This window comes from Lemur catta, chromosome 22 (genome assembly GCF_020740605.2).
Source record: "Lemur catta isolate mLemCat1 chromosome 22, mLemCat1.pri, whole genome shotgun sequence".
NCBI classification, from domain to species: Eukaryota; Metazoa; Chordata; class Mammalia; order Primates; family Lemuridae; genus Lemur; species Lemur catta.
In genome coordinates this window covers 3399480-3543658 of record NC_059149.1, presented here as the reverse complement: position 1 = coordinate 3543658, position 144179 = coordinate 3399480, and positions in this window count along the sequence as shown.

The following is a 144179-nucleotide window of genomic DNA, read 5'->3' as shown; positions in this document are numbered from 1 at the left end:
ATCGGATTGCCATCGTTAAATCCGTTAGCTACTGTCTCTCTCCCCAGAAAGCCTGTGAATGCCTGGGGGGGTGAACCCCACTTCGCAGCCACGTCTGTGCCTCCTCCGCGTGCACAGTACCCAGCACACACAGACATCCGTGCATAAACGCCTTCTTTAAAACCAGCTTGAAAGCAAAATCTCAGGTTTAATTGGGCTTTAAGATCGCTTTATCCCATTGGCAGACACAACCTATGTGTATTAACAGTGAAATTCAGAATTACAGTGCCAGGCCCAGAGGTCTCGCTGGTTTAGTTATAGACAATGAAACAGCACCGGAAGGAAAGGGAAAGGCCGGGCGCGGTGGCTCACGCCTGTAATCCTAGCACTTGGGAGGCCGAGGCAGGCGCATCATTTGAGCTCAGGAGTTCGAGACCAGCCTCAGCAAGAGCGAGACCCCGTCTCTACTAAAAATAGAAATAAATTAGCTGAACAACTAAAAATATATAGAAAAAATTAGCCAGGCATGGTGGCACATGCCTGTAGTCCCAGCTACTGGAGAGGCTGAGGCAGTAGGATCCCTTGAGCCCAGGAGTTGGAGGTTGCTGTGAGCTAGGCTGATGCCACGGCACTCACTCTAGCCCAGGCAGCAGAGTGAGACTCTGTCTCAAAAAACAAAAGGAAAGGGAAGCGGCGAGTGAGAGAGACTTAAAGGGGCATCTTCTCATGTGACAAGTGGAGAACCTAAAGCATGGCAGTTCAGAGTCCTAGAGAAATCTGTGGCAGACCCCAAGTGTCTGCGGGGAAGGCTCCTGGCTCACTGGGACAAGCAGAGGAAGAGGAAGAGGAAGAGGAAGAGGAGACGGCAGCCCGGCATCCAGCTTCTGGCTCGGTGCCTTCCCCCCTCCTTCCTCCCTCCACCCAATACCGGGAAAACTGACCTCTTCAGTGGGTCTGGCTCATCTGTGGTCAAGACAGTGGGGGCTCAGGGGGACTCGGTGGGACTTGAGCATCCACAGTGGGCACTGAGGTGAAGGATGGGAAGGGGGATGAGAAGGAGGAGAGGTCACCATGGCCTTGCACCTGTCTGGGTAGGACTTTACCCCAGAGAGGAAGGGCGTCACTGAAGGGCGTTAAGCAGGAAAGTGACAACACAGCGGATGTCTACCTGGACCTACTGCAAAGAAGCAGGGGTGGGGTGTCGGGGGTGGCTCTGACTCATCTCGGAATGATTTTAACACAGGATAAACGTGGATCTTAATCAGAGCAAACAGGACTCAGAAAAACCCCATGTGACACCAGGGCCGAAGGGGTTTTAACACACGGGGCAGCTGCTGACCCCTGGTTGTGACTGACCGGGGTCCTGGGTGACCCGGAGATCACACAGCTGACGGCTCAGCTCCGCCCTTGCTCTGCCAGGTGCCTGCCGCTCACCTCAGCCATGAACCTCTCCAGAGCAGGGGCGATAGGAAATCTGCAATCTTTGTCCCCAAGCTTCCCGTGGTATCTGGAATATAGTAAGGCTGCAACATGAAATAAAGCCATCTCCCCCAGCTCCTTTCCCTGTGGACAGACAGCCACTCGGAGCTTGTGGCCCCTGGGGACTCCGAGCCACACGCGCCTACAGGCTCACCGCTCCCTCTGCGTCTTGTCTCCAGGACTGTGGCCCGACAGGGCTTTTCCACAGGCAGCTTCTCCATGTCCGGATCCTGCCCCGCAACACCCCCGGCATCTCCTCTCCACACCGTCGTCAGCGGGCGCTTTGAAGCAAAAATCGCTTGAAATCATCAACTGACTTCCATCTTAGGAAATAACCAAAAATGTGGACAGAAATGACTACAGAACAGTGTTAGATCCAATATTCAATGTCAAATTTTGTGCTTTATGGTTCTGAGATATAAACCCCCAGCTCAAGAAAATTTCTAGTACCTAGCTAACTTGTGTGAATATTGCTGGGCGTAGGGACAGAGAAGGAAAGATTACATAAGAGTTAACATGCTTTTGGCAGCAAGTAACAGAAAGTTTGTCTCAATAGGGCTTAAGCGATAAAGGATTTTGTTGGCTCACGGAAGTGAAGATGCAGAAGTTTGGGCTTTGCGATTCTCGCACTCTGTGCTCCTCCTTTGGAGACCTTTATTCTTACAGATGCAGGGAGCTGCCAACTGAGACAATAGTCATGACAAGTGGGAGAGAAAGTCTCTTATCTAACTGTGAAATTAAACTCCCCTCTTCATTCTGATTGGAATCATTTAGTATATGCACTTGTCCCTGAACTAGGAACTGTCGCCAGGGAAATGCCACACACTGATTGGCTTAAACTTGGGTTCCTAAAATAATTCCTAGCAGAGGAATGGAATTATCTGACTAGCTTAGGCTGGATCTGGAGTCAATTCCCAAAACCACATTGTTCCTGCTCTAAAGAGGAATGAGGAGACAGATGTTCACACACAAAGAGAACTGCGGAGATGCGTCAAGTCCCTCACTTGGATCAAAGTAGTGTGAAAGATTAAAAAATATTCACAAGACAAAAAGTTGAAACTGACATTTCAGTAGAAGTGAGAAGTCCAAGCCAGAAATCCTGAGGAGGTCCCTGAACTTCCCATAGGATGTAGGAAGAGAAGTTTGGAGTTGGATTTATCAAAGTCACAAAGAGCAGGACAGAACGACCCAGCTTTATCTGGGTAACACACATAGAATAAGTAACAATGCCTAACAATAAGTAGGCGAGGGGGCGGATAGTGAGGAGGAGGTATAATTGCACAAAAGCAAATGCTGGGGTGAAAATACTGAAATATAATAGTCTCTGCCATTGGATAAGGGAACTGTGATTGTTTTTCTCCTTTCTAGTTTTCCAGTTTTTCCAATATTCTTATAATGAGAATATATTAATTTTACGATTAGAAAGTATTAAAATAAATGGTTGTTAATGGTGGTTTCCAGAGGTAACTTACTCTGAGACGTGCCATTCCCACGACCCATTCTTTACTCGCCAGCCACAAAAACCAAATGCACAGTAATAAATTTTCTGATATTTGTTATGCACTGAATTGTTAAGCTCTTGGGAGGCCTGGCAAGATAAAAGTCCCTAGTTAACAAGCACTCAAGGGCTGACACATCACGTGTTGAAACTGTGGCATATTTGTGGTTGAAGGCTATGCTTATGTTAAAAAGTTAATTGTTACTGAGTCAATAAGAGATAACTCTGGCTCCAGCAGAGAAACTGATTAAACTGGGAAGCCTCAGCAGAGCGCCCGCTGCAAGGAGAAGCACATTCTTGTCTCTAGGTGACTTTCCAGGAGCAGCAGGGTGAGTCCCTGGGAGGCAAGAATTCTGTGCAGTGACCATCACATGCACACACAGCGGCATAATAAAATCTTTTCTTGATACAGATAAAAACCAACAAACTCTCGTGGCACAAACTCACTTTAATCAGCTTCATTATTTTCTCTGTTTTGTACTATTTGATCATCTTCATTTCTCTTCTCTCCTTTCTTTTTTAATTTCTTTTCCACATTAACAGGGTTTGGATTAGCAAGGATTTCACTCACTGAACTGCCCGTGTGTCAGGAAGTGAGAGGTTTTGTATCCTCCTGGAAACCCTTTATTTGCGAGGGACTTGGCCTGCCACGCTCTTAGGCACCAGAGCTGCCTCTTCTTTCCTCGTCTCTGCGCGGACGCTGCTGACGGGCCGCTGGCCAGGAGGACATGGGCTCGCCCAGGTCGGGCCTCCAGACTCACGCCCAGCCCAGTGGTCTCAAGACATAACTTTCTCTACTTGGAGTTTGGTGAGAACTATGAATTTCTTAACCTCGTATTGAATTTGGTTAAAATAAAAAATCCTAAGCTGGTAAAGGTCAACCAACAGTGAAGAGAATTTTGATTATCTTAAAATTATAGAGAAGAGACAGTAGAGATTTGTTGGTTTCAGCTCCTGGTGAGGATGAAAAAATTCAAAGCCAGAGAAATTAAACTCATCCTCTAAATGTGCACAGCGGGTCCTGGCAAAGGCAGGGTGAGGATTCAGGGTTCCTGGGACCCTGGTGATACCGGGCAGTCCTCTCGGCTCTGCGCCATGCAGCCCCTCCTGGTGGCATTGCCAACACACGCTGCCCTAGAGCAACCACCCTTGCTGAAACCCCAGATGTGGGCATATCACAAATTGTATGCAAGAGAAAAGGAAATGTCTCAAAAGTATGGACAGACAGTGCATGTCAGAAGAACAATGAAAGTCAAAATCAGAGAGTGTCTTATGGGATCCTGGGGCACAACTACCCAGGAAAATGCCTTTGGGGAGGGAGAGGGACAGAGTGGGGAAAGAAATCACATTCTGGGAACCCATTCTACTGCTTTGGGAAATGGCTCAGAGTAGTTGCAAACGCCACCTCTGATTGGGCCGTGGCCTCATGATGTCATGGTCTAGCCACCTGCAGCGCAGGGCCGGGCGAGGCGCGATGGCAGGTGGTGCACACCTGACGGGGGTTTACAGGGTCTGGTGGCCAGTGGCAGGGGATCGCAAGGAGGGGGTCCTAGGCAAGGGATGGGGGAGCTGATGGAGAGCTGCCGTCTCGGTAATAGCAGGACGCTGCTATTTGCTAAAAGCCCCTGAACACTATCCTCCACCCTCTCCCTTGAAGAGTTTGCAATCTGTAGAGGAAACAAGGCAGGGATATATACTTTTTCACTAAAAGAGAATTACGGTTTTTTTTTTTTAAACCACACTAACAGTTAAAAAAAAGAAAAAAAAACTCAAACAATTAAGTTGAAACTCACTGGTTGGTCTAGAAAGGTAAATAGCTCCTTGTGCTCCTGAGAAACTCTTTGAGTTTAAGTTTTTTTCTTTTTGTTTCTTTAACTCTTGTTTCCATAGGCCATGAGTTTCTAAGAGGCTGACTTAGGGGAAAGAACTACTGAGGACTGGAAAAGTTCATTTAATGTGTTGATACTTTCATTAGCTGAAAGAGAAAGCTATTCTTTTTTTTTTTTTTTTACCATGTACAAATACTTTATTCTTGAAAAATCAAAGAAAATGCCTAGTTTCAAAAGAAAGCACATCCCAGTTAAACCCTCATATCTTTCTCAGGGCTTACAGCAGTCTGGCTGTATGCCAAGATTTGTCCACCAGCTTGAAACTTGGACATCCATGTTAAAACTTTAAAAACATTACTTGAATTACAACTACATAAGAAGTTTAAACGAAATTCTAAGTGAGCCCAACTGTCACAGATCCTGAATTTCAGGAAATAAGGAGAGCTCATAGATCCCGAGGATCATCAGGAGGATCATCAGGATGATGAGGATCATCAGGAGGATGATGAGGATCATCAGGAGGATGATGAGGATCATAAGGAGGATGATTAGGATCACCAGGAGAGTGACTAGGATCATCAAGATGATCAGGATCATCAGGAGGATGATTAGGATCATCAGTATCATCATCATGAGGATCATTAGGAGGATCATGCAGGTAAGTCACCAATGCAGAACCATTGCTGCTCAAAGTTATGGTGTGAGCAACAAGAGACCTCATTCTTTCCTTGCTACCACCTAACTGGCTCAAACTGGGATAAGCAAGGAGACTTTAGAGGGGCACAAAGAACTTATCTTCTAAATACAGCTATTCTAAATACAGAAATTCTTTCCCCAAAATCGTGCTTGGTTTTCCTTTGTCTTAAACACAGTATTTTTCACTCCCCCTCCCCAATCTGAGGGGGACACATTCCAAGCCCCTAGTGGATGCTGGAAACCACAGGTAGTACTGAACCCTGTATATGCTACACAAGAATTTCTTTTTCCTTTGTCACAGTTTTACTGAGGAAGACTTAATGTAGATCTTAGCAACCTCAGCATATAATTTTTTTCTTTCCTTATTAAGTCTAGAACTTTCATTTTTCCACCTAAAGGAAGTACTTTACAGTTTCTCATTGGCATATCGAATTGCCAGCATCACTATTCTTGAGTTTGGGGTTCACTGTTATGTAGTATTTACTTAATTTTACTATAAGTCTATTAAGTAAAATAAGGGTTACTTGAACACAAACACTGTGGAACCAGGACAGAGGATCTGATCTGATCATGGAGATGGTTACTAAGTGCCTAATAGGCTGGTAGCGTGTGTAGCAGAGACGCACTGGACAAAAGGATGATTCACATACTGGGTGGGATGGTGGGAGATTTCAGTACAGAGTGCAATTTAAGACTTATGAGTTGTTTATTTCTGGAATTTTCCATTTAATATTTTTGGACCATGGATGACCACAGGTAACTGAAACTGTGGAAAGTGAAACCCTGGATAAGGGGAAACAACTGTATGTATCATAGTAGGTATAACATTTTCTTTAAAAGTGATTTCAGTCCTTTTCTGCCTTGATATAGGGAATATCAATAATTATCCACTTTCCCTCAACAAGAATGTGAGGCAAAGCAGTTAATAATTGTTTGTAATTTATAGGAGTCAAAAATTCTACTGATTTAATAAAATTATTAATATTTAGAAAGTAATTTGTCAATGTTGATAAAAACTGAAGACACATATGCTTTTTATGCCAGCAATTGTACTTTTAAGAATTTATGTAGGGATATATTTGACGAAGTATATATATATATATATATATATATATATATATGTATATATATATATATATATATATATTAAATATATACATGAATGTACATACACATATACAAGACTATTAATTCCAGCATTCTTTACAGGAACAAATGACTGGAAACACCTTAAATGCCAGTAAATATGGGACTAGTTAAATGGATGACATTACATTCATATCCAATGGAACACTACATAGCCAGTAAAAGTAATGATATAGCTCTTTATGTGTGCTTTAGAAGCTAGTCATGACATCTATTAACTAAAGGAAACCTAAGCTGCAGAATTGTGTGCATATTGGTATTTTCAAAAGATATTTATATGTCTGGATATGCATATATAATTTCTGGAAAGATACACAGATATGCTAGTTTTTTGCAAAGTGAAGACTGAATTAGATAATAGATCTTTTACTGAATATTGTTTTATAGTTATTAATATTGTAACCATGCAAATATTAAGTAGGTTTGTTCTCAATTTAAAGAAACTAATAGATAAGAGTGGTAAATAAAAATCATTCTACCTATTCAAGATCTGTTTTGGTAAACCAGCTGTGAACTAGTATAGACTATTTTTTTTAATTGCTAAACTATGAAGACACTTGGCTGTATCTAATAAGACCCAGAGTTAAGGAAGCTATGTTTAACTGTTTTCGTTTTTAATTGTGGGCTAATATTGCACATATTAATATTTACTTGAAGGGAAGGTTGCTATCAAGAGGAAGAAGGGACATGATCAATGAAAGTCTCTGATGAAGCAAAAGGGAATTGGTCCAAGAATACAGAGGAGGCATCAGCCTTTCAGAACTGTGCTTGATTGTTGCTGTGGCTGTCTTTGTTCCCGTCACTATAGCAGGTAACATTTATCAAATATTTACTATATGCCAGGCTCTCTGCTATATGCTCTATATCCATTTTTCATTTAAATTTTCAAAATTGTTCCTCAAGAAATATTTACTGAGCACCTGCTATGTGCCAGATATGGTTCTGATGAGTACTGAGAAGAAAAATAAAGCCAGATCAGGAGAGAGGAGAGAGGGGGAGGAGGAGCCAGGAGTAGGGGTGCTAGTTTCTTAGGAAACACATTCTTGTGGGCAGAAGCAGACAATACAGAATAAATGAGTAAAATAATTCATGGTGGAAGGAGGGGACACTTCAGATGGGAAGTTCAAAGAAGGCCTAGGGAGGTGAACTTTGAGGTAAAACTTAATGTAATGAGGATAAGAGAGAGGGTGTACCAGACAGAGGGTGAACCCATGCTTGTCCGAGTTTGTCATGTGACTGAGACACAGAAAGAAGGCCCCTGTGGCTGAAGCATTTGGGGCAATGGAGAGAGGTGGGTGGGGCCAGATCCTGTGGGGACTTGTGGGCTGCGATAAAACATTTGGATCTTATTCTCATGGTAAGAGGAAGCCTGGGGAGGGTTTTAAGCAAGGGAGTAAAAAGGGATTTATTAATTCCTTCAAACAAGAATTTCTTTATTTCACTCTGAAAACAGAAGCTTCCAGAAGAGACTCTGCACTAGCTCCTGTCAATCTATCTATCCACCAACCTGTGCCTGTGCCCACAACCTTCCAGGTTGTGTCTAGATGAACAACCGTTATCCCCTCTGAAGATCTCTCCGCCTCGGCATCTTCTCCTGCTCTCAGAAGCCAGTCTCAGCAGCAAACGTCTGGTGCAATTTCTCACATCTTAGATGTGTATAGATACTCTAAACTTAAAATGTCCAACACTGATTCATAATCTCCTTCTCACCAACTGCTTGCTCAGCAGCTTTCTGCATCTCAGTTGAGGGCAAGTCCATCATCCTTCCAGGCATCCAATCATGCTGCTAAACTTCTCCTTTTCTCTCAAAGTCCGCATTCAACGTACCTGAAAATTCTGTGGGGCTACCTTGAGAATATTCCAGAATATGACCATTTGTCAGAACTTATGCTAGCCACCTGGTCCAAAATACCATCATCTGACACTGAACTCATCTGTGTTTCTACCTTTTCCCAGCCCCACTGCCAGTCTATTCTCAACCTAGCAATTTGAGAGATCCTTTAAAAAATGGAAGTTGGGTCATATCACTCCTCTCTGAAGACCCCCAAAGCCTCCCCTGCACCCTCTGATTCTCTAAGAATAAAACCCAAATATTTCATTTGTCTCCCAAGCCTTATGTGATCTTGTTCCTTATTAGCACTCTGGCCTTACACGGCAGCCACACTGGCCTCTTGGCGTTTTTGTTTTTTTTTTTCCTTTTAATTTCTCCTCTCTTTTGAAGAATAATTTTGCCAGATATATAATTCTAGGTTGGTACAGTTTTTTTCCCAATACTTTAAATATTTCACTCCACTCATTTTTGCTTGCATGGTTTCTAACAAAGTAGTCAGCTGTAATTCTTTTTTTTTTCTTTTAGAAATATATATATGTTTTTAAAAATAGAGATGGGGTCTTGCTGTGACGCCCAGGCTAGTGTCAAACTCCTGGCCTCAGGTGATCCTCCCACGTCAGGCTTCCAAAGTGCTGGGATTACAGGTGTGAGCCACTGCACCTGGCCTGGCAGTTTCTTGAATCCTATACAGACTCCCTCTTAAGGCTTTTGTGCTGGCTGTTCTTTCTGGCTGGTAGGCACTTACCCCAATACCCATGTTTCCACCGTCCCGTTGAATCCAATATCTGGTTAAACGTCATCTTCTCAGAGCTTTCTCTGCATAAAACTCCCTTGTCTGTTACTTCTGTTCCTTTGATCTTCTTTTTAAATATCACTTATAACTTTTAGACATAGTATGTATGTATTAATTTATGTATATATTATGTGCCTCCTCTCACAAGAGTGTCAACTCTTATGAGGTCAGTGACAGTTTTGTTTACTCCTTATCCACTGCACCTAGAAAGATGCTTGGCACAGAATAAACATTCAATTAAAATATTGTTTATTCCATCACTCAATAAATACTTATTGGCATAATTCCTGGAAAGATACATGGAATACATCTAGCTTCCTTTGGCGAGGAGGACTGAGTTGGGAATAGATTTGCCTTTCATTGTATACTATTTCATAATTAACATTTTAACCATATAAAATTAGTTTCTCTCAACTTAAAGAAATTCATTAATAAATAAAAACAGTATATAAAATAGAGTGTACTCATTCAAGATTTGTTTTGTTATCCAAGTGTGAGCTAGTATAGACTACCCTTTTTGTGGCTATATTGTGAAGATGTTGGGCTGTAGCTAATAAGATAATCTAGAGTTAAGGAAGGTATGCTTTAATTTAAATTGAGTGGTCAGGGCAGGCACAAAGATTCCATAACTTATCTGAAGTTATGGAATTTCTGGAAAGAGATGCTTAAAATTTGGATGCATGACACTTCTCTAGTAGGTAATTATTAATAAAATTTTTACTGATTAACATTTTTCTTACTTGAAAGATTATGAATGTGTATGATCAAAAAGTTGAAGTATTACAATAAAATTCACAGTGAAAAATAAATCTTCTCACATTTAACCCCTAAGGTGCCAGTTTGCCTCCCTGTAGGCAACTATGTAATTTCCTAAAGGGTTCTCCTCAAAATAAGCTACAGATATGCACATATATGCATCTTTCTCTGTATTTCATATCTTTTTACATAAATAGGTACCTGCTATACATACTGTAGTACACTGTGCTTAAAATGTGGTCTTTATTTCAATGTTTTCATTTTATTTATTAAAATAAATAAAATTTATCAAATTTTACTAAAATTTTAATATTTTCATTCAGTTCAAGAAGGAAAAGTGAATTTCTGAGGCATGTTAATTGCACACACTTCCATGTTGATGTTTCAGCTGCTGTTTTTTCCCCACAAACGGTATTATTTATGCTGAAGCTGCAGAGGGCAGTGTAGTCCTTCCAAAAGCATGGTGTGTCCTTGGATAGTGTTTTGAAGATCTTGAATGTGGTGGAAACTTTAGAATTTGGAGAAGCTCCTGGTATTAAAATAATGCATCAGTTCAAATTATTCACCCATGCTCTTTTATGCATTTCATATAAAATTATTTGCAATATGTTTATATTACATATGTCATCACCTTCCATAGGAGTAATTTTTGCTTAATAGATACAATGCTTATTTCAAAGGTCATTTTTAGTTCCAGTAACTTTATGATGTCTTCATTAAAAAAAACCCTGAATTGTTAAGAGAGTATATTTTACATGTTCTCACCATAAAAAAGTATATGAGGTAATGCATATGTTAATTTGATTTAGCCATTCCACAATATATACGTATTGTGAAACATCATGTTGCACACTGTAAATGTATGTAATTTTGTCAACTAAGAAAATAAATAATAACATTTAAAAAAGGAATTTCAAATTGAGGATGGATGAGTGTAAAATTGAATATGGATGCGTGAGGGGGTAGGAAAAGTCATCTGTGTTACAGAAAACGTCTAAGGTAGTCACAGTGTGTCTGAGAATGATGGCAGTCCACCAAATCCATTTTCCTCTTTCTGACAAGAAACCAAGACTGCATCGTTAGCCTTGCAGTTAGTGTCTTGCAGTGAGGGGCCACCACTAGACCTAGATAAGGAAAACTTCACAGCTGCATTTTTCCTCACTTGTCATTGGTGAGCATACTTTCCTCTTTGACAATTCCAAACCTTCACCACTCTCCTCAAGCCCAGGTTTCCTTCTTATTTTTACTGAGAAAGCAGGGTCATCGGGCAAGATGTCTCCACTCCTAGCTCTCCAACTGTACCTCCTGCACCCCTGCTGATCTACATAGCCATCGATTTTTCCCTCTTGTCACGTACTTGCAGACTGGAGTATTCATTGTGTTTGAAGAGTGTTCTTTTGCTTATACCCTTGGTTCCTTCCTCTCCAGTCTCCTCCAGGATTCTGATCCAGTAATTATTTGGTCTGTATTTCAGGAAAATGTTAGAAAACAACAAAAAGGAAAAATAATTTGTAATGTTAGGGTTAGGGTTAGGGTTACGGTTAGGGTTTAGGGTCAGGGTTAGGGTTAGGGTAAGGGTTAGGGTTAGATTTAGGGGTTAAGGTGAGGGTTAGGGTTAGGGTTAGGGGTTAGAGTTAGGGTTAGGGATTAGGGGTAGGGTAAGGGTTAGGGATAGTTTTAGGGTTTGGGTTCAAGTTCGGATTCAGGTTAGCATTAAGGGTTAGGGTTAGGGTTGGGGTGGGGATTGGGGCTGGGTTTAGGTTGGGGTTGGGGTTGCGGTGAGGGTTGGGGTTGGGTTTGGGGTTAGGGTTGGGGTTAGGGGTAGGGTTAGAGTTGGGGTTGGGCTTAGGGTTCGGGTTCAGGTTGGGGTTGAGGATGGGGTTGGGATAAGGGTTAGGGTTAGGATTAGGGTTAGGGTTAGGGCTAGGGTTGGGGTTGGTGTTAGGGTTAAGGTTAGGGGTTAGTGATAGGGGAAGGTATAAAGATTAGGGTTAGGGATAGGGTTGGGGTTAGAGTTGGGGTTGACATTAGGGGTTAGTGTTAGGCTTAGGGTTAGGGTTGGGGTTAGGGGTTAGGATTAGGGTTAGGGTTAGAAGGGTTAGGGTTAGGGTTAGAGACAGAAGGGTTAGGGTTAGGGTTGGAGTTAGGGTTACGGTTAGATGGGTTAGGGTTACGGTTACGGTTAGGGTTAGGGTTAGAAGGATTAGGGTTAGGGTTAGGATTAGAATTAGAAGGGTTAGGGTTTGGGTTAGGGTTAGGATTAGGGTTAGGGTTAGGGTTAGGGTTTAGGGTCAGGGTTAGGCTTAGGGTTAGGGGTTAGGGGTTAGGGTCAGTGTCAGGGTCAGGGTTAGGGTTAGGTTTAGGGTTTACAGTTAGGATGACAGTTCGGGTTAGGTTTAGGATTAGGGTCAGGGTCAGGGTCAGGGTGAGGGTTAGGGTTAGTGTCAAGGTCAGGGTCAGGATTAGGGTTAGGGTTACAGTTAGGAGTTAGGTTCAGGGTTAGGGTTAGGGTCAGGGTCAGCATTAGGGTTAGGGTTAGGTGTTAGGGTTAGGGTTAGGGGTAAGAGTTAGGGGTACAGTCAAGGTCAGGGTCATGGTTAGGGTCAGGACCAGGGTCAGGCTTAGTGGTTAGGGTCAGGGTCACAGTCAGGGTTAGGTTTAGGAGATAAGGTTAGGGTTAGGGGTTAGAGTTAGGGTTAGGGTTAGGGGTTAGGGTTAGGGTTACGATTTGTGTTAGGGTTAGACATACGGTTAGGAGTTAGTTTTACGTGTTAGGGTTAGGGTTATGGTTAAGTGTTAGGGTTATGGTTAGGTTAGGGTTAGAGGTAGGGTTAGGGTTAGTGTTAGGGGATAGGGGTAGGGGCAGGAGTAGGGGTAGGGTTAGGGTTAGGGGTAGGGTTAGGGCTAGGGGTAGAGATAGGGGTAGGTTTAGGATTAGGGTTAGGAGTAGGGTTAGGGGTAGGGGTATGGTTAGGGGTAGGGGTAGGGGTAGGTTTAGGGTTAGGATTAGTGTTAGGGTTATGGTTAGGTTAGGGTTAGGGTTAGGGTTAGGGGTTTGGCTTATGGTTAATGTTATGGGTTAGGGTTAGGGTTAGGCTTAGGGTTATAGGTTAGGGTTAGGGTTCCGGTTAGGGGTTAAGGTTAGGGTTAAGGTTAGGGGCTAGGGTTAGGGTTAGGATTAGGGGTTAGTGTTCAGGTTAGGGTTATGGATTAGGGTTAAGGGTTAGGGATAGGGTTAGGGTTAGGGGTTAGGGTTAGGATTAGGGTTAGAGTTAGGTGTTAGGTTTAGGTTTAGGGTTAGGGTTATGGTTAAGGTTATGGTTATCAGTTAGGTTTAGGGTTAGGGTTAGAGTGAAGTGTTAGGGTTAAGCTTAGGGTTAGGGTTAAGGGTTAGGGTTAGGGTTAGGGTTAGGGTTAGGGTTACAGTTAGGGGTTTGGGCTAGGGTTACGATTACGCATTAGGGTTACGGTTATGGTTAGAAAGTTTAGGGTTAGGGTTAGGGTTAGATGAGTTAGGGTTAGGGTTATGGTTAGGGTTAGATGGGTTAGGTTTAGGGTTATGGTTAGGTTTAGGGTTAGGCTTTAGGGCTAGTGTTAGGATTAGTGGTTATGGTCAGGGTTAGGGTTAGGGTTAGGGGTTAGGGGTTAGGGTCAGGGTCAGGGTTAGGGTTAGGTTTAGGGTTTAGTGTTAGGGTGAGGGTTCGGAGTATGTTTATGGTTAGGGTTAGGCTTAGGGGTTAGGGTTAGGGTTAGGGTTAGGGTTTGGGTTAGGGTTAGGTGTTAGGATTAGGTTTTAGGGTTAGGGTTAGGGTTAGGTGTTAGTGTTAAGTTTAGGGTTAGGGGTAGGGTTAGGTTAGGGTTACTGTTATGGAAAGGAGAAGGGGTAGGGGTAGGGTTAGGGGTAGGGGTAGGAGTAGGGTTAGGGTTAGGGTTAGAGTTAGGGTTAGGAGTAGGGTTAGTTGTAGGATTAGGCTTAGGGTTAGGGTTTGGGGTAGGGGTAGGGGTAGGTGTAGCTTTAGGCTTAGAGTTAGGATTAGTGTTAGGGTTCAGGTTAGGTTAGGGTTAGGGTTAAGGGTTAGGGTTAGGCTTTGGTGTTAAAGTTAGGATTAGGGTTAGTTTTAGGGTTAGGGTTTAGGGATAGGGTTAGGGTTAGCGGTTACGGTTAGGGTTAGTGTTAGGGTTAGAGCTTATGGTTAGGTTTAGGATTAGAGGTTAGGATTAGGGTTAGGGTTAGTGTTAGGGGTTAGGGTTAGGGTTTCGGTTAGGGGTTAGTGTTAGGGTTAGTGTTAGGGTTTAGGGTTATGGTTAGGTTTAGGGTTAAAGGTTAGAGTTAGGGTTAGGGTTAGGGATTAGGGTTCGGATTAGGGTCTGTGTTAGGGTTAGGGTTCAGGGTTAGGGTTAGGGTTAGGTTTAAGAATTATGGTTAGGGTTAGGGGTTAGGGTAAGGGTTAGAGTTAAGTGTTAGGGGTAGGGTTTAAGGTTAGGTTTAGGGTTTAGAGTTAGGGTTAGGGTTAATGTTAGGGCTTAGGGCTTAGGCTTAGGTTTAGGGCTAGCGTTAGGGTTAGGTATAGGGTTAGGTGTTAGGGTTAGGGTGGAGGTTAGGGTTAGGGTTACGGTTAGGGTCAGTGTCAGGGTTAGGGTTAGGGTTAGGGTCACGGTGAGTGTTAGGGTCAGGGTCAGGGTCAGGGTTACAGTCTGGGTCAAGGTCAGGGTCAGGGTTACGGGTTAGGGTCAGGGTGAGGTTCAGGGTCAAGGTAAGTTTTGGGTTGAGGTAAGGTTACGGGTTAGGGTTAGGGTTAGTGCTAGGTGTTAGCTTTAGTGTTAGGTTTAGTGTTAGTGTTAGGGTTAGGGTTAGGGTTAGGTGTTAGGGTTAGGTGTTAGGGTTAGGGTTGGGTTTAGGGTTAGGCGTTAGGGTTAGGGTTAGGGTTAGGGGTAGGGTTATAGTTAGGGTTAGGGTAGGAGTAGGGTTAGGGGTAGGGTTAGGTGTAGGGTTAGTGTTAGGGGTGGGGTTAGGGCTAGGGATTGGGTTAGGTTTAGGGTTACAGGTAGGGTTAGGGGTAGGTTTAGGAGTAGGAGTAGGGTTAAGGTTAGGGTTAGGGTTAGAGGTAGGGGTAGGGGTAGGGGTAGGATTACGCTTAGAGTTAGGATTAGTGTTAGGGTTGGGGTTAGGGTTAGGGGTTATGTCTAGGATTAGGGTTACGGGGTAAGGGGTTACAGTTAGTGTTAGGATTAGGTATAAGGTTAGGGGTTAGGGTTGGGGTTAGGGTTAGGGTTAAGGTTAGGTTGGGGTTAGGGTTAGGGTTATGTTTAGAGTTAGTGTTAGTGTTAGGTTTAGGAGTCAGGGTTAGGGTTAGGGTTAGGGTTAAGGGTTAGGGTTAGGGTTAGGGCCAGGGTTATTGTTAGGAGTTAGGGTTAGGGTTAGGGTTAGGCGTTAAGGTTAGTGTTTGGTTAAGAGTTAGGGTTCCGGTTAGGGTTAGGGTTAAGGTTAAGGGTTAGAGTTAGGGTTGGAGTTAATGTTAGGGTTAGGGTTAGTTTTATGGGTTAGGGTTAGTGTTAAAGGTTAGTGTTAGGGTTAGGGTTAGGGGTTAGGGTTAGTTTTAGGGTTAGGTTTAGGGTTATGGGTTAGGGTTAGGGTTAGGTATAGGGTTAAGGTTAGGTGTAGGAGTAGGATTGGGGTTAGGGGTAGGGTTAGGGTTAGGGTTAGGTGTTAGGTTTAGGTTTAGGGTTAGAGTTTTGGTTACGTTTAGGGTTAGGGATAGGGTTAGGGGTTAGTGTTAGTGTTAGGGTTATGGTATGGTTAGGGTGAGGGTTAGGCATTAGGGTTAGAAATTAGGGTTAGGTTTTAGAGTTAGAGTTAGGATTAGTGTTAGGATTAGGGTTAGGAGTTAGGGATTAAGGTTAGGGTTAGGGTTAGGGGTTACGTGTTAGGTATAGGGTTAGGATTAAGGTTAGGTGTTAAGGTTAGTGTTAGGGTTAGGGTTTACGGTTAGGTTTAGGTTTAGGGTTAGGGGTTAGGGTTATGGTTATGGCTAGGGGTTAGGGTTTGGATTTAGGTTTAGGGTTAGGGTTAGTTCTTAGTGTTAGAGTTAGGGTTAGATGTTAGTGGTAGGATTAGGGGTTAGAGGTTCTGGTTAAGGTTAGGGTTAGAGGTAAGTTTAGGGTTAGGTTTAGGGTTAGGGTTAGGATTTTGGTTAGGTTGAGGTGTTAGGGTTAGGGTTTGGGTTTATCGTTAGGGTTAAAGTTTAGCATTAGGGTGAGGGTTAAGGTTCAGGGTTAGTGTTAGGGTTAGGGTTAAGGTATGGTTAGTGTTAGGGTTACGCGTTAGTGTGAGAACTTTGCATTAGGGTTTAGAGTTAGGGTTAGGCTTAGTGTTAGGGTTAGGGTTAAGTGTTTAAGGTTAGGGTTAGAGGTTAGGTGTTATGGTGAGGGTTAGTGTAAGGGTTAGGTGTTAGGTTAGTGTTAGCGTTAGGGTTTAGGGTTAGGTTTAGGGTTAGGGTTAGGGGTTAGGGTTATGGTTAGGGTTAGGGGTTAGGGTTTAGATTTAGGTTTAGTGTTAGGATTAGTTCTTAGTGTTAGAGTTAGGGTTAGGTGTTAGATTTAGGGTTAGGAGTTAGGGGTTCTGATTAGGTTTAGGGTTAGAGGTAATTTTAGGGTTAGGTTTAGGGTTAGGTGATAGGATTTTGGTTAGGTTTAGGTGTTAGGGTTCGGGTTAGGGTTCGAGGTTATGGTTAGCGTTAGGGTTAGGGTTTCGGGTTAGCGTTAGGGTGAAAGTTTAGGATTAGCGTTAGGGTTAGGGTTCAGGGTTAGTGTTAGGGTTAGGGTTAGGGTATGGTTAGTGTTAGAGTTATGCGTTAGTGTTAGAACTTTGCAATAGGGTTTAGAGTTAGGGTTAGGCTTAGTGTTAGGGTTAGGGTTAAGTGTTAAATGTTAGGGTTAGGAGTTATGGTTATGGTTATGGTTAGGGTTAGGGTTAAGTGTTACCGTTAGGGTTAGGGTTATGGTTTAGTGATAGTTGGGGTTAGGGTTACAGTTAGGATCAGGGGTTAGTGTTAGGGTTCAAGGTTAAGATTAGGGTTAGGATTAAGTGTTAGGGTGAGGTTTAACTGTTAATGTTAGGGTTCAGGTTTAGGGTTAAGGGTTATGGTTAAGGTTATGTTTTCTGGTTAGGGTTAGGTTTAGAGTTAAGTGTTAAGTGTTGGGGATAGGGTTAGGGTTAAGGGTTAGGGTGAGGGTTAACGGTTAGGGATAGGTTTAAGGGTTAAGGTTAGGGTTAGTTGCTAGGGTTAAGGATTAGGATTAGGTTTAAGAGTTAGGGTTAGTGTTAGGTTTAAGCCTTAGTATTAGGGTTAAGGCTTATGGTTAGGGTTAGGATTAAGGGTTAGCGTTAGGGTTAACATTTAGGGTTCAGTTTAAGGTTAAGGTTTTGGGTTAGGGTTAGGGTTAACTCTTAGGGTTAGTTTAGGGTCAAGGGTTAGGGTTAGGATTAGGTTTAAGAGTTAGTCTTAGGGTTAAGTGTTTGGTTTAGGTTTAGGGGTTTGGGGTTAGGGGTTAGTGTTATTGTTAGGGTTAGGGGTTAGAGGTTAGGGTTTGGGGCTAGTGTTAGGTTTAGGGGTTAAATGTTAGGGTTATTTGTTAGGGTTAGGGTTAAGAGTTAATATTCTGGTTAAAGGTTAGGGTTGGGGTTAGTTTTAAAGTTTAGTGTTAGGGTTAAAGTTTAGGATTAGTTTTAGGGTTAAGGGGGAGGTTTAGGGTTAAGTTTAGAGGTTAGAGTTAGATTTTGGGTTAATTGTTAGGGTTAGGATTAGGGTTAGGCTTAAGGCTTAGGGTGAGGGTTAACGTTTAGGGTTACGGTTAAGGTTTCGGTTTAGCGTTAGTCATGGCGTTAAGTGTTATTTTTAGGGTTAGATATTAGGATTAAGTTTAGGGTTCATGGTTAGGGTTAGGGGTTAGGGTTAGGGTTAAGGGTCAGGGTTAGATGTAATGGTTTGGGTTAGGGTTGGGGTTAGGGTTAAGGGTTAGGGTGAGATTTAATGGTTAGTCTTAGGGTTAAGTGTTAGGGGTTTGAGGTTAGGAGTTAGGATTAGTGTGAGGGTTAGGTGTTACGTTTTACGGTTAGGGTTGTGGGTTAGGGTTAGGTTTAATGTTAGCAGTTATTGTTAGGGTTAGGACTAGGGGTTAATGTTAGGGTTAGGTGTAAGAGTTAGGATTAGGGTTATGGTTTAGTGTTAGGGTTAGGGTTAAGGTTTAGGGTTAGGGTCAGGGTTATGGTTTATAGTGAGGGTTAATGGTTAGGGTTAGGGGTAAGCGTTAGGGTTAGGGTTAGTGGTTAGGGTTAAGGGTTATGGTTAGAGTTAAGGGTTAAGTTTAGTTTTAGGGTTAAGGGTTAGTATTAGGGTTAAGGGTTTGTGTTAGGGTTAGGGTTAAGAGTTAGTGTTAGGCTTAACGGTTATGGTTAGCTTTAGGGTTAAGGATTAGGGTTAGGATTTGTGGTTTAGTTTTAGGGTTAGGTTTAAGCATTCAGTTTAGACTTAGTGTTAGAGTTAAGTGTGATTGTTAGGCTTGGTGGTTAGGGTTAGGATCCAGATTCAGGGTTAGTGTTAGGGTAAGAGGTTACCATTAGGGGTGGGGTTTATGGTTAAGGCTAGGGTTAGGTCTAGGCTTTAGGGTAAGGTTTAGGGTTTGGTTGTTACGGTTATAATTAGGAGTTAGGGTTAGAATTATGTGCAAGGGGTTGTCAGTGTAAGTGTTATGCATTACGGTTAGGTTAAGGGGTTAAAGTTAGGGTTACTGTTAGGTTTACTTGTTAAGGTGAGCAATAGGGTTAGCGTAAGGTGTTATGTTTAGGGTTAAGGTTATGTGTTAGGGGTAGTGATTATGCTTAGGGCATGGGCTCTGTCTGCCCTAGGGGTGGTTAGGGTGCTGGGATTGTCACCGGAAACCCACTCTATCATACTCTGGGTATGAGCCCCTGGGTTTCATGCAGAACACAGTAGCAGAGCCTCCTTTCATGCATGGCATGGGAGGATTGTAGGCTTTCTTAACTCTGAGAAAGCAAGAAGTCTGAAGATTAGATTTAGGGTTAGGATTAGGGTTAGGGTTAGGGATTAAGGTTAGTGTTAGGGTGAGGGTTTAGGGTTAGTGGTTAGGGTTAGGTTTAGGGTGGTTGTTTGGTTAGGGTTAGGGCTAGAGATGTTGTAAGTGGTAGTGTTAGGCTTAGGGTTATCATTAGGGTTAGGGTTATTGTTTTACAGTTAGTGTTATGGTTTAGGTACTGTTATGGTTATGGGTTAGGGTTAGAGTTAGGGGTTAGAGGTTGGGTTTAGGGTTAGGGTTAGGGTTAGGGTTAGCAATAGGGTTAGGGTTAGGTGTTATGGTTAGGGTTGGGGTAGCAGTTAAGTTTAGGGATTAGGGTTAATGCATGGGCTGTACCTACTCTATGCAGGGTCGGGAACAGGGAGCATCACTGGGACCCCACTCCATTGTACCCAGGGCATGGGATCCTGCCTCTGACTTTGGATACTGGGGCAGAGCCTCATCTCATGCATGGCTTGGGTTGGTTGTAGGCTGGCTTATGTCTGTGAATGGAAGAAGTGTGAGAATTACATTTAGGATAAGGGTAAGGGGTTAGGATTATGGTTAGGGTTAGGGATTAGGAGTATGATTAGGGGTTAAGGTTAGGGTTAGGGATTAGGGTTAAGGTTAGGGTTTAGAGTTAGGGTTGGCTGTTAGAGTCAGGGGTTAGGTTTAGGGTTAGGTGTTAGGCTTAGTGTTAGGGCTTAGATTTAACGGTTAGTTTAAGGGCACAGGACCTGTCTATCTATTGTGGGGGGGCATGCAGGGTCACTGTAACACCACTCCATCATACCCTGGGTGTAGGGCCCTGACTGTCATGCAGCACTCAGGCAGAGCCTCATCTCACGCATGGCATGGCTGGATTGTAGGCTTGCTTAACTCTGAGAATGGAAGAAGTGTGAGAAACAGGGTTAGGGTTAGGGTTAGGGGTTAGGAGTTAGGGGTTAGGGTTAATGTGAGGGTTAGGGGTTAGGTGTTAGGGTTAGTGTTAGGGTTAGGACTAGGGGGTTAGTGTTAGGGTTAGGTGCGAGTGTTAGGATTAGGGTTAAGAGTTAGGGTTAGGGTTACAGTTAAGGGTTAGGGTTAGGGTTAAGGTTTAAGGTTAGTGTCAGGATTAACGGTTAGGGTGAGTGTTAACGTTTAGGGTTAGGAGTAAGCGTTAGGGTTAGGGGCTAGGTTTAAGGGTTATGATTAGGGTTAAGGGTTAATATTAGTGTTAGGGCTAATGGTTAGTATTAGCGTTAAGGGTTTGTGTTATGGTTAGGGTTAATGGTTAAGGTTAGGGTTAATTGTTAGGGTTAGGTTTAGGGTTAAGGGTTAGGGTTAGGGTTTGTGGTTTAGTTTTAGGGTTAGGTTTCAGGGTTCAGGTTAGGTTAGTGAGAGAGTTAAGGGTTAGGGTTAGGCTTAGCGGTTAGTGTTAGGATTAGGGCTCAGGGTTAGTGTTAGTGTAAGAGGTTAGGGTTAGGTTTAGGGGTTAGTTTTAGGTTCTCATTTAGGTCTAGGCTTTAGGGTAAGGTTTAGGGTTTAGGTGTTATGGTTATGGGTAGGAGTTAGGGTTAGAATTATGGGATAGGGTTTAATTTCAGGGTAAGTCATGCATTAAGGTTAGTTTACGGGATTTTGTTAGGGTTAGGGTTACGTTTATGTGTTACAGTGAGCAATAGCTTTAGGGTTAGGTGTTATGTTTTGGGGTAGGGTTATGGGTTAGGGATGGTGTTTATGCTTAGGGCCTGGGCCCTGGCTGCACTAGGGTGGTGAGTTAGGGGACTGGGCTTGTCGCCTGGAAACCCCTCTATTGTACACTGGGTAGCGGCCTGTGGGTTTCATGCAGGACACAATGGCAGAGCCTCCTTTCACGCATGGCATGGGGTGAGTGTTGTCTTGCTTAACTCTGAGAATGGAAGAAGTGTGATAATTATGGTGATGGTTAGGGTTAGGGGTTTGCGGTTAGGGGTTAGGTTAGTGTTAGGGTTAGGGGTTAAGGGTTAAGGGTTAGGGTTAGTGTTAGGGTTAGGCATTATGTGTTAGGGTTAGAATTTAGGGCTAGGGTTAAATGTAAGGGTTTGTGTTAGCGCTAGGGTTAAGGGTTAGGGTGAGTGTTAACAGTTAGGGTTAGGGTCAAGGGATAGGGTTGAGGTTAGTGGATAGGGTTAAGGGTTAGGATTAGGGTTAAGGGTTAGGGTTAGTTTTATGGTTAAGGGTTAGTATTAGGGTTCAGGGTTAGGGTTAGGGTTAGGTTGAAGGTTAAGGTTAGGGTTAACGGGTAGGGTTTAGGGTTAAGGGTTAGGGTTAGGGTTGTGGTTAATGGTTAGGGTTAAGTTTAGAGTTAAGGGTTAAGGGTTAGGGTGAGGTTTAACGGTTAGTCTTATGGCTAACTGTTAGGGTTAGGCTTAGTGTTTGGGGTTAGTGTTAGGGTTACGGGTTAAGTGTTAGGTTTAGAGGTTAGGGTTTGGGTTAGTTTTTAGGTTAAGCGTTAGTGTTAGGGTTAGGGGTTAGGGTTAGGTTTAAGGTTTAAGATTAGGGTTTAGGGTTAGAGTTAATGTTAGGTTTAAAATTTAGTGTTAGGGTTAACCTTTATGCTTAGGTTTAGGGTTAAGTGTGAGGTTTAGTGTTAAGGTTAAGGGTTAGGGTTAGGGTTAGGGTTAAGTGTTAGGGTTAGGATTAGGGTTATGGTTAAGGGTTAGGTTGAGGGTTAGGTTTAGGGTTCAGGGTTAGGGTTAAGATTTTGGGTTAGCATTAGGGTTAGAGTTAAGGGTTATATTTAGAGTTATGGGTTAGGGTTAGGGTTAGGTTTCATTCTTAGGGTTAGGGTTAGGGTTTAGGTTTAGGGTTAGGGTTAGGTTTAGGTTTAGGTCTAGGCGTTATGGTAAGGGTTAGGTTTAGGGTTAGTGTTTGGGGTTGCGGTTGGGGTTGGGTTTTGGTTTGGGGTTGGGGTGAGGTTAGGGTTAGAGTTATAGTTAGGGGTTTGGGTTGGGTTTGAGGTTGGGGTTGGGGTTAGGGTTAAGGTTAGGGTTAGGTTTAGGTGGTAGGTTTAGGGCTGGGGTTAGGGTTAGGGATCGGGTTAGGCATTAGGGTTAGGGTTAACTGTTAGTTTTAGAGTTAAGTTTAGAGTTCAGTTTAGGGTTGGTGTTCTGTTTAGGGTTCTGGTTAGGGTTAGAGTTAGGGTTAGGTTTAGTGTTAGGGTTTGGTGTTAGGGTTAGTGTTAGGGTTCGGGTTTAGGGTTAGGGTTAGGGTAGGGTTAGGATTAGGGTTAGGGTTGGGGTTAAGGTTAGGGTTAGGTGTTAGGGTTAGAACTTATGGTTAGGTTTAGGGTTAGGGTTATGGTTAGGGTTAGTGTGAGGGGTTAGTGTTAAGGTTAGGGTTAGGGTTTTGGTTAGGGTTAGGGTTAGTGTAAAGGTTTAGGGTTAGGAATATGGTTAGGGTTTGGGGCTAATGTTAGTGTTATGATAAGGGTTTTGGGTTAGGGGTTAGGGTTAGGGTCGTTGTTTGGTTAGGGTTAGGGCTAAGTTCATTATAAGGGATAGGGTTCTAGCTAGGCTTGTAATTAGGGTTAGGGTGAGGGTTAGCGTTTTAGTGTGTTAGTGGTTATGCTTTTGGTTACGGGTTCGTGTTAGAGTTAGGGGTTTGAGGTTGGGATTAGTGTTAGGGATAGGGATAAGTGTCAGTTTGAGAGGTTAAGGTTAAGCTTAGGGTTAGGTTTACGGCTTAGGTTTAGCCTTATGGTTAGAGTTAGAGGTTAAAGTTAGGGATTAGGGTTAAGACATGGGCCCTATCTGCTCTATGTGGGGTTGGGACTTGGAGCATGGCCAGGAACACACTCCTTTGTACCCAGGTCATGGGACGCTGGCTCTCATGTGGGATACAGGGGCGGAGTGTCATCTTAGGCATGTGATGTGTTGGATGCAAGCTTGCTTATTTTTGCGAATGGAAGAAGTGTGAGATTTACATTTAGGGTTAGGGTAACTGGTTAGGATTATGGTTAGGGATAGGGTCTCTGGTTAGGGATAAGGTTAGGGTTTAGGGTTAGTGTTGGCTGTTAGGGTCAGTGGTTAAGTTTTGGGGTAGCAGTTAGGGTTAGTGTTAAGGCTTAGATTTAGTGGTTAGTTGAAGGGCACAGGACCTGTCTAATCTATGGTGAGAGAGATGCGGACAGGATCACCACGACTCCACACCATAGTACCCTGAGCCTTTGGCCCTGACCCTCATGCATGACTCAGGTGGAATCTAATCTCACACATAGCATTGCTGGGCTGTAGGTTTGCTTAACTCTGAGAATGGAAGAAGTGTGAGAATTAGGGTTAGGGTTATGGGCTTGAGGTTAGGGGTTAGGGTTAGTGTTAGGGTTAAGGGTTAGGTATTGGGGTTAGTGTTAGGGTAAGGGTGGTTGTTTGGTTAGGGTTAGGGCTAGAGATGTTGTAAGTGGCAGGGTTAGGCTTAGGTTTGTCACTAGGGTTACGGTTAGTGTTAGTGTTTTACAGTTAGTGTTATGGTTTATGTACTATGGTTACGGTTACGGGTTAGGGATAGAGTTAGAGATTAGAAGTTTAGTTTAGTGCTAGGGTTAGTGTTAGTGTTAGCAATAGGGTTATGTTTAGGTGTTATGGTTAGGTTTGGGGTAGCAGTTAGGATTAGGGATTAGGGTTAATGTATGTGCCCTATCTGCTCTATGCTGGGTGGGAAAAAGGATCATCACCAGGACCCCACTCAATTGTACTCAGGGCATGGGACCCTGACTGACTTGAGATACTGGGTAGGAGCCTCATCTCACGCATGGCTTGGGTTGGTTGTAGGCTTGTTTATCTCTGCGAATGGAATAAGTGTGAGAATTACATTTAGGATAAGGGTAAGGGGTTGGGATTATGGTTAGGGTTAGGGATTAGGAGTAGGTTTAGCTGTTAAGGTTATGGTTAGGGGTTAGGTTTAAGGTTAGGGTTCAGAGGTAGAGTTGGGGGTTAAGGTCAGGGGTGAGGTTTAGGGTTAGGTGTTAGGGTTAATGTTAGGGCTTAGATTAGTGGTTAGTTTAAGGGCGCAGGACCTGTATATCTATGGTGAGAGGGGGGCTGGCACGGACACGGCGACACTACTCCATAGTACACTGGGCCTAGGGCCCTGACTGTCATGCAGCACTCAGGAGGAGCCTCATCTCTTGCATGGCATAGTTGGGTAACTGTAACCCTAACCCTAATTCTAACCTCTAACTGTAACCCCTAAACCTAATCCTAGTCCTGAACACCTAACCCTAACCTTAATCCTAACCCCTTACCCTAACCAAAAATCTAATTCTCAGACTTCTTCAAGTTGAAAAGTTAAGGAAGCCTAAAATCCACCCATGCCATGAGTGAGATGAGGCTCTGCCCCTGTGTCCTACATGAAACGCAGGGGCCAATGCCCTGGTTATGATGGAGTGGGGCCCAGGTGATCTCCCCTTTTCCCCTCCCCTGATGGATCAGATAGGGCCCATGTCCTAACCCGAATCAATAACCCTACCCCCTGACTCTAACCCTAAATATAACACCTAACTCTAACCCTATTGCTAACCCTAACACTTAATGCTAACCCTAACCCCTGACCCTAACACTAACACAAACACTAAACCCTAACCATAACCCTACCCTTAACCCTAACCTTAAGCCTAACCCTAAATCTAATTCTCACACTTCTTCCATTCTCAGAGTTAAGCAAGCCTACAATCCTCCCATGCCATGCGTGAAAGGAGGCTCTGCCACTGTGTCCTGCATGAAACCCATGGGCCCATACCCAGCATACGATAGAGGGGCTTCTTGGGGACAATTCCCAGCCCCCTAACGCACCCCCCTACTGCAGACAGGGCCCGTGCCATAAGCATAAACACTACCCCTAAACCATAAACATAACCCTAAACATAACACCTAACCTGAACCATATTGCTCTCCTTAACACGTAAACCTAACCGTAACCCTAATCCTAACCTTTTATCCTAATCTTAATCCGTAACACTTACCCTAACAAAAATCCATATCCCATAAATTTAACCCTACTTCCTAGCCATAATCATAACACCTAAAGCTTAACACTAACTCTAAACTGGTAACCTGACACTTAACCCTACGAAAAACCCTACAACTAACCCTAACTGTAACCCCTAACCCTAACCCTAACACTAACCCTGCCCTAACACTAAACCTAACCCTAACCCTAACCCTACTCCTACCCCTAACCTCTAACACTAAACCCTAATCCAAACTTTTACCCTAACTCTAAACTTAACCTTAACCCCTTACCCTAACCCTAACCCTAACCCCTACCCCTAACCCTAACCCTAACATATGCCCTAACGCCTTAACCCTAACCCTAATACTAACACTAAGCACTAACATTAACCCTAACCCTAACCCCAACCCCAACACAAACCCCAACCCCAACTCCAACCCCTACCCCAACCCCTAGCCCTAACCCTAATCCCAACACTAACCTTAACCCCTAATTCCAACAATAACCCTAACACTAAACCTAACCCTATGCCTAACCCTAACCCTAACCCTAAACCCTAAACCCTAAACCTAATCCTAACCCAACCCTAAACCTTAACCCTAATCCTAACCCTTAATTCTAAACTTATTCATAACCATTAAAACTACACCTAACCTTAACCCTAACCCTAGCCATTAACCCTAATACTACTCCTGAAGCCTAAACATAACCGTAACCCCAAAACCTAAACCCAACCCTAAATCTAACGCTAAACCCTAGCCCTAGCCCTAACCCTAACCCATAATCCTAACCCTAACCTTAAAACGTAACACAATACCTAACCCTAACCCCTAAACCTAACACTAACCCTAACCCCAACCACTAACCCTAACACTAACCCTAACCCCAACCCCTAATCCTAACACTAACCCTAACCTCTAACCCTAACCAGAACCCTAACACCTAACTCTAAATGTAACTCAGGCCCTAAGTCTAATTCTACCACAAGACCTAAAACCAAACCCTAACCCTAACTTTAACCCTAACCCAAAACACCAACCTTAACTATAACACTAACCCCTAACCCTAACGCTAACACCTAACCCTAACCCCTAACACTAAACCTAACCCTAACCGTATCACTAAATCAAACACCAAACCCTAACCTTAACCCTAACTGTAACCATAACCCTAATTCCTAACCCCTAACTGCTAACACTAACCCTAACACAAACCCTAACCCTAACCCTTAATCCTAACCCTTACATTTACCCTAACCCCTAACCCTAAACCTAACCAAAAACCAAACACTAACACTTAACCCTAACCCTAACCCTAACACGAACTCCTAAGCCTAAACCTATCCCTAGCCCTAACACTAACGTGACCCTAGTCCTATCCTTAACCATAACCCTAAGCATAGGACTAACCCTAGCCCGAGCCCTAGCTCTAACCCTAAACCTAGCAATAGCCTTAGCCCTAGCCCTAGCCCTAGGCCTAAAGCTAGCCCTAGCACTAACACTAACTCTACTCCCTAACAATAACCCTAACCCTAAGAACCCTAATGCCTAAAACTAACCCTAAACCTAACCTTAACCATAACCCTAACCCTAACAGCCCTAACACTTAATCCTAACCCTAAAGCGTAACACTAACCCTAACCCTAACTGGCAAGCATAAGACTAACAATAACCCTAACACTAACCTCTAACCCTAACACTAACGTTAACCCTAAACCTAACCATAACCCTTAACCCTAACCCTAACCATAACCATAAACCCTAAACCTAACCCTAAGCCCTAAACATAACCCTAATCCAAACCCTAAACCCTAACACTAATCTGAACCCCTAACCCTAACACCTAACACTAAACCTAAACCTAAAATTTAACCCTAACTCTAATCCTAGCCCTAACCCTAAACCTAGCTCTAACCCTAGCCCTGGACCTAGCCCTTGCCCTAGAAATAACCGTAGCCCTAGCCCTATCCCTAGCCCTAGCCCTAAACCTAGCCCTAGCTCTAGCGCTACCCTTGCCCTAGCCATAACCCTAACTATATCCCTAACCCTATCCCAAATCCTAAAGACTCTAATGCAGAACACTAACTCCAAACCTAAACCTAACCATAACACTGACCCTAACAACACTAACCCCTAACTCTGTCGCTAACAAAAAACCCTAACCCTAACTGAAACCCTAACCCTAACCGCAAACCCTAACCCTAACAATAAGACTAACCCTAACACTAAACCCTAACCCTAAACGTAACAACTAACCCTAACACTAATTATAAGCATAACACTAAAGCTAAACCTATGCCTAACCCTTATCCCTAACCCTAACACCTAATCCTAACCATAATCCTAACCCTAACCCTAAACCCTAACCAAAACACCTAAACATAACCCAAACCCTAACACCTAACCCTAACCCTAACCCGAGCCTTAAACCTAGCCCTAGCCATAGACCTAACCCTAACCTTAAACCTAATCCCTAAACCTAACACTAAACTTAGCCCTAGCCCTACCCCTAGCCTTAACACATGACCTAGCCGTAGACCTAACCTTAATCCTAATCCTAACCTTAACCCGAACACTAAACCTAGCCCTAACCCTAGTCCTAGACCTAACCCTAGCACTATCCCTAACCCTACCCCTAGCCCTAACCCTAGACTTAGCCCTAGCCCTAGCCCTAACCCTAACCTACCTGTAACCCTAACCTTTAAACCAAACCCTAACCCTAACACTTAACCCTAATCTTAACCCTTTGCCCTAACCCTAACCTCTAACCCTAACACTGACTGCTAACCCTAAACTTAACCCTAACCCTAACCCCTAAACTTAACACTGAACCCCTAACCCTATCACTAACCCGAAACACTAACCTGTATCCCCTTCCCTTAACACTAACCCTAACCCCTATCACCAAACCCTTAACCCTAGCCCTAACAATTAACCCTAAAATTAACCCTTAAACCTCACCCTAACCTTAAACCCTAACCCTTAACCACAAACTTAACCCTAAATGTAACCCTAACCCTAACACTTAGACCTAAACCCTACCCTAACCATTAATCCTAACCTTAACCTTAACCCTAAATGTTAACCCTAATACTAACCCTTAACACTAACCCTAACCCTTAACCTTAAGCCTCACCTTTAACCCTAACCACAAACCCTAACACTTAACCATAAACCTAACCCTAACCATTAACCCTAACCATAACACAAACACTTAACCCTAATACTAACACTTAACCCTAACCCTAACCTTACCCAAACACTAATTCTAACACTTAACCTAACCCCTAACAATAAATGTAAACCTTACCCCTAACCCTAACCATCAACACTCACCGTAACCCTTAACACTGGACCTAACGCTAACCATTAACCCTAACCCTAACACTTAACCATAACCCTAACCCTAACCCTAAACCATAATCCTAAACCTTACCCCAAATCCTAACACTAACGTCTATTTCCTAATCCTAACACTCACCCCTAAACCTAAACCAAATCAAAAACCTAACCCTTACATTAACACCTAAACCTGAACCCTCACACTAATCCTAACCTCTAAGGGGTTTGCCCCTAACACTTAACCTAACCCTAACCTAAACATAACCCTAGACCTAAACCTAACCTTAAACCTAACTCTAGCCCTAGCCCTAGCCCTAGCCATAACCCTAACCCTACCCCTAACCCTAACCCTAAACCTAGCCCTGGCCCTAGCCCTAATCCTAGCACTTGCCCTACCCCAAACCATAAACCCAACCCTAAACCTAACCCTAGCCCTAAATCTAGCCCTAGACATAGGCCTAGCCCTAACCATAATCCTAACTCTAAACCTAACCCTAGCCCAAACCCTAGCTGTAGCCTTATCCCTAGCACTAACCCTTGCCCTAGACCTAATCCTAGCCCTAGCCCTAGACCTGGCCCTAAACATAGCCCTAGACCTGGCCCTGACACTAACCCTAACCCTAAACCTAATCCTAGCCCTAGCACTAGCACTAGGCCTAGACCTAAATATAACCCTACCCCTAAAACTAACACTATCCTTAACCCTATCCCTAACACTAACCCAAACAACCCTAACCCCTAACACTACACCTAACCGTAACCCTAACCTTAAAAGCCCTAACCTCTAACCCTAACCCTAACACCTAAAAGTAACCCTAACCCTAACGCCAAACCCTAAGCCTAACACTAATACTCACTACAAACCTAACCCTAATGCTAACCCTAAACACTAACCCTAAACCTAATCCTAGACCTAACCCTAGCCCTAGGCTTAGAATTAAACCTAATCCTAGCCCTAACACTAACACTATCTTTAACCCTATCCCTAACACTAACCGAAACAACCCTAACTCTTAAAACTAAACATAACCCTAACCCTAAGCATAACCCTAACCTTAACAACCCTAAACCCTAACTCTAACCCTAACCTCTAAACCTAACCATAACCCTAACCCCAAACCCTAAGCCTAACCCTAACACTAACTGCTAACCCTAACCCTAACGCTAACTCTAACCCAAATCCTAACCCCTAACCCTAAACCTAATCCTAAACCTAACCCCTAAACCTAACTCTAATCCTAACCCTAACCCTAAACAAAAAGGTAACCCTAAAACTTAACCTAACCCTAATCCCAAACCCTAAATCTAACCCCTAATACTAACCCTAACAATAACCCTAAACCCTAACCATAACCCTAACCCTGACCCCTAACCCTAACCTTACATTACCCATAAACCCTAACCCTAACCATAACCCCTAACCCCTAACCCTAAACATAACACTAAAGTTAACCCTAACCTCTAACCCTAATGCTAAGACTAACTCTAACAATAACGATAACCCCTAATCCATAACTCTTACCCTAACCCTAACCCTTGCCCTAACCCTAGCCCTAGCCCTATCCCTAACCCTTACGCTAAAACTAACCCTAACCCCTAACCCTAACCGTAACCCCTAACACTAACACAAACCGTAACCCTAACACTAAACCATAACCTTAACCCTAACCCTAACCCTAATCCCAACAGCTAACTCTAAACCTAAGCCTAAGCCTGGCCATAGACCTAAGCCTAACCCTAACTCTAGCCCTAACCCTAGGCCTAACCCTAGACCTAGACATAGGCCTAACCCTAACCATAATCCTAACCCTAACCCTAACCCTAGCCCAAACCCTAGCCATAGCCCTGCCCCTAGCACTAATCCTTGCCCTAGACCTAACCCTAGCCCTAGCTCTAGACCTAGCCCAAAACATAGCCCTAGCCCTAGCCCTGACCGAAACCCTAACCTTAAACCTAATCCTAGCCCTAGCCCTAGTCCTAGGACTAGCCCTAGGCTTGCTAAACTCTGGTTTGGAAGAAGTTGGAGAGTCATATATAGGAATGATTTCATTGATTCAGAGAAAGCAATTATAGGGAGTTTATTTGTAGGCTTGCTAAGCTCTACTTTGGAGGAAGTCGAGAGTCATATATAGGAATGCTTATATTCACATAAAGCATCTATGGGGTTGGTTTCTAGGCTTCCTAAACTCTAGTTTGGAAAAAGGGGAAAGTCATGTATAGGAATTCTTACATTCACTTAGAGAAAGGAAGTATCTGCGGGGATTTGCAGTATTGCTAAAATCTTACATTGGAAAAATCGCCAGAGTCATATGTAGGAATGTTAACATTCACTTAATGAAAGCAACTATCAGGGGGGGTTTCCAGGTTTGCTATACTCTAGTTTGGATGAAGTGCGACAGTCATATATAGGAAGGCTTACATTCACTCAGAGAAAGCAATTATGGATGGGTGCATCGTAGGCATGCTAAACTCTAGTTTGGAAAAATTTTGAGAGCCATGTAGAGGAAAGCTTACAGTCACATAGAGAAAGCAACTACGGGGGTGGTGTGTAGGCTTGTTAAACTCTAGTTTGGAAGAAGTGCCATAGTCATATATAGAAACGCTTAAATTCATTCGGTGAAAGTAGCTGTTGGGGATTGTTTTCTAGGCTTACTCAACTGTAGTTTGGAAGCAGTATGAGAGTCATATACAGGAAGGTTTACATTCACTCAGAGAAAGCAATTCTGGGGGTGCTTTGTAAGCATACGAAACTAGCTTGTAATGCTTGCAACAGTCATACATAGGAATGCTTAAATTCACTCAGAAAAAGCAACTATGGGAAGGGTGTTTGTAGGCATGCTAATCTCTAATTTGGAAGAAGTTCAAGAGTCACATATACGAAGGCTTATATTCACTCAGAGAAAGCAACTATGGGGGGTGTTATTTTGGCATGCTAAACTCTTGTTTGGAAGAAGTATGAGAGTCATATATAGGAACGCTTACATTCACACAGAGAAAGCAACTACAGGGTGATGTTAGGTAAGCATGCTAAACTCTAGATTGGGAGATGGACCAGATTCCTATTTAGAAAAAGTAACAGCCACTTAAAAAAAGGAACTGTCGGTGGGTGGTTTGTAGGCCTGAGAAACTCTACTTTGGAAGAAGTGTGAGAGTCATATATGGGAACGCTTACATTCACTCAGAGAAAGCAACGACGGGGTGGTGGTTTGTAAGCACACTAAACTATAGTTTGGAAGAAGTACTAGTCATATATAGTAACGCTTACATTAACGCAGAGAAAGCAACTACGGAGTAGTGTTTGTATGCATGCTAAACTTTAGTTTGGAGAATTTCGAGAGTCATATCTAGGGAAGCCTATGGTGACAGAGAAAGCAACACTCGGGGGGTGGTTTGTAGGCCTGCTAAACTCTATTTTCAATGAAGTGTAAGTGTCATATATGGGAACGCTTGTATTCACTCAGAGAATGTAACAATGGGGTGGTGGTTTGTAGGCATAATGAACAGTAGTTTGGAAGAAGTACGAGAGTCATATATATGAATGCTTACATTCACACAGAGAAAGCAACTACGGGGTGGTGTTAGGTAAGCATGCTAAACTCCACTTTGGGAGAAGATTCAGAGTCCTATTTAGGAAAGGTAACAGCCACTTAGAAAAAACCAAGTGTCGGTGGGTGGTTTGTAGACCTGCAAAACTCTATGTTGGTTGAAGCATGAGTCATATATGGGATCGTGTCCATTCACTCACACAAAGCAACGATGGGATAGTGGTTTGTGTGCATAGTAAACTCTAGTTTGGAAGATGTACAAGTCATATACAGGAATGCTTACATTCACGCAGAGAAAGCAACTGTGGAGTGTTTTTTTTTAAGTATGCTAATTGTTATTTTGGAAGAAGCTCAAGAGTAATATATAGGAAAGGTTACAGTCACTTAGAGAATGTAACTCTCAGCGGGTGGTTTGTAGGCCTGCTAAACTCTAGTTTGGAAGAAGTACAAAAGTCATATATGGGAACGCTTACATTCACTCAGAGAAAGCAATGATGGGGTGGTGGTTTGTAGGCACATTAACCTGTAGTTTGGAAGAAGTACCAGAGTCATATATAGGAATGCTTACATTCACGCAGAGAAAGCAACTATGGGGTAGTGTTAAGGGTTATGTTAGAGTTAGCTTTAGGGGTTATGGTTATGGTTTGGGGTTAGGGTTAGCATTAAGGTTAGGGTTAGGATTAGAGTTAGGTTTAGGGGTTAGGTGTAGGATTAGATTTAGTGTCAGGTGTTAGTGTTAGGGTTAGGGGTTAGGGTTAGGTTTAGTGGTTAGGGTTTGGGTTAGGGTTAGTGTTAGGTTTAGGTGTTAGGGTTAGGGTTAGGGAGTTCAGGTTTATTGTTAGGGTTAGCTTTAGCATTAGGGGTTAGGGTTTTTAGGGTTAATGTTAGGGATAGAGTTAGGGATAGTGTTAGTGTTAGGGCTAAGGTTAAGTTTAGGGTTAAGGGTAAGGGTAGTGTTTGTATGCATGCTAAACTACAGTTTGGAGGAATTATGAGAGTCATATGTAGGGAAGCTTACAGTGACTTAGAGAAAGGAACTCTTGGGGACTGCTTTGTAGGCCTGCTAATCTCTACTTTCAATGAAGTGTAAGAGTCATATATGGGAACGCTTACATTCACTCAGATAAAGCAATGTTAGAGTGGTGGTTTTTAGGCATACTTAACTGTAGTTTGGACAAAGTAGGAGAATCATACATAGGAACGCTTACATTCACACAGAGAATTCAACTATGGGGTGGTGTTTTGTAGGCATGCTATACTGTAGTTTGGAAGAAGTTCGAGAGTCTTATATAGGAAAGATTACAGTCACCTAGAGAAAGCAAATCTCTGGAGGTGGTTTGTAGGCCTGCTAAACTCTAATTTGGATGAAGTGTGAGAGTCATACATGGGAACGCTTATATTCACTCTGAGAAAGCAACTATGGGGTGGTGTTCTGTAGGCATGCAAATCTCTAGTTTGGAAGATATTCGAGAGTAATATATAGGAAAACTTAAGTTACTTAGAGAAAGCAACTTTCGAGGGGTGCTTGCTAGGTCTTCTCAATTCTATTTTGGAAAATGTATGAGAGTCCTTTATGGGAATGCTTACATTCATGCAGAGAAAGCAACTATGGGGTGGTGTTTTGTAAGCATGCTAATCTCTAGTTTGGAAGAATTTCAAGAGTAATATATAGGAAAGTTTACAGTTACTTAGAGAAAGCAACTCTCCGGGGGTGGTTTGTAGGCCTGCTAAACTACTTTGGAAGAAGTGCAAGAGTCATATATGGGAACGCTTACATTCACTCAGAGAAAGCAATGATGCGGTGGTGCTTTGTAGGGATCCTAAACTCTAGTTTGGAAGAAGTATGAGTCGTATATAGGAATGCTTACATTCACGCAGATAAAGCAACTTTTTCTGAGTGAATATAAGCGTTGTCATATATGACTCTTACACTACATTGAAAATAGAGTTTAGCAGGCCTACAAACCACCGCCCGAGAGTTGCTTTCTCTAAGTGACTGTAAGCTTTCCTATATATTACTCTTGAGCTTCTTCCAAACTACAGAGTAGCATGCCTACAATACATCACCCCATAATTGCTTTCTCTGTGTGAATGTAAGCGTTCCTATGTATGACTCCTGTACTTCTTCCAAACTAGAGTTTAGTATGCCTACAAACCACCACCCCATCATTTCTTTCTCTGAGTGAATGTAGGTGTTCCCATATATGATTATAACAATTCTTCCAAACTGGAGTTTAGCAAGCCTACAAACCCACGGACCCCACTCCATCTTACCATGGGCATGGGCCGCTGCCTGTCACGCAGGATCAGACGAGCCTCATCTCACGCATGGCATGGCTGGAGTGTAGGCTTGCTGAACTCTGAGAATGGAACAAGTGGTGAGAATTAGGGTTAGGGTTAGGGGTCAGGTTTTGGGGTAAGGGGTTAGGGTTAATGTGAGGGTTAGGGGTTAGGTGTTAGGGTTGGGTTTATGGTTAGGGGTTAGTGTTAGTGTTAGGAGTAGGGGTTAGTGTTAGGGTTAGGGTTAAGGGTTAGACTTAGGGTTAAAGGTTAGGGTTAGGGTTACATATAAGGGTTAGGGTTAAGGGTTAGGGTTACGGTCAGGGTTAAGGGTTAGGGTGAGGGTTTATGGTTAGGGTTATGGTTAAGGGCTAGGGTTAGGGTTAGAGGTTAGTGTTAAGCGTTAGGTTTAGTGTTAAGGGTTAGGTTTAGTGTTAAGGGTTAGTGATAGGGTTAGGGTTAACTGTTACGGTTAGGTTTAGGTTTGAGGGACAGGATTAGGGTTTTTGGTTTAGTTTTAGGGTTAGGGTTAAGTGTTCTGGTAAGGGTTAGTGTTAGAGTTAAGGGTTATGGTTAGGGTTAGGGGTTAGGGTTAGGATCGGGATTCCAGGTTAGTGTTAGGGTAAGGGGTTAGGGTTAGCGTTAGGGGTTAGGGTTAGGTTTAGGGTTAGGTCTAGGCTTTAGGGTAATGATTAGGGTTTTGGTGTTACGTTTATGGGTAGTAGTTAGGGTTAAAATTATGAAATAGGGGTTGTTGTCAGGGTAACTCATTCATTAAGGTAAGTTTATGGGATTAAATTTAGGGTGAGGGTTAGGTTTACGAGTTATGGTGAGTAATAAATTTTGGGTTAGGTGTTATGTTTCAGGGTAGCATTATGGGTTAGGAGTAGTGTTTATGCTTAGGGCCCGGGTCCTGGCTGTACTAGGGTGGTGGGTTACGGGGCTGGGATTGTTGCCGGGAACCCCCTCTATTGTACGCTGGGTATAGGCCCATGGGTTTCATGCAGGACACAGTGGCAGAGCCTCCTTTCACGCATGGCATGGGAGGATTGTAGGCTTGCTTACCTCTGATAATGGAAGAAGTGTGAGAATTATGGTTATGGTCAGGGTTAGGGGATTGCGGTTAGTGGTTAGGGTTAGTGTTAGGGTTAGAGGTTAGAGGTTAAGGGTTAGGGTTAATGTTATGTTTAGGCAGTAGGTGTTAGGGTTAGGGTTAAGGATCAGGGTTAAGTGATAGGATTAGCATTAGCGTTAAGGTTTAGGGTGAGTGTTAATGGTTAGAAATGGGGTTAACGGTTTGTGTTAGGGTTAGTGGTTAGGGTTAGGTTTAGGCTTAAGGGTCTGGGTTAGGGTTAGGGTTAATGGTTAGGGTTAAGTTTAGGGTTAAGAGTTAGGGTTAGGGTTAGGGTTAAGTTTAGGGTTAAGTGTTAGGGTTAGGGTTAATGGTTAGGGTTAAGGGATAGGGTTAGGCTTAAGGATTAGGGTTAGGGTTAACTGTTAGTCTTCGGATTAAGTGTTAGTGTTAGGTTTAGGGTTAAGGGTAAGGGTGAGTGTTAATGGCTGGGTTAGGGTTATGGGTTTGGGATTAGGGGTTAGGGTTATTGTTAGGGTTAGGTGTTATGGGTTAGGGTTTAGGGTAAGTGTAAGGGTTAGGAGTTAAGTGTTAGGTTTAGGGCATAGGGTTAGTGTTAGGATTAGGGTTAGGTTTTAGTGTTAGTGTTAAGGGTTAGGGTTAGGGTTAAGGTTTAAGATTAGATTTAATGGTTAAGGTTAACATTAGGTTTAAAGTTTAGTGTTAGCGTTAACATTTACAGTTAGGCTTAGTGTTAAGGGTGAGGTTTAGGGTTAAGGTTAGGGGTTTGGTTTAGGAGTATGTTAAAGTATTAGAGTTAGGACTAGGGTTAGTGTTAAGGGTTAGGGTGAGGGTTAAGGGCTAGGGTTAGAGTTAAGGGTTAGGGTTAGATTTTAAGGTTAGGGTTAAGTTTTCGGTTAGCATTAGGGTTACTGTTAAGGGTTATTTTTAAGGTTAGGTGTTAGAGTTAGGTTTTGAGTTCATGGTTAGGGTTAGGGTTAAGTGTTAGTGTTAGGGTTAGGGGTTTGCGTTAGGGATAGGGTTAAGGGGCAAGGTTAGGTTTAATGGTTAGTATTAGGGTTAGGATTAGGGTTAAGGGTTAGGCTGAGGTTTAATGGTTAGTTTTAGGGTTAATTGTTAGGGTTAGGGTTAGGGCTTTGTGGATAGTGATTAGTGTTTGTGTGAGGGTTAGGGGTTATTTGTTAGGGTTAGCGTTAGGGTTTAGGTTTAGGCTTAGGGCTAGAGGTTAGTGTTAGCATTAGGACTAGGCGTTAGAGTTAGGGTTAGGTGTAAGTGTTAGGATTAGGGTTAAGGGTTAGGGTTAGAGTTACGGTTCAGTGTTAGGGTTAGGGTTAAGTGTTAGGGTTAGTGTGAGTGTTAAGGGCTAGGGTGAGTGTTGATGGGTAGGGTTGGGATAAGGTTTACGGTTAGGGTTAGGTGTTAAGGTTTAGGATTAGGGTTAAGGGTAACTTTAATATGGTTAAGGGTTAGTATTAGGGTTAACTGTTTGTGTTAGGGTTAGTCTTAATAGTTAGGGTTACCATTTTATGGTTTATGATTTATGGTTAAGTGTTAGGTCTAGGGCCTGTGGTTAGGGTTAAGAGTGAGGATTAGGGTTAAGGGTTAGGGTTAGGGTTAAGGGTTAGGTTTAGGGTTAGGGTTAAGGGTTAGTATTAGGGTTAAGTTTTAGTGTTAGGGTTAAAAGTTAGGGTTAGGTTTAACGGTTAGAGTAGGGTTTAGGGTTAAGCAATAGGGTTAGGTTTAGGGTTAGGGTTAACAATTAGGGTTAAGTTTAGTGTTAAGTGTTAGGTTTAAGAGTCAGGGCAAAGTTTAACAGTTAGTCTTAGGATTAATTGTTAGGGTTAGGGTTAGAGCTTTGGTGATAGGGGATGAGGTTTGTGTTAAGGGTGGGTGTTAGGGGTTAGTATTTTGGGTTAGTGTTAGGAATAGGAGTTAAGTGTTAGGTTTAGGGGTTAGGGTTAGGTTAGGTTTACAATTAGGTGTTAGTGTTAGAGTTACGGATTAGGGTTAGTGTAAAGGGCTAAGATTATGGTTAAGGGTTAGGTTTAAATGTTAGGGTTAGGGTTAGGGTTAGATTTAGGGTTAGGGCTAGGGCTAGGGTTAGGGTTAGGGCTAGGGCTAGGGCTAGGGCTTGGGTTAGGGCTAAGGTTAGGGTTAGGTCTAGGGGTATGGCTAGGGTTAGTGTTTGGGCTAGGGCTAAGGCTAGGGTTAGGGTTACGGTTAGGGTTAAATCTAGTGTTAGGGTTAGGGTTATGGTTAGGGCTAGGGCTAGTTTTAGGGTTAGTGTTAAGGCTGGGACTAGTGCTAGGGCTACGGCTAGGGTTAGGGTGATTGTTAAGGCTAGGGTTAGGGTTAGGGTTAGTATTAAGTGTTTTGGTTAGGGCTAGGGTGTAGTGTTAGGGTTAAGGATTAAGAGTTAGAGTTAGGTTTAGACATTAGGGTTAGCATTAGCTTTTAGTGTTAAGTTTTGTGTTTAGAGTTAGTGTTGGGCGTTAGTGTTAGAGGTTAATTTTAGGGTTTGGGGTTAGGGTTAGTGTTAGGGCTTAGATTTAGCAGTTAGTTTAAGGGCGCAGGACCAGTATAATCTATGGTGTGAGGGGTCCGGACATGGTCACCGTGACACCACACCATCATACACTGGGCCTTGGGCACTGACTGTCATGCAGCACTCAGGTGGAGCCTCATCTCAGGCATGGTATGACTGGATTGTAGGTATGCTTAACTCTGAAAATGGAATAATTGTGAGAAATAGGTTTAGGGGTTAGAAGGTAGGGTTAGTGTTAGGGTTAGGGGTTAGGGATTACATTTAGCATTAGTGTTAGGGTTTAGGGTTTGGGTTACGGTTAGGGTAAGGTGTTAGGGTTAGTATTAGGTTTTATGGTTAACATTAGGGTTATTTTAGGTGTTATTTTTAGGGTTGGGGTGAGGGATTAGGGTTTCAGATTCAGGTTAAGACATGGGCCCTGTATGATCTATCAGGGTTGGGGAACTGGGAAGATCGCCTGGGCCCCACTCCATTGTACACAGGGCATGGGCCCCAGCCTTTCATGTAGGACACAGCGGCATAGCCTCATCTCATGCATAGCATGGGTGGATTGTAGGCTTCTTTAACTTTTCAAATTGAAGAAGTCTGAGAATTAGATTTGGGGTTAGGGTAAGGGGTTATGATTAAGGCTAGGGTTAGCTGTTAGGGACTAGGATTAGGTTTAGGGGTTACGGTTGAGATTAGAATTAGGGTTAGGGTTACTGTTATAGTTAGGGATTAGGACTATGTTTAGTGGTTAGGTTTAGGTTTAGGGTGAGGGGTTAGGGCTAGGGTTAGGGATTAGGGTTAATGTTAGCAGTTAGACTCATGGGTTATGGTTAGGGCTAGGGGTTCAGATTAGTGTTAAGGTCAGGGCTTAGGTTTACTGATTAGTGTTAGTGCAAGGGCCCTATCTAATCTATGGGGCACTAGGGGTGTGGAGCATGGCTGCATCCCCACTTCATTGTACCCTAGGCCTTTAGGCTCTGACTGACTGTCACGCAGGACTCAGGCAGAGCCTCATCTCACGCATGGCATGGTTAGATTGTAGGTTTGCTTAACTCCTAGAATGGAAGAAGTGTGAGCATTAGATTTAGGGTTACAATTAGGGTTAGGGTTTAGGATTAGGTTTAGTGTTAGTGTAAAGGGTTAGGGTTCGGAATATGGTTAGAGTTTGGGGCTAACGTTAGTGTTAGGGCTAGGGTTTAGGGTTATGGGTTAGGGTTCGGGTCTTTGTTTGGTTAGGGCTACGGCTAGGTTCATTGTAAGGGGTAGGGTTCAGGTTAGGGTTGTAGTTAGGGTTAGGGTGAGGGTTAGCATTTTAGGGTTAGTGTTAGTGGTTAGGTATCAGGTTTTTGGTTACAGGTTCATGTTAGAGTTAGGGCTTCAGAGTTGGGATTAGTGTTAGGGTTAGGGGTGAGGGTTAGAGAGGTTAGCATTAAGCTTAGGGTTAGGTTTAGGGGTTAGGTTTAGCCTTAGGGTTAGAGTTAGGGATTAGAGTTAGGGATTACGGTTAAGGCATGGGCCCTATCTGCTCTAGGCAGGGTCAAGACTGGGAGCATGGCCGGTAACCCACTCCGTTGTTCCCAGGTCAGGGGACCCTGACTCTCATGTGTGACACAGGAGCACAGCATCATCTCACGAATCACATGTGTTGTTTGTAGGCTTGCTTATTTCTGTGAATGGAAGAAGTGTGAGAATTACATTTAGGGTTAGGGTAACAGGTTAAAATTATGGCTAGGGATAGGTTCTGTGGTTAGGGTTTAGAGTTAGTGTTGGCGGTTAGGGTCAGGGGTTAAGTTTAGGGTTAGGGGTTAGGGGTAGTGTTAGGGCTTAGATATAGCAGTTAGTGTAAGGGCAGAGGACCTGCCTAATTTATGGTGACAAGGATGTGGACAGGATCACTGCAACACCACACCATCATACCCTGAGCCTTTGGCCCTGACCCTCATGCATGATTTAGGCAGAATCGATTCTCACGCATGGCATGGCTGGGTTGTAGGCTTGCTTAACTCTGAGAATGGAAGAAGTGTGAGAATTAGGGTTAAGGTTATGGTTAGGGTTCTGGGGTTAGGAGTTAGGGTTAGTGTTAAGGTTAGGGGATAGGGGTTAGGGGTTGGGGTTAGTGTTAGGGTTAGGGGTTAGGTGTTAGGTTTAGGGGATAGGGTTAGGGTTAGGTTTAGGGTCAGGGGGTTAGTGTTATGGTTAGGGTTAGGGTTAGGTTTAAGGGTTAGGATTAGGGGTAATGGTTAGGGTTAAGGTTAGGGTTAAAGGTTAAGGTTAGGGTTAACGGATACGGTTAGTTTTAGGGTTAAGTGTTATGGATAGGGTTAAGGTTCAGGTTAAGAGTTATGGTTAGGGTTAGATTTTAGTGTTAAGGCTTAGGATTAGGGTTAAGGGTTAGGGTTAGTGTTAGGGTTAAGCGTTAGTATTAGGGTTAAGCCTTAATGTTAGGGCTAGGGTTAAGGGTTAGGGTTAGGTTTAACAGTTAGGGTTAGGTTTAAGTTTGTGGGTTAGGGTTAGGGTTAGGGTTAATGGTTAGGGTTAAGCTTAGGGTCAAGTGTTAGGGTTAGGGTTAGGATTAACAGTCTTAGGGTTAAGTTTTAGGTTTATGGGTTTGGGGTTAGGGGTTAGGGTTATTGTTAGGCTTAGGGGTTAGAGGTTAGGCTTTGGGGTTAGTGTTAGGTTTAGGGGTTAGGTGTTAAGTTTACAGGTTAGGGTTATGGTTACATTTAAGTTTAGGGGTTAGTGTTAGGGGTAGGTGTTAGGGGTAGGTTTAATGGTTAATATTATGATTAAGTGTTAGGGTTGGGGTTAGGTTTAAAGTTTAGTGTTAAGGTTAAAGTTTACCGTTAGGTTTAGGGCTAAGGGTGAGTTTTAGGGTTAAGATTAGAGGTTAGGGTTAGGTGTAGGGTTAATTGTTAGGATCAGGATTAGGGTTAGGCTTAAGGCTTAGGTTGAGTGTTAACAGTTAGGTTTAGGGTTAAGGGTTAGGTTTAGGGTTTCGGGTTAGGGTTAAAGTTTCGAGTTAGCGTTAGGGTTGGCGTTAAGGATTATTTTTAGGGTTAGATATTAGGGTTAGGTTTAAAGTTCATGGTTAGGGTTAGGGTTTTGGGTTAGGGTTAGGGTTAGGGTTAGGGTTTGGGTTAAGGTCAGGGTTAGGTATAATGGTTTGGGTTTAGGGTTAGGGTTAAGGGTTAGAGTCAGGTTTAATGGTTAGTCTTAGGGTTAAGTGTCAGGGTTAGGGTAAGGGGTTTGGCATTAGGAGTTAGGGTTAGTGTGAGGGTTAGGGGTTAGGTGTTAGGGTTAGGGTTATGTCTTAGGGTTATGTTTAGGGTTCACGGTTAGTGTTAGGGTTAGGACTAGGGGTTAATTTTAGGGTTAGGAGTTAGAGTTAGGATTAGGGTTAAGAGGTAGTGTTAGGGTTACAGTTAAGTGTAGTGTTAGGTTTAAGGTTTAGGGTTAGGGTCAGTGTTAAGGCTTAGGGTGAGTTTTAATGGTTAGGGTTAAGGGTAAGCGTTAGTGTTAGGGTTAGTGGTTAGCGTTAAGGGTTAGGATTAGGGTTAAGGGTTAAGGTTAGGGTTAGGGTTAAGGGTTAGTATTAGGGTTAAGGGTTTGTGTTAGGGTTAGGGTTAAGGGTTAGGGATAAGGTTAACTGCTATGGTTAGCTTTAGCGTTAAGGGTTAGGGTTAGGGTTTGTGGTTCAGTTTTAGGGTTAGGTTTAAGGTTTCAGCTTAGTCTTAGTTTTAGAGTTAAGTGTTATGTTTAGGGTTAGCGGTTAGGTTTAGGATCAGGGTTCAGGGTTAGTGTTAGTGTAAGAGGTTAGGGTTAGGGTTAGGGTTTAGGGTTATGGTTAGATCTAGGTTTTAGGGTAAGGTTTAGAGTTTAGTTGTTATAATTAGGAGTTAGGGTTAGAATCATGCGATAGGGGTTGTTGTCAGTGTAAGTGTTATGCATTACATTTAGGTTAAGGTGTTAAAGTTAGGGTTACTGTTAGGTTTACATGTTAAGGTGAGCAATAGTGTTAGATTAGGTGATATATTTAGGGTTATGGTCATGGGTTAGGGGTAGTGATTTTGCTTAGGGCATGGGCTCTGTTTACACTGGGGGTGGTTAGGGTGCTGGGATTCTCGCCAGGAACCCACTCCAGCATATCCTGGGTATGAGTCCCTGGGTTTCATGCAGGACACAGTGGCAGAGTGTCCTTTCATGCATGGTATGGGAGGATTGTAGGCTTTCTTAACTCTGAGAAAGCAAGAAGTCTGAGAATTATATTTAGGGATAGGATTATGGTTAGGGTCAGGGATTAATGTTAGTGTTCGGGTGAGGGCTTAGGGTTAGTGGTTAGTGGTTAGGGTTAGGGTTAGGGTGCTTGTTTGGTTAGGGTTAGGACTAGAGATGTTGTAAGTGGTAGTGTTAGGCTTAAGGCTGTCATTAGTGTTAGGGTTAGGTTTAGTGTTTTACAGTTAGTGTTATGGTTTAGGTACTACTGTTATGGTTACGGGTTAGGGTTAGATTTAGGGGTTAGAGGTTGGATTTAGCGTTAGGGTTAGGGTTAGGGTTAGCAATAGGGTTAGGGTTAGGTGTTATGGTTAGAGTTAGAGGTAGCAGTTAAGATTAGGGATTAGGATTGATGCATGGGCCCTATCTGCTTTATGCTGGCTCGGGGACAGAGAGCATCACCGGGACGCCACTCCATTGTATGCAGGGCATGGGACCCTGCCTCTCACTTGGGATAGTGGGACGGAGCCTCATCTCACGCATGGCTTGGGTTGGTTTTAGGCTTCCTTATCTCTGTGAATGGAAGAAGTGTGAGAATTACAGTTCGGATAAGGATAAGGGGTTAGGATTATGGTTAGGGTTAGGGACTAGAAGTAGGTTTAGGGGTTAAGGTTAGGGTTAGGGATTAGGGTTAAGGTTAGGGTTTAGAGTTAGGTTGGAAGTTAGGGTCCGGGGTTAGGTTTAGGGTTAGGTGTTAGGGTTTGTGTTAAGGCTTAGATTTAGTGGTGACTTTAAGGGCACAGGACCTGTCTATCTATTGTGACAGGGGAGCGGCCAGGGTCGCTGTGACACCACTCCATTGTACCCTGGGCCTAGGGCCCTGACAGTCATGCAGCACTCAGGCACAGCCTCATCTTACACATGGCATGGCTGGATTGTAGGCTTGCTTAACTCTGAGAATAGAAGAAGTGTGAGAAACAGGGTTACAGTTAGGGTTAGGGATTAGGAGTTAGGGGTTAGGGTTAGTATGAGGGTTAGGGGTTAGGGGTTAGGGGTTAGGGTTAGGGTTAGGGTTATTGGTTAGTGTTAGGATTGGGACTAGGCGTTAGCGTAGGGTTAGGTGTAAGGGTTAGGATTAGGGTTAAGAGTTAGGATTAGGGTTAGGGTTAAGTGTTATGGTTAGGGTTAAGGTTTAGGGTTAGGGTCATGGTTAATGGTTAGGGTCAGTGTTAACAGTTAGAGTTGGGGTAAGCATTAGAGTTAGGGTTTAGGGTTAAGTGTTAGGATTAGGGGTAAGTGTTAATGTTAGGGTTAGGGTTAAAGGTTAGTATTAGTCTTAAGGGTTTGTGTTAGGCTTAGGTTTAAGGGTTAAATTGAGGGTTAATGGTTAAGTTTAGGGTTAATGGTTAGGGTTAGGTTTAGGGTTAAGGGGTAGGGTTAGGGTTTGTGGTTTAGTGTAGGGTTAGGTTTAAGGGTTCAGGTTAGGGTTAGTGTTAGAGTTAAGGGTTATGGTCAGACTTAGCGGTTAGGGTTAGGATCAGGGTTCAGGATTAGTGTAAGAGGATAGGGTTAGGGTTAGGGGTTAGGGTTAGGTTTAGTTTTAGGTCTAGGCTTTAGGGTAAGGTTTAGGGTTTAGGTGTTATGTTCATGGATAGGAGTTAGGGTTAGAGTTATGGGATAGGGGTTGATTTCCGGTCAAGTCTTATGCATTAAGTTTAGTTTACGGGATTAATGTTAGGGTTAGTGTTACATTTATGTGTTACGGTGAGCAATAGCTTTAGGGTTAGGTGTTATGTTTAGGGGTAGGGTTATGGGGTAGGGGTAGTGTTTATACTTAGGGCATGGGCCCTTGCTGCACTAGGGTGGTGCGTGGAGGGGCTGGGATTGTCGCCAGGAACGCACTCTATCATACACTAGATACGGGCCCATGGGTTTCATGCAGGATACAGTGGGAGAGCCTCCTTTCACAGCTGAAATGGGAGGATTGTAAGCTTGCTTAACTCTGAGAATGGAAGAAGTCTGAGAATTATATTTAGGATTAGGATTATGGTTAGGGTTAGGGATTAACGTTAGTGTTAGGGTGAGGGCTTAGTGTTAGGGGTTAGTGTTAGGGATAGGGTGGTTGTTTGATTAGGATTAGGGCTAGAGTGGTAAGTGGTAAGTGGTAGTGTTAGGCTTAGTGTTGTCATTAGGGTTAGGGTTAGGGTTAGTGTTTTACAATCAGTGTTATGGTTTGGGTACTACGGTTATGGTTATGGGTTAGGGTTAGAGTTAGGGATTAGAGGTTTGGTTTAGTGTTAGAGTTAGGGTTAGTGTTAGCAGTAGGGTTAGGTTTAGGTGTTATGGTTAGGGTTAGGGGTAGTGGTTAGGCTTAGGGATTAGGGTTATCGCATATGCCCTATCTGCTCTATGCTGGGTCGGGAACAGGGACATCACCGGGACCCCAATCCATTGTACCCAGGGCATGGGACCCTGACTAACTTGGGATACTGGGGTGGAGCTCATCTCACGCATGTCTTGTGTTGGTTGTAGGCTTGCTTATCTCTGCGAATGGAAGAAGTGTGAGAATTATATTTAGGATAAGCGTAAGGGATTAAGAATATGGTTAGGGTTAGGGATTAGGAGTAGGTTTAGGTGTTAGGGTTAGGGGTTAGTGTTAAGGTGAGGCTTTAGAGTTAGTGTTGGGGGTTAGCGTCAGGGCTTAGGTTTAGTGTTAGGTGTTATGGCTCATGTTAGGGCTTAGATTTAGCGGTTAGTTTAAGGGCACAAGACCTGTCTATCTATGGTGAGAGGGGGTGGGCACAGTCACTGCGACACCACTCCATCGTGCACTGGGCCTAAGGCCCTGACTGTCATGCAGCACTCAGGTGGATCCTCATCTCATGCATGGCATGGCTGGATTGCAGGCTTGTCTAACTCTGTGAATGGAAGAAGTGTGAGAATTAGATTCAGGGTTAGGTTTAGGAGTAGGGTTAGGGTTAGGGTTAGGGTTTAGGATTCGGGTTAGAGTTAGGGTCAGGGGTTAAGGTTAGTATTATGTGTTAGTGTTAGCATTAGGGTTATGGATGGGTGCTATGTTTAGGATTAGGGTCAGGATTTAGGGTTATGGGTTTGGGTTAGGACATTGGCCCTATCTGATCTATCAGTCATGGGGAACTGGGAAGATCGCCAGGGACCCACTCCATTGTACACAGGGCATGGGCCCCTGCCTTTCATGTAGGACACAGGGGCAGAGCCTCATCTCATGCATGGCATGGGTGGATTGTAGGCTTCCTTAACTTTTCAAATTGAAGAAGTCTGAAAATTAGATTTGGGGTTAGGGTAAAGGCTTAGGATTAAGGTTAGGGTTAGGTGTTCGGGACTAGGATTAGGTTTAGGGGTTATGGTTAGAGGTTAGAATTAGGGTTAGGGTTACAGTTACGGTTGGAGATGAGAATTATTTTTAGTAGTTAGGTTTAGGTTTAGGGTGAGGTGTTATGGTTAGGGTTAGGGATTAGGGTTACTGTTAGGATTCACGTTCATTGGCTTCGATTAGGGCTAGGAGTTTGTGTTAGTGTTAGCTTAGGTTTAATGATTAGTGTCAGGCCATGGGCCCTGTCTACTCTATGAGGCACTGGGGGTGTGGAGCGTGCGTGCACCCCCCCTCCATCATACTATGGGCTTTGGGCTCTGACTGTCATGCAGGACTCACTCAGGGCCTCATCTCACGCATGGCATGGCTAGATTGTAGGCTCGCTTAACTCCTAGAATGGAAGAAGTGTGAGAATTAGATTTAGGGTTAGGATTAGGGTTAGGGTTTATGTTTAGGTTTAGGGTAAAGGGTTAAGGTTAGGAATGTCATTAGGGTTAGGGGCTAACATTAGTGTTAGTGCTAGGGTTTAGGGTTAGGGGTTAGGGTCAGGGTCGTTGTTTGGTTAGGGTTAGGGCTAGGTTCATTGTAAGGGGTAGGGTTAAGGTTAGGGATGTGGTTTTAGGGTTAGTGTTAGTGTTTACATATTACGGTTTTGGTTAAGGTTTTGAGTCAGAGTTAGGGGTCAGGGATTGGGGTTAGGGTTAAGGTTAGGGATGAGGGTTAGTTTGAGAGGTTAGGGTTAAGCTTCATTAGGCTTAGGGTTAGGGTTAGAGTTAGGGATTAGGATGAAGGCGTGGGCCCTATATGCTCTATGCGGGGTCGGGACTGGGAGCATCACTGGGACTGCACTCCATAGTACCCAGTTCATGGGACTCTGGTTCTCATGTGGGACACAGAGGCAGAGCGTCATCTCACACATTGCATGTGTTGGTGGTAGGCTTGCTTATTTCTGCGAATGGAAGAAGTGTGACAATTACATTTAGGGTTAGGGTAACCGGTTAGGATTATGGTTAAGGATAGGGTCTGTGGTTAGGGTTAAGGTTAGGGTTTAGAGTTACGGCTGGGGGTTAAAGTCAGGGGTTAAGTTTAGGTTTAGGGGTTAAGGTTAGTGTTAAGGCTTAGATTTAGTGGTTAGTTTAAGGCCACAGGACCTGTCTAATCTATGGTGAGAAGAATGCAAAGAGGATCGCCACGACACGACCCTATTTTACCCCTGAATTAGGCCCAGACTTACATGCAAGACTCAGGCGGAGCCTCATCTCACATAAGTGATGGCTGGATTTTAGACTTGCTTAACTCTGAGAATGGAAGAAGTGTGAGAATTAGGGTTAGGGTTAGGGTTAGGCATTTGGGGTTAGGGATTAGGGTTAGTGGTAGAGTTAGGGGTTAGGGGTTAAGGGTTAGGGTTAATGTTAAGGTTAGGGTTAGTGTTAGGGTGAGGGTTAAGGTTGGGTTTAGGTTTAGAGTTGGGGTTAGTGTTAGTTTTAGGCGTTAGGGTTAAGGTTAGGGTTCTTTGTAGGGTTATGGTTAGGGTTAGTGGCTTAGGGTTAGGGTTAGGGTTTAGGTGTTGCGGTTATGGCTAGGTGGTAGGGTTATGTTTAGGATTAGTGTTAAGGGTTTAGGGTTAGGTTTAGCATTAGGATTGGTGTTGGGGTTAGAGTTAGGGGTTAGCGTTAAAGTTAGGGTTGTGGTTGGGGTTAGGGTTGCGGTTGGGGTTGGGGTTAAGATTAGGGTTAGGGTTAGGGGTTGGGTTTGGGTGTAGGTTGGGATTGGGGTTAGGGTTCAAAATAGGGGTTAGGGTTTGTGTTAGGCATTAGTTGAGTCCTACAATCCACCCCTTTATAGTGGCTTTCTCTCAGTGAATGTAAGTGTTCCTGTTCATGACTCCTCTCTGCTAAGAGTTAGCCTCTTCCTATGAAATGACTTTCTTAGTTGTGTTTGACAGAACTTCTCACACTTCTTCCACTCTCAGAGTTAAGCAAGACTACAATCCAGCCATGCTATTTGTGAGATGAAGCTCTGCCCGTGTCCTGCGTGACAGTCAGGGCCTCACGCACAGGGTACGCTGGAGTGGGGTGCCTGTGATGCTCTCCGTCCCTGAGCACTCATAGAGTAGACAGGGCCCAAGCCTAAACCTAACCCTTAACCCTAAACACCAACCCTAAACCTAATCCTCACAAAACCGCTGACCCTAACCCCTAACACTAAACCTAAGCACTAATCTTAATGTTAACTGTTCACCCTAACCCTAACTCCTAAAATTAATCCTAATTCCTAACCCTAACCCCTAACGCTATTCCTAACCCAATTCCTAACCCCTAATCCTAACCCTAACCCTAAATCTAAATCTCATACTTCTTCTATTATCAGAGTTAAGAAAGCCTACAATACACCCATGCCAAGCGTGAGATAAAGCTGCATCCTTGTGTCCCACTTGAAAGGTAAGGGCCCCTGCCCTGCATACGATGGAGTCGGGTTCCAGAAATGCTCCCAGTTCCTGACCCCCCGTTAGAGTAAATAGCGTCCATTCCCTAACCCTAAACCCTAGCTCTCACCCATCACTCTAATCTTACCCATACCACCTAATCCTAACCCTAATGCTAATACCAAACCCTAAACTAACCCTAAAAATAACCCTAACCCTAACCCCACACCCTACACCTTAACACTAACACTAACCCCTATTTATAACCATAACACCTAAACCCTAACACTAACTCAAAAACTCTCACCCTAACACTATCAAAAACCCTAACCTTATCCCTAAACCTAACAACCCTAACCCTAACAAAGACCTTAACACTAACCCTAATCCATAACCCTAACCTTAACCCTACCCCTAACCCTAACGCCTACCCCTAACAGTTAGGGTTACTAAACCTGATACTAACCCCTAACCCTAACACTAACCTGAACCCTAACCCCAATCCCAACCTCAACCCCAACCCCAACCCCAACCCCTAATCTTAACCCTAACCCTAATTCTCATACTTATCCATTCTCAGAGTTAAGCAACCTTAAAATCCAGCCATGCCATGCGTGAGATGAGGCTCCACCTGAGCCCTGATAGTAGGTCTGGGCCCAAGGCAAGGGTACAATGGTGTGGTGTCACACCCACCCCCTCCGCACCCCTCTCATCATAGATTAGACTCGCCTCTGCCTTAAACTAACCACTAAATCTAAGCCCTAACATTAACTCTAACCCATAAAACTAAACCTAACGCCTGACCCTACCCACAACACCAACTCTGAGCCCTAACCTTAACCATAACCACAGACCCTATTCCTAACCATAATTCTAACTCATTATCCTAACCCTAAATGTAATTCTCACACTTCTTCCATTCGCAGAAATAAGCAAGCCTACAACCAACGCATGCCATATGTCAGATGATGCTCCGTCCCTGTGTCCCACATGAGAGCCAGGGTCCCATGACCTCGGTACAACGGAGTGGGGACTCGGTGATGCTCCCAGTCCCGACCGCGAATAGAGCAGATTGGGCCAATTCCTTAACCCTAATCCCTAACTCTAACCCATAACCCAACCCTAATGCTAAACCAACCCCCTAACCTAACAGTAAACTTAATCCTAACCTCTCCAACTAACCGTCATCCCTAACCCTAACCCTAACCAGAACGCCTAACTCTGACATGAACCCATAACCAAAACCATAATACCTAACCACTAACACTAACCCAAAAACGCTATCCCTAACCCTTACCCTAAACACAACCCTAACCCTAACCCTACCCCTTACGATGAACTTAGCCCTATCCCTAATCAATGACCCTAATCCTAAACCCTAGCCCTAACACTAACGTTAGCCCTTAACCCTAATGATATTCCTAACCCTAACCGTTTACCCTAAACCTAAACCTAAACCCTAACCCTAATCTTAACCCTAAATCTAATTCTCACACTTCTTCCATTCTAGGAGTTAAGCAAGCCTACAATCTAGCCATGCCATGTGTGAGATGAGGCTCTGCTTGAGTCCTGCGTGACAGTCAGAGCCAAGGCTCAGGGTATGATGGAGTGGGGACGCAACCATGCTCCACACCGACAGTGCCCCATAGATTAGGCAGGGTCCGTGCCTTAACACTAATAATTAAACCTAAGCTAATACTAACCTGAACACCTAGCCCTAACAGTAACCCAGGAACCTAAATACTAACAGTAACCCTTATCCCAAAACCTAAACATAACCCCTCACCCTAAACATAAACCTAACTACTAACATAATCCGAATTTCTAACCATAATAGTAAATCTAACCCTAATTCTAACCTTTAATCGTAACCCTTAAACCTAATCCTAGTGCCTAACACCTAAAGCTAACCTTAATCCTAACCCATTACCCTAACCTCAAATGTAATTCCCAGCCTTCTTCAGTTTTAAAAGTTAAGGAAGCCTACAATCCACCTATGCCATGTGTGAGATGAGGCTCTGCCCGATGTCCTACATGAAAGGCAGGGGCTCATGCCCATGGTACGATGGAGTGGGGCCACGGCTATCTTCCCTTTTTCCCACCCCTGATGGATCAGTTAGGACCCATGTACTAACCCAAATCCATAAACCTAACCTCTGACTCTAACCCTAAACATAACACCTAACCCTAACCCTAATCCTAACCCTAACACATAATGCTAACCCTAACCCCTGACACTAACCCTAACCCAAAGCTTATACCCTAACCCTAACCCTACCTTTAACCCTATCCTTAATCCTAAACCTAAATCTAATTCTCACACTTCTTCCATTCTCAGAGTTAAGCAAGCCTACAATCTTCCCATGCCATGCGTGAAAGGAGGCTCTGCCACTGTGTCCTGCATGAAACCCACAGGCCCATACCCAGCATACAATAGAAGGGCTTCCTGGCGACAATTCCATCCCCCCTAACCCACCCTCCTACTGCAGACTGGGCCTGTGTCGTAAGCATAAACACTACCCCTAACCCATAACCCTAACCTTAAACATAAAACCTAACCCTAACCGAACTGCTCACCTTAACATGTAATGCTAACCATTACCCTAATCCTAACCCCTTAACTTTAATCCATAACCCTTACCCTAACAAAAATCCCTATCCCATATCTTTAACCTTACCTCCTAGCTGTAACCATAACACCTAAAGCCTAACTCTAACCCTAAACCAGTAACCTGAATCTTAACCCTATGAAAAACCCTAAACCTAACCCTAACACTAACCCCTAACCCTAATCATTAACATAATAATGAAACCTAAGCTAACACTAACCTGAACCCCTGTCCAAACCATAACCCAGGAACCTACATCCTAACAGTAACACTAATCCCAAAACCTAAATATAACCCCTCATCCTAAACCTAAACTGAACTACTAAACATAGTCCTAATCCCTAACCATAACAGTAACCCTAACCCTAATTGTAACCTCTAACAGTAACCCCTAAACCTAATCTTAGTCCCTAACACCCAATGCAAACCTTAATCCTAACAACTTACCTTAACCCCAAATGTAATTCTCAGACTTCTTCAGTTTGAAAAGTTAACAAAGTCTACAATCCACCCATGTCATGCATGAGATCAGGCTCTGTCCCTGTGTCCAACAAGAAACTCAGGGGACCATTCCCTGGGTACGATGGAGTGGGGCCCCAGCGATCTTCTCATTTCCCACCCCTGAGAGATCAGATAGGCCCCATGTCCTAACCTGAATCCGCTAACCCTAACCCCTGACCCTAACCCTAACCCAAACCCTAAACCCTAACCCTAACCCTACACTGAACTCTAACCCTAACCCTAATCTTAAGTCTAATTCTCACACTTCTTCCATTCTCAGAGTTAAGCAAACCTACAATCCAGCCGTGCCATGCATGAGATGAGGCTCCACCTGAGGGCAGCAGTATATTCAGGGCCTTAAGTCCAGGGTACGATGGAGTGGTGTTGCAGTGACCCTATCCGCCCCCCTCTCACAATAGATAGACAGGTCTTGTGCCCTTAAACTAACCGCTAAATCTACGCCTTAACACTAACCTTAACACCTAACCCAAAACCTAACCCCAGACCCTAACCCCCAACACTAACACTAAACCCTAACCTTAACCCTAACCCCTAAGCCTAACACTAACCCCTAAAGGTACTCCTCATCCCTAACCCTAACAATAATCATAACCCCTTACCATTATCCTAAATTTAATTCTCACACTTCTTCCATTTGCAGAGATAAGCAAGCCTACAACCAACCCGAGCCTGCATGAGATGAGGCTCTGTCCCAGTATCCCAAGTGAGAGGCAGGGTCCCATGGCCTGGGTGCAATGGAGTGGGGTCTCAGTGATGCTCCCTGTTCCTGACCCCACATATCGCAGATAGGACCCATGCATTAACCCTAATCCCTAAGCCTCACCACTACCCCTAACCCTAAGAATAACACCTAACCCTAACCCTGTTACTAACCCTAAACCTAACACTGAACCCAACCTCTATCCCCTAACTCTAACCCTAACCCGTAACCGTAACGGTAGTACCTAAACCATTACACTAACTGTAAAACACTAAGCCTAACCCTAACCCTAATGATAACCCTAAGCCTAACCCTACCACTTATAACATCTCTAGCCCTAACCCTAACCAAACAACCACCCTAACCCTAACCCTAACACCTAAACATACACCCTCAAGGTAACACTAACGTTAATCCCTAACCCTATCCATAATCCTAACCCTAAATCTAATTCTCAGACTTCTTCCATTCTTAGAGTTAAGAAAGCCTACAATCCTCCCATGACATGCATGAAAGGATGATCTGCCATGATCCTACATGAAACCCAAGGGCCCATACCCAGCATACGATAGAGTGGGTTCCTGGTGACAATCACAGCACCCTAACCCATGCCACTAGTGCAGACAGGGCCCATGCCCTAAGCATAGACACACTACACTTAACCCATAAACCGAACCCTAAACATAACACCGAACCTTAACCCTATTGCTCACCTTAACACATAAACATAACCCTAACCCTAACCCTACCCCTTAACCTAACCTTAATGCATAACCCTAACCCTAACAACAACCCCTATCCCATAAGTCTAATCGTACCTCCTAGCCATAACCGTAACACCTAAACCCTAACCCTAACCCTAAACCGCTAACCCTAACCTTAACCCTACAAACAACCCTAAACCTAACCCTAATCCATAACCCTAAAACCTAAGCCTAACTCTAACCCTTAACCCTAACCCTAACACCTAACCCTATCCATAAAACTTAACCCTAACCCTTACCCTAATGCATAGATCTATCCCTGACCCTAACCTTAACCAATAACCCTAACTCTGACCCGTATCCCTTACCATAACCATAAACCCAAAACTTAACCCTAGTTGTAATCGTAACCCCTAACACTAAGCACTCACCCTAACACTAAGCTTAATCTCTAACCTCAACCATAATCGTAACCCTAAATCTAATTCTGAGACTTCTTGTTTTCTCAGAATTAAGAAAGCCTATAATCCTCCCATGCCATGCGTGAAAGAAGGCTCTGTCACTGTGTCCTGCATGAAACCCATGGGCCCATACCCAGTGTAGGATAGAGTGGGTTCCCAGCGACAATCCCAGCCTCCTAACACACCCCCCCCCAGTGCAGACAGAGCCTGTGTCCTAAGTATGAACACAACCACAAACCCGTATCCCTAACCTTAAATATAACACCTAACCCTAAATCTGTTGCTCACTGTAACATGTAAACCTAACCGTAACCCTAACTTTAACCCCTTAAACTAACCTTAATGCATAACACTTACCCTGACAAGAATCCCTATCCCATAATTCTAACCCTACCTCCTAGCCATAACCGTAACACCTAAACCCTAACCCTTACCCTAAAGCCCAGACCTAACCCTAAACCTAACCATAACCCATAACCCTAAACCTAAACCCTTACCCTAACACTAACACTGAACCCTGATCCTAACCCTAACCCCTAACCCTTACCATAAACCTTAACTCTAACACTAACCCTAACCTGAACACTTAACACTAACCCTAACCCTAAGTCCAACCCCTAACCTTAACCCTAACACCTAACCCCCTAACCCTAATGCTAACCTTAACTCTTAACCCCTAACCCCTAACACTAACATTAACCCCAACCCCTAACCCCAAACCCCTAACCCAAACCATAACCCTAATTCTCACAGTTCTTCCATTCTGAGAGTTAAGCAAGCCTACAATCCTCCCATGCCATGCATGAAAGGAGGCCCTGCCACTGTGTATTGCATGATACCTACAGGCCTATACCCAGCATACAATAGAAGGAGTTGCCAGCGACAATCCCAGCCCCTTAACTCACCAACCTAGTGTAGACAGGGCCCGTGCCCTGAGTATAAACACTAACTCTAACTCATAACCCTAACTCTAAACGTAACACCTAACCCTAACCCTATTGCTCACTGTAAAACATAAACCAAACCATACCCCTAACCCTAACCCCTTAACCTAACATTAGTGCATAACCCTTACCCTAACAACAACCCCATCCCATAACTCTAACCCTACATCCCAGCCATTACCATAACTCCTAAACCCTAAACCTAACCCCAAACTGCTAACCCTAACCATAACCCTAAGAAAAACCCTAAACCGAACCCTAACTTTAGCCCCTAACACTAACGCTAAACTCTAACCCTAACTCTTAACCCTAACCCTAAACCCTAAACCCTAACCGTAACCCTCACACTTAACCCTAATCCTAACCCTAACCCTTAAACCTAACCCAAACCCTTAACCCTAAACCTAACCCTTACCTTAACACCTAGACCTAACACTAGCTCTAAACCTAACCCTAACACCTAACCCTAACCTTAACCGTGAACTGTAAACCTAACACCCTAACCGTAACCATAACCCTTAACTCTAACCCTAATGCTAACCGCAACGCTTAACCCTAACCCTAAAACTTAACCCTAACCCTGACCGTTAACCCTCACCATAACCATTATCCCTAACCCTAATCCTAACCTTTAACCCTAACCCTACCACTTAATCGTAACCCTAACCCTGACGCCTAAACTAACCTTAACACTCACCCTTCACCCTAAACCTAACCTTAACAGTTAACCCTAACACTAACCTTTAAACCTAACCCGAACCATAACACTTAACCCTAATCCTAACCCTTAACTCTAACATTAACCTTAACCCCTAACCCTAACCCTAACATTAACCACTAACCCTAAACCTAACCCTAACCCTAACCCGTAAACCTAACCCTAACCCCAAACCCTAACCCTTACCCTAACCCTAACCATTAACCCTAAAACTAACCCTACCTCCTAACCCTAACCATAAACCTAGCCCAAAGTTCACACCTAGCTCTAACCCTAGCCTTAGCCCTAGCCCTAGCCCTAGCCCTAGCCCCAACCTTAGCCCAAAGCAGAAGCCTAACACTATCCCTAACACTGACCCTAAGCCTAAGAGCCCTAACCTCTAACCATAACCCCAAACCTTAACTCTATCACTAAAACTAACAGTAAGCTCTAATCCTAACCCGAACGCTAATCCTAACCCTAATCCCTAACCCTAACCCTAACCCTAACTCTAACCACTAACCCTAACCCTAACACTAGTTCTAACACTAACCCTAAACCTAAACCTAACACTAACCCCTAACCCTAACACCTAATCCTAAACCTAACCTTAACGTCAACCCTAAACCTAAAACCTAACCTATTGCTAACCCTAACCCTAATGCCTAACTATAACCCTAACCATAACCCTAAACCCTAACCCTACTCCTAACCCCTAACAGTATCCCTAACGCCTAACCCAAACCCTAACCCTAAAACTAACCCAAACCCTAACAACCCTAACCCCTAATCATTAATCCTAACCATAACACGAACACTAACCCCTAACACTAACCCTGAACCTAACACCTAACCCTAACCCTTCTTCTAACCCTATCCCTAAACATAAACCTAACCTTTACCCTTAACCTTAACCGTAACCCATAACCCTAACCCTAACCCATAACCCTAACCCAAAACCTAACCCTAACATTAACCCCTAACCCTAAATTTAACCCTATGCCTTACCCCTAAATGTAAAACTAAACTCTCAACCCTAACACTAACCACAAACCCTAACCCTTAACACGTCATGTTAACACTATCCACAACCCCGAACCCCAAACCATTAATCCTAAAACTAACAGATAATGATAAGACTAACCGCTAAACCTTACCCTAACCCTTAACCCTAAACGCTACCCTAACCATTAACCCTAAACCTAACACTTAACACTAACACTAAGCCTAACCATAACTCTAAAGCAAACCCTAACTCCTAAACCTAACCCTAAACCTAACCCTATCCCTTACCATAACGCTAAACAGAACACTAACCCTATCCCTAACCCGGAACCCTAACCCTAACCCTAACCCCCTAAAACTAACCATACCCTTAATCCCTAACCCTAATCCTAACACAAGCCTTACACTAACCCTAAGGCTAACCCTAACCTAAATGTACCATAACCCAATACCCTCACACTAACCCTAAACCTAAACCCCTAACCCTAATCCTAACTCTAATACTAACACTAAATATAAACCTAATCCTAAACCCTAACGCTAAACCCTAAGTCTAACCCTAACACTAACCCTAGCCCTAACACTAAACCCTAACCCTAACCCTAAAACTAACCCATAATCCTAACCGTAAACCTAACCCTAACCTCTATCCCTAACCCCTAATCCCTAACACTAACATAAGCCTATCCATAAGCCCTAACCATAACGCTTAACCCAACCCTAACCCCTAACCCTAACCCTAAACCTAACCCTGAATCCTAACCTTATTCCTAACCATAACACCTAACCGTAAAGCTAACCCCAGCCCTAACACTAACCCAGCTCTAACTCTAGTCCTGGACCTAACCCTAGTCCTAGCCATAGCCCTAACCCTAGCCCTAATCATAGCCCTAGCCCTAGCCCTAACCCTAACCTTACCCCTAACCGTAAACCTGACCTTGCCTTAGCCCTAGCCCTAGACCTAGTCATAACACTAGCCCTAACACTAACCCTAACACTATCCATAAACCTAACCATAACCCTAAATACCCTAAACTCTAACACTAAACCTAAACCTAACCCTAACCCTAACCCTAACAGCCCTAAACCCTAACCCTAACAATAAACCTAACCACAAACCCTAACCCTAACACTAACTGTTAACCATAACCTTAACGCTAACCCTAATGCTAACCCTAACCCTAACCTTAACCCTAACTTCTAACACTAACCCTAACACTAAACACCTAACCCTAACCATAATTCTGACCCTAACCCTAAACATAAAGCTAACCTTAACCTCTAAACCAAACCCTAATCCCTAATCCTAAACCTCACACTAAACCATAACGCTAAACCTAATCCCTAAACTTAACAATAACCCTAACCCCTAACCACTAACCCTAACCATAACCCTGACACTAACACTAAACCCTAATCCTAACCCTAAGCTTAAAGCTAAGAATAACCCTGACACTAACTCTAACATCTAACGCCTATCCGTAACCCTAACACTAACTCTAACTCTAACCCTAACCCCTAACCATAACCCTAACCCTAAACCTTATCCCTAACCCTAATACTAACTCTAAGCCTAAACCTAAACCAAACCCTAACCCTTAACCCTAACCCTAAAATCTGTTCCTAACCCTAACCCAAACCCTAACCCTAACCACTAATCCTAACCCTAACACTAACTTTAGCCCCTAACCCTAACCCAAACCCTAAACCTAACCCTTAATCCTAATCTTAACCTTAAACCTAACCCTAACCACTAACCCTAACACTAACCCTTAAACCTAAACCTAACCGTATACCTTAACCTAAAACTAACACAAACCCCTAACCCTAACAGTAGCACCAAACCCTAACCCCTAACCTTAACACTAACCCTAGCTTCTAAACCCAAACCTCACATCCTAACCCTAACATTTGACCCTAAGACTAACTGTTAAACCTTAACCTAACTGTAACCCTAGCCCTAACACCTAACGGTAACCTTAATTCTAACCTTCAGCCTAAACCTAAACCTAACACTTTACCCTAACCCTAACTCTAACACCTAATCTTAACCCTAATCTTAACGCTCACGCTAACCATAAACCTTAACCCTAATCCTAACCCCTAACTGTAACCTTAACGCAAACTCTAAACCTAACTCTAACCTCTAACCATAACCCTAACCCTAACCACTATCCGTAACCGTAATCCTAACCCTAAGCCTAAACCTAAACCAAACCCTAACCTGTAACACTAACCCTAACACTAACTCTAGCCCCTAACCCTACCCCGAACCCTAACCCTAACCCTTAACCCTAATCTTAACCATAAATGTAACCCTTTCCCATAATCCTAACACTAACCCCTAACTCTAACCCTAACCCTATCCCTTACCCCAAAACCTAATACTAAACACCTAATTCTAACAGTAACACCGAACCTTTACCTCTAACCTTAACACTAACCCTATACCCTAAAACCAAACCTCACTTATTAACCATAACAGTTAACCCTAAGACTAACCGTTAAACCTTACCCTAACCATAACTCTAGCCCTAATACCTAACCCTAACCTTAATTCTAACCTTCAGCCTAAACTTAAACCTAACCCTATTCTCTAACTCTAACCTTAACCCCTAATGCTAACCTTAACCGTAACGCTCACTTAACCAAAAACCCTAACACTAACCCTAACCCCTAACCCTAACCCTAACCCCTACCCTAAACCTAACCCCTAACCCTATACCTAAACCTAACCCCAAAGCCTAACACTTACCCTAAACCTAACACCTAACCCTAACCTTAATATTAACCCTAACTCTTAACCCTAACCCTAAACCTAGCCCTAAGTCTAACCCTAGCTCTATCACTAGCCCTAGCCCTAGACCTAGACCTAACCCTAGACCTAGCCTTAGCCCGCATACTAACCCTGACCCTCAAATTAACTCTAGCCCTAGCCCTAGCCTTAGCCCTAGCCCGAACCCTAGCCCTAGCCCTAACACTAACACTAACCCTAACCCTAACCCTGACACTAACCCTAAAGCCCTACCCTCTAAACATAACCCCAAATCTTAACTCTATCAAGAAAACTAACCCTAATCACTAACCCTAACCTTAATGACAACCCGAGCCCTAACCCTAACCCCTAACGCTAACCACAACCCTAACTCTAACCGCTAACCCTAACACTAATTCTAACACTAACCCTAAACATAAACCTAACCCTAACCCCTAACCGTAACCCCTAATCCTAACCCTAACCCTAATGCTAACCCTAAACCTAATACCTAACCGTATCACTAACCCTAACACTAACGCCTAATGCTAACACTAACCATAACCCTAAACCCTAACCCTAACCGTAACCCCTAACTGTAACCCTAAAGCCAAACCCAAACCATAAGCCTAACTCTAACCACTAACCCTAACCCTAAACCTAACCCCAAACCCTAACCCTAAACCTAACCCAAACTGTAATAACTTTAACGCCTAACCCCTAATCCTAACCATAACACCAACACTAACCCCTAACCCTAACCCTAACCATAACACCTATCCTTAACCCTACTTCTAACCCTAACCCTAAACATAAACCCAACACTTCCCCTTAACCTTAACCCTAACCCATAACCCTAACCTAAACCCTAACCCTAACATTAACCCCTAACACTAAATATAACCCTATCTCTTAGCCTTAAACCTAAAACAAAAGCCCCAACCCTAACACTAACCAAAATCCCTAACCCTTTACCCCTAACCTTAACACTATCCCCAACCCCAGACCCAAAACTGCAAACCCTAACCCTATCCCTAACCTTAAACCTAACCCTACACCTAACAAAGCACTTACACTAACCCTAACCCTAACCCTAACATAATGCACCATAACCCTAAACCATAATCCTAACGCAAACACTAAACCTAACCCCTAACCCTAATCTTAATTATAACCCTAAACCTAAACATAAACCTAACCCTAAATACAAAAGCTAACCCCTAATCGTACACCTAACACTAACCCTAGCCCTAAAATCTAAACCTAACCCTACACCCTAACACTAAACTAACCCTATCCATAACCCCTAACCCTAACCATTAACCTAACCCTAACCTCTAACCCTAACCCTAACACTAACCCCAAACCCTTGCCCTAACCCTAATGCTTAACCTTAAACCTAACCCCAGGCCTAACCCTAACCCTAGCTCTAACCCTAGACCAAGACCTAACCCTAGCCCTAGCCATAGCCCTAGCCCTAGCCCTAATCATAACCCTAGCCCTAGGCCTACCCTTAACACTCACCCTAACTGTATACCTAACCCTAGCGCTAGCCCTAGCCCTATCCCTAACCTTAGCACTAACCCTAACCCTAACACTATCCCTAACCTTAACCATATCCCTATCAACCATAACCGCTAACACTAAACCTAACCATAACCCTAACAATAACCCTAACCCTAACAGCTCTAACCCCTAACCCTAACCGTAAACCTAACCCCAAACACTAACCCTAACCCTAACCCTAACTGCTAACCCTAACCCTAACACTAACCCTAACCCTAACCCTAACCCTAAACCCTAACTGTAACCCTAACACTACCCCAAACTTTAACCCCTAACCCATAACCTTACAGTATCCCTAACCCTGAACCCCAAACCGCTAACCCTAACCCTAACAGTTAACCCTAAGACTAAATGTTAAACCTTAAGCTAACCCTTAACCCTAAAAGCTACCCTAACCATTAATGCTAAACCTAACACTTAACTCTAACCCTAACCCTAAACCTAATCCTAACACCTAACCCTAACCCTAAACCTAACCCAATCCCTAACCATAACACTAACCCTAACCTTATCCCCTAACTAACCCTAACACTAACCCCCTAACAATAAACATACCCCTAATCCCTAACCCTAATGCTAACCCTAAACCTAACAAAACTCTTACACTAACCCTAACCCTAACCCTAACCTAAGCCTACCAAAACCCTAAACCCTAAGGCTAACACACACCTGAACACTAACCCCTAAACATAATCCTAATTCTAACCCTAACCCTGAACATAAACCTAACCCTAAACACTAACCCTAACCCCTAATCCTAACCCTAACACTAACCTTAGCCCTAACACTAAACCCTAACGTAACCCTAACACTAACCCCTAACCCCAACCCTAAAACTAACCCTAAACTCTAACCCTAATCCTAATCCCTAACACTACCTAACCCTATCCATTAGCCCTAACCCTAACCCTTAACCTAACCCTAACCCCTTACCCTAAACATAACACTAAACCCAACACTAACCATAACCCTAATGCCTAACCCTAGCCCTAACCCCAGGCCTAACCCAAACCCTAGATCTAACCATAGACCTAGACGTAAAATTTGCCCTAGCCCTAGCTCTTATCATAGCCCTAGCCCTAGCCCTAACACTAACCCTAAATATAACCCTAACACCTAACCCTAACCCTAAACCTAACCCAATCCCTAACCATAACACTAACCAAAACACTAACCTTACCCTAACCCCTAACCCTAACCATAACCCTAAACCCCTAACACTAAACCTACACCTAATTCTTAACCCTAACCCTAACACTAAACCTAGGACAACTCTTACACTAACCCTAACCCTAACCCAAAACTAAACTTATCATAACCCCTAACACTAACCCTAACTCAAATTGTAACCCGAACCCCTAAAACTAATCATAATTCTAACCCTAACCATAAATATAAACCTAACACTAAACCCTACCACTAACCCCTATTCCTAACCCTAACACTAACCCTAGCCCTAATGTTAAATGATAACTTTAACACTACCACTAACCCCTAACCCTAACCTAACCTCTAACCATAACCTTAACACTAATCCCTAACCCTAACCCTAACCCCAGTCCTAACCATAAACCTAGCCCTAACCCGAAACCTAGACCTAACTCTAGCCCTAGCTATAGCCCTAGCCCTAATCATACCCCTAGACCTAGCCCTAACTCTAAACCTAACCCTAACCCTAAACCTAACCCTAGCCCTAGCCCTAGCCCTAGCCCTAACACTAACCCTAACACTATCCCTTACCTGAACCATAACCCTAACCCTAACAGCCATAACCCCTAATGCTAAAAATAAACCTAACTCCAAACCCTAACAATAACTCTAACTCTAACCGCTAACCCTAACCTTAACGCAAACCCTAACCCTAACTTCTCACCCTAACCTTAACACTAACCACTAACCCTAACCCTAATTCTAACCCTAACCCTAAATGTAAAGCTAACCCTAACCCCTAATCCAAACCCTAAACCCTAATCTTAATCCTAACTCTAATGCTAACCCTAACGCTAACCCCTAACCTTAACCCTAACCCTAACCCCTAACCCCTAACACTAACACTAAAACAACCCCCTAAACCTAACCATATCCCTAATGCTAAGACTAACCCTAACACTAACTCTAACCACTAACCCCTAACCCCTAACCATAACCCTAACGCTAACTCTAAGCTTAACCCTACCACCTAACCATAACTCTAAACCTAACCATTATCCTTAAAACTAATTCTAACCTTAATCCTAAACATAAACAAAACCTTAGCCCTTAACCCTAACTCAAACCCCTATTTCTACCCTAACCCTAACCCAAACCCTTATCCTTCACCCTAACACGAACTTTAGCTCCTAACCCTAACCAAAAACCTAACCCTAACCCTTAACCCTAATCTTAACCAAAAACCTAACCGTAACACCTAAACCTAACACTAACCCCTAACCCTAACTTAACCCTATCCCTTATCACTGAACCTAACACTAAACCCTAACAGAAACACCAAATCCTAACCCCTAGCCTTAGCACTAACCCTAACCCCTCACGCCAAACCTCACATCCTAACCTAACAGTTAACCCTAAAACTAACTGTTAAGCCTTACCCTAACATTAACCCTAGCCATAACACCTAACCTGAACCTTAATTCTAACCCTAAGCCTAAACCTAAACCCAACCCTATCCCTAAACCTAACCATAAACCCTAAACCTATCCCTTACCCTACCGCTCACCCTAACCCTAAACCCTTAACCTAACCCCTAACACTAAACCTAACCCCTAATGCTAACCCTAACCCTATCACAAAACCCTAACTCTACCTTAACCCTAAAACCTAATCCTAACCGTAAACCTAACCCTAACACCTAACCATGACCATAACCCTACCCCTAACTCTAACCCTAGCTATAACCCTACCCTTGCTGTAGCCCTAAACCTAGACATAACCCTAGCCCTAGCCCTAGACCTAGACCTAACCGTAGCCCTAGCACTAGCCCTAACACTAACCTTAACCCTAAACCTAACCTTAGCCCTGGCCCTATTGCTTGCCCTAGCAATAACCCTAACACTAAACCTAACCCTAACCCATAACACTAACCCTAACCCTAACCCCAACCATAAACCATAAACCTAACCTTAACCCTAACCCGAACCCGAACCTCTAACACTAACCCTAACCATAACCCTACACCAGGCCCTAGCCCTAACCCTAAACCAACCCTAGCCCTAACGCTCACCCCTACACTACCCATAGCCCTAGCCCAATTCCTAGCCCTAACACTAACCCTAAACCTAACCCTAACCCTAACACTAGCACTAACACTAACCCTAACCCTAAACCTAGCCTTAACCCTAGCCCTAGCCCAATCCCTAGCCCTAGCCCTAGCCTTAGATCTAACCCTAACCCTAGCCCTAGCCCTAGCCCTAGCCCGAAAATAACCCTAGCCCTAACCCTAGCCCAAGCCCTAGCCCTAGCTCTAGCCCTAACTCTAACTCTAACCCTACCTTTAACCCTAATCCTAACCCTAACATTTAAACCTATCCTTAACCCTTAACCGTAATCTTAACCATAAACCTAACCCTAACCCTAACCCCTAACCCTAACACTAACCCCTAACCCTAAACCTAACACTAACTCTAACCCCTAAACCTAACACTTAACCCCTAACCCTAAAACTAACCAGAAACTCTAACCCCTAACCCCTAACACTAACCCTGTCCCCTATCACCAAACTCCTAACCCTAACCTTAAAAATTAACACTAAGACTAACTGTTAAACCTCATCCTAACCCTTAAACCTAACACTAACCCTAAACTTAACCCTAACCATTAATCCTAACTGTAAAATTAACCCTAAACCTTAACCCTGAACCCTACCCTAACCGTTAAACCTAACCCTAACACTTAACCCTAAATCTAACCCTAAACTTTAACCCTAATACTAACCCTTAACCCTAACCCTAACCCTTAACCCTAATCCTCACCCTTAACCCTAACCACAAACCCTAACCCTACCACTTAACCATAAACCTATCCCTAACCATTAAGCCTACCCCTAACACAAATACGTAACGGTAATACAAACACTTAACCCTACCCCTAACCTTACCTTTAACCCTAATCCTAAACTTTAACTGAACACCTAACCCTAACCGTAAACCTTACGCCTAACCCTAACAGTCAACATTCACACTAGCCATTAACACTCACCCTAAACCTAACACTTAACCCTACCCCTAACACTTAACCATAACCCTAACCTTACCCTTAACACTAATCCTAACCCTTACCCCTAACAATAACACTAACTCCTAGTCCTAACCCTAACACTGACACCTAGCCCTAAACCTAACCCTAAATGCTAACCCTAACCCTAACAGCTAAGCCCTAACTCTCACACTAACCTTAACCCCTAACCACAAGCTCCTAACCCTAAACCCAACACTTAACCCTAAGACTAACCATTAACTCTCACAATAACCCTTAACCCTAAACCTAGTCCTAACTCTAACACTTTACCCTACCCCTAAACCAAACCCCTAACATCAATCCTAAACCTCACCCTTAACCCTAAACCTAACAGTAAATGGTAACACTAACATTTAAACCTAACGTTAACCGTACACCTTAAATCTAATCTTAACCCTTAATCCTAACCCTAACCACTAACACTAACACTAAACCCTAAACGTAATCCTAACCCTAACCCTATGACCTAAACCTAACAGTTAACCCCTAACCCTAACAATAACCCAATCCCTCTTCCCCAACCCCTAACCCTAACCCTAACCGTTAACATTCACCCTTACACTTAAGCCTAACCCTAACCCTAACACTTAAACCTAAGTCTTAAGCTTTAACCCTAACCCTAACCCTTAAGCCTAACCCTGACCCTTAACCCTAAACTTAACCTTAACCGTTAACCCTAATCCTAACCCTAACACTTAATGCTAAACCTAACCCTAACCATTAACGCTAACCCTAAACCTTAACCCTAACACTAACCCTAAAACTTAACCCTAATACTATCCCTTAACTCTAACCCTACTCTTTCACTCTAATCCAACCCATAACACTAACAACTAACTCTAACCCCAACACTTAACCCTAACCCTAACCGTTAACACTCACCCTAAACCTTAACCCTAATAGTAAACCTATCACTGAACACTAATCCTTAACCCTAACCCTAACACCTACCGCCTAAAACTAACACTAACCCTAACCCTTAACCTCTAACTCTTAACCCTAACACTGACCCTAACCGCAAACCCCTAATCCTAACCATAACCATAATTATCACACTTCTTCCATTCTCAGGGTTAAGCACACCTGCAATCATCCCATGCCATGCATGAAGGGAGGCTCTACCGCTGTCTCCTGCATGAAGCCCACTGGCCCATACGCAGTGTATGATAGACGGGTTTCCCAGAGACAATCCCAGCCCCATAACCCACCACCCTAGTGCAGGCAGGACCCATGTCCTAAGATTGAACACTACCCCTAACCCATAACCCTACCCCTAAACATAACAACTAACCCTAAATCTATTGCTCACCGTAACACACAAACCTAACCGTAAATTTAATCCCATAAATTTACCTTAATGCATGACTTACCCTGACAGCCCCTATCCCATAATTGTAACCCTAACTCCTACCCATAAACATAACACCTAACCCTAACCCTTACCCTAAAGCTTAGACCTAAACCTAAACCTAAACCTAACGCATAATCCTAACCATAACTCCTTACCTTAACACTCACCTGGAACCCTCATCTTAACCCTAACCCCTAACACTAACCATAACCCTTAGCTCTAACACTAACCTAACCTGAATTATTAACCCTAACCCTAAAACTAAACCACAAACCCTAACCCTATCCCTTAACCCTAAACCTAACCCTAACCGTTAACCCTAACCCTATCACTAACCCTTAAACCTAATCCTAACCCTTAACCCTAACGCTAACCGTTAACCCTCACCCTAACACTTAACCCTGACCCTAACTCTAACACTAACCCTTAGCCATAATCCTAACCCCAACTTCTAACCCTAATCCTAACCCTTAACCCTAACACTAACATTAACCCCTAACCATAAACCCAACCCTAACACCTAACACTTAACCCTCACACTAACCCAAACTCCTAACAACAAACACCGACCCCTAACCCTAACCCTAATTCTCACTCTTCTTCCATTCTCAGAGTTAAGCAAGCGTACACTGCAGCCATGCCATGTGTGAGATGAGGCTCCGCCTGAGTCCTGCATTACAGGCAGGGGCACATGCCCATGGTACGATGGAGTGGGGTCCGTGGGTTTGTAGGCTTGCTAAACTCGTTTGGAGGTATTGCGATAGTCATATATAGGGTTGCTTACATTTACTTATAGGAAGCAACTATTGTGGTGTGTTTTGTAGGCTTGCCTTACTCTAGTTTGGATGAAGTGGGTGAGTCCTATGCATAGGAACGTTAGCTTTGAGTTAGAAGGAGCATCTATGGGGGGTGTTTTTAGGCTTGCTAAACACTAGTTTGGAAGAAGTTCGAGAGTCATACATAGGAACGATTTCATTCATTCAGAGAAAGAAATTATAAGGAGTTTATTTGTAGGCTTGCTAAGCTCTACTTTGGATGAAGTCGAGAGTCATATATAGGAATGCTTACATTCACAGAAAGTAACTATGTGGGGGTGGTTTCTAGGCTTCCTAAACTCTAGTTTGGAAAAAGGGGAAAGTCATGTGTAGGAACGCTTACATTCACTTAGAAGAAGGAACTATTTGCGGGGATTTGCAGTATTGCTAAAATCTTAGATTGGAAAAATCGCGGGAGTCATATATAGGAATGTTAACATTCACTTAATGAAAGCAACTATCAGGGGGTGGTTTCCAGGTATGCCATACTCTAGTTTGGAAGAAGTGCTACAGTCATATATAGGAAGGCTTATATTCACTGAGAGAAAGCAATTATGGATGGGTGCATTGTAGGCATGCTAAACTCTAGTTTGAAATATTTCGAGAATCTAAGGGCCCTAGTCATACATAGAAACTCTTAAATTCATTCAGAGAAAGCAGCTGTTTGGGATTGGTTTGTAGGCTTACTCAACTCTAGTGTGGAAGAACTGGGAGAGTCATACATAGGAAGGTTTCAATTCACTCAGAGAAAGCAACAATGGGGGTGATTTGTAAGCATGCAAAACTCTATCTTGTAAAGCGTGTGTCAGTCATACATAGGAATGCTTAAATTCACTCAGAAAAAGCAACTATGGGAGGGATGTTTGTAGGCATGCTAATCTCTACTTTGGTAGAATTTCGAGACACATAGAGGAAAGCTTATATTCACTCACAGACAGTAACTATCAGGGGGGTGTAATTTTGGCATGCTGAAGTCTAGTTTGGAAGGAGTACGAGAGTCATATATAAGAACGCTTACATTATTCACGCAGAGAAAGCAACTACAGTGTGGTGTTAGGCAGGCATGCTGAAGTCTAGTTTGGGAGGTAACAGCAACGCAGAAAAAGCAAATGTCGGGGGGTGGTTTGTAGGCTTGCGAAACTCTGTTTTAAATGCAGTGTATGTGTCACATACGGGAAAGTTTACATTCACTCAGAGAACACAACGTTGGGGTAGTGGTTTGTAGGCATACTAAACTCTAGTTTGGAAAAAGTACGAGTCGTATATAGAAACGCCTACATTCACGCATTCACGCAGAGAAAGCAACTTTTGGGTGGTGTTTTTACACATGTTAAACAATTGTTTGGAGGAATTTCGGGAGTCGTATCTAGGGAAGCTTACAGTGACAGAGAAACCAACTCTCGTGGTGGTTTGTAGGACTGCTAAACTCTATCTTCAATGAAGTGTAAGAGTTATATATGGGAAGGCTTACATTCACTCAGACAAAGCAATGATGGGGTGGTGGTGTGTAGGCATACTAAACTGTAGCTTGGAACAACAAGGAGAATCATATATAGGAACGCTTACTGTCACGCAGAGAATTCAACTATGGGGTGGTGTTTTGTAGGCATGTTAAGGTGTAGTTTGGAAGAAGTTCGAGAGTCTTATATAGGAAAGATTACGGTCTCCTAGGAGAAAGCAACTCTCTGGAGGTGGTTGGTAGGCCGGTTAAACTCTAATTTGGATGAAGTGTGAGAGTCATACATGGCACCGCTTGTATTCAATCAGAGAAAGCACCGACGTGGTGGTGGTTTGTATGCATACAAAAGTCTAGTTTGGATGAATTGTGGCTGCCATACATGGGAAGGCTTATATAAAGTCACAGAAAGCAAATATGGGGTGGTATTTCCTAGGCATGCAAATCTCTATTTTGAAAGAAATTCAAGAGTAATATATAGGAAAGCTTGAGTCACTTAGAGAAAGCAACTCTCGGGGGGTGCTTGGTAGGTCTTCTCAATTCTATCTTTGGAAGAAGTGTGAAAGTCATATATGGGAATGCTTACATTCACGCACAGAAAGCAACTGTGGGGTGGTGTTTTCTAGGTATTCTAAACTCTAGTTTGGATGAAGTGTGAGAGTCATACATGAGAAATCTTGGTGTGCTGGTTTGAAGGCATACTGAATTGTTGTTTGGAGGAAGTATGAGAGTCATATATAGGAACACTTACTTTCACGCAAAGCAATTATGGGGTGGTGTATGGTAGGCATGCTAATTCCTAGTTTGGAAGAATTTCAAGAGTAATATAGAAGAAAGATTACAGTCACTTAGAGAAAGCAACTCTCAGGTGGTTCTTTGCAGGCCCGCTAAGCTCTATATTCAATGAAGTGTAGGAGTCATATATGACTAGGCTTATATTCACTCACAGAAAGTTGCTTTTTCTGCAGGAATGTGAGCGTTCCTATATACGACTCATACTTCTTCCAAACTAGAGTTTAGGATGCCTACAAACCACCACTCCCATCGCTTTCTCCAAGAAAGTTCCTTTCTCTAACTCTCTGTAAAATTCCCTATATATGAGTCTCGAGTTTCTCCAAACGATAGTTTAGCATGTGTACAAACAATACCACATAGTTGCTTTCTCTGCGTCAATGTAAGCATTCCTATACAGGACTCTCGTACTTCTTCCAAACTACAGTTCAGTATGCCTAAAACCACCACCCCATCATTGCTTTCTCTAAGTGAATGAAAGCCTTCCAATATATGACTCCCACTTCTACCAAAATAGAGTTTGCAGGCCTAAAAACCTCCCGCCGAAACTTCCTTTTTCTAAGTCGCTGTTATCTTTCCTGAATACCACCACCCCATCATTGCTTTCTCTACGTGAATGTAAGCATTCCCATATATGACTCTCACACTTAAACCAAAATTGAGTTTAGCAGGCCTGCATTCCACACCCCGAGTGTTGCTTTCTCTAAGTAACTCTAAGCTTTCTTATATGTGACTCTCATCCATACTGAAGTTTACATGCCTAGAAAACACCACCCCACTGTTGCTTTCACTAGTGAATGTAAGCATTCCTATATATGACTCTCGTACTTCTTCCAAACTACAGTTTAGGGTGCCTACAAACCACCAACACATCATTGCCTTCTCTGAGTTAATGTAAGCGTTCCCAGATATGATTCCCGCACTTCCTGCAAAGTAGAGTTTAGCAGGCCTACAAACAACCCCCCCGAGCGTTGCTTTCTCTAAGAGACGGTAAGCTTTCCTATATATTACTCTTGAACTTCTTCCAAACTAGAGATTAGCATTCTTACAAAAAAGCCACCCCATAGATGCTTTCTGTGCGTTAATATAAGCGTTTGTTTCACTTCTACTTCTTCCCAACTACAGTTTAGTCTGCCTACCAACCACGACTCCAACGTTGCTTCCCATATACGACATATACTATTCATTGAAAATAGAGTTTAGCAGGCCTGCAAACCGGTTGCCGACATTTGCTTTTTCTAAGTGGCTGTTAACTTTCCTAGGTAGGACTCTGGAACTTCTCCCAAACTAGAGTTTAGCTTGCCTAAACACCACACCGTAGTTGCTTTCTCTGTGTGAATGTAAGCGTTCGTATATATGACTCTCGTACTTCTCCCAAACTACAATTCATTATGCCTACAAATCACCAACCTAATATTGCTTCCTCTTATTGAATATGAAAGTTCCCATATATGTCACTTACACTTCATTGAAAATAGAGTGTCGTAGGCCTACATACCACCCCCAGAAAGAGGCTCTCTCTGTCACTGTAGTCTTCCCTATATATGAACCTTGAAATTCTACAAACTATAGTTTAGCATGCGTACAAACCTTACCCCATAGTTGCTTTCTCTGTGTGAATGTCAGCGTTTCCATATATGACTAGTACTTCTTCCAAAGTACTGTTTAGTGTGACTACAAATCACTACCCCATCATTGCTTTCTCTAAGTGAATGAAAGTGTTCCCAAATATGAGTCTCACACTTAAACCAAAACAGAGTTTAGCAGGCCTGCATTCCAAACCCGAGAGTTGCTATCTCTAAGTAACCCTAAGCTTTCTTTATATGACTCTCACACTTCATCCAAATTAGAATTTAGAATGCCTAGAAAACACCACTCAAATTTGCTTTCTCTGCGTGAATGTAAGCGTTCCTGTATATGACTCCCGTACTTCTTCCGAACTACAGTTTAGTGTGCCTACAAACCACCACCCCATCATTCCTTTCCCTGAGTGCATGTAAGAGTTCCCTTATGTGACTCTGGCACTTCTTCCAAGGCAGAGTTTAGCAGGCCTGCAAACCACCCCCCGAGAGTTGCTTTCTCTAAGTGACTGTAAGCTTCTCTATATATTAGTCTTGAACTTCTTCCAAACTAGAGATTAGCATTCTTACAAAAAAGCCACCTCATAGATGCTTTCTCTGCGCGAATGTAAGCATTTCTATGTATCACTCTCGTACTTTTACCCAACTACAATTTAGTCTGCCTACAAACCACGACTCCAACATTGTTTTCTCTGAGTGAATATAAGAGTTCCCATCTATGACACATACACTTCATTGAAAATACAGTTTAGCAGGCCTACAAACCACCTGCCCACACGGGCTTTTTCTGAGTGGCCTTTTCCTTTCCTACATAGGACACTGGAATTTCTCCGAAAGTTGAATTTAGCCTACAAACCATGATCCGAGTGTTGCTTTCTTTTAGTGACCATGAGCTTTCCTATATATTACTATGAAACTTCTTCCAAACTAGAGATTATCATGCTTCCAAAACACCACCCCATAGTTCCTTTCTCTGCACGAATGTAAGCCTTCCTATATATGATTTGAACGTCTTCCAAACTAGAGTTTTTATGCTTACAAACCACCACCCCATCGTTGCTTTCTCTGAGTGAATGTAAGCGTTCCCCTATATGACTCCCACTTCGCGCAAAATAGAGTTTTGCAGGCCTACAAACCATCTGCCAACACTTACTTTTTCTACGTGGCTGTTACCTTTCCTAAAAAACCACCAGCCCATAATTTCATTCTCTAAGTGAATGTAAGCGTTCCCATATACGACTCTCACACTTCATTCAAAGTAGTTTAGCAGGCCTACAAACCACCTCCAGAAAGTTGCTTTCTCGTTGTGACTGTAATCCTTCCTATATGAGACTCTCGAATTCTTCCAAACTACTCTTTAGAATGCCTTCAAAACACCTCCCCTTAGTTGAATTCTATCCGTGACTGTAAGCATTTCTATGTATGATTCTTCTCCGTTTTCCAAACTACAGTTCAGTAAGTGTATAAACCACCACTCCAACTTACTTTATCTGAGTGAATGTAAGCGTTCCCATCTATAACTCTTACATGTCACTGAAAATAGTGTTTAGCAGGCCTAGAAAACACTCTCCGAGGGGTTCTTTCTCTAAGTCACTGTAAGCATCCTTAGATATGACTCTCTAAATTTTTCAAAACAATAGTTTAGTATGCGTAAAAACACTACCACATTGTTGCTTTCTCTGCCTGAATGTCAGCGTTCCCATATATCATTCTCGTACTTCCAAACTGCAGTTCAGTATGCCTACAAAAAACAACCTCATCATTGCTTTCTCTAAGTGAATGTAAGCGTTCCCATAAATGAGTCTCACACTTAACCCAAATTGAGTTTAGCAGGCCTGCATACCAAACATGAGTGTTGCTTTCTCTAAGTAACTGTAAGCTTTCTTATATATGACTCTCACACTTCATCCAAACTAGAGTTTAGAATGCTTCGAAAACACTATCCCACAGATGCTTTCTTTGCGTGAATGTGAGCATTCCTATATATGGCTCCCGCAGTTCCGAACTACAGTTTGGTGTGCCTAAAAACCACCACCCGATCATTGCTTTCTCTGACTGAATGTAAGCGTTCCCACATATGACTCTAGGTCTTCTTGCAAAGCAGAGTTTAACAGGCCTACAAACGACCCCCCGGAGAGTTGCTTTCTCTAAGTGACTTTAAGCTTTCCTCTATATTACTCTTGGACTTTTCCAGACTAGAGATTAGCATTCTTACAAAAAAAAAAAAAACACCCAACAGATGCTTTCTCTGCGTGAATGCAAGCGTTTCCATGTATCACTCTCGTACTTCTTAACAGCTATTATTTAGTCTGCCTACAAACTGCGACCCCTAGCTTGCTTTCTTTGAACATAAGCGTTCCCATGTATGACACACTTCATTGAAAATAGAGTTTAGCAGGGCTGCAAACAACCCGCCCACATTTTCTTTTTCTAAGTGGATGTTACTTTTCCTACACAGGACTCTGGAACTTCTCCCAAACTAGAATTTACCATGCTCACCTAACGCCACCTCAAAGTTGCTTCCCCTATGAAAATTTAAGCATTCCTGTATATGCTCTCGTACTTTTTCCAAACTACTGTTCATTATGTCTACAAACCACCACCCCAATGTTGCTTTCTCTTAATGAATATAAAGGTTCCCATATATGACACACTTCATTGAAAGTAGAGTGCCTTAGGCCTATAAACCACCCCCCGGGAGTTGTTTTCTCTAAGTGACCGTGAGCATTCCTATACATTACTATGGAACTTCTTCCAAACTAGAGATTAGCATGCTTGCAAAACACCACCCCATAGTTGCTTTCTCTGCGTGAATGTAAGCCTTCCTATATATGACTCGTACGTCTTCCAAACTACAGTTCAGTATGCCTACAAAACACGACCCCATCATTGCTTTCTCTGAATTATAGTAAACGTTCCCATATATGACTCTCGCACTTCTAAAGCAGAATTTGCTTTCTCTAAGTGACTGTGAGCTTTCCTATATATTACTGTTGATCCTCTTTCAAACTAGACATTAGCATGCTTGCAAAACACCCATAGTTGCTTTCTCTCTGTGACTGTAATTGTTCTTATATATGACTCCTACGCCTTATAAACTAGTTTTGTATGCCTACAAACCAACAACCGATCGTTGCTTTGTCTAAGTGAATGTAAGCGTTCCCATATATGACTCTCACACTTAATCCAAATTAGAGTTTAGCAGGCCTACCAACCACCTCCAGAGAGTTGCTTTCTCTACATAACTGTAATCTTTCCTATATGAGACTCTCGAATTCTTTCAAACTACACTTTAGCATGCCTACAAAACACCACCCCATAGTCGAATTCTCTGTGTGACTGTAAGGGTTCCTATATATGATTCTCCTACTTTTCCAAAACTACAGTTCAGTGTGCCTAAAAAAACCATCACTCCAACGTTGCTTAATCTGAGTGAATGTAACCGTTCCCATATATGAACTACACTTTAGCATGCCTACAGAACACCACCCCATAGTTGAATTCTTTGCGTGAATGTAAGCATTCCTATATATGATTTTCCTACTCATTCTAAACTACCGTTCAGTATGCCTAAAAACCATCACTCTGACGTTACATTATCTGAGTGAATGTTAGCGTTCCCATATATGACTCTCACACTTCACCCAAATTAGCGTTTAGCAGGCCTGCAAACCACCTCCATAGAGTTGCTTTCTCTACATGACTGTAATCTTTCCTATAGGAGACTCTCGAATTCTTCCAAACTACACTTTAGCATGCCTACAAAACACCACCCCATAGTTGAATTCTCTGCGTAACTGTAAGCGTTCCTATATATGATTCTCCTTTTTCTAAACTATAGTTCGTTATGCCTAAAAGCCACCACTCCGACGTTGCTTTATCTGAGTGAATGTAAGCGTTCCCATATATACTCCTACATTTCATTGAAAATAGAGTTTAGCAGGCCTAGAAACCACTCTCTGAGAGTTTCTCCAAGTCACTGCAAATATCCCTAGATATGACTTGATATTTCTCAAAACTATAGTTTAGCATGCGTACAAACACTACCACATAGCTGTGTTGCGTGAATGTAAGCATTTCTATATATGACTCTCCTACTTCTTCCAAACTACAGTTCAGGATGACTACAAAACACCACCTCATCATTGCTTTCTCTAAGTGAATGTAAGCGACCCCATATATGAGTCTCACACTGAAACCAAAATAGAGTTTAGTAGGCCTGTATTCCAAATCCGAGAGTTGCTTTCTCTAAGTAATTCTAAGCTTTCTTACAAATGACTCTCACACTTCATCCAAACTGGAGTTTAAATTACCTAGAAAACACCACCCCACAGTTGTTTTCTCTGTATCAATGTAAGCGTTCCTATATATAACTCTCGTAATTCTTCCGAACCACAGTTTAGTGTGCCTACAAACAACCCCACCCAATATACTCTCTGAGCGAATGTAAACGTTCCTATATATGACTCTCGCACTTCTGGCAAAGTAGAGTTTAGAAGGCCTACAAACCACCCCCTGAGAGTTGCTTTTTCTAAGTGACTGTAAGCTTTCCTATATATTACTTTGAACTTCTTCCAAACTAGAGATTAACATGCTTACAAAGCCTCACCGCATACTTCCTTTATTTGCATGAATGTAAGAGTTCCTACATATGACACTGGTAATTCTTCCAAACTGCAATTCACTATGCCCACAAAACACCACCCTATCATTGTTTTCTCTAAGTGAATGTAAGCTTTCCCATATATGAGTCTCACACTTAAACCATACAGTTTTGCAGGCCTTCATTCCACTCCCCGAAAGTTGTTTTCTCTAAGCAACTTTGAGCTTTCTTATATATGCCTCTCACACTTCATCCAAACTAGACATTAGAATGTCTAGGAAACACCACCCAAAGTTGCTTTCTCTGCGTGAATGTATTGCGTTCCTATATATGACTCTCCTACTTCTTCCGAACTACAGTTAGTGTGCCTACACACCACTACCCTATCATTGCTTTCTCTGAGTGAATGTAAACGTTCCCATATATGACTCTCGCACTTCTTTCAAAGTAGAATTTAGCAGGCCTACAAACCACTCCCCGAGAGTTGCTTTCTCTAAGTGATTGTGAGCTTTCCTGTATATTACAGTGGCAGTTCTTCCCAAATAGAGATTAGCATGCTTCCAAAACACCACCGCATAGTTGCTTTCTTCGCATGAATGTAATCGTTCTTATACAGGACTCGTACGTCTTCCAAACTAGAGTTTAGTATGCCTACAAACCGACACCCCATCGTTGCTTTCTCTGAGTGAACGTAAGCGTTCCCATATATGACTCTCACACTGCACACAAATTAGAGTATAGCAGGCCTACAGAGAGTTGCTTTCTCTACATGACTTTAATCTTTCCTATATTAGACTCTCGAATTCTTCCAGACTACATTTTAGCATGCCTACAAAACACTACCCCATAGTTGAATTCTCTGCATGACTGTAAGATTTCCTATATATGATTCTCCTACTTTTTCCAAACTGAACTGTAGTTCTGTATGCCTAAAAACCACCACTCCAATGTTGCTTTACCTGAGTGAATATAAGCGTTCCCATATATGAACTACACTTTAGCATGCCTACAAAACACCACACCATAGTTGAATTCTCAGCGTGACAGTAAGCGTTCTATATATGATTCTCCTACTTTTTCCAAACTACAGTTCGGTATGCCCCAAAACCAGCACTCCGACGTTACTTTATCTGAGTGAATGTAAGCGCTCGCATGTATGACTCTTACATTTCATTGAAAATAGAGTTTAGCAGGCCTAGAAACCACTCTCCGAGAATTTCTTTCTCTAAGTCACTGTAAGCATACCTAGATATGACTTCGGAAATATCTCAAAACTATAGTTTAGCATGCGTAGAAACACTACCACATAGCTGCTTTCCCTGAATGTAAGCGTTCCCATATATGACTCTTGTACTTCTTCCAAACTACAGTTCAGTATGCCTACACACCACCACCCCATCTTTGCTTTCTCTAAGTGAATGTAAGCGTTCCCATATATGAGTCTCACACTTAAACCAAAATAGAGTTTAGCATGCCTGCATTCCACACCCTGAGAGTTGCTTTCTCTAAGTAACTCTAAGCTTTCTTATATATGACTCTCACACTTCACCCAAACTGGAGTTTGGAATACCTAGAAAACACCACCCCACAGTTGCTTTCACTGTGTGAATGTAAGAATTTCTATCTTCCGAACTACAGTTTAGTGTGCCTACAAACAACTCCCCCTTCCCCCGTTGCTCTCTCAGAGTGAATGTACACGTTCCCAATTATGACTCTCGCACTTCTGGCAAAGTAGAGTTTAGCAGGCCTACAAACCACCGCCCGAGAGTTACTTTTTCTAAGTGATTGTAAGCTTTCCTATATATTACTTTGAACTTCTTCCTAACTAGAGATTAACATGCTTACAAAGCACCACCGCATACTTGCTTTCTCTGCGTGAACGTAAGACTTCCTATATATGACTCATACGTCTTTGCAACGAAAGTTTAATATGTCTACAAATCACCACCCCATCGTTGCTTTCTCTGAGTGAATGTAAGCATTCCCATATATTACTCTCGCACTTCTTCCAAGTTTAGCAGGCCCACAAACCACCCCCAGAGAGTTGCTTTCTCTAAGTGACTGTAAACTTTCCTATATATTACTCTTGAACTTCTTCCAAACTAGACACTAGCATGCTCACAAAACACTACTCCATAGTTACTTTTTCTGCATGAATGTAAGTGTTCCTGTATATGACTCGTACTTGTTCCAAACTAGAATTTAGTATCCCTACAAACCACCACTGCATCGTTGCTTTCTCTGAGTGAATGTAAGCGTTCCACTATGTGACTCCCACTTCAACCAAAATAGAGTTTTAGAAGCCTGCAAACTACCCGCTGACTCTTCCTTTTTCTAAGTGGCTGTTACCTTTCGTAAATACCACCACCCCATCATTTCTTTCTCGAAGGTAATGTAATCTTTCCCATATATGGGTCTCAGACAAACCAAAATAGAGTTTAGCAGGCCTGCATTCCACACCCCGAGAGTTGCTTTCTCTAAGTAACTCTAAGCTTTCTTATTCACCCTTCATCCAAACTAGAGTTTAGAATGCCTAGAGAACTCCACCCCCTGCCCCAGTTGCTTTCCCTGCCTGAATGTAAGCATTCCTATATATGACCTGTACGTTTTGAAACGAGAGTTTAGTATGCCTACAAACCACCACCGCATCATTGCTTTCTCTGAGTAAATGTAAGCGTTCCCATATATGACTCTCCAACTTCTCCCAAAGTAGAGTTTAGCAGGCCTAGAAACCACCCCGGAAAGTTGCTTTCTCTAAGTGAGTCTAAGCTTTCCTATATATTACTCTTGAATTTCTTCCAAACTAGAGATTAGCATTCTTACAAAGAAACCACCCCATAGATGCTTTCTCTGCGTGAATGCAGGCATTTCTATGTATCACTCTCGTACTTAACAACGATTTAGTATGCCTATACCACGACCCCAACGTTGCCTTCCCATATATGACACATACACTTCATTGAAAATATAGATTAGCAAGCCTACAAACCACCCGTCGACACTTGCTTTTTCTAAGTGGCTGTTACCTTTCCTACATAGGACTCTGGAACTTCTCCCAAACTATAGTTTAACATGCGTACCTAAGACCACCCTGTAGTCGCTTTCTCTGCGTGAATGTAAGTGTTCCTATATATGACTCTCATTCTTTCAAACTAGACTTTAGCATGCCAAAATAACGCCCCAAATAGTTGCTTTCTCTGAGTGAATATAAGCCTTTGTGTACGTGACTCCCGATCGTCTTCCAAAGTAGAGATTAACATGCCTACAAATACCATTCTCCTACTTGCTTTTTCTGAGTGAATTTAAGCATTCCTGTGCATGACTGTCGCATGCATTACAAGGTAGAGTTTGGCATGTTTATAAAGCACCCTCACAGTAGCTTTCTCTGAGTGAATGTAAACCTTCCTATATATGACTCTCGCTCCTCCAAACTAGATTTGAGTAAGCCTACAAACCAATCCCTGACAGCTTCTTTTTCTGAATGAATTTAAGCCTCCCTATATATGACGATTGCCCTTCTTCCAAACTAGAGTTTAGCAAGCCTACACACCACCCCTGGTAGTTGTTTTCTCTACGTGACTGTAAGCTTTCCTCTACGTGGCTCTCAAAATTTTTCCAAACTAGAGTTTAGCATGTCTATAATGCACTCACCCATAATTGCTTTCTCTGAGTGAATGTAAGCCTTCCTATATAGGACTGTCGCACTTCTTCCAAACTAGAGTATAGGAAACCTGGAAACCACCCCCTGATAGTTGCTTTCATTAAGTGAATGTTAACATTCCTATATATGACTCCCGCGATTTTTCCAATCTAAGATTTTAGCAATACTGCAAATCCCCGCAAATAGTTCCTTCTTCTAAGTGAATGTAAGCGTTCCTACACATGACTTTCTCCTTTTTCCAAACTAGAGTTTAGGAAGCCTAGAAACCACCCCCCATATATGCTTTCTGTGAATGTAAGCATTGCTTTATATGACTCTCGACTTCCTCCAAAGTAGAGCTTAGCAAGCCTACAAACAAACTCCTCATAATTGCTTTCTCTGAATGAATGAAATTGTTCCTATATATGACTCTTGAACTTCTTCCAAACTATAGTTTAGCAAGCCAGAAAGCACCCCCCCCCCATAGATACTCCCTCTAAATGCTAACGTTCCTATGCATAGGACTCACCCACTTCATCCAAACTAGAGTAAGGCAAGCCTACAAAGCACACCCCAATAGTTGCTTTCTATAAGTAAATGTAAGAGACCCTATATATGACTTTCACAATTCTTCAAAACTGGAGTTTAGCAAGGCTACAAACCAACGGACCCCACTCCATTGTACCATGGGCATGTGCCCCTGCCTGTAATGCAGGACTCAGGCGGAGCCTCATCTCACATGTGGCCTGGATGCAGTGTAGCCTTGCTTAACTCTGAGAATGGAAGAAGAGTAAGAATTAGGGTTAGGGTTAGGGGTCTGGGTTTAGGGTTAGGGGTTAGGGTTAGTGTGAGGGTTAGGGGTTAGGTTTAGGGTCGGGTTTAGCGTTAGGGGTTAGTGTTAGGGTTAGGACTAGGGGTTATTGTTAGGGTTAGGGTTAAGTGTTAGGATCAGGATTAAATTTAGGGTTAGTGTTATGGTAAGGGTTACGGTTAAGATTAAGGGTTGGGGTTAGGGTCAGGGTTAAGTGTTAGGGTGAGAGTTAATGGTTAGTGTTAGCGTTAAGGGTTAGGCTTAGGGTTAGGGGTTAGGGTTAAGGGATAGGATTAAGGTTAAGGGTTAGTGATAGGGTTAGGGTTAACAGTTAAGGTTAAGTTTAGGGTTGTGTTAGAATTAGGCTTAAGGGTTAGGGTTAACGGTTAGTCTTAGGTTTAAGTGTTAGGGTTAGGGTTCGCGTTAAGGGTAAGGATGATTTAGGGTTAGGGTTAGGGGTTTGGTATTAGGGGTTAGGGTTCTTGTTAGGGTAAGGGGTTAGTGGTTAAGGTTTGGGGTTAGTGTCAGGGTAAGGGTTTAAGTGTTAAATTTAGGGCATAGTGTTAGGGTTAGGATTAGGTTTAGTGTTTATTGTTTGTGTTAGGGTTTAGGGTTAGGGTTAAGGGTTAAGGTTAGATTTAAGGGTTAGAGTTAACATTAGGTTTAAAGGTTAGTGTTAGGGTTAAAGTTTACAGGGTTAGGGTTAAAGTTTAGGGTTAAGGGTGAGGTTTATGGTTAAGGTTAGGAGTTTGGTTTAGTGGTAGGGTCAAATGTTAGGGTTAGGACTAGGGTTAGGGTTAAGGGTGAGGGTTAGGGTTAAGGGTTAGGGTTAGGGTTTAGGGTAAGGGATAATTTTTCGGGTTAGTGTTAGGGTGAGGGTTAAGGGTTATTTGTAGGTTTAGGTGTTTGAGTTAGGTTTAGGGATCATGGTTAGGATTGGGGTTAGGGGTTAGGGTTAGGGTTAAGTGTTAGGATGAGGTTTAATGGTTAGTCTGAGGGTTGTGTTAAGGTTAGGGTTAGGGGTTGCGGTTATGTTTAGGACTAGGGGTTAGTGTTAGAGTTAGGACTAGGAGTTAGGTTAGGGTTTGGGAAAGGGTTAGGATTAGGGTTAAGGGTTACAGTTACGGTTACAGTTAAATGTTAGGGTTAGGTTTAAGTGTTATGGTTAGAGTGAGTGTTAAGGGATATGGTGAGTGTTGATGGTTCGAGATAGGGGTAAGGTTTACGGTAGGGTTAGGTGTTAAGGTTTAGGATTATGGTTAAGGGTAAGGTTAGGGTTAAGGTTGAGGGTTAGTATTATGGTTAAGTGTTTTTGTTAGGGTTAAGCTAACGGTTAAGGATAGGTTTATGGTTAGGTGTTAGGGTTTGGGTTTGTGGTTAGGGTTAAGGGTGAGGATTAAGGGTTAAGGGTTAGGGTTAGGTTTAAGGGTTAGATTTAGTGTTAAGGTTAAGGGTTGGTATTAGGGTTAAGGGTTAGGGTTAGGGTTAAGGGTTAGGGTTAAGTTTAACTGTAAGGGTAGGGTTAAGGGTTAGGGTTAAGGTTACAGTTAAGGTTAAGGGTTAGGGTTAAGTTTAGGGTTAAGTGTTAGGTGAGGTTTAATGGTTAGTCTTAGGGTTAATTGTTAGGGTTAGGGTTACGGGTTTGGTGATAGGGATAGTTTTATTGTTAAGGGTAGGGGTTAGAGGTTAGAGTTTTGGGTTAGTTTTAGTGTTAGGGGTTAAGTGTTTGATTTAGCAGTTAGGGTTAGGGTAAGGTTTATGGATAGGGGTTAGTGTTAGGGTTATAAGTTAGGATTAGGGTAAAGGGTTACGATTATGGTTAATGGTTATGGTTAGGGTTAGGTTTAAATGTTAGGGTTAGGGTTAGAGGTAGGGTTAGAGTTAGGGTTAGGGCTAGGGCTAGGGCTAGGGTTAGGGTTAAGGCTAGGGCTAGGGCTAGGGCTAGGGTTTGGGTTGGGGCTAGGACTAGGTTTAGGGTTAGCATTAAGGTTAGGGTTTATGGGTTAGGGTTAGGTTTTAGGGTTAAGGTTAGCATTAGAGATATGGTTAGGATTAAGACTTAGGGTTATGGTTAGGGGATAGGGTTAGGTTTAGGTTTAGGGTTAGTGTTAGAATTAGAGTTGGGTTTAGGGGTTAGATTTAGGATTAGTGTTAGGGTTAAGGGTTAGGGTTAGGGCTTAGGGCTGCTAGTGTTAGAGTTATCGTTAGGATTAGGGTTAGGTTTAGTGTTAGCGGTTAGGGTTGTTAGGGTTAGGGATAGTGTTAGGGTTAGGGCTAAGGTTAGGGGTAGGGCTAGGGCTAGGGCTAGGTTTAGGGCTAGAGTTAGTGTTTGGGTTGGGTTTAGGTTTAAGGTTAGTGCAAGGGCTAGGTTTATTGCTAGGGCTAGGGTTAGGGTTAGGTTTAGGTTTAGGCTTAGGGATAAGGTTAGGGTTAGGGCTAGGACTAGGGCTATGGCTAGGCCTAGATTTAGAGTTAGGGATGCAGTTAAGGTTATGGCTAGGTTTAGGGTTAGGTCTAGGGTTAGGTTTAAGTTTAAATTTAGGGCTCGGGCTAGGTCTACAGCTACAGGTAGGGTTAGGATGAGGGTTAGGGCTAGGGTTAGTGTTAAGTTTAGGACAAGGGCCAGGGTAAGAGTTATAGCTAGGTTTAGAGGTTAGGGTTAGGGTAAGGGTGAGGGGTTAGGTGTTCCCATTAGGTTTAACGTTAGGGGGTAGGGATATGATTAGGATTAGTGTTAGGCGTTAGGTTTAGGATTAAGGTCACAGTTATGGGTTAGCATTCGTGTTAGGGTTAGGATTAGGGGTTAGGACTCGGGTTAGGCATTCACATTAGGTTAGATTTAGTCTAACGGTTAGAATTAGTGTTAGCATTCGGTGTTACGGTTAGGGTTAATGTTACGGGTAAGGATTAAGGTTAGCATTAGGGTTAGGGTAAGGAGTTAGGTTTCAGATTAGTTTTAGAATTTGGAGTTAGGGTTAGGTTTAGGGTTTAGGGTTAGGGTTAGATGTTAGGGTTAGAGTTAGGTTTAGCTGTTACAGTTAGGGTTACGGTTTATGGTTAGGGTTAGCGTTAGGGTTAGGGTTAGGATTAGGGGTTAGGGTTAGGTTTAGATTTAGGATTAGGATTAGAATTAGGGTTAGGTTTAGTGGTTAGGTTTAGAGTCAGGGTTAGGGTAAGGTTTAACGGTTAGTCTTAGGGTTCACTGTTTTCTTAGGGTTAGAGCTTTGGGACTAAGGCATAGGATTTGTGTTAAGTTTAAGGGTTTGTGGTTCATGTTTGGGGTTAGTGTAATGGATAGGGGTTTAGTGTTAGGTTTAGGGATAAGGGATAGAGTTAAGTTTAGGGTTAGCGGTTACTGTTAGGGTTAGAGGTTAGGGTTAGTATTACTGTTAAGATTAGGGTTAAGGGTTAGGGTTAGGGTTTTGGTAAGGGTTAGGGGCTAGTGTTAGGGTTATGCTTAGGGGTTGACGTTAGAATAAGGGTTAGGGTTAGGGGTTATGGTTAGGATTAGGGTTAGTGTTGGGGGTTAGGTTTAGGGTTAGATGTTAGCGTTAGGTTTAGGGCTACGGTTAGTGTTAAGGTTAGGTTAAGGGTTAGGGGTAATGGCTAGGTGTGTGTTTAGGTTTAGGGTTAGAATTAGGGTTAGGGTTACCAGTTAGGTTTAGTGTTAGGGGTTATAATTAGGGTTAGGGTTAGGGTTACAGGTTAGGGCTTTTATGGTTAGGGTAATGGTTACAGTTAGTGTTAGGTTTAGTATTAGGGGTTAGGGTTGTTAGGGTTAAGGTTAGGTTTAGGGATAATGCCAGGGTTAGGGCTATGGCTAGGATTAGGGCTAGGGCTATGGATAGAGCAAGGGCTAGGGTTAGGGTTAGGGTTTGGGCTAGGGCTAGGGTAGTGTGGGGGTTAGGGTTAGGTCTAGGATTATGGTTAGGGTTTAGGGCTAGGGTTAGGGCTAATTTTTAGGATTAGGGGCGGCAGTCAGTGTTTTGGTTAGGGTTTAGAGGTAGAGAGAGGGTTAGGGTTAAGGGTTAGTGTTACGGTTAGGGTTAGGGCGTTATGGGTTATGGGTTAGGCTTAAGGGTTAGGTTTAGCGTTACGGTTAGTTTTAGTGTTAGGGTTAAGGTTAAGAGTTAGGGTTAGCATTAGGGCTAGGGTTTAGGCTTAGGGTTAGGAATAGGGTTAGGGATTAGGGTCAGGGTTACTTTCACGGTTAGGGTTAGGGTTAGGGGATAGGGTTAGGTTTAGGTTTGGGGTTAGGGTTAGAATTAAGGTTTGGGTTAGTGGTTAGGCCTAGGGTTAGATTCAGGGTAAGGTTTATTGGTGAGTCTTAGGGTTCACTGTTAGGATTACAATTTGAGGTTTGGGATTAGGGGCTAGTGTTAGTGTTAAGGTTAGGGGTTAGAGTTAAGGGCTTGGGTTTAGTGTTAGGGTTAGGGGTTTAGTGTTAGGTTTCGGGGTAAGGGATAGTGTTAGGTTTGGGGTTAGGTATTATTAGTGTTCGGGTTAGGGGTTCCAGTTAGGTTTATGGTTAAGATTATGGTTAAGGGTTAGGTTTAGTGCTCGGGTTAGGGTTAGGGGCTAGTGTTAGGATTAGGGTTAGGGTTAGAGTTAGGTTTAGGGTTTAGTCTTAGGGTTAGGATTAGGGTTATGGTTAGGTTTAATGTTAGGGTTATGGTTAATATTAGGTTTTAGTGTTAAGGTTAGTGGTTAGCGTTAGGTTTAGGTTTAGGGTTAGTGTAAAAATTAGGGTTAGGTTAGGTGTTAGTGTTAGGGTTATGCTTAGGGTTAGAGGTAAGGTTTAGGGTTAGCGTTAGGGTTAGGGTTAGCAGTTAAGGTTAGCGTTAGTTTTAGGGTTTGGGTTTAGGGTTAGGGTTAGTGTTATGGTTAGGGTTAGTTTTTAGGATTTAGGTGAGGGTTAGCGGTGAGGTTTAGGGTAATTATTAGGGTTAGGGTTTGGGTTACAATTACAGCTTGGTGTTAGGTTTAGGGTTAGGTTTTGGTTTAGGGGTTAGGGTTAGTGTTAGGGGGTTAGGTTTAGGGTTAAGGGTTACTTTTAGGGTTAGCTTTATGGTTAGGGTTTAGGGTTTGGGTTAGTTTTAGGGTTAGGGTTTAGGGTTAGGTTTTGGGTTGTGGTTGGGGTTAGTGTTAGGGTTAGGCTTAGGCTTAGGCTTAGGGTTTGTCTTAGGGTTAGTGTAAGAGGTTAGGGTTTTTGGGTGAGGGTTAGGGTTATTGTAAGAGGTTAGGGTTGTTAAGGTTAGGTTTAGGGTTAGGAATAGTGTTATGGTTGGGCTAGGGCTGGGGTTAGGGCTAGGTTTAGGTTTATGGTTAGGGTGAGTGTCAGAGCTTGGACTAGTTCTATGGTTAGGTCTAGGCCTAGGGCTAGGGCTAGGGTGAGGTCTAGGACTAGTGCTAAGGCTAGGTTAGAGCTAGGGTTAGAGTTAGGGCTTGGGTTAGGGTTAGGGTTAGGGTTTAGGGTTAAGGTTCATGTTAGGGGATAGGGTTAGTGTAGGGTTAGGGGACACTTTTAGGGTAAGTGTTAGGTTTTGGTGTTAGGGTTAGGGTTAAGTTTAGCGTTATGGCTTAGGGTTAGGGTTAAGGGTTTGGGTTACGGTTAGGTTTAGTGGTTAGGGTTAGCATTAGGTTTTATTTTGGGTTACTGTTATGCTTAGATTTAGGATTAGGAGTTAGGGTTAGGGTTAAGGTTTAGTTATAGGTTTAGGTTTAGGGTTAGGGTTAGTGGTTAGGTTTAGGGTTAGGGTTAGGGTAAGGTTTAATGGTTAGTCTTAGGTTTAACTGTTCGGGTTAGAGTTATAGGTTTGCAGTGAGGGAATAGGGTTTGTGTTGAGTTTAGCGGTTTGGGGTTAGTGTTTGGGGATAGTGTTAGGTTTAGGGGTTTAGGATTAGGTTTAGGGTTAGGGTTTAGTGTTAGGGATATGGGTTAGTGTTAGTGTTATGGTTAAGGTTAGGGTTAAGGGTTAGGTTTAGGGTTCCAGTTAGGGTTTGGCATTATGGTTAGTGTTAGGGTTAGGATTAGGAGTTAGGGTTAGGGTTAGGGGCTAGGGTTAGGGTTAGGGGTTAGTGTTAGGTTTAGGTTTATGGTTAGGGGTTAGGGCTTAGGGTTGTTAGGATTTGGGTGTGGGTTAGGGTTAGTGTTTAGGGTTTAGTTTTAGTGTTATGGTTAGGGTTAGCATTAGTGTTAGGGGTTAGGTTTAGAGCTAGTTTTTGGGTTAGGGCTGCAGTTAGGGTTAAGGTTTGGCGTTAGGTTTAGCATTAGGGTTAGGGATTATGGTTAGAGTTAGTGTTAGGGTTAGGGTTAGGCTTAGGGGTTAGTGTTAGGGTAAGGGTTAGTGTGAGTGGTTAGAGTTAGGTTTTGTGTTAGTGTTAGGGGTTAGGGTTACGGTTTAGAGTTAGGGTAAGGGTTGCAGTTAGGGGTTATGGTTAGGGTTAGGGTTAGTGTTAGGGGTTAGGTTTAGAGGTTAGGGTTAGTGTTAGGGTTAGGGGTTAGGACTAGGTTTATGTTTAGGGTTAAGGTTAGAATTAGGATTAGGATTTGGGGTTAGGGTTAGGGGTTAGGATTAGGGTTAGGAGTTAGGGTTAGGGTTGGGGCAGGGGTTAGGGATTTTATGGTTAGGATTAGGGGTTAGTGTTCGAGTTAGTGTTAGGGTTAGTGTCATTGTTGGTATTAGGGGTTAGGGTTTTTAGGGTGAGGGTTAGGTTTAGGGATAATATTAGGCTTAGGGCTAGGGCTAGAGTTAGGGCTAAGGTTAGGGTTAGGGTTAGGGTTGGGGCTAGGGCTAGGGTTAGTGTGATGGTGAGAGTCAGGTCTAGTGTTAGGGTTAGGGGTTAGGGTTAGCGTTAGTTATTAGGATTATGGCAAGGTTTAGGGATAAGGGTTAGCGTTAAGGTTAGGTTTAAGGGTTAGTGTTAGGGATAGGGGTTAGGGTTAGTGTTACAATTAGGTTTAGGGTTAGGGTTAGGGTTTAGAGTTACAGTTAGGGTGCAGATTAGGGTTAGGCTTAGGGGTTAGGGTTAGCATTACGGTTAGGTTTAGGGTTAGTGTTTAGAGTTAGGGTTATGGTGAAGGTTAAGGTTTAGTGTTAGGGTTAGGGATTAGGGTTATGGTTAGGGTTTAGGGTTACGGTAAGGGTTAGTGTTTAGGATTAGTATTAGGCATTAGGGTTAGGGTTATTGTTAGGTTTCAGGTTGTGTTAGGGTTAGGGTTAGTGTTAGGGTTAGCGGTGAGTGTTAGGGTTAGTGTTAGGGGGTTAGGTTTAGAGCTAATGGTTACTTTTAGGATAAGGGTTACGGTTAGTGTTTAGGGTTAGGTTTATTTTAATTTTATATTTAGGGTTTAGTGTTAGGGTTAGAGTTAAGGTTAGAGTTAGTGTTAAGGTTTAGGGTTAGGGTTACGGTTCAGTTAGTGTTGGGGTTAGGCTTAGTCTTCTGCTTAGGATTAGGTTTAGGTTTAGCGTTAGGTTTAGGAATTAAAGTTAGTGTTTGGGTTAGGGTTTAGGGTTATGATAGGGTTAGTTTAGGGTTAGGGTTAGTGTTATGGTTATGGTTAGTGTTAGGTTTAGGGTTAGGGTTAGGATTAGGGATTAGGGTTAGGGTTAGGGTTAGTATGTTAAGCTTAGGGTTAGGGTTGGAGTTGGGGTTAGGGTTAGTGTTCTTGTTATGGTTATGGTTAGGGATAGGGTTAGGTTTAGGGTTAGTGTTAGGTGTTAGGTTTCGGTTTAGTGTTAGTATTAGGGTTGGTGTTAAGTGTTAGGTTTAGGGTTAATGGTCAGGGTAGTGTTTAGGGTTTAGCGTTATGGTAATGTTTAATGGTTACTCTTAGGGTTAACTGTTAGGCTTAGAGTTAACAGTTTGGGTTTCGGGGTTAGGGATAGTGTTAAGGTTTGTGGTTAGGGGTTAGGGTTTGGGATTAGTGTTAGGGTTCGGGATTTAGTTTTAGGTTTAAGGGTAAGGGATTGGATTAGATTTAGGGTTAGGTGTTAGGGTTAGGGTTGTGGTTAGGGTTATGGGTTAGGGTTAAGGTTAAGGGTAAGGGTTCGGTTTAGGTTTAGGGTTAGGATTAGAAGTAGGGTTAGGGTTAGGTGTTAGGTTTAAGGTTAGGGTTAGGGGTTAGTGTTCGGGTTAGGATTAGGTTTAGGGGTTAGGGGTTAGGGTTTAGGGTTGTTAGGTTTCGGGTTAGGGTTAGTGTTTGGGTTTGGGGTTAGGTTTAGGTTCACGTTTAGTGTTAGGTTTAGAGTTAGAGGTTAGGATTAGTGTTAGGGTTAGGGTTAGGTGTTAGGGTTGTTAGGTTTCAGGTTAGGGTTAGTGTTAGGGTTTGGGGTTTGGTTTAGTTTCACGGTTAGTGTTAGGTTTAGAGTTAGAGGTTAGGATTAGTGTTAAGGTTAGGGTTAGGTGTTAGGGTTAGTGTTAGGGTTATGGGTTACAGTTAGGGTTAGTGTTAGGGTTAGGTGTTAGGGTTAGGTGTTAGGGTTCAAGTTAGCGATACAGTTAGGATTTAGGTTTAGGCTTAGTGTTAGGTTTAGTGTTAGGATTAGGGGTTATGTTTAGGGTTAAGGTTTAGGGTTAGGTTTAGATTTAGGGTTAGTGTTAGAATTATGGTTTGGGATAGGGGTTAGGGTTAGGTTTATGTTTAGGGTTAGGAATTAGGTTTAGGTTTTGTGTTAGTGTTAGGGTTAGGCTTATTGGTTAGGGTTAGGTTTAGCGTTAGTGTTAGGGTTTTCAGTTAGGGTTAAGGGTTACAGCTGTTAGGGTTAGGGTTATGTTTATGTTTAGTGTTAGGGTTAGTGTATGGGCTTAGTGTTGTTAGTGTTAGGATCAGGGTTAGGGATAGTGTTAGTGTTAGGGTAGGACTAGTGTTAGTCATAGGGCAATGGCTAGGGCTAGAGCTAGGGCTAGTGTTAGGTTTAGTGTTAAGGTTAGTGCCAGGGCTAGCGCTAGGTTTAGGGCCAGAGCTAGGGCTAGGGTTAGGGTTAGTTTCAGGGCTAGGGCTAGGGCTATGATTAGGGCTAGGGCTGGGGCTAGGGCTAGGGTCACCTCTTGGGCTAAAGCTAGGGCTAGGGCTAGCATTAGAAATATTGGTAGAGTTAGGACTTGGTTTAAGTTTAGGGTTATGGGTTAGTGTTAGGATTACAGTTAGGGGATAGTGTTAGGGTTAGGGTTAGGGGACACAGTTAGCATAAGGGTTAGGTTTTGGGGTTAATGTTAGGGTTAGGTTTAAGGGATAGGTTTAGGGTTAGGGGTTAGGGTTATGGTCAGGGTTAGAGGTTATGGTTAGGGTTAGGGTTTATGGTTAGGGTTAGCGTTAGGTTTAGGGTTAGGATTAGGGTTTAGAGTTAGGATTAGGGGTTAGGGTTAGGTTTAAGTTTAGGGTTAGGGTTCGAATTAGGGTTAGGGTTAGTGGTTAGGTTTAGAGTTGGGGTTAGAGTAAAGTGTAACATTTAGTCTTAAGGTTAACTGTTAGGGTTAGGGTTAGAATTTGGGGTTAGTTGATAGGGTTTGTGTTAAGGTTAGAGATTTGGGGTTAGTGTTTGGGGTTAGTATTCAGGTTATGAGTTTAGTGTTTGGTTTAAGGGTAAAGGATAGAGTCAGTTTTAGGGTTAGGGGTAGTGTTAGGGTTATTTGTTAGTGTTACGGTTATGGTTAAGATTAGCGTTAAGTGTTAGGTTTAAGGTTCCAGTAAGGGTTTGAGGTTATGGTTAGTGTTAGTGTTAGGGTTTGGGGTTAGGTTTAGGGTTATGGTTAGGGTTAGAATTAGTGTTAGGGGTTAGGGTTAGGGTTAGTGTTAGGGGCTAGGGTGAGGGTTAGGGTGAGTGTTTAATGTTAGGGTTCGGTTTAGGGTATGGGTTAGGGGTTATGGTTGTTAGGGTTGGGGTTCGGGTTTGTTTTTGGGTTAGTGTTTGGGGTTATGTTTAGTGTTATGGTTAGGGTTAGGTTTAGGGTTAGTGTTAGGGGTTAGTGTTAGTGTTAGGGGTAAGGTTTAGGGTAAGGGTTAGGGTTAGGGATTATGATTAGAGTTAGGGATAATGTTATGGTTAGGGGTTAGGGCTAGGTTTATGTTTAGGGTTAAGGTTAGAATTAGTATTAGGATTAGGGGTTAGGGTTAGGGTTAGGGGTTAGGGTTAGGGTTGGGGTTAGAGTAAAGTTTAACATTTAGTCTTAAGGTTAACTGTTAGGGTTAGGGTTAGAATTTGGGGTTAGTTGATAGGGTTTGTGTTAAGGTTAGAGATTTGGGGTTAGTGTTTGGGGTTAGTATTCAGGTTATGAGTTTAGTGTTTTGTTTAAGGGTAAAGGATAGAGTCAGTTTTAGGGTTAGGGGTAGTGTTAGGGTTATTTGTTAGTGTTACGGTTATGGTTAAGATTAGCGTTAAGTGTTAGGTTTAGGGTTCCAGTAGGGGTTTGAGGTTATGGTTAGTGTTAGTGTTAGGGTTTGGGGTTAGGTTTAGGGTTATGGTTAGGGTTAGAATTAGTGTTAGGGGTTAGGGTTAGGGTTAGTGTTAGGGGCTAGGGTGAGGGTTAGGGTGAGTGTTTAATGTTAGGGTTCGGTTTAGGGTATGGGTTAGGGGTTATGGTTGTTAGGGTTGGGGTTCGGGTTTGTTTTTGGGTTAGTGTTTGGGGTTATGTTTAGTGTTATGGTTAGGGTTAGGTTTAGGGTTAGTGTTAGGGGTTAGTGTTAGTGTTAGGGGTAAGGTTTAGGGTAAGGGTTAGGGTTAGGGATTATGATTAGAGTTAGGGATAATGTTATGGTTAGGGGTTAGGGCTAGGTTTATGTTTAGGGTTAAGGTTAGAATTAGTATTAGGATTAGGGGTTAGGGTTAGGGTTAGCATTAGGGTTAGGGTTACAGTTATGTTTAGGGGTTAGAGCTTTTAGGGTTAGGGTAATGGTTATGGTTAGTGTCATTGTTTGTATTAGGGGTTAGGGTTGTTAGGCTTAGGGTTAGGTTTAGGACTAATGTTAGAGTTAGGGCTAGGGCTAGGTTTAGGGGGAGGGTTAGGGTTAGGGTTTGGGCTAGGACTAGGGTTAGTGTGAGGGTTAGTGTTAGGTCTAGGGTTAGGGTTAGGAGTTAGGGCTAGGGTTAGGGTTAGGTGTTAGGATTAGGGTTAGTGGTTAGGGTTACAGTAAGGATTAGGGATAGTGGTTAGGGATAGGATTAGGCTTAGGGGTTAGGGTTAGCATTAGGGTTAGGGTTAGGAGTTAGTGTTAGTGTTAGATTTAGGGTTAGGGTTTAGGGGTTAGTGTTAGGGTTAGGGTTAGCCTTTAAGGGTTAGGGATAGGCTTAGGGTTCGGCTTAGGCTTAGGGGTTACAGTTAGCGTTATGGTTTTGTTTAGGGTTAGGGTGAGGGTTAGGGTTTAGGTTTAGGGTTAGGGTTACAGATTAGGGTTATGGTTAGGGTTTAGGGTTAGGGTTAGGGTTTAGGATTAGGGTTCGGGATAGGGATTAGGGTTAATGTTATGGTTAGGGTTATGGTTGTGTTAGGGTTAGGGTTAGAGGTGTGGGTTAGGGTTAGTGTTAGGGGGTAGGTTTAGAGGTAAGGGTTACTTTAAAGTTAGGCTTACTGTTAGTGTTTAAAGTTAGGGTTAGTTTAGGTTTCAGTTTATGGTTTAGTGTTAAGGTTAGTATTATGGTTAGGGTTATTGTTAGGGTTTAGTGTTTGTGTTACAGTTAGTGTTAGTGTTACATTTAGACTTAGGCTGACTCTTAGGGTTAGAGTTAGGGTTAGGATTATGGTTGGTGTTAGGGTTTAGGGTTAGGCTTACAGTTAGGGTTAGGGTTTAAGTTTATGATAGGTAGGGTTAGTGTTAATGTTGTGTTAGGTTTAGGATTAGGAGTAGGGATTAGGGTTAGGGTTAGTGTTAGTGGGTTAAGGTTAGGGTTCGGGTTGGAGTTAGGGTTAGGATTAGTGTTCTTGTTACGGTTATGTTTAGGGATAGGGTTTGTTTTAGGGTTATTGTTAGGTGTTAGGGTTTGGTTTAGTTTTAGGCTTAGGGTAGTGTTAAGTGTTAGGTCTAGGTGTAATGGTCACGGTAGCATTTAGGGTTTAGCATTAGGCTAATTTTTAATGGTTAGTCTTAGGGTTAACTGTTAGGGTTAGGGTTAGCAGTTTGGGCTTCTGGGTTAGGGATAATGTTAAGGTGAGGGGTTAGGGGTTATGGTTTGGGGTTACTGTTAGGGTTAGGTGTTTAGTTTTAGGTTTAGTGGTAAGGGATTGGATTAAGTTTAGGATTAGGGATTAGTGTTAGGGTTAGGGTTATGGTTAGCACTATGGGTTAGGGTTAAATTTAAGGGTAAGGGTTAGGTTTAGGTTTAGGGTTAGGATTAGAAGTAGGGTTAGGTTTAGGGGTAAGGGATAGGGTTAGGTTTAGGGTTAGGGGTTAGTGTTAGCATTAGGGGTTAGTGTTAAGTTTATGGTTAAGATTATGTTTAAGGGTTAGGTTTAGAGTTCGGGTTAGAGTTAGGGGCTAGTGTTATGGTTAGGGTTAAGGTTAGGGTTAGGGTTAGTGTTAGGTTTATGGGTAAGGGTTAGCGTTAGTGTTAGCATAAGTTGGTTAGGTTTAGAGTTAAGGGTTACTTTTAGGGTTAGGTCTATGGTAGAGTTTAGGATGTGGGTTAGTGTTAGGTTTAGGGTTAGATTTAGAGGTTAGGGTTAGGTTTATGGTTTGAGTAAGGGCTAGGTTTACTCATAGGGTTAGAATTAGGGATTAGGTTTAGGGGTTAGGACTAGTTTTATGTATAGGGTTAGCATCAGTATTAGGATAAGGGTTAGGTGTTAGCTTTAGGGTTAGGGTTAGCATTAGGTTCAGGGTTAGTGGTTAGGGCTTTTAGGGTTAAGGTAATGCTTACCGTTAATGTTAGGGTTACTATTAGGGATTAGGGTTGTTAGGGTTGGGGTTAGATTTTTTGTTAATGTTAGTGTTAGGGCAGGGCTAGGTTTAGGGCTAGGGCTAGAACTAGGGCAAGGGCTATGGTTAGGTCTAGGGCTAGGTCTAGGGCTATTGTCAGGTGTAGGTCTAGGGCTAGGGTTAGAGCTACGGTTACAGTTAGGGCTTGGGTTAGGGTTAGGTTTAGGGATTATGGTTAGAGTTAGGGTTAGGTGTTACAGTTAGGGTAACCTTTAGGGTTTGTGGTTAGAATTATGGTTAGGCATTAGGGATAGGGGTAAGTGTTAGCGTTAGGGTTAGAGTTAGGGTTAGGGGTTAGGGTTAGGGTTTATGGTTAGGGTTAGCGTTAGGGTTAGGGTTAGGATTAGAGGTAAGTTGTAGGGTTAGGGGATAGGGCTAGGTTTAGGTTTGGGGTTAGGGTTAGAATTAGAGTTAGGGTGAGGGGTTAGGGTTAGTGTTAGTGTTAGGGTAAGGTTTAACAGTTATTCTTATGCTTAACTGTTAGCGTTAGGGTTTGAGGTTTGGTTTTAGGGTTTAGGGTTTGTGTTAAGGTTAGGGATTAGGGTTAGGGTTTGGGGTTAGTGTTAGGGTTAGGAGTTTAGTGTTAGGTTTAGGGGTAAGTGACAGGGTTAGGCTTAGGGTTATAGGTTAGTGTGAAGATTAGGGGTTAGGGTTAGGGTTTTGGTTAATATTAGTTTTAAGGTTTAGTGTTAGGGGTTAGTGTTTGGATGAGGGTGAGGGTTAGGGGTTAGGGTTAGGGTTAAGGATAGTCATACAGTTAGGGTTAAGGGTTAGGTTTAGGTTTAGGTTTAAGCTTAGGGTTAGAATTAGGGTTAGGGATAGGGGTTAGGGTTAGGGTTATGGTTAGGGGTTTTGGTTAGTGTTAGAGTTAGCGTTAGGTTCAGGGTTGGGGGTTAGGGTTAGGGTTAGGGTTCTAGACAGGGTTTGGGGTAATGGTTATTGTTACGGTTAGCATTTGGGGTTAGGTTTAGGGTTACAGTTAGGGTTAGGGTTAGGGTTAGGGTTAGGTGTTAGGGTAAGGATTATATTTCGGGGTTTGTGTTAGGGTTAGGGTTAGGGGTTAATGTTGTTAGGGTTCAGGTTTGGGTTAGGGTTAGGGTTGGGGTTAGGGTTATGGGTCAGTGCTGTTAGGTTTATGATTATGGTTAGGGTTAGTGTTAGGATTAGTATTAGCTGTAAGTGTTGTTAGGTTTAGGGTTAGGGTTAGGGATAGTGTTAGGGTTAGGGCTAGGGCTAGGTTTAGAGCTAGGGTTAGAGTTAGGGCTAGAGATAGTGTTAGGGTTAGGAGTTAGGCTTAGGGTTAGCTTTAGCATTAGGGGTTACAGTTAGTGTAAGTGTGAGGGTTTTGGGTTAGGGTTAGAGTTAAGGTTATGGGTTAGGTTTAAGGTTAGGGGTTATGGTTAGTGTTAGGGTTAGGTTAGGGGATAGGGTTAGGTTTAGGTTTAGGGTTAGGGTTAGAATTAGGGTTAGGTTTCAGGTAAGGTTTAATGGTTAGTTTTAGGGTTAACTGTTAGGGTTACAATTTGAGGTTTGAAGTTAGGGATTAGCGTTAGTGTTAAGGTTAGGGGTTAGGGTCTGGGGTTTGTGTTAGGGTTAGGGTTTTCACCTTAAATTTAGGGGTAAGGGATAGGATTAGGTTTAGTGTTAAGGGTTAGTATTAGGGTTAGGTGTTAGGGTTAGGTTTATGGTTAAGATTAGGGTTTAGTTTTATGGTTATTGTTTGGGATAGGGTTAGGGGCTAGTGTTAGGTTTAGGGTTAGGGTTAGTGTAAGGAGTTAGGGTTGTTAGGTTTAGAGTTAGGGTTAGGGATAGTGTTAGGGCTAGGGTTAGGTGTAGAGTTAAGGTTAGTGTCAGGGCTAGGCCTAGGGCTCTGGTTAGGTCTAGGGATAGGACTAGGGCTTGTTTTAGGGCTAGGGCTCAGGCTAGGGCTAGGGTTACAGTTAGGGCTATGCTTAGGGTTAGGGTTAGGGGTTAGGGTTAGTGTTAAGTGTTAAGCTTAGGGTAAACGTTAGGGTTTGTGGTTATAATTAGGGTTAGGTGTTAGGGTTAGCAGTAAGGGTTAGCATTAGGGTTAGGGTTAGGGGTTAGGCTTAGTGTTTATGATTAGGATTAGGGTTAGGGTTAGGATTAGGGGTTAGGATTAGGGTTAGGAGATAGGTTTAGGTTTAGGTTTAGGGTTAGGGTTAGAATTAGGTTTAGGGTTAGGGGTTCGGGTTAGTGTTAGTGTTAGGGTAAGGTTTAATGGTTATTCTTAGGGTTAACTGTTAGGGTTAGCGATTGAGGTTTTGTGTTAGGATTAGTGGTTTAGTGTTAAGTTTAGGGGTGACAGGTTTAGGTTTATGGTTAAGGGTTTGTGTGAAGGTTACGTGTTATGGTTAGGGTTTTGGTTAAGATTAGGCTTAAGGGTTAGGGTTAGTTTTTGGGTTAGGGTTAGGGGCTAGTGTTAGGATGAGGCTAGTGTTAGGATAGTGTTAGGGGTTAGGGTTAGGGTTAGGGTTAGGGTTAGTCATAGGTGTTAGGTTTAGCATTAATGGTTACGATTAGGTTTAGTTTTAGGCTTAGAGTTAGAATTAGGGTTAGGGATAGGGGTTAGGCTTAGGATTAGGGTTAGGGGTTTTGGTTAGGGTTAGAGTTAGCATTACGTTTAGGGTTAGGGTTTAGGGCTAGGGTTTGGGATATGGTTTGGGGTAATGGTTAGTGTTAGGGTTAGCCTTTGGGGTTGGTTTTAAGGTTATGGTTATGGTTAGGATTAGGGTTAGGTTTAGGGGTTAGGGTTAGGGTTATGTTTAGGGGTTATTGTTAGTGTTAGGGTTAGGGGTTAGAGTTGTTAGGGTTTGGGTTTGGTTAGGGTTTGCGTTAGGGTTAGGGTTAGGTGTTAGTGCTTGGTTTAGGGTTAGGGTTTGAGGTTAGGGTTAGGGTTAGTGTTGTCAGGGTTAGGGTTATGTTTAGGCTTAGTGTTAGGTTTAGTGTTAGTGGTTAGTGTTGTTAGGGTTATGGTTATGGTTAGGAATAGTATTAGGATTAGGGTTAGGTGAGGCTTAGGGATAGAGCTAGGGCTAGGGCTAGGGGTAGGTCTAGTGTTAGGGTTAGGGTTAGGGATAGGGTTAAGGCTAGGCATAGGGCTATGTTTAGGGGTAGGGCTAGGCCTAGGACTAGGGTTAGGTCTAGGGTTAGGGCTAGGGCTAGGGCTAGGTTTAGAGCTAGGGTTATGGATAGGGCTTTGGGTAGGTTTAGGTTTAGGCATTAGGGTTAGTTAGAGTTAGGGTTAAGGTTAAGGGTTAAGGCTGTTAGGTTTATGGTTATTATTAGGGTTATTGTTAGGATTAGTATTAGCTGTTAGGGTTTTTAGGGTTAGGGTTAAGGATAGTTTTAGGGTTAGGGCTAGGACTAGAGTTACGTCTATGGCAAGGGCTAGGGCAAGGACTAGCGCTAGGGCTAGTGTTCGGTCTGGGATTAGGGTTTCTGCTAGGGCTAGGTTTAGGGTGAGGGTTAGCATTAGGTCTAGGGTTAGGGTTAGGGTTAGGGATTAGGGTTACGGTAACGGTTAGTGTTAGGGGTTAGGTTTATGGTTTGGGTTAGAGGTTATGTTTAGACTTAGGGGTTAGGGTTAATGTTAGGGTTGGGGTTAGGATTTAATGTTAGGGTTAAGGTCAGGGTTCAGGGTTAGGGTTAAGTCTGTTAGGTTTATGGTTATGATTATGGTTATTGTTAGGATTAGTATTAGCTGTTAGGGTTGTTAGGGTTAGGGTTAGGGATAGTTTTAGGGCTAGGGCTAGGGTTAGGTCTATGGCTAGGGCTAGGGCAAAGGCTAGGGCTAGGGCTAGTGTTAGGTCTGGGATTAGGGTTTAGGCTAGGGCTAGGTTTGGGGTGAGGGTTAGCATTAGGTCTAGTGTTAGTGTTAGGGTTAGGGGTTAGTGTTAGGGTTAGGGATTAGGGTTATTGTAACAGTTAATGTTAGGGCTTAGGTTTATGGTTTGGGTTAGAGGTTATGCTTAGACTTAGTGGTTAGGGTTAAGGTTAGGGTTAGGGTTAGGGTTTAATGTTAGGGTTAGGGTCAGGGTTCAGGGTTAGTGTTAGGGTAAGGGGTTATTTTTAGTGTTAGGGGTTAGTATTAAGGTTAAGGTTAGGTCCAGGCATTAGAATAAGGGGTTAGGTTTTAGGGTTAGGGTTAGGAATAGGGTTAAGAGTTTGCATTAGTGTTAGAGTGTAGTGTTAGGGTTAAGGATTAGGGGTTAGTGTTAGGATTAGTGGTTAGGGTTAGTGTTAGGGGTTAGGGTTAAGTTTAGTTTTTAGAGTTAATGTTGGGGGTTAGGTTCAGGAGTTAGGTTTAGTGTTAGTGGCTAGGGTTAGTGTCAGGGCTTAGATTTAGCAGTCAATTTAAGGGCACAGGACCTGTATAATATATGGTGAGAGGGGTGCGGACAGGGTCACCGTGAGACCACACCATTGTACACTGTGCCTTGGGCACTGACTGTCATGCAGCACTCAGGCAGGGCCTCATCTCACGCATGGAATGGCTGGGTTGTAGGCCTGCTTAACTCTGAGAATGGAATAAGTGTGAGAAGTAAGGTTAGGGTTAGGGTTTAGGGCTTACAGTTAGCGTTAGTGTTAGGGTTTAGTGTTACGTTTAGGTTAGGGGGAGGGTTAGGGTTAGGGTTTAGGGTTTGGGTAAGGATTAGGGTAAGGTGTTAGTTTTAGCATTAGGTTTTAGGCTTAGCATTACTGTTATGGTTAGTTGTTATTTTTAGGGTTACAGTGAGGGATTAGGATTTCGGATTCAGGTTGAGATATGGGACTTATATGATCTATCATGAGTGGGGAACTGGGAAGATCGCCAGGGCCCCACTCCATTGTACACAAGGCATGGGTTCCAGCCTTTCATGTAGGACACAGTGGAAGAGCCTCATCTCAGGCATGCCATGGGTGGATTTTAGGCTTCCTTAAATTTTTGAATTGAAGAAGTCTGAGAATTACATTTGGGGTTAGGGAAAGGGGTTGAGAATAAGATTAGGGTTAGGTGTTAGGGACTAGAATTTGGTTTAGGGGTTACATTTAGAAGTTAGAATTAGAGTTAGAATTACTGTTACGATTAGGGATTAGGACTATGTTTAGGTTTAGGGTGAGGGGTTATAATTAGGGTTAGGGATTAAGGTTACTGTTAGGAGCTAGGCTCATGGGTTACAGTTAGTGCTAGCGGTTCGGTTTAGTGTTAGGGTTAGGGATTAGGTTTACTGATTAGTGTTAGTGCAAGGGCCCTGTCTAATCTATGGGGCACTGGGGATGTGGAGCTTGGCTGCATCCCAACTCCGTTCTACCCTGGGCCTTAGGCTCTGACTGTCACACAGGTCTCAGGCAGAGCCTCATCTCACACATGGCATGGCTAGATTGTAGGCTTGCTTAGCTCCTAGAATGGAAGAAGTGTGAGAATTAGATTTAGGGTTAGGATTAGGGTTAGTGTTTAGCTTTAGGTTTAGGGTAAAGGGTTAGGGTTAAGAATATCATTAGGGTAAGGGGCTAGCGTTAGTGTTAGGGCTAGGGTTAAGGGTTAGGTTTTAGGGTTAGGGTTGTTGTTTGGTTTGGGTGAGGGCTAGGTTCATTGTAAGGGGTAGGTTTAGGGTTACGGTTGTAGTTTGTGTTAGGGTGAGCATTAGCATTTTAGGGTGTCAGTGGTTAGGTATTACGCTTTTGGTTATGGGTTCATGTTAGAGTTAGGGCTTCAGGGTTGGGATTAGGGTTAGCATTAGGGATGAGGGTTAGTTTGACAGGTTATGGTTAAGCTTAAGGTTAGGTTTAGGGGTTAAGTTTGGCCTTAGGGTTAGAGTTAGTGATTAGGGTTAAAAAATGGGCCCTAACTACTCTATGCGGGGTTGGGACTGGCAGCATGGTCGAGAACCAACTCCTCTGTACACAGGTCATGGGACCCTGGCTCTCATGTGGAATACAGGGGCAGAGCGTCATCTCACGCATGGCATGTGTTCGTTGTAGGCTTGCTTATTTCTGCGAATGGAAGAAGTGTGAGAATTACATTTAGGGCTAAGGTAACAGGTTAGGATCATGGTTAGGGATAAGTTCTGTGGTTAGGGTTAAGGTTAATGTTTAGAGTTAGTGTTGGGGGTTAGGGTCAGGGGTTATGTTTAGGCTTAGGGGTTAGTGTTAGTGTTAGGGCTTAGATTTAGTGGTTAGTTAAAGGGCACAAGACCTGTTTATCTATAGTGAGAGGGGGTCGGGCAAGGACGCTGCGACACCACTCCATTGTACACTGGGCCTAAGGCCCTGACTGTCATGCAGCACTCAGGCGGATCCTCATCTCATGCATGGCATGGCTGGATTGCAGGCTTGTCTAACTCTGAGAATGGAAGAAGTGTGAGAATTAGAAGTGTGAGAATTGAGGGTTAGGGTTAGGGTTTGGGTTAGGGGTTGGGTTAGGGCTAGGGTTTAGGGTTTCAATTAGGGTTAGGGTCAGGGGTTAGGGGTAGGATTAGGTGTTAGTGTTAGCATTAGGGTTAGGAGTTATGTTTAGGTTCAGGGTCAGGGTTTAGGTTTACGAATTCCGGTTAGGACATGGGCCCTAGCTGATCTATCAGTGCTGGGGAACTAGGAAGATCACCAGGGCCCCAATCCATTGTAGCCAGGGCATGGGCCCCTGCCTTTCATGCAGGACACAGGGGCAGAGCCTCATCTCACGCATGGTATGGGTGGATTGTAGGCTTCCTTATCTTTTCAAACTGAAGAAATCTGAGCATTGGATTTGGGGTTAGAGTAAGGGGTTAGGATTAAGATTAGGGTTAGGTGTTCAGGACTAGGATTAGGATTAGGGGTTATGGTTAGAGGTTAGAATTAGTGTTAGGGTTACAGTTACGGTTAGGGATTAGGATTATGTTTTGTAGTTAGGTTTACATTTAGGGTGAGGAGTTATGGTTAGATTTAGGGATTAGAGTTACTGTTTGGAGTTAGGTTCATGGGTTTCGGTTAGGGCTAGGAGTTCAGGTTAGTGTTACCTTAGGTTTACTGATTAGTGTCAGGGTACAGGCCCTGTCTAATCTATGGGGCACTGGGTGTGTGGAGCGTGGTTACATCCCCACTCCATCGTACCCTGGGCCTTGGGCTCTGACTGTCACGCAGGACTCAAGCAGAGCCTCATCTTATGCATGGCATGGCTAGATTGTAGGCTTGCTTGACTACTAGTATGAAAGAAGTGTGAGAATTAGATTTAGGGTTAGGATTAGGGTTAGAGGTTAGGATTAGTTTTAGGGTTAGTGTAAAGGGTTAGAGTTAGGAATATGGTTAAGGTTTGGGGCTAAAGTTAGTGTTAGGGCTAGGGTTTAGGGTTAGGGCTTAGGGTTAGGGTTGGTGTTTGATTAGGGTTAGGGCTAGGTTCATTGTAAGAGATAGGGTTAGTATAGGGCTGTGGTTAGGGTTATGGTCAGGGTTAGCTTTTCAGGGTTAGTGTTAGTGGTTAAGTATTACGGTTTTGTTTACGGGTTTGTGTTAGGGTTATGGGTTAGTGATTGGGGTTATGGTTAGTGTTAGGGATCAGGGTTAGATTGAGAGGTTAGTGTTAAGCTTAGTGTTAGGTTTAGGGAGTAGGTTTAGCAATAGGTTTAGGGTTAGGGGTTAGAGTTAGCGATTAGGGTTAAGGCATGGGCCCTATCTGCTCTATGTGGCATTGGTACTAGGAGCGTTGCTGGGACCCCGCTCCATCGTACCCAGTTCATGGGACCCTGGCTCTCATGTGGGACACAAGGGCGGAGCGTCATGTCACACATGGCATTGGTTGGTTGTAGGCTTGCTTATTCCTGTGAATGAAAGAAGTGTGAGAATTACATTTAGGTTTAAGGTAATCTGTTAGGATTATGGTTAGGGATAGGGTCCGTGGTTAGGGTTAATGTTAGGATTTAGAGTCAGTGTTGGGGGTTAGAGTCAGGGGGTAGGTTTAGGGTTATGTGTTAGGGTTAGTGTTAGTGCTTAGATTTAGCAGTTAGTTTAAGGGCAGAGGACCTGTGTAATCTATGGTGAGAGGGGTGTGGAAAGGGTCACCGAGACAGCACACAATCGTACCCTGGTCTTGGGCCCTGACCTTCATGCAGACCTCAGGTGAAGTCTAATTTCACGCATGGCATGGCTGGATTGTAGGCTTGCTTAACTCTGAGAATGGAAGAAGTGTGAGAATTAGGGTTAGGGTTAGGGTTAGGGCTTAGGGGTTGGGGTTAGTGTTACGGTTAGGGTTAGGTGTTAGGTTTAGTGGGTAGGGTTAGGGTTAGGTTTAGGCTTAGTGGTTAGTGTTAGCGTTAGGGTTAGGGGTTGGGGTTTACGTTGAAGTTAACGGTTAGGATTAGGGTTAAGTGTTAAGGTTAGGGTTAGGTTTAAGGTTAGTGTTAGAGTTAACTGTTATGGGTAGGTTTATGGTGAAGGGTGAGGGTTAGGGTTAGGGTTAAGTGGTAGGGTTAGGGTTAAAGTTTGGGATTAGGGTTAGGGTTAAGGGTTGTGGTGAGGGTTAACGGTCAGGGTTAGGGATACTGGTTAGGGTTAGGTTTTAGGGTTAGGGTCAAGGGTTCTGGTTAGCATTAGGGTTAGAGTTAAGGGTTATGGTTAGGGTTAGGGGGTTAGAGTTAGGTTTAGGGTTCATGGTTAAAGTTAAGGTTAGGTGTTAGGGTTAGGTTTAGAGGTAGTGATAGGTCTAGGTGTGAAGGTAAGGGTTAGGATTAGGGTTAAGTGTGAGGGTTACGGTTAGGGTTTAGTGTTTAGAGTTAGGGTTAAGGGTTAAGGCTTAGAGTTAGGGTTAGGGTTTAGGGTTAGCATTAGGGGTTAAAGTTAGGGTTAGGTTTAGGGTTTTTTTTAGGATTATGGTTAGGGTTAACAGTTTCTGGTTAGGTTTAGAATTTAGGAGTTACGGTTATGTCCAGGGTGTAGGGTTAGAGTTATGGGAAAGGGGTTGTTGTTATGGTAAATTTTATGCATTAACGTTAGGTTAATGGGTTAGGGTTAGGGTGATGGTTCGGTTTATGTTTTAAGGTGAGCAATAGGGTTAGGGTTAGGTGTTACATTTAGAGTTAGGGTTATGAGCTAGGGGTAGTGTTTATGCTTAGGGCACGGGCCCTGTCTACACTAGGTTGGTGGGTTAGTGGGCTGGGATTGTCGCCAGGAACCCTTTCTATCGTATGCTGAGTATGGGCCCATAGGTTTCATGCAGTACACAGTGGCAGGGCCTCCTGTCATTCATGGCATGGGAGGATTGTAGGCTTACTTAACTCTCAGAATGGAAGAACTGTGAGAATTGGGGTTATCATTTGGGTTAGGGGTTTGGGGTTAGGGAATAGGGTTAGTGTTAGTGTTAGTGGTTAGGGGTTAAGGGTTAAGGTTAGTGTTAGGGTTAGGGGGCTAGGTGTTAGAGTTAGGGTTAATGGTTAAGGTTAGTTTTAGGATTAAGTGATAGGGTTAGGGTTAGGGGTTAGGGTTAGGGTTAGTGTTAAGTGTTCAGGTTAGGGTTAGTGTTAGAGTTAAGATTTATGGTTAGAGTTAGGGATTAGGGTCAGGATCAGGGTTCAGTGTTAGGGTAAGGGGTTAGGGTTAGGGTTAGGGGTTAGGGTTAGGTTTAGGGTTATGTCTACGCTTTATGGTAAGGGTTAGGGTTTAGGTGTTACGCTTATGGCTCAGAGGTAGGGTTAGAATTATGGGATGGGGTTCTTGTCAGTGTAAGTGTTATGCATTAACGTTCATTTAAGGGGTTACAGTTATGGTTATGGCTAGGTTTACATGTTACAGTGTGCAACAGATTTATGGTTAGGTGTTATATTTAGGTTTAGGGATATGGGTTAGGGGTAGTGTTTATGCTTAGGACATGGGCTCTGTCTGCACTAAGGGGGCACATTAGGAGGCTGTAATTGTCGCCGTGAACCCACTCTATCCTACGCTGGGTATGGACCCCTGAGATTCATGGAGGACACAGTGGCAGAGCCTTCTTTCACGCATGGCATGGGGGGATTGTAGGCTTTCTTAACTCAGAGAAAGAAAAAAGGCTGAGAATTAGATTTAGGGTTAGGATTATGGTTGGGGTTAAGGATTAAGGTTGGTGTTATGGTGAGTGCTTAGTGTTAGGGGTTACGGTTATGACTAGGGTTAAGTTTTGGGTTGATGGTTACGATTAAGGATACGGGGTAGGGTTAGGGTTAGGGTTAGTGGTTAGGTTTAGGGTCAGTGATAGGTCTAGGCATTAGGGTAAGGGTTAGGGTTAGGGTTAAGGGTTACGGATAGGGTTATGTGGAAAGGTTAGTGTTAAGGGCTAGGGTTAGGCTTAGGTTTTAGGATTATGGTTTAGGGTTAGCTTTAGGGTTGTTTGTAGGGTTAAGGTTAGGGTTAGTGGTTTAGGTTTAAGGTTAGGGTTTAGGTGTTACGGTTATGGCTAAGAGGTAGGGTTAGGGTTATGGGATAGGGGTTGTTGTTAGGGTAAGGGTCATGCATTAAGGTTAGGTTAAGGGGTAGGTTTAGGGTTATGGTTAGGTTTATGTGTTAAGGTGTGCAATAGGGTTAGGGTTAGGTGTTAAGTTTAGGGTTAGGGTTATGGGTTAAATGTAGTGTCTATGCGTAGGGCACGGGCCCTGTCTGCACTAGGGGCATGGATTAAGGTGCTGGGATTGTCGCCAGGATCCCACTCTATCGTATGTTTGGTATGGGCTCTTGGGTTTCATGTAGGACACAGTGGCAGAGAATCCTTTCACGCATGGCATGGGAGGATTGTAGGCTTTCTTAACTCTAAGAATGGAAGAAGTCTGAGAATTAGATTTAGGGTTAGGATTATGGTTAGGCTTAGGGATTAATGTTAGTGTTAGTGTGAGAGTGTAGGTTTAGGGGTTAGGGTGGTTGTTTGGTTAAGGTTAGGGCTAGAGATGTTATAAGTGGTAGGGTTAGGCTTAGGGTTATCATTAAGGTTAGTGTTAGGGTTGGTGTTTTGCAGTTAGTGTTATGGTTTAGGTACTACCATTATGGTTATGGGTTAGGGTTCGAGTTAGGGGTTAGAGGCCGGGTTCAGTGTTAGGGTTAAGGTTAGTAACAGGGTAAGGGTTAGGAGTTATTGTTAGGGTTAGGGGTAAAGGTTAGGCCTATGGATTAGGGTTAACCCATCGGTCCTATCTGCTCTATGTGGGGTCGGGATCAGGGAGCATCACCGAGACCCCACTCCATTGTACCCAGGGCATGGGACCTTGCCTCTCACCTGGGATACTGGGGCACAGCCTCATCTCATGCATGGCTCGAGTTGGTTGTAGTCTTGCTTATCTCTGCGAATGGAAGTAGTGTGAGAATTACATTTAGGATCAATGGTAAGGGGTTAGGAATATGGTTTGGATTAGGGACTAGGAGTACATTTAGGGGTTAGTGTTAGGCTCAGGGGCTAGGGTTAAGGTTAGGGTTTAGAGTTAGTGTTGGGGTTTAGGGTCCCGGGTTATGTTTAGGGTTAGGTGTTAAGTTTAATGTTAAGGCTTAGATTTAGTGGTTAGTTTAAGGGCACAGGACCTGTCTATCTATGGTGAGAGGGGGGCAGGCAGGGTCACTGCAACACCACTCCATCGTACCCTGGACCTAAAGCCCTGACTATCATGCAGCCCTCGGGTGGAGCTTCATCTCATGCATGGCATGGCTGGATTGTAGGTTTGCTTAACTTTGAGAATGGAAGAAGTGTGAGAATTAGACTTAGGATTAGGTTTAAGGTTAGTGTTAAGTGTAGGGTTAAGGTTAGAGTTAGGGTTTAGGGTTTTGGTAGGGTTAGGGTCAAGGTTTAGGGTTAGCATTAGGTGTTAGGGTTAGTGGATTCAGGTTAGGACATGAGCCCTATCTGATCTATCAGGGGTGGGGAAATGGGAAGATTGCCAGGGCCCCACTCCATCGTATCCAGGGCATGGACCCCTGAGTTTCATGTAAGACACAGGGGCATAGCCTCCTCTCACACATGACATGGGTGGATTGTAGGCTTCCTTAACTTTTCAAACTGAAGAAGTCTGAGAATTACATTTGGGGTTAGGGCAAGGGGTTAGGATTAAGGTTAGCATTAGATGTTACGGACTAGAATTAGATTTAGGGGTTACGGTTAGAGGTTACAATTAGGGATAGGGTTACTGTTAAGGCTACGGATTAGGACTATGTTTAGTAGTTAGGTTTAGGTTTATGGTGAAGTGTTATTGTTAGGGTTAGGGATTAGGGTTACTTTTATGAGTTGGCCTCCTGGGTTTACGGTTTGGGCTAGAGATTCAGGTTAGTGTTAGCTTAGGTTTAATGATTTGGTTAATGATTAAGGTTAGGATTTAGGGTTAGGTTTAAGGTATTTTGCAGAGTTAAGGTTCAAGTTACCAGTTTAGGGTTAGGGTTAGGCTTTAGGTGTTATGGTTATGGCTAGGAAGTAGGGTTAAAATTATGGGATAGGGATTTTTGTTAGGGTAAGGGTTATGGATTACAGTTAAGGTGTTAGAATTGGGGTTATGGTTAGGTTTACGTGTTAAGGTGAGAAATAGGGTTAGGGTTAGGTGTTATGTTTAGAGTTAGGGTTATGGGTTAAGGGTAGTGTTTATGCTTACAGCACAGGCCCTGTCTACAGTAGGTTGTTGGGGTAGGGGGCTGGGATTATCGCCAGGAAGCCCTTCTATCATATGCTGAGTATGGGCCCGTGGGTTTCATGCAGGATACAGTAGCAGAGCCTCCTTTCACGCATGGCATGGGAGGACTGTAGGCTTGCTTAACTCTGAGAATGGAGGAAGTGTGAGAATTAGATTTAGGGTTAGGGTTAAAGTTAGGGTTAAGGTTAGGGTTAGGGTTAGGGTTTAAGGTTTGGGTTAGGGTTAGGGTCAAGGGTTATGGTTAGCATTAGTTGTTAGGGTTAGCATTAGGGTTAGTGTTAGGTGTTATAGTTAGGGTTAGAGTCAGCGGCTAGGATTACGGATTTGGGTTAGGACATGGGCCCTATCTGATCTATCAGGGATGGGGAAAAGGGAAGATACCTGGGGCCCCACTCCATCATACCCAGGGCATGGGCCCCTGCGTTTCATGTAGGACACAGGGGCAGAGCCTCCTCTCATGCATGGCATGGGTGGATTGTAGGCTTCCCTAACTTTTCAAACTGAAGAAGTCTGAGAATTACATTTGGGGTTAGGGTAAGTGGTTAGGATGAAGGTTAGCTTTAGGTGTTAGGGACTGGGATTATGTTTAGAGGTTATGATTAGAGGTTAGAATTAGGGTTACATTTAGTGTTATCATTAGAGATTCGGATTATGTTTAGTAGTTAGGTTTATGTTTAGGGTGAGGGGTTATGTTTAGGTTTCGGGATTAGGGTTACTGTTAGGAGTTGAGTTCCTGGGTTGTTGTTAGGGATAGCTGTTCGGGTTAGTATTAGCTTAGGTTTAATTATTAGTGTCAAGGCACATGCCCTGTCTAATGTATGGGGCACTAAGGGTGTGGAGAGTGGTTGCGTCCCCACTCCATCATACCGTGGGCCCTGGCTCTGACTGTCACGCAGGACTCAGACAGAGCCTCATTTCACACATGGCATGGCTAGATTGTAGGCTTGCTTAATTCCTAGAATGGAAGAAGTGTGAGAATTATATTTTGGGTTAGGATTAGGGTTATGGTTTAGGTTTAGGTTTAGGGTAAAGTGTTAGGGTTAAGAATATCATTAGGGTTAGGGGCTAACCTTTAGTGGTAGAGCTAGGTTTTATGGTTAGGGTCATTGTTTAATTAGGGTTATGGCCAGGTTCATTGCAAGGGGTAGGGTTAGGGTTAACGTTGTGGTTAGGGTAAGGGTTAGGGATAGGGTTTTGGGGTTAGTGTTAGTGGTTAAGTATTATGGTTTTGGTTATGGGTTCATGTTAAAGTTAGGGGTTGTGGTTAGGGTTAGGGTTAGAAATGAGGGTTAGTTTGAGAGGTTAGGATTAAGCTTACAGTTAAGTTTAGCTGGTAGGTTTAACAGTAGGGTTAGAGTTAGGGGTTAGAGTTAGGCATAAAGGTTAAGGCATGGGCCCTATCTGCTCTATACAGGGTCGGGGCTGGGAGCATAGCCGAGTTCCCATTCTGATGTACCCAGGTCATGGGACCCTGGCTCTAAAGTGGGACACAAGGGTGGAGCGTCATCTGACACATGGCATGGGTTGGTTGTAGGCTTGCTTATTTCTGCGAATGGAAGAAGTGTGAGAATTACATTTAGGGTTCGGATAATGGGTTAGGATTTTCGTTAGGGATAGGGTCTGTGGTTAGTGTTAATGTTAGGGTTCAGAGTTAGTGTTGGTGGTTAGGGTCAGGGGTTCGGTTTAGGTTTAGGGGTTAGGGATAGTGTTATGACTTACATTTAGTGGTTAGTTTAAGGGCACAAGAGCACTCTAATCTATGGTGAGAGGGGTGTGGAGAGAGTCGCCATGATAGCACACCATTGTACCCTTGCCTTGGGCCCAGACCTCAGGGCTGGTGGATCCTCATCTCATGCATGGCATGACTGGATTTTAAGGTTGCTTAACTCTGAGATTGGAAGAAGTGTGAGAATTAGGGTTAGGGTTAAGGTTAGGTGTTGGGGTTGGGGTTGAGGTTGGGATTGGGGTTAGGCTTCGGGTTAGGGGTTATGGTTAGTGTTAAGGGTTAGAGTTAGGGTTAGGAGTTAGTGTTAGTGTTAGGGTTAGGGTTCACTGTTAGGGGTAGGGGTTAGGGTCAGTGGTAGGGTTAAGGTTAGGGTTATGGTTTAGGGTTAGTGTTAGGGTCGTTGTTAGGGTTAGGGTTGTTAGGGTTAGGGATATGGTTAGGGTTTTTCACAGTGTTAGGCTTAGGGTGAGAGTTTTTGAGTTAGTGTTAGGGTTTAGGTGTTACGGTTATAAATAGGAGTTACTGTTAGTGTTAAGGGGTAGGGTTTTTGATTACAGTTATGGTTATTTTTAGGATTAGGTCTAGGATTTGGTGTTAGCATTAGGGTTAGGATTAGGTGGTATGGGTAGGATTAGAGTGATGGGTGAGAGCTAGGGTTTAGGGTTAGGGAATGGACGCTATCTGCTCTAAGGGGGGTCAGGAACTGGAAGCATTTCCAGGACCCAACTCCATCTTATGGAGGGCAGGAGTCCCTGTCTTTCACGTGGGACACAAGGGTGCAGGTTCTTCTCACGCTTGGCATGGGTGTATTGTAGGCTTGCTTAACTCTGATAATTGAAGAAGTATGAGATTTAGATTTAGGGTTAGGGTTAGGGTTAGGGGTTAGTATTTGGGTTAGGAATAGAGTTAGCGGTTAGGGTTAGTGTTAGGAATTAGGATTAGTTTTAGGAGTTAGGGTTAGAGTGAGCAATTACTGTTAAGATTAGTGCTTAAGTTTAGTGTTAGGGATTAGGGTCAGCGGTTTGGTGAGGATTAGGTTTAGGGTTTTGCTTAGGGTTAACGGTTAGGTTTAGGCTTGGGCCCTGTCTATGGGGGCTCAGGGACAGAGGGCGTCACAGGGACCCCACTGCATCGTACCCTGTGCATGAGGCCCTGACTGTCACACAGGACATGGGTGGAGCTTCTTGTCACAAATAGCATGGCTGGATGTAGTCTTGCTTAACTCTGAGAGTGGAAGAAGTATGAGAGGTTCTGTCAAACACAATTAAGAAAGAGTCATTTCATAGAAAGAGGATAACTCTTAGCCACAGAGAAGTCAAAACAGGAGTGCTTACATTCAATAAGAGAAAGCCACTATAAAAGGGTGGATTGTAGGATTGACCTAATGCCTAACACTAACTGTAACCCCTAATTTGAACCGTAACCCAAATCCCAACCTACACCTGAACCCCAATCCTTAGTCCAAAACCCTAATCTTAACCCCAACCGTAAACCTAACCCCAACCACAACCCTAACTTTAACCCTAACCCTTAACCTTAACCCCAAACCCAACCATAATGTTAAACTTAACCCTAACCCCTAACACTAATCCTAGCCATAACCCTACCTCCTAGCCATAAACCTAACACCTAAATCCTAACCCTAATCCTAAACCACTAACCCTAACCATAACCCTACAAACAACCCTAACCCTAACCCCTAACCCTAACACTAACCCTTAACCCTAAACCTAACCCCTACCTAACCCTCATCCTAACACTAATCCTAATCCTAAACCTAATGCTAAACCTAACACTAAACCCTAATCTTAACCCTAACCAGAATCCCTAACCCTAATGCGTAACCCTAACCCTAACCCTAACCCCTAACCGTAACCCTAACCATAACACTAACCCTACTGTCGAAACCAAACTGTAACCCTAATGATCAGACTAACAATAACTCTAATGCCTAATCCCAAACCATCACCCTAAGGCTAACTCTAACCCAAACCCTAACCCCTAACCATAACCCTAACCCCTATCCCTAACACTAATTCTATCCCTAAGCCTAAACCTAACCCTAATCCTTAAGCCTAACCATAACCCCTATCTCTAACCCTAACCCTAACACTAACCCTTAACCCTAACCCTAATCCTAACACTAGCCGCTACCCCTAACCTGAACCCTAACCCTAACCCTTAACCGTAATCTTAACCATAAACCTAACCCTCACCCCTAACCCTAACACTAACCCCTAACCTTAAACCTTATCCTGTCCCTTACCCTTAAACCTAACACTAAATCCCTAACCCTAACACTGACACCAAATCCTAACCCCTAACCCCTAACCTTAACAATAATCCTAACTCCTAAACCCAAACCTCAAATTCTAACCATAACAGTTAACACTAAGACTAAACATTAAACCTTACACTAAATTTAACCCTAGCCCTAAACCCTAACCCTAACATTAATTCTAACCCTAACCCTAAACCTAAACCTAACCCTATCCCCTAACCCAAACCCCTAATCCTAACCATAACCCTAAGCCCGAACCCTAAACCTAACCCCTAACCCTAACACTAACCCTCACCCCAAACCTTAACACTTCCCCTAATCCTAACCTCTAACCCTAACCCTAACCTTAACCCTAACTCTAACACTAGCCCTAAATCTAACCCTAGCTCTGAATCTAGCCATAGCCCTAGTGCTAGCCCTAGACCTAACCATAGCCCTAGCCCTAGCCCTGACAGTAAACCTAACCCTAAACCTCACCCTAGCCCTAGCCCTAGCCCTATTCTAAACCCTAGCCCTAACCCTAACACTAACACTATCCCTAACACTGACCCTAAACCTAAAAACCCTAAGCCTTTACATTAACCCTAACACTAACCATAACTATAACTCTAACCCTAACAGACATAATTCCTAACCCTAACCCAAAACCATAACACTAACAACAACCTTAACCCTAACACCTAACCCTAACACTAATGTTAACCCTAACCCTAACACTAACCCTAACCCCTAAGCCTAAAAATAACCCAAACCCTACCCACTAACCCAAACCATAATTATAAAACTAACCGTAAATGTAAACAACCCTGACCCCTAACTGTAACCAAAACTGCTAATCCTAACCCTAACACTAACGCTAACCCTAAACGTAAGACCAAAACCTATCACTAACCCTAACCCTAACCCTAACTCTAACCCCTAAACCTAACACTAACCCTAACCCCTAACAGTAATTCCAACACCTAACCCTAACCCTAACCCTAACCAATAACCCTAACCCTAGCCCCTAACCCTAACTCTAACACCTAACCCTAACCCTAAACCTAAACCTAACTCCAAACGCTAACCCTAACCATAAAACCAACCCTAAAAATGCTAATCCCTAATCTCTAACCCTAACCCTAACCCGAACACTAACCCCTAACCCTAACCCTAACCCTAACTCTAACACCTATCCCTAACCCTACTTCTAACCCTAACCCTAACATAAAACTAACCCTTACCCTTAACCTTAACCCTTACACATAATCCTAACCCTAACCCTAACCCTAATACCTAAACCTAAACATAACCCTATCCCTTAACCCTAAACCTAAAACTAAACCCCTAACCCTAACACTAACACCAAACAGTAACCCCAAACATCTAATCCTAACACAATTCCTAATCCCGAACCACAAACCGCTAACCCTAACCCTAACAGATAACCCTAAGACTAACCGTTAAATCTTACCCTAGACATTAACCCTAAATGCTACCCTAACGATCAACCCTAAACCTAACTTGAACACTAATCCTAACCCTAACTCTAACACTAAACCTAACCCTAACACCTAAACTTAACCCTAAACCTAAACTTATCCCTAACCATAACACTAACCAGAACACAACCCTAACCCCAACACTAACCCTAAACTAAAACTACCATAACCTGAAATCTTAAACCTAACCCTAACCCCTAATCCTAACCCTAACACTAACCCTAGCCCTATCCCTAAACCCAAATTTTAACCCTAACGCTAACCCCTAACCCTGACCCTAACTGTAACCTCTAACCCTAAAACTAATCCCTAACACTAACCCTAAAACTATCCATAACTTCTAAGCCTAACCCTTACCCTAACCCTAATGCCTGACACTAACCCTAACACTAACCCCTAAATTTAATCCTAACCCTAACCCTAACGTCTAACCTTAACCCTAACCCTACTTCTAACCCTACACATAGACTTAATCTTAGCCCTAGCGGTAGCCCTAGCCCTAGCCCTAATCAGAGCCTGGGACTTAGCCCTAACGCTAACCCTAACCCTAAACCTAACCCTAGTTCAAGCACTAGCCCTAGCCCTAGCACTAACCCTAGGACGAACACTATCCCTAACCCTAACCATAACCCTAACAACCCTAACTGCTAAAACTACACCTAACCCTAACAGCTTTAACCCCTAACCCTAACACTAACCTAACCCCAAACCCTAACCCTAAAACTAACCCTAACCCTAACTCCTAATCCTAACCCTAATGCTAACCCTAACCCCTAACCCTAACCCTAATTTTAACTGTAACCCTAAACATAAACCTAACCCTAACCCCTAATACAAACACTAATCCCTAATCCTAATCCTAACCCTAAAGCTAAACCTAACCCTAAAACCTAACAGTAACCCTAACCCTAATCACTAACTTTAACCCTAACACTAACCCTAACCCCTAACGCTAACACTAACCCTAAGAATAACACTAACCTCTAAACCTAACCCTAACCCTAATGCTAAGAATAACCCTAACACTAACTCTAACCCCTAACCATAACTGAATGCTAACTCTAACCCTAACCCTAACTGCTAACCATAACTCTAAGACTAACCACTATACCTAACCCTAACTCTAAACCTAAGCCTAAACCTAAACCAAACCTTAACCCTTAACACTAACCCTAACCCAATTCCTAACACTAACCATAACCCTAACCACTAACCCTAACCCTAACACTAACTTTAGCCCCTAAGCCGAATCTGAACCCTAACCCTAACCCTTAACCCTAATTTTACAAAAACCTAACCCTAACCCCTAACCCTAACATTAACACCTAACCGAAAGCTAACCCTATCCCTTACCCCTAAACCTAACACTAAACCCCTAACCCTAACAGTAACACCAAACACTAACCCCTAACCTTAACACTAATCCTATCCCCTAAACCCAAATCTCACATCCTAATGCTAACAGTTAACCCTAAGACTAACTGGTAAACCTTACCCTAACTGTAACTCTATCCCTAAAACCCAACCCTAACCTTAATTCTAAACTTCAGCCTAAACCTAAACCTAACACTATCCTCTACCACTAATCCTAAACCCTAATCCTAACCCTAACCCTAACGCTCACCCTAACCATAAACCCTAACCCTAACACTAACCCCTAACCCTAAAACTAACCTGTAACACTAACCCTAATCCTAACCTCAAACCCTAACCCTTACCCTAACACTAACCCCTTACCCTAACTCTAACTACTAACCCTAACACTAAACCAAGCCCTAAGTTCAACCCGAGCTCTAACCCTAACTCTAGCCCTAGCCTTAGATGTAGACCTAACCCTAGCCCTAGTCCTAGCCCTAGCCCTGACACTAACCCTAACCCTAAACCTAAACCTAGCCCTAGTCCTAGCTGTAGCCCTATCCCTAACACTAGCCCTAGCCCTAACCCTTAAATGTAACCTTAACCCTAACACTAAACCCTAATCCTAACTCTAACCCTAACCCCTAACATTAACCCTAACCCTATCCATAACCCCTAACGCTAACCCTTACCATAATCCTAACCCCTAACACTAACCCTAACACTAACCCCTAACCCTAACCTAAACCCTAACCCTAAATCCTAACCCAAGCCCTAACCGCTAATCCTAACCCTAACCCTAACGCTAAATCTAAACCTAAAACCTAACCATATCGCTAACCCTGACCCTAACGCATAACCCTAACACTAACAATAAACCCCAACACTAACCCTAACTATAACCCCTAACCGTAACTCTAATGCCTAACCAAAACCTGAACACTAACCACCATAACTCCTAACCCTAACACTAACCTGAACACTGGCCCCTAACCCTAACCCTAAACCTAACACCTAACCCTAACCCTAAACCTAACACCTAACCCTAACCCTACTTCTAACCCTAACCCTAAAGATAAACCTCACCCTTACCCTTAACCTTAACCCTAAGCCATAGCCCTAAGCCTAAACCTAACCATAATACTAACACCTAACACTAAACCTAACTGTATCACTAAACCTAAAACTAAACCCCTAACCCTAACACTAACCCCAAACCCTAACCCCTAACCCCTAACCTTAACACTATCCCTAACCCAGAACCCCAAACCACTAACCCTAACCCTAATAGTTAACCCTAAGACTAATCATTAATCCTTACCCTAACGCTTAACCCTAAACTCTACACTAACAATTAACCCTAAACCTAACACTTAACACTAAACATAACCCTAACTCTAACCCTATACCTAATCATAACCTTAACTGCTAACCCTAAACCTAACACTAACGCTGACTGTAACCCTAATGCCTAAACCTATCCCTAACCCTAACCCCTAAACCTAACCCCAACCCTAACCCTAACCCGAACACTAACCCTTAACCCTAACCCTAAACCTAACACCTATTCCTAACCTTACTTCTAACCCTAACCCTAAACATAAACCTAACACTTACCCTTAAGCTCTACCCTAACCCAAACCCTAACCCTAACATTAACCCCTAACCCTAAATCTAACCCTATCCCTTACCCCTAAACCTAATACTATACCCCTAATCTTAACACTAACCACAATCCCTAACCCCAAACCAGGTTAGGGTTTTTGTTAGGGTTAGGTGTTAGAGGTTAGGCTTTGGGGTTAGTGTTAGGTTTACGGGTTATGTGTTAGGTTTATGGGTTAGGGTTAGGGTAGGGTTCAGGTTTAGGGGTTAGTGCTCAGGTTAGGTGTTAGGGTTATGGTTAAGGGTTAATATTCTGGATAAGGGTTAGGGTTGGGGTTAGGTTTAAAGTTTAGTGTTAGGGTTAAAGTTTACGGTTAGGTTTAGGGTTAAGGGTGAGTTTTAGGGTTAAGGTTAGAGGTTACGTTTAGGTTTAGGGTTAATTGTTAGGGTTAGGATTAGGGTTAGGATTAAAGCTTATGGTGAGGATTAACGGTTAGGACTAGGGTTAAGGGTTAGGTTTGGGGTTTAGGGTTAGTGTTAAGGTATTGGGTTAGCATTAGGTTTGGCATTAAGAGTTATTTTTAGGGTTAGATATTAGGATTAGGTTTAGGATTCATGGTTAGGGTTAGGGTTAGGGGTTAGGGTTAAGGTTCAGGGTCAGGGATAGGTATAATGGTTTGGGTTATGATTAGGGTTACAGGTTAGAGTGAGGTTTAATGGTTAGTCTTAGGGTTAAGTGTTAAGGTTAGGAGTTAGGGTTAGTGTGAGAGTTAGGGTTTAGGTGTTAGGGTTAGGGTTATGGCTTAGGGTTCGGTTTAGTGTCCTTGGTTAGTGTTAGGGTTAGAACTAGGGGTTAATGTTAGGGTTAGGTGTTAGAGTTAAGATTAGGGTTAAGAGTTAGTGTTAAGGTTATGGTTAAGTGTTAGGGTTAGGGTTAAGGTTTAGGGTTAGCGTCAGGGGTTAAGCGTTAGTGTTAGTTTTAGGGATTAGGGTTCAGGGTTAGAATTTGGGTTAAGGGTTAAGGTTAGGATTAGGATTAAGGGTTAGTATTAGGGTTAAGGATTTGTGTTAGGGTTAGGGTTAAAGGTTAGGGTTAGGGTTATAGGCTATGGTTAGCTTTAGGTATAAGGGTTAGGGTTAGGGTTTGTGGTTAAGTTTTAGGGTTAGCTTTAAGGATTCAGATTATGCTTAGTGTTAGAGTTAAGTGCTATGGTTATGCTTAGTGGTTAAGGTTAAGATCAGGGTTCACGTTTAGTGTTAGGGTAATAGGTTAAGGTTAGGGTTAGGATTTAGGGTTAGGGTTAAGGTTAGGTCTAGGCTTTAGGGTAAAATTTAGGCTTTAGTTGTTACGGTTATAACTTGGAGTTAGGGTTAGAATCATGGGATAGGCATTGTTGTCAATGTAATTGTTATGCATTACGGTTAGGTTAAGGGGTTAAAGTTAGGGTTATTGTTAGGTTTACGTGTTAAGGTGACCAATAGGGTTAGATTAGGTGTTATATTTAGGGTTAGGGTATGGGTTAGGGGTAGTGATTATGCTTAGGGTTTGGCTCTGACTGCACAGCGGGTGGTTAGGGTGCTGGGATTGTCGCCGGGAACCCACTATATCATACCCTGGGTATGAGTCCCTGGGTTTCCTGCAGGACACAGTGACAGAGCCTCCTTTCATGCATGGCATGTGAGGATTGTAGGCTTTCTTAACTCTGAGAAAGCAAGAAGTCTGAGAATTAGATTTAGGGTTAGAATTATGGTCAGGATTAGGGATTAACGTTAGTGTTAGGGTGAGGGCTTAGGGTTAGTGGTTAGGGTTACGGTTAGGGTGGTTGTTTGGTTAGGGTTAGGGCTAGAGATGTTGTAAGTGATAGTGTTAGGCTTACAGCTGTCATTAGGGTTAGGGTTACGGTTCGTGTTTTACCGTTAGTGTTATGGTTTAGGTACTACTGTTATGCTTATGAGTTACAGTTAGATTTAGGGGTTAGAGGTTGGGTTTAATGTTAGTGTTAGGGTTAGGGTTAGCAATAGGGTTAGACTTAGGTGTTAAGGTTAGGGTTAGGGGTAGCAGTTAATATTAGGGATTAGGGTTAATGCATGGGCCCTATCTGCTCTATGCTGGGTCGGGAACAGGAAGCATCACCGGGACCACACTGCATTGTACCCAGGGCATGGGACCCTGCCTCTCACTTGGGATACTGGGGCAGAGCCTCATCTCACGCATGGGTTGGGTTGGTTGTAGGATTCCTTATCTCTGCGAATGTAAGTGTGAGAATTACATTTAGGATAAGGATAAGGGGTTAGGATTACCATTACGGTTAGGGATTAGGACTAGGTAGGGGTTAATGTTAGAGTTAGAGGTTAGGGTTAAGGTTAGGGTTTAGAGTTAGGGTTGGGGTTTATGGTCCAGGGTTAGCTTTAGGGTTAGATGTTAGGGTTAGTGTTAGGGCTTAGATTAAGAGGTTAGTTTAAGGGCACAGGACCTGTCTATCTACAGTGAGAAGGGGGTGGGCAGGGTCCCTGCGACACCACTCCATCGTACCCTGGGCCTAGGGCCCTGACTGTCATGCAGCACTCAGGCAGAGCCTCATCTCACGCATGGCATGGCTGGATTGTAGGCTTGCTTAATTCTGAGAATGGAAGAAGTGTGAGAAACAGGGTTACGGTTACGGTTAGGGGTTAGGAGTTAAGGGTTAGGGTTAGTATGAGGGTTAGGGGTTAGGTTTAGGGTTAACGGTTAGTGTTTGGGTTAGGACTAGGGGTTAGCGTTATGGTTAGGTGTAAGGGTTAGGATTAGGGTTAAGAGTTAGGGTTAGAGTTATGGTTAAGTGCTAGCATTAAGGTTTAGGGTTAGGGTCAAGGTTAATGGTTAGGGTCAGTGTTAACGGTTAGGTTTGGGGTAAACTTTAGGGTTAAGGGTTAGGATTAGGATTAAGGGTTAAGGTTAGGGTTAAGGGATAGTATTAGTGTTAAGGGTTTGTGTTAGTGTTAGGTTTGAGGGTTAAGTTTAGGGTTAATGGTTAGGGTTAGGTTTAGGGTTAAGGGTTAGGATTAGGGTTTGTGGTTTAGTTTTAGGGTTAGGTTTAAGGGTTCAGGTTAGGGTTAGTGTTAGAGTTAAAGATTATGGTTAGGCTTAGTGGTTAGGGTTAGGATCAGGGTTCAGGGTTAGTGTAAGAGGTTAGGGTTAGGATTAGGGGTTAGGGTTAGGTTTACATTTAGGTCTAGACCTTAGGGTAAGGTTTAGAGTTTAGGTGTTATGTTTATGGGTAGGAGTTAGTGTTAGAGTTATGGGATAGGGGTAGATTTCAGAGTAAGTCTTATGCATTAAGTTTAGTTTACGGGATTAATGTTAGGGTTAGGGTTACGTTTATGTGTTATGGTGGGCTTTAGGGTTAGGTGTTATGTTTAGGGGTAGGGTTATGGGTTAGGGGTAGTGTTTATACTTAGGGCATGAGCACTAGCTGAACTAGGGTAGTGAGTTGGGGGGCCTGGATTGTCATCAGGAACGTACTCTATCATACACTGGATACGGGCCCATGGGTTTTATGCAGGACACAGTGACAGAGCCTCCATTCAGGCATGACATGGGAGGATTGTAGGCTTGCTTAACTCTGAGAATGGAAGAAGTCTGAGAATTAGATTTAGGGTTACGATTATGGTTAGGCTTAGGGATTAACGTTAGTGTTAGGGTGAGGGCTTAGTGTTAGGGGTTAGTGTTAGTGTTAGGGTTAGGGTGGTTGTTTGGTTAGGGTTAGGGCTAGAGATGTAAGTGGTAGTGTTAGGCTTAGGGTTGTCATTAGGGTTAGGGTTATGGTTAGTTTTTTACAGTTAGTGTTATGGTTTAGTACTATGGTTATGGTTACAAGTTAGGGTTAGAGTAAGAGATTACAGGTTTGGTTTAGTGTTAGGGTTAGGGTTAGTGTTAGCAGTAGGATTAGGTTTAGATATTATGGTTAGGGTTAGGGAAGCGGTTAGGCTTAGGGATTAGGGTTAACACATGTGCCCTATCTGCTCTATGCTGGGTTGGGATCAGGGAGCATCACCGGAACTGAACTCCATTGTACCCAGGGCATGGGACCCTGACTGACTTGGGATACTGGGGTGGATCTCATCTCACGCATGGCTTGGGTTGGTTGTAGGCTAGCTTATCTCTGCAAATGGAAGAAGTATGAGAATTACATTTAGGATAAGCGGAAGGGATTAAGAATATGGTTAGGGTTAGTGATTAGGAGTAGGTTTAGGTGTTAGGGTTAGGGTTAGAGGTTAGTGTTAAGGTAGGGTTTAGAGTTAGTGTTGGGGGTTAGGCACAAGGGTTAGGTTTAGGGTTAATGTTAGGGCTTAGATTTAGCAGTTAGTTTAAGGGCACAGGACCTGTCTATCTATGGTGAGAGGGGGGCGGGCAGGGTCGCTGTGACACCACTCCATCGTACACTGGACCTAAGACCGTGACTGTCATGCAGGACTCAGTCGGATCCTAGTCTCATGCATGGCATGGCTAGATTGAAGGCTTGTCTAACTCTGAGAATGGAAGAAGTGTGAGAATTAGATTTAGGATTAGGGTTAAGGTTAGGCTTAGGGTTAGGGTTAGGGCTTCGGGTTTGGGTTAGGGTCAGGGGTTAGGGGGTAGCGTTAGGTGTTAGTGTTAGCATTAGGGTTATGGTTAGGTGTTATGTTTAGGGTTAGGGTCAGGGTTTAGCGTTATGGATTCAGGTTAGGACATGGGCCCTATCTGATCTATCAGTGGTGGGGAACTGGGAAGATCGCCTGGGCCCCACTCCATTGTATACAGGGCATGGGCCCCAGCCTTTCATGTAGGACACATGGGTAGAGCCTCATCTCACGCATGGCATGGGTGGATTGTAGGCTTCCTTATCTTTTCAAATTGAAGAAGTTTGAGAGTTACATTTGGGGTTAGGGTAAGGGGTAAAGATTAAGGTTAGGGTTAGGTGTTCAGGACTAGGATTAGATTTAGGGGTTACGGTTAGAGGTTAGAATTAGGGTTACAGTAACAGTTACAGTCAAGGATTAGAATTATGTTTAGTAGTTAGGTTTAGGTTTAGGTTTAGGGTGAGGGGTCATGGTTAGGGTTAGGGATTAGGGTTACTGTTAGGATTTAGGTTCATGGGTTACTATTAGGGCTAGGGATTCGTGCTAGTGTTAGCTTAGGTTTAATGATAAGTGTCAGTGCACAGGCCATGTCTACTCCATGGGCACTAGGGGTGTGGAGTGTGGGTGCGTCCCCCTTCCATCATACCATGGGTCTTGTGCTCTGATTGTCATGCAGGACTCAGGCAGAGCCTCATCTCATGCATGGCATGGATAGATTGTAGGCTTGCTTAACTTCTAGAATGGGAGAAGTGTGAGAATTATATTTTGGGTTAGGATTAGGGTTAGGGTTTAAGTTTAGGTTTAGGGTAAAGGGTTAGGGTTAGGAATATCATTAGGGTTAGGGGCTAACGTTAGTGTTAGTGCTAGGGTTTAGGGTTGGGGTTAGGGTGAGGGTCGTTTTTTGGTTAGGGTTAGGGCTAGGTTCATTATAAGGGGTAGTGTTAGGTTTAGGGATGTGGTTAGGGTAAGAGTTAGGGATAGCGTTTTAGGGTTAGTGTTAGTTTTTATGTATTATAGTTTTGGTTACGGGTTTGTGGCAGTGTTAGGCGTTAAGAGTTGGGGTTAGGGTTAGGGATGAGGGTTAGTTTGAGAGGTTAGGGTTAAGCTGAGGGTTAGGTTTAGTTTATAGGTTTACCATTAGGCTTAGGGTTAGGGGTTAGAGTGACGAATTAGGATGAAGGGATGGGCCCTATATGCTCTATGTGGGGTCGGGACTGGGAGCATCGCCGGGACCACACTTGGTTGTGCCCAGTTCATGGGACCTTGGCTCTCATGTGGGATACAGGGGTGGAGCATCATCTCACACATTGCATGTGTTGGTAGTAGGCTTGTTTACTTCTACGAATGGAAGAAGTGTGAGAATTACATTTAGGGTTAGGGTAACCGGTTAGGATTATGGTTAGGGATAGGGTCTGTGGTTAGGGTTTAGAGTTAGTGTAGGGTGTTAGGGTCAGGGGTTAAGTTCAGGGTTAGGGGTTAAGGTTAGTGTTAGGGCTCAGATTTAGTGGTTAGTTTAAGGGCACAGGACCTGTCTAATCTATGGTGAGAGGGGTACGGAGAGGATCGCCATGACACCACCCCATTTTACTCCTGCATTAGGCCCAGAACTACATGCAAGACTCAGGCGGAGCCTCATCTCATGCATAGTATGGCTGGATTTTAGACTTGCTTAATTCTTAGAATGGAAGAAGTGTGAGAATTAGGGTTAGGGTTAGGTTTAGGGGATTGGGGTTAGGGATTAGGGTTAGTGGTTGGGTTAGGGGTTAGGGATTAATGGTTAGGGTTAATGTTAGGGTTAGGATTAGAGTTAGGGTGACGATTAGGGTTGGGTTTAGGTTTAGGGGTATGGGTTAGTGTTAGGCCTAGGGGTTAGGGTTAGGGTTACGGTTGTTTGTAGGGTTGTGGTTAGGGTTAATGGTTTAGGGTTAGGGTTTAAGTGTTACGGTTATGGCTAGGAGGTAGGGTTACAGTTAGGATTAGTGTCAGGGGTTATGGTTAAGTTTAGCGCTAGGGTAGGGTTTGGGGTTAGTGTTAGGGTTTAGGGTTAAAGTTAGAGTTGTGGTTGGGGTTAGGGTTGGGGTTGGGGTTAGAGTTAGGGTTAGGGGTTGGAGTCCGGGTGTAGGTTGGGATTGGAGTTAGGGTTCAAATTAGGGGTTAGGGTTAGTTTTAGGCATTAGGACAATCCTACAATCCACCTCTTTATAGTGGCTTTCTCTCCGTGAAGGGAAGGGTTCTTGTTCATGACTCCTCTCAGGCTAAGAGTAACCCTCTTCCCTTGAAATGACTCTTTCTTCATTGTGTTTGACAGAACCTCTCACACTTCTTCCACTCTCAGAGTTAAGCAAGACTACAATCCAGCCATGCTATTTGTGAGATGAAGCTCTGCCCATGTCCTGCGTGACAGTCAGGGCCTCATAGCTAGGGTACGCTGGAGTGGGATCCCTGTGAAGCTCTCCGCCCCTGAGACCTCATAGAGTAGACAGGGCTCGAGCCTAAACATAAACTTTAAGCCTAAGCACTAACCCTAAACATAATCCTCACCAAACCGCTGACTCTAACCCCTAACACTAAACCTAAGCACTAATCTTAATGGTAATTGCTCACCCTAACCCTAGCTCCTAAAACTAATCCTAATTCCTAACCCTAACTCTAATCCCTAACTCTATTCCTAACCCAAATCCTAACCCCTAACCTTAATCCTAAATCTAAATCTCATACTTCTTCCATTATCAGAGTTAAGCAAGCCTATAATACCCTCATGCCAAGCGTGAAATGAAGCTGCGCCCTTGTGTTCCACATGAAAGGCAGGGACCCTTGCCCTCCATATAATGGAGTCGGGTACCAGAAATGCTCCCAGTTCCTGACCCCCCCATAGAGCAGATAGCGTCCATTCCCTAACCCTAAAACCTAGCTCTCACCCATCACTCTAATCATACCCATACCACCTAATCCTAACCCTAATGCTAACACCAAACCCTAAACCTAACCCTAAAAGTAACCCTAACCCTAAGCCCAAACCCTACCCCTTAACACTAACACTAACCCGTATTTATAACCATAACACCTAAACTCTAACACTAACTCAAAAACTCTCACCCTAACACTAGCGCTATCAAAACCACTAACCTTATCCTTAACCCTAACAACAGCCCTAACCCTAACAATGACCCTAACAGTAACACTAAACCATAACCCTAACCTTACCCTATCCCTACCCCTAAACTCTACCCCTAACAGTTAACCTTAACCTTAACCCTTACCCCTAACCCGAACCCTAACAACAATCCTAACCTCAACCCCAACCTCAACCCCTAACCTTAACCCTAACCCTAATTCTCACACTTCTTCCATTCTCAGAGTTAAGCAACCTTAAAATCCAGCCATGCCATGCATGAGATGAGGCTCCACCTGAGCGTTGATAGTAGGTCTCGGCCGAAGGCAAGGGTACAATCATGTGGTGTCACGGCAACCCTCTCCACACTCCTCTCACCATAGATTAGACTGGTCCTGTGCCCTTAAACTAACCACCAAATCCAAGCCATAAAACTAACCCTATCCCCTAAACCTAAACCTAACCACTGACCGTAAACCCCAACAGTAACTCTGAACCCTAACCTTAACACTAACCACAGACCCTATCCCTAACCATAATCCTAACCCATTATCCGAACCCTAAATGTAATTCTCATACTTCTTCCATTTGCAGAAATAAGCAAGCCTACAACCAACCCATGCCATGTGTCAGATGATGCTCCGCCCCTGTGTTCCACATGAGAGCCAGGGTCCCATGACCTGGGTACAATGGAGTGGGGACTCGGCTATGCTCCCAGTCTCAAACCCGAATAGAGCAGATAGGGCCCATGCCTTAACGCTAATCCCTAATTCTAACCCATAACACAAGCCTAATGCTAAACCAACCCCCTAAACCTAACCATAAGCTTAACCCTAACATCTCAAACTAACCCTCATCCCTAACCCTAACCCTAACCACAACCCCTAACTCTAACATGAACCCATAACCAAAACCATGATATCTAACCACTAACACTAACCCCAACGCTATCCCTAACCCTAACCCTAACCACAACCCTAACCCTAACCCAATCCCGTACAATGAACCTAGCCCTAACTTTAGTCAAACAATGATCCTAACCCTAAACCCTAGCCCTAACACTAGCGTTAGCCCCTAACCCTGATATTCCTAACCATAACCTTTCACCCTAACCCTAATCCTAACCCTAAATCTAATTCTCACACTTCTTTCATTCTAGGAGTTAAGCAAGCCTACAATCTAGCCATGCCATGTGTGAGATGAGGCCCTGTCTGAGTCCTGCGTGACAGTCAGAGCCAAGGCCCAGGGTATGATGGAATGGGGACGCAACCACACTCCACACCCCCAGTGCCCCACAGATTAGACAGGGCTGTGCCCTGACACTAATAATTAAACTTAACCTAATACTAATCCGAACACCTAGCCCTAATAGTAACCCAGGAACCTAACTCGTAACAGTAACACTAATCTCGAAAAGTAAACATAACCCTCACCCTAAACATAAACCTAACTACTAAACATAATCCGAATCTCTAACCATAACAGTAATCTATCCCTAATTCTAACCTCTATCCATAACCCCTAAACCTAATCCTAGTCCCTAACACCCAGTGCTAACCTTAATCCTAACCCCTTACCCTAATGCCAAATGTAATTCTCAGACTTCTTCAGTTTGCAAAATTAAGGAAGCCTACAATCCACCCATGCCATGCGTGAGATGAGGCTCTGCCCCTGTGTCCTACCTGAAAGGCAGGGGCCCATGCCCTGAGTACAATGGAGAGGGGACCCGGCTATCTTCCCTTTTCCCCACCGCTGATAGATCATATAGGTCCCATGTCCTAACCCAAATCTGTAACCCTAACCACGGACTCTAACCCTAAACATAACACCTAACCTTAACCCTAATGCTAACCCTAACACATAATGCTAACCCTAACCCCTGACCCTAACCCTAACCCAAACCTTAAACCCTAACCTTAACCCTACCCTTAACCTTAACCCTAAATCTAATTCTCACACTTCTTCCATTCTCAGAGTTAAACAAGACTACAATCCTCCCATGCCATGCGTGAAAGTAGGCTCTGCCACTGTGTCCTGCATGACACCCATGGTCCCATTCTCAGCATATGATAGAGAGGATTCCTGGCGACAGTCCCAGCCCCCTAACCCACCCTTCTACTGCAGACTGGGCCCATGCCATAAGCATCAACACTACCCCTAACCCATAACCCTAACCCTAATAATAAAACCGAACCCTAACCCTACTGCTCACCTTAACATGTAAACCTAACCGTTACCCTAATCCTACCCCTTAACCTCCATCCATAACCCTTACCCTAACAAAAATACCTATCCCATATCTTTAACCTTACCTTCTAGCCATAACCGTAACACCTAAAGCCTAACCTTAACCCTAAACCAGTAACCTGAACTTTATCCCAATGAAAAACCCTAAACCTAACCCTAACCCCTAACGCTAATCATTAAGCTAATCATTAAACCTAAGCTAACACTAACCTGAACCCCTAGCCCAAACCGTAACCCAGGAATGTAACTCCTAACAGTAACCTCTAATCCTGAAACCTAAACATAACCACTCACCCTAAACCTAAACCTAACTACTAAACATAGTCCTAATCCTTAACCCTAACAGTAACCCTAACCCTAATTGTAATCTCTAACCATAACCCCTAAACCTAATCTTAGTCCCTAACACCCAATGCTAACCTTAATCCTAACCACTTGCCCTAACCCCAAATGTAATTCTCAGACTTCTTCAGTTTGAAAAGTTAAGGAAGCCTGCAATCCACCCATGCCATGCATGAGACGAGGCTCTGCCCTGTGTCCTACATGAAACTCAGGGACCCATGCCTTGGGTACGGTGGAGTGCGGCCCTGGCGATCTTCCTATTTCCTCACCCCTGATAGATCAGATAGGGCCCATGTCTTAACCTGAATCCCCTAACTCTAACACGTCATACTAACCCTAACCCCTGACCCTAACCCTAACACAAACCATAAACCCTAACCCCTGACCCTAACCCTAACACAAACCCTAAACCCTAACCCTAACCCTACACTTAACACTAACCTTAACCCTAACCTTAAGTCTAATTCTCACACTTCTTCCATTCTCAGAGTTAAACAAACCTACAATCAAGCCGTCCTATGTGTGTGATGAGGCTCCACCAGAGGGTTGCATGACAGTCAGGGCCTTAGATCCAGGGTACAATGGATTGGTGTCGCAGCAACCCTGTCTTACCCCCTTTCACAATAGATAGAGAGGTCCTGTGCCCTTAAACTAACCGCTAAATCTAAGCGTTAACATTAACTTTAAAAGCTAACCCTAAACCTAACCCCGGACCCTAACCCCCAACACTAACTCTAAACCCTAACCTTAACCCTAACCCTTTATCCTAACACTAACCCCTAAACGTACTCCTAATCCCTAACCCAAACCATAATCCTAACACCTTACTATTATCCTAAATGTAATTCTCACACTTCTTCCATTCACAGAGATAAGCAAGCCTACAACCAACCCGAGCCATGCGTGAAATGAGGCTCCGCCCCAGTATCCCAAGTGAGAGGCAGGGTCCCATGCCCTGGGTACAATGGAGTGGGGTCTCAGTGATGCTCCCTGTTCCTGACCCCGCATAGAGCAGATAGGACCCATGCATTAACTCTAATCCCTAAGCCTAACCGATACCCCTAACCCTAAGAATAACACCTAACCCTAACCCTGTTACTAACCCTAACCCTAATAGTGAACCTAACCTCTAAACCCTAACTCTAACCCTTACCCGTATCCATAACAGTAGTACCTAAACCATAACACTAACTGTAAAACACTAACCCTAACTGTAATCCTAATGATAACCCTAAGCCTAACCCTACCACTTATAACATCTCTAGCCCTAACCTTAACCAAACAACCACCCTAACCCTAACCCTAACCCCTAAACCTACACCCTCACACTAACACTAACATTAATCCCTAACCCTATCCACAATCCTAACCCTAAATCTAATTCTCAGACTTCTTCCATTCTTAGAGTTAAGAAAGGCTACAATCCTCCCATGCCATGCGTGAAAGGATGCTCTGCCACTGTGTCCTACATGAAACCCAAGGGCCCATATCCAGCATACAATAGAGTGGGTTCCTGGCAAGAATCCCAGCACCCTAACCCATGCCCCTAGTGCAGACAGGGCCCGTGCCCTAAGCATAGACACTACATTTAACCCATAACCATAATCATAAACATAACATCTAACCCTAACCCTATTGCTAACCTTAACACATAAACCTAACCATAACCCTAACCCTAACCCTACCCCTTAACCTAACCTTAATGCATAACCCTTACCCTAAAAACAGCCACTATTCCGTAACTCTACCCTTACCTCCTAGCCATAACCGTAACACCTAAAACCTAACCCTAACCCTAAATCGCTAAACCTAACCATAACCCTACAAACAACCGTAAACCTAACCCTAAACCATAACCCTAAAACCTAAGCCTAACCCTAACCCTAAACAATAATCCTAATACCTAACCCTATCCATAAACCTTAACCCTAACCCTCACCCTAACCCTTACCCCAATGCCTAGACCTATCCCTGACCCTAACCCTAACCACTAACCATAACCCTAACCCATATCCCTAACCATAACCATGAACCCAAAACTTAACCCTAGTCGTAACTGTAACCCCTAATACTAAGCATTCACCCCAACACTAATCTTAATCCCTAACGCCAACCATAATCCTAACCCTAAATCTAATTCTCAGACTTCTTGCTTTCTCAGAATTAAGAAAGCCTAACCTTAACCTCCCATGCCATGCGTGAAAGAAGGCTCTGCCACTGTGCCCTGCATGAAACCCAGGGACCCATACCCAGCGTAGGATAGAAGGGCTTCCGGGCGACAATCCCAGCCTCCTAACATGCCCCCCTAGTGCAGACAAAGCCCATGTCCTAAGCATAAACACTACCCATAACCCGTATCCCAAACCCTAAACAAAACACCTAACCATAAATCTGTTGCTCACTGTAACATGTAAACCTAACTGTAACCCTAACTTTAACCCCTTAAACTAACCTTAATGCATAACACTTACCCTGAGAAGAACCCCTATCCAATAATTCTAACCGTACCTCCTAGCCATAACCATAACACCTAAATCCTAAACCTTACTCTAAAGCCTAGACCTAACCCTAAACCTAACCCTAACCCCTAAACCTAAACCTAAACCCTTACCCTAACACTAACACTGAACTCTGATCCTAACCCTAACCGCTAACCCTAACCATAAACCTTAACTCTAACGCTAACCTGAATACTTAACACTAACCCTAACCCTAACCCCTAACCCTATCCCTTAAACCTAAAACTAACCCTAACCATTAACCCTAACCCTAACCCTTAACCCTAACCCTAACACCTAAGCCCCTAACTCTAACACTAACCTTAACCCTTAACCCCTAACCACTAACACTAACCCTAACCCCTAACCCCCAACCCCTAACCCAAACCATAACCATAATTCTCACAGTTCTTCCATCTGAGAGTTAAGCAAGACTACAATCCTCCCATGCCATGCATGAAAGGAGGCCCTGCCACTGTGTACTGCATGAAACCTATGGGCCCATACCCAGCATACAATAGAAGGGGTTCCCGGCGACAATCCCAGCCCCCTAACCCACCAACCTAGTGTAGGCAGGGCCTGTGCCCTAAGCATAAACACTACCCCTAACTCATAACCCTAACTCTAAACGTACCACCTAACTGTAACCTTATTGCTCACCTTAAAACATAAACCGAACCCTAACCCTAACCCTAACCCCTTAACCTAACGTTAATGCCTAACTTTTACCCTAACAACAACCCTTATCTCATAACACTAACCTTATATCCTAGTCATAACTGTAACTGCTAAACCCTAAACCTAACCCGAAACTGATAACCCTAAACATAACCCTAAGAAAAACCCTAAACCTAACCCTAACTTTAACCTTAACCCTAACCCTAAACCCTAACTGTAACACTAACACTTAAACCTAATCCTAACCCTAACCCTTAAACCTAACCCAAACCCTTAACCCTAAACCTAACAATTACATAGACCTAACACTGCCTCTAAACCTAACACTAACCCCTAACCCTATCCTTAACTATGAACCCTAAGCCTAACTCTAACCCCCTAACCATAATTATAACCCTAAACTCTAACCCTAATGCTAACCTGAACCCTTAACCCTAACCATAAAACCTAACCCTAACAGGTATCCTTAACCCTGATGGTTAACCCTCACCATAACACTTAACCCTAACCCTAATCCTAACCTTTAACCCTAATCCTAACCCTTAACTCTAACGTTAACCCCAACCCTAACCCTAACACTAACCACTAACCTTAAACCTAACCCTAACCCTAACACCTAAACCTAACACCTAACCTTAACCCTAACACTAACCCCAACCCTTAACTCCTAACCCTAACCCTGACCCTAATTCTCACACTTCTTACATTCTCAGAGTTAAGCAAGCTTACAATCCAGCCATGCCATGCGTGAGATTAGACTCCGCCTGAGTCCTGCATGAAGGTAAGAGCCCAAGACCCAGTGTACAATGGTGTGCTGTCACAGTGACCCTTTCCGCACCCCTCTTACCATAGATTAGACAGGTCCTCTGCCCTTAAACTAACTGCTAAATCTAAGCACTAACACTAACCCTAATACCTAACCCTCAACTAAACCCCTGACCCTAACCCCCAACACTAACTCTAAACCCTAACCTTAACCCTAACCACAGATTCTATGCCTAACGATAATTCTAACCCACTACCCTAACCCTAAATGTAATTCTCACACTTCTTTCATTCACAGGAATAACCAAACCTACAAACAGCAAATGCCATGCGTGACATGATTCTCTGCCCTTGTGTCCCACATGACAGCCAGGATCGCATGACCTGGGTACAATGGAGTGGGGTCCCAGTGATGCTCCCAGTCCCGACGCTGCATAGAGCAGATAGGGCCCATGCCTTAATCCTAATGCCTAACTCTAACCCCTAACCCTAAACCTATTGCTAAATCTACTCCTAAACCTAACACTAAGCTTAACATTAACCTCTCAAACTAACCCTCATCCCTAACAGTAACCCTAACCCCGATCACTAACTCATAACCCTAACACAAACGCGTAACCAAAACGTAATACCTAAACACTAACACTAACCCTGAAAAGCTAAACCTCACCATAACCCTAACCACAACCCTAACCCTAACCCTACCTATTACAATGAACCTAGCCCTAACCCTAACCAAAAACCGACCATAACCCTAACCCCTAACCCTAAACACTAGCCCTAACACTAACCTTAGCCCCAAACCCTAACCATAATCCTAACCCTAACCCTTTACACTAACCCTATAACTAATCCTAAACTCTAATCCTAATCTTAACCATAAATCAAATTCTCACACTTCTTTCATACTAGTAGTCAAGCAAGTCTACAATCTAGCCATGCCATCTGTAAGAGGAGGCTCTGCTTCAGTCCTATGAGACAGTCAGAGACCAAGGCCCAGGGTACGATGGAGTGGGGATGAAACCACGCTCCACACACCCAGTGCCCCATAGATTAGACAGGGCCTGTGCCCTGACACTAATCAGTAAATCTAAGCTAACACTAACCCGAACTCCAAACCCTGACTGACACCCATCAACCTAATTCCAAACAGTAACCCTAATTCCTAAATCTAACCATCACCCCTCACCCTAAATGTAAACCTAACTAGAAAACATAATCCTAATCCCTAACCATAACTGTAACGCTAACACTAATTCTAATCTCTAACTGTAACCCCTAAACCTAATCTGAGTCCTGAAAACCTAACCCTAACCTTAATCCTAACCCCTTACTCTAACCCCAAATCCAATTCTCAGACTTCCTCAGTTTGAAAAGATAAGAAAGCCTACAATCCACCCATACCCTGCGTGAGATGAGGCTCTGCCCCTGTGTCCTACATGAAAGGCAGGGGCCCATGACCTGGCTACAATGGAGTGGGGCCCTGGCGATCTTCCCAGTTCCCCACCACTGATAAATCAGATAGGGCCCATGTCCTAACCCGAATTCGTAACACTAAATCCTGACTCTGACTCTAAACATAACACCTAACCATAACCCTAATGCTACCCTTAATTCCTGACACTAACCCTAACCCGAACCCTAAACCCTAACCCTAACCCAACCCCTAACCCTAACTATAACCCTAAATCTAATTCTCACACTTCTTCCAATCTCTGAGTTAGAGAAGCCTTCAATCCAGACATGCCATGCATGAGATGAGGATCCATCTGAGTGCTGCATGACAGTCAGGGCCTTAGGCCCAGTGTACGATGGAGTGGTGTCACAGCATCCTTGCCTGCCCCCTGTCACCATAGATAAAAAGGTCCAGTGCCCTTAAACTAACCACCAAATCTAAGCCCTAACACTAACACTAACACCTAACCCAAATCCTAACCCCTGACCGTAACCCCAAACACAGACTCTAAACACTAATGTTAACCCTAACCCCTAACCCTTACTCTGACCCCTAAACCTCTTCCTAATCCCTAATCCTAACCATAATCCCACCCCCTTACCCTTATCTTAGGTGTCATTTTAACACTTCTTCCATTGGCAGAGATAAACAAGCCTACAACCAACCCAAGCCATGTGTGAGAGGAGGCTCCGCCCCAGTATCCCAAGTCAGTCAGGGTCCCATTGTCGGGGTACAAAGGAGTGGGGTCCCGGTGATGCTCCCTGTTCCCGACCCAGTATAGAGCAGATACGGCACATGCGTTAACCCAAATCTCTTACCCTAACTGCTACCCCTAACCCTAACCATAACACCTAAACCTAACCCTATTGCTAACACTAACACTAACCCTAACACTAAACTAAACCTCTCATCCCTAACTCAAACCCTAACCCATAACCATAACCGTAGTAACGAAACCAAAACACTAACTGTAAAACACTAACCCTAACCCTAATGACAACCCTAAGCCTAACCCTACCACTTACAACATCTCTAGCCCTAACCCTAACCAAACAACCACCCTTACCCTAACACTAACCCCAATACCTAACCACTAACCCTAACCCCTAACCTCAAACCCCTAACCATAACCCTAACCCTAATGCTAATTCTCACACTTCTTCCATTCTCAGAGTTAAGCAAACCTACAGCCCAGCAATGCCATGCGTGAGATTAGACTCCACCTGAGTCATGCATGAGGGTCAGGGCTAAAAGCTCAGGGTACTATGGTGTGGTGTCGTGGTGATCCTGTCCGCATTCTTCTCATCATAGATTAGACAAGTCCTGTGACCTTGAACTAACCACTAAATCTAAGTCCTAACACTAACCCTAAACCCTAACCCTAAACTTAACCTCTGACCCTAACACCCAACACTAACCCTAAACCTTAACCTTAACCCTAACCAGAGACCCTATCCCTAACCATAATCCTAACCAGTTACCCTAACCCTAAATGTGATTCTCACACTTCGTCCTTCAAAGAAATAAGCAAGCTTGCATCCAACACATCACATGCCTGAGATGACGCTCTGCCCCTGTATCCCACATGAGAGCCAGGGTCCCATGACCTGGGTACAAAGGAGTGTGTTCCCGGCCATGCTCCAAGTCCCGACACTGCATAGAGCAGATAGGGCCCATGCCTTAACCCTAATCTATAACTCTAACCCTAACTCTAACCCTAAGGCTAAACCAAACCCCTATACCTAATCCCAAGCTTAACCCTAACCTCTCAAACTAACACTTAACCCTATTCCTAACACTAATCCCAGCCCCAAACCCTTAACTCTAACACAAACCTGTAACCAAAAGGGTAACCACTACCACTAACACTAAAACGCTAACCCTCACCCTAACCCTAAATACTACCCTAATCTGAACCCTACCCCTTACAATGAACCTAGCCCTAACCCTAACCAAACAATGACCCTAACCCTAACCCCTAACCCAAAACCCTAGCCCTAACACTAATGTTAGCCCCAAACCCTAACCATATTCCTAACTCTATCCCTTTACCCTAACACTAAGCCTAATCCTAAACCCTAACCCTAATCCTAACCATAAACCTAATGCTCACACTTCTTCCATTCTAGGAGTTAAGCAAACCTACAATCTAGCCATGCCATGCGTGAGATGAGGCTCTGCATGAGTCTTGTGTGACAGTCAGAGCCTAAGTCCCAGGGTACAATGGAGTGGGGACGCAGCCACACTGCCAGTGCCTTATAGATTAGACAGGGCACTTGCCATAACACTAATCAGTAGAACTGAGCCCTAACCCTAACACTAACCCAAAGCCCTAGCCCCAACAATAACCCATGAGCCTAACTCCTAACAGTAACCCTAAGACCTAACTCTCACTATAGTCCCTCATCTTAAACCTAAACCTAACCACTAAACATAGTCCTAATCCCTAAGCTTAACAGTAACACTAACCCTAATTCTAACCTCTAACTGTAACCCCTAAACCTAATCCTCGTCCATAACACCTAACCCTAACCTTAATCCTAACCCCTTACCCTAATCCCAAATCTAATTCTCAGACTTCTTCTATTCAAAAAGTTAAGGAAGCCTACAATCCACCCATGCCATTAATGAGATGAGGCTCTACCCCTGTGTCCTACATGAAAGGCTGGGGCCCATGCCCTGTGTACAATGGAGTGGGGCCCAGACGATCTTCCCAGTTCCTCATCAAAGTAGATCATATATGGCCCATGTCTTAACCTGAATCTGAAACCTTAATCCCTCACCCTAACCCTAAAAATAACACCTAACCTTAACCCTAATGCTAACCCTAAAATCTAATGCTAACCCTAACACCTTACCCTAACCCTAACCCAAACCCTAAACCCTAACCTTAACCCTACCTGTAAACCTGACCCTAAACCTAAACCCTAATCCTAATGCGAAATATAAGCCCTAAGCCCTAACCCTAACACTAACCCTAACCCCTAACCCCTAACCCTAACCCTATTTCTCACACTTATTCCGTTCTCAGAGTTAAACATGACTAGAATCCAGCCATGCCATGCGTGAGATGAGTCTCCATGTATTCTTGCATGTAGGTCTGGGCCCAAGGCCCAGGATATGATGAAGTGGGGCCCCAGTTATCTTCTAAACCTAACAGTAACCATTAACCCTAACATTAACTTTTAAACTTAATGGTAACCTTAACCCTTACCCCTAATCCTAACCCTTAACCCTAACCCTAACCTTAAGCCCTAAACCTAACCCTAACACTAACCCCTAAACCTGACCCTAACCATACCCCCAAACCTAAAAGCTAACCCCCAACCTGAACACTAACCCCAATCCCTAACCCCTATCGACTAACCCTAACACCAACCCTGACCCCTAACCTCAAACCCCTAATCATAACCCTAACCCTAATTCTCTCACTTCTTCCCTTCTCAGAGTTAAGGAAGCCTACAATACAGCCATGCCATGCATGAGATGAGGCTCCATGTATTCTTGCATGTAGGTCTGGGCCCAAGGTCCAGAGTACGATGGAGTGGGACCCCAGAGATCTTCTCATTTCCACACACCTGATAGATCATATAGGGCCCATGTCCTAAGCTGAATCCGTAAACCTAATTCCTGACCCTAACCCTAAACGTAACACCCAACCCTAACCCTAATGCTAAACCTAACATCTAATGCTAACCGTAACCAATGACCTTAATCCTAACCCTACCCCTAAACCCTAACTGTAATGCTAACCGCAACCCCCAATCCCTAATACTAACACTAACGCTAACCCCTAACTCCTAACCCTTACCCTAACCCTAACCTTAACCCTGTTTCTCACACTTCTTCCATTCTCGGAGCTAAGCAAACATGCAATCCAGCCATGCCATGCATGAGATGAGGCTCCACCTGAGTGCTGCATGACAGTCAGGGCCCTAGGCCCAGGGTACGATGGAGTGGTGTCACAGTGACCCTGCCCACCCCCCTCTCACCATGGATAGACAGGTCCTGTGCCCTTAAACTAACCGCTAAATCTAAGCCCTGACACAAACCCTAACACCTAACCCTAAACCTAACCCCTGACTCTAACAGCCAACCCTAACTCTAATCCCTAACCTTAACTGTAACCCCTAACCTTAACTCTAACCCCTAAACCTAACCTTAAACCCTTAACCTACTCCTAATCCCTAACCCTAACCATAATCCTAACCCATTACCATTATCCTAAATGTAATTCTCACACTTCTTCCATTCGCAGACATAAGTAAGCTTACAACCAACCCAAGCCATGCATGAGATGAGGCTGCGCCCCAGTATCCCAAGTGAGAGGCAGGGTCCCATGCCCTGGGTACAATGGAGTGGGGTCCCGGTGATGCTCCCTGTACCCGACCCCACATAGAGCAGGTAGGGCCCATGCGTTAACCCTAATCCCTAAACTTAACCGCTACCCCTAACCCTAACCATAACACCTAAACCTAACCCTATTGCTAACCCTAACCCTAACCCTAACCCTAACGCTAAACCCAACCTCTAACCCCTAAATCTAACCCTAACCCATAACCATAACTGTACCTAAACCATAACACTAATTGTAAAACACTAACTCTAAGCCTAATGATAACCCTAAGCCTAACACTACCACTTACAACATCTCTAGCCCTAACCCTAAACAAACAAGCACCCTAACACTTACCCTAACCACTAACCCGAAGCCCTCACCCTAACGCTAACCTTAATCCTTAACCCTAACCATAATCCTAACCCTAAATCTAATTCTCAGACTTCTTGATTCTCAGAGTTAAGAAAGCCTACAATCCTCCCATGCCATGCACGAAAGGAGGCTCTGCTACTGTGTTCTGCATGAGACCCAGGAGCCCATACCCAGAGTATGGTAGAGTGGGTTCCTGGTGACAATCCCAGCACCCTAACCACCCCTAGTGCATACAGAGCCCATGCCCTAAGCATAATCACTACTCCTAACCCATAACCCTAACCCTAAACTTAACACCTTACGCTAACCCTATTGCTCACCTTAACAAGTAAACCTAACAGTAACCGTAACTTTAACCGCTTAACCTAACTGTAATGCGTAACACTTACACTGACAACAACCCCTAGCGCATAATTCTAACCCAAACTCCTAATATAACCGTAACAACCTAACCCTAAACCTTGCCCTAAAGCCTAGACCTAACCCTAACCTTAACCATAAACCCCACCCCTAACGCTAACCTCTTACCCTAACATTAACCCTGAACCCTGATCTTAACCCTAACCGCTAAGCCTAACAATCACACTTAACTTTAACACTAAGCCTAAACTGAATGCTTAAACCTAACCCTAAAACTAAACCACAAATCCTAACCCTAACCCTTAACCCTAAAGCTAGCCATAACCGTTAACGCTAACACTAACCCTTAACTCTAACCCTAACACAAAACCTTTACCTTAATACTAACCCTTATCCCTAAACCTAACCTTAACCCTTAACCCTAATCCTAACCCTTAACCCTAACCTCTAACCCTAACCCTAACACTTACCTCTAACCCTAACTGCGAACACTCACCATAAACCATAAACCTGACCCTAACCCTAAACCTTAACCATAACCCTAACACTAAACCGTAACTCTGTTAAACCTAATCCTAACTCTTACACCTAATCCTAACCCTAACACTATCCGCTAACCCTAAACCTAACCCTAACCAATAACCCTAACCGTAACACATAACACCTAACCCTCACACTAATCCTAACTCCTAACCTCAAACCGCTAACGCTAACCCTAACACTTAACCCTAAGACTAACCATTAAATGTCACCCTAAATCTTAACCCTAACCCCAACCCAAACCATTATATCTAACCCTGACCCTTAACCCTAAACCTAATCCCAACCCTAACCCTAACCCTAACCACGAACCCTAAACCTAACACTAATATCTAACCCTAAAAATAACACTTAACACCAACCCTAAAGATAAACCGAAACATTAACCCTAACCCTAAACGTTAAGCCTCCCCTAAGCTTTAAGCCGAACCCTAATCCTAACCCTAACAATTAACCCAAAACCTAACCCTAACTTCTAACCTTAACCCTAAACCTCACCCTTAACCCTAAACCTAACCCTAAACTTTAAACCTAACCGCAACCCTAACCCTTAAGCAGAACATTAACCCTTAACCCTAACCCTAACACCTAACACTAACACTAACCACTAAACCTAAACCTAACCCTAACCCTAACCGTAAACCTAAAACAACCCCTAAACCAAACACTAACCCTGAACCCTAACCTCTAACCGCTAACCCTAACAATAACACTAACCCCTAACCCCAAACCACTAAACCTAAACCTAACACTTAACCCTAAGACTAACTGTTAAACCTAACCCTAACCATAACCCTTCACCCTAAACTATCCCTAACCGTTAACCCTAACCCTAACCCTTAATCCTAACCCTAATGCTAAGCCTTAACCCTAATACTAACGCTTAACCCTAACACTAACCCTAATCCTTACACCTAATTCTCAACCTTAACCCTAACAACTAACGCTAACCTTAACATTTAAACCTAACCCTAACAGATAACACGCACCCTAACCCTTAACCCTAACCCTATCCTTAACAATTAACCCTAAAACTATCCATAACTGTGAACCCTAACCCTAGGTTTTAAACCTAACCTTACCCCTAACTCTTACCCCTAATCCTAACCCTTAACACTAACCCTAACCCTAACACTAACCCCCTAACCCTAAACCTAACCCTAACACTAACCCCCAAACCTAACCCCTAACCCCTAACCCTAACACCAACTCCAACCCCTAACCCCTGTCCCCTAACTCTAACACTAACCCTAACCCCTAACCCCAAAACCCTAACCCTAACCCTAATTCTCACATTTCTTCCATTCTCAGAATTAAGCAAAGCTACAACCCAGCAATGCCATGCGTGAGATTAGATTCTGCCTGAGTCATGCATGAGGGTCAGGGCCAAAGGCTCAGTGTACGATGGTGCGGTGTCTAGGTGATCCTGTCCGCATCCCTGTCACCATAGATTATACAGGTCCTCTGCTCTTAAACTAACCACTATATCTAAGCCCTAACACTAACCCTAAACTTAACCCCTGACCTTAACCCCTAACACTAACTCTAAACCCTAACCTTAACCCTAACCACAGAACCTATCCCTAACCATAATTTTAACCCATTACCCCAACCTTAAATGTAATTCTCACACTTCTTTCATTCGCAAAGATAAACAAGAATACAACCAACACATGCCATGCGTGAGATGATGCTCCACCCCCGTATCCCACATGAGAGCCAGGGTCCCATGACCTGGGTTCAAAGGAGTCGGTTACAGGCCATGCTCCCTGTCCCGACTTTGCATAGAGCATATAGGTCCCATGCCTTAACCCTAAGGCCTAACTCTAACCCCTAACTCTAACCCTAAGGCTAAACCTAACCCTAAGCTTAAGGCTAACCTCTCAAACTAAGCCTCATCCCTAACTCTAACACTAATCCCAACCACAAACCCCTAACTCTAACACAAACCCATAACCAAAAGTGTAATACTTAACCACTAACACTAACCCTAAAATGCTAACGCTCACCCTAACCCTAACTACAACCCTAACCTGAATGCTACCCCTTACAGTGAACCTAGCCCTAACCCTAACCAAACAACGACCCTAACCCTAACCCCTAACCCAAAACCCTAGCTGTAACACTGACATTAGCCCCAAATCCTAACCATATTCCTAACTTTATCCCTTTACTGTAACACTAAACGTAATCATAAACCCTAACCCTAATCCTAACCTTAAATCTATTGCTCACACTTCTTCCATTCTAGGAGTTAAGCAAACCTACAATATAGCCATGCCATACGTGAGATGAGGCTCTGCCTGAGTCCGGCGTGACAGTCAGAGCCTAAGGCCTAGGGTACAATGGAGTGGGGATGCAGCCATGCTCCACACCACCAGTGCCCCATAGATTAGACAGGGCCTTTGCCCTAACACTAATCAGTAAACATAAGCCCTAACTATAACACTAACACAAATCCCTACCCTAAAAATAACCCATGAGTCTAACTGCTAACATTAACCCCAATCCCTAACCCTAACCATAACCCCTCACCCTAAACCTAAAGCTAACCACTAAACATAGTCCTAATCCCTAAGCTTAACAGTAACACTAACCCTAATTCTAACCTCTAACCGTAACCCCTAAACCTAATCCTAGTCCCTAACACCTAACCCTAACCTTAATCCTCACCCCTTACCCTAACCCTAAATCTAATTCTCAGACTTCTTCAATTTCAAAAGTTAAGGAAGCCTACAATCCACCCATGCCATACATGAGATGAGGCTCTGTCCCTGAGTCCTACAGGAAAGGCTGAGGCCCATGCCCATGTGTACAATGGAGTGGGGCCCAGCCCTAACCTGTAAACATAAGCCTAACCAAAACCCCTAACCCTAAACCTTAACCCTAACATTAACTGTTAAACCTGACCCTAACACTTAATCTTAACCCTTATCTTAACCTTGAACCTTAACACTAACCCCTAACCCTAACTATAACCCTAACCCTCAACCCTAATCCTAACTGTAACGCCTATCCTAACCATAATACTAACCCCTAACCCTCATCCTAACCCTAACCTAACCCTAACACTGACCCCAACCAGAACCCATAACACCTAACCTAACCCTAACTCTAAGACTAAACCTTAATGCTAACCCTAACGCTAACCCCAAACCATAAACCTAACTGCTAACTCTAACCCTAACCCTAACCCTAACACCTAACCCTAACCCTAAAACTATCACTAACACATAACCCTAATCTTAACCCTAATTGTAACACCTAACCCTAATTCTACCGTAACCATAACCCCTAACCCCTAACCCTAACCTTTAACACTTAATCCTAACCCTAACACTTAGCTTTCCCCTAACTCTAAACCCTCTTGCAAAGTTCTAACACTAATGCATAACTGTAACCCTAACCATACCCTAAACTTAACCCCAAATGTAACCCCGAACCCTAACCCAAACCTTAATCCTAAACTTTAACCCTAAAGATAATCCCAAACCCTAAACCTAACCCTAACTCCAAACCCTAACACTAACCCTAACACTTAAATCTAACTCTAATCCCAACACCTAAACTTAAACATAACCCTGAACTTACCTCTAACCCTAATGCTAACCAGAACCCCTAAACCCTAACCCTAACACTAACACCTAACCCTCACTCTAACACTAAGAACTAACCCTAACACTAAACCTAAACCCAAACCCTAACCCCTAACCCTGTTCGTAACCCTAACCCCTAAATCTAATCCTAAAACTAACCCTAAAACCTAACACTAACGCTAACCCTAAAGTTAATACCTAACCCTAACCCTAACCCTATACCTAACCCGTAACCCCTAACCCTAACACTAACCTTAACCTCTAACTCCTTACCCTAACCCTAACACTAATCCTAACTCTAACTCTAAACCCTAACCCTAATTTCTAACCCTAACGCCTAACACTAACCATAACCCTAACCCCGAACCCTAAACCCAACCCTAACCCTAACCCCTAACCCTAACGTTAACCCCAACCCTTAACCCAACCCCATCCTCAACCCCAACTGCTAACCCTAAACATAACCGTAACCTCAACCCCAACCCTAAACAGAAACCCAACCAAAACCCCAACACCAACACCTAAGCTTAATCCTAACCCTTCCCCTAATGCCTAGACCTAAACCTAATAGTAACCCTAACCCTTAACACTAAAGCTAACCCCTAATGCTAACGCTAACCATGAACCCTAAATCTAACCCTAACCCCTAACCTTAAACAAAAACATTAACGCTAAACTTAACACAAACATGAAACCTTAACACTAAACCTAAACCCTAAACCTAACCGTTAACCCTAACCCTAACCATTAACCCTCAACCTAAAACTTAACCCTAACCCTAATCCTGACCATAACACTTAACCCTAACCATAACCTTAAACCCTAACCTTAAACCTAAACCTCACCCTTAACCCTAAACCTAACCGTAAAGGTTAACCCTAACACTAACCTTTAAACCTAACACTAACACTAACTCTTAACCCTAATCTTAAACCTTAACACTAACCCTAAACCCTAATGCTAACATTAACCTCTAACCCTAAACATAACCCTAACCCTAACCCCTAAACCTAACACTTAACACATAACACTAACACTAATACCAAACCATAGGCCTAACACCTAACCCTAACCCTAACCCTAATGTAACGCTATCCCTAACCTAACCCTAACTGTAACCCTAACCCGTAACACTAACCCTAACCCTAATACTAACCCCTAATGCTAACCCTAACCCTAATCCTAATCCAAACACTAACCCTAACCCCTAACCTGAACACATAAACCTAACCCTAACCCTAACCCTAACCCTAAGCCTAACATTAAACCTAGCCCTAACCCTAGCCCTAACCTTAACACTAACCCTAAACCTAGCACTAACCCAACCCTAGACCTAGCCCTAATCCTACATCTAGACCTAGCCCTAGCCCTAGACCTAGCCATAACGCTAACCCTAAACCTAGGCCTACCAATAACCCTAGCCCTAACCTTAACCCCTAACCCTAAGCCCTAACCATAACCATAACCCCTAACCTTATCCCTAACCCTAATGCCTAACCCTAAACCTAAACCTAACCCTACCACTAACCCTAACCCTAACCCTTAAAACTAACCTTAACACTAACCCTAAGCCTAACATTAACCCTAGCCCTAAACCTAGCACTAACCCTAACCCTAACCCTAAACCTAGCCCTAAGCCTAACCCTAAACCCAGCCCTAACTCTACCACTAGACCTAGCCCTAACCCTAGCCCTAGCCCTAGCCTTAAACCTAACCCTAACCCTAGCCCTAACCCTAACCCTAAGTCATACCTAACATTAGGTCTAACCCTAGCCCTAGGCCAACCCTAGCCCTAGAGCTAATCCTAGCCCTAGCCTTAGAACCAGTCCCAAACATAGCCCTAGCCCTAGCCCTGACGCTAACCCTAACCCTAAACCTAACCCTAGTCCTAGCCCTAGTCCTAGCCCTTGCCCTAACCCTAGCCCTTTTCCTAACCCTAACACTATCCCAAATCCTAACCATAACAACCCTAAACCCTAACACTAAACTTAAACCTAAACCAATAATAATACTAACCCTAAGAACCCTGACCCTTAAACCTAACCCTAACCCGAAATCCTAACACTAACCCTAATCCAAAACCCTAACCCTAAGCACTAACACTAACCCTAATGCTAACCCTAAACCTAACCCTAATTCCTAACCCTAACCCTAACCCCTAATCCTAACCCAAACCCTAATGGTAACCCTAACCCTTACCCCAAACCTTAACTGTAACCTTAACCCAAAACCCTAACCTTAACTGCTAAACCTAACTCAAACGTTAACCCTAAACGTAACCCTAACTCCTAACCATAAACCTAATCCTAAACCTAACCCCCCTAACCCTAAATCTAATTCTAATCCTAACCCTGAAACTAAACCTAACCCTAACCCCTTACCCTAACCTCTAATCATAACCCAAACCCTAATGATAATCCTAACACTAAACATAAACCTAACACCTATTCCTAACCCTAACCCTAACCCCTAACACTAACCCTAAGCATAACCTCTAACACCTAATGCTAACCATAACCCTAATGCTAACCCTATACCTTAACCCTAACCCTAACCCTAATGCTAAGACTAACCCTAACACTAACCGTAACCCCTAATCGGTAACCCTAACCCTAACCCTAGCCCTAACCCTAAAGCTAACCCTAACTACTAACACTAACACTAACCCTAACACTAACCCTAAACCATAAACCTAAGCCTAACCCTAACCCTAACACCAACCACTAACCTTAATGCGAAGGCTGGTCCTAGCCCTAACCCTAACCCAAACCCTAGGCCTAACCCTCACCCTAACCCTAGCCATAACCTAGCACTTGTCCTAGCCTTAACACTAACCCTAACCTTAACCCTAGCCTTGGCCCTAGCCCTATCCCTAACCCTAGCCCTGGCCCTATCCTAACCCTGACCCTAAGCCTGACAGCCTTAAATAATAACCATAACCCCAAAACCTAACTCTATCACTAAATCAAACCCTAACCAATAACCATAACCGTAACGCTAAACCTAACCCTAACCCTAACCCTAACCCTAAACCTAACCACTAACCCAACCCTAATTCTAACACTAACCCTAAACCTAAACCTAACACTAACCCCTAACACTACCACCTAATCCTAACCCTAACCTTAACGCTAACCTTAAACCTAACCCTATGGCTAACCCTAACCCTAACACCTAACCTTAATCCTAACCATAACTCTAAACCCTAACACTAACCGTAACCCCTAACTGCAAACCTAACTCCTAACCCTAACCTTAACCCTAAACCTAAACCCATACCTAACCCTAAACCTAACACGAACCCTAACAACTCTAACTCCTAACCCCTAACCCTAACACTAACCCAAACAATAACCCCTAACCCTACACCTAAACCTAACACCTATCACTAACCCTACTTCTAACCCTAATCCTAAACATAAACCTAACCCTTACCCTTAACCTTAACCCTAACCCATAATCCTAACCCAGACCTCAACCCTAGCATTAACCCCTAACCCTAAATCTAACCCTATCCTTTAACCCTAAACCTAAAGCTATACCCGTAACCCTAACACTAACTCCAAACCCTAACTCCAAACCCTAACCTTAACACTATCCCAAACCATGATCCCAAAACCACTAACCCTAAACTTAACAGTTAATGCTAAGACAACCATTAAACCCTACTCTACATCTTAACGTTAAACGCTACCCTAACCATTAACCCTAAACCTAACACTTAACACTAACCCTAACCCTAACACTATTCCTAAACATAACACTAACCAGACACAAACCCTAACCCTGACACTAACCTAAACCTACCATAACTCTAAACACTAACCCCAACCCTAACTCTAACCCCTAACCATATCATAATTCTAACCCTAACCTTAAACATAAACCTAACCCTAAAGGCTAACCCTAACCAATAAACCTAACACTAACGTTAATCCTAGCCCTAACGCTAAACACTAACCATAACCCTAACACTAACCCCTAAATCTAATCATAATTCTAACCCTAACCCTAAACATAAACTTAACCCTAACCCTAACCCTAACTCCTAATCCTAACCCTAACACTAACCCTAGCCCTAACGCTAAACACTAACCCTAACACTAACCCCTAACCCTAACCCTAACACTAATCCTAACCTCTAACCCTAACCCCAAACCCTAACACTAACATAACCCTATCCATAGCCCCTATCCCTAATCCTTAACCTAACACTAACCCCTAACCCTAACATTAACTCTAACCTCTAACTGCTATCCATAACCCTAATCCTAATACTATCACTAACCCCATAACCTCACCCTATCCCTAATGCTAAAAATAACCCTAAAACTGACTCTAAGACCTATCGCCTAACCGTAACCCTAAAGCTAACTCTAACCCTAACCCTAAACCCTAACCATAACCCCAACCCTAACCCCTGTCCCTAAACCTAATTCTAACCCTAAGCCAAAACCTAAACCAAACCCTAACAGTTAACACGAACCCTAACCCTAAACCTAACAAATAACCTTAAACGTCACACTAACTTTAGCCCCTATGCCTAACCTGAACTCTAACCTTAACCCTTAATCTTAATCTTAACCATAAACCTAACCCGAAGCACTAACCCTAACACTAACCCCTAAACCTAAACCTAACCCTATCCCTTACCCCTAACCTAACAGTAAACACCTAACCCTAACAGTAACACCAAACCTGAAACCCTTACCCTAACACTAACCCTACACTCTAAACCCAAACCTCACATCCTAACCCTAACAGTTAACCCTAAGACTAAACATTAAACCTTACCCTAACCATAACGCTATTCCTAACACCTAAACCTAACCTTGATTTTAAACTTCAGCCTAAACCTAAACCTAACACTATGTCATGAACCTAACTGTAACCCCTAGTCCTAGGCTAACTCTAATGCTGACACTAACCATTAACCCTAACCCTAACACTAAACCCTAACCCTAACCTTAAACCTAACCCCTAACCCTAAACCTAAACCTTACCCCTATCCCTAACCCTAAACACTAACATTAACACGTAACCTAACCCTAACCCATAACCCTATTCCCACCCTGACTCCTAACTCTAAACCTAAACCTAGACCTAAGTTCAACCCTAGCTCTTAGCTAGCCCTATCACTAGACCAAGACCTAACCTTATCCCTAGTCCTAGCCCTAGCCCTGACACTAACCCTAACACTAAACCTAACCCTAGCCCTAGCCCTAGCCCTATACTTAACCCTAAACCTAACCATAAACCTAACACTATCTCTCAACCTGACCCTAGCCCTATGAGCTCTACCCTCTAACCATAACCCCAAACCTTAACTCTATCACTAAATCCAACCCTAACTGCTAACCCTAATCCTAACACTAACCCTAATCCTAACCCTAAGCCCGAACCCTAACCCAAAACCTAATGCCCTAAAAGTAAACCTACCCCTAATCCCTAAGCGTAACCCTAACCTTAAACCTAACACAACCCTTAAACTAACCCTAAACCTAACCCTAACCTAACCCTACCAAAACCCTAAACCCTAACACTAACCCTAACGTTTAACACTAATCCTAACACTTATACTAACCCTAAACATAAACCTAACACTAAACCATAATCCTAAACCCTAATCCTAAACCTAACACTAACCCTAGCCCTAACACTAACACTAACTCCTAACCCTAACCCTAACCTCTAAACCTAAACCTAACCCCAGCCCTAACACTAACCATATCTCCAGACCTAGACCTAGACCTAACCCTATCCCTAGCCATAGCACTAGCACTAGCCCTAATCATAGCCCTAGCCCTAGCCCAAACCTTAACCCTAACCCTAAACCTAAGCCTAGCCTTAGGCCTAGCTCTAGCGATAACCCTAGCCCTAACACTAAACCTAACACTATCCCTAAACCTAACCATAACTCTAACAAGCCTAACCCCTAACACTAAACCTAACCCTAACCCTAACCGTAACACCCCTAACCACTAACCCTAACAATAAACCTAATCCCAAACCCTAACACCAACGCTAACCGCAAACTCTAACCTAAATGCTAACCCTAACCCTAACTCTAACCCTACCTTCTAAACCTAACCCTAACCCTAACCCCTAATCCTAACCCTAACCCTAAATGTAAATTTAACCTTAACCCCTAAAACAAACCATAAAACCTAATACTAATCCTAACCCTAACGCTAAACCTAACCCTAAACCCTAACCCTAACTCTAATCCTTAACCTTAAC